The sequence below is a fragment of the Schistocerca serialis genome, chromosome 2 (genome assembly GCF_023864345.2).
Source record: "Schistocerca serialis cubense isolate TAMUIC-IGC-003099 chromosome 2, iqSchSeri2.2, whole genome shotgun sequence".
NCBI lineage: Eukaryota > Metazoa > Arthropoda > Insecta > Orthoptera > Acrididae > Schistocerca > Schistocerca serialis.
The window spans coordinates 141,792,097-141,936,275 of record NC_064639.1 but is presented as its reverse complement, the minus strand read 5'-3'; the positions used below and the strand labels follow the sequence as shown (position 1 = coordinate 141,936,275).

The window sequence follows — 144,179 nt, the reverse complement described above, 5'->3', positions numbered from 1 at the left end:
CACTTTTAAAACACCGGAAATAACAGGTCAGTGACGTAAAATTAACTTTATTTTCGTACGTTAGAGGAATACAACCGACGTAATTATATTTCATTAAACCACAGTTTACGTATTACTAATTTGCACTAGAGTTTTGTTTATATGCACCGTTCTATTGCAATCTGCTGTGCGTTTCTAGAAATTTGCGCCAAAATATTATCAAAAGATGTTATTTGCCGTACATTAGAAACTAAACTCGTCTAAAAATCGATGTTGCAATTTCCGCACCAGCTGAGCGTAACAGTTGAACAACCAGAACACTTCCACAGACTGAAAAGCATTCCTTTGTGTCAAGGATACTGATAATATATCTCGGAGGTCAGCAAATAAATATTTGTAGGGTACGGATAGTTCTCTAAAATTTTATCAAGCAAGCACTTGACCAATATTCTGAGATGGAAACCTCAAGTGATTAGTATGCAGTGTGCTTTGTAGACTGCCTGTATTTTTTCACGGTCCTGTCTTTCCTTCTACTGAGCCAATGTGATCATCCTATTTCATATCCCTACAGTTGTCATACTCATGTAATTTTATAAGTTGACTGATTCTAAGTCTTAATAATTACTTCGTTTTTTTTCTATTTTTGAAGGGCATAATTTTAAATTTCTGTACATTTAAAGCAATTTGCAACCTCTGCACGATTTTGAAATCTTATCGAGATCTGACCGAATATTTCTGCAGCTTCTTTCAGATAGTACTTCATTATAGATAACTGTATAATCTGCGAAATATCAGAGGTTACTTTTAATATTTTCCGCCAGGGCATTAGTAAACAACAGGAACAGCAACGGTAGTAAAACTCCGCCCTGCACATACGTCTACGCCTGGCCATGAATCTCCAGCCAAAATAGCTCGTTGCTTCCTCCTTACAAAAAGAACGTTCAGTCCAGTCACAAATTCTGTAATCGTATTTTTGTTAGCAAATGTTAGTGTGTACGGAGTCAAATGTTTTTAAGAAGTCAAGAAATACTGTGTCCACCTAACTGCCTTGATCCATGGCGTTCAGGTTGTCGAGCGAAAGTAGCGCAAGTTGGGTTTCGCATGGTACATGTCTTCAGAATCCATGCTGGCTGACATGAAGGTGTCATTCTGTTCGAGATACCTCATTACGTTTAGGCTCAGACTACGTTCTAACGTTCTACAAAAGATGGATGACAGGATAACAGGCTGATCATTTTTGGATCACTTCTGTTCGCCTTCTTGTACACAGGTGTGACCGGCGCTTTTTTGGAATCAGTGAGCACAATTTCTTGTTGAAGGGTTGTACCACGTATTATAATTAAAATGGGAGCTACTGCAGCTGTGGTTCAGTTGAAGAAGAATTGACATCTCTAAAAAGGGCAGACACAAAAGTTGGAAAGAAAAACATAGGTGCAAGGAAGGTAATTACAAGGAATAAATACTTCAGTTGATCGACGAAAGAAGGAAGTATGAAAATGATCAGAGAAATTCAGATATACAGAAACACAAGTCACTTAGGAATGAAATAAATAGAAAGTGCAGGGAAGCTAAGTCGAAGTGGCTGCGTGAAAAATGCGAATAAATCTGAGAGGAAATGATTGTCGGAAGGACTTACTCAGCATAGAGAAAAGACAAAACAGCGTTCGTTGAAATTAAAAGCAAAAGCGGTAAAATTAAGAGTGCAGTGTAGAGAGCAGATGGATGAAAGAGTACCTTAAAGGCCTCTCTATGAGGGGGAGGACTTGTCTATTGACGTGATGAAAGAAGAACAGGAAGAGATATGAGATTCAGTCTTACAATCACCATTTAAAAAGCTTTGGGAGACTTAAAGAACACATAAGGCAGAGGGAATACATAACAACATCCCGTCAGAATCTCCAAAATCGTCGGCGGAATTGGCGACACAACAATTATTCAAGTGTCTAGAATGTATCGGACTGACGTTATAGCACCAGAATTTCGGAAAAAACATCATTTATACAATTCCGAAGATATTATGAGCCGACAGGTGCGAGGATTTTTGTACAATCATCTTAAAGGCTCATGCTTGCACGTTGCTGATAAGAATAATATACAGAAGAACGGAAGAAGCGGAGGATCTATTATGTTAACTGAATTCTCCGTCCGTTCTTGGTAGAACAATATTATAATAAATGAAAAGCACCAGTTCGCCTTTGTTCTACAATATTACTTTTATTGTGTTAATCGGTTTACGGCTTGCAAGGCCATCTTCAGACATTTTCTGAGTATTGTCACCACAGAAGTTACAATGTTTGGAAACAACATTGGATGAGAAGTTACACATCTATCAAGCAGAAACCTACAGTAAGTAACATCTCTGACAGTGTGGTGGTAATGCAATGAAAAAGTAAAACATTGAACAGTAAATAAATAAAAACTGAATAGACAGGAAAAAACTTTAACACAAAATAGGAACAGCATGCTTACATAACCGTTTCTATTAATAAACAAAAATAATAAAATAAAATAAAATTAGTACTCGACAAGATATAAAACATGGAGAGGGATACACAAATCAATTAAAAGAAGAAACAATGATCAATGTAACTACAGTATATATAACGAACTTAAGCAGTATCAATAAGATAAACAGAAATGAATAAATGCAGGAAAATGGAGGAATGTGAGGGAACATAAAGTGAATGCAATCTTGTGTGGTGGTACTACATTTTAAAAGGTAAAAAGGCTGAACAATACACAAATACAAAAGGAGCAAACAGGAAAAACATTAACATTATACTCAAAACTGTGACTACGTAGCAGTTTGCATTAAATAAACGAACCAAGTAAAATAACAAAAATATTCGATGAGCCAACTACAAGAGATATTAATTAAGTAATACAAGTACCAGTTAAAGGAAAGCCTTAACAATTGAAACTATAGTCCACATGGAATACATAGACAACTTCAATAAAATAAAAGAACTTAATGAAGACCGAAAAATGGGAATATGTAGGAACAGACAGTGTGGGAAGTAATGAAAAACAGAGATGATTGTATGAAGTTTAGGAGAGGGTGAAGTGTTGAGCTGTGTCTTGTCATTTAGGACTAGATCTGAAATGTGAGCTAGATGTTTGTTAATTTCCAGGGCTTCCAGCAGGTTGCGTTTACGGCCTTTGTTTGGCAAGTGAAGACTATGGGACACTGGTTGGTAGTTGTGACCATCTCTCAGTACATACTCAGCAAATGCGGAGTCAGAATTCTGCAACCTCCAGCTGCGTTCAGGTTCAGTCAGCCTAATTGTTAGCAAATACCACAAAACTGTCAAAGATGTTACTTACTGTATGTTTCTGCTTCAATCTAGACATGTAACTTCTCTTCCAATGTTGTTTACAAACATTGTAACTTCTTTGGTGACAATACTCAGTATTTGTCTGAAGACGGCCTTGTAAGCCGTAAACCGGTTAACAAAATAAGAGTAATACTGTAGAACAAAAGAAAACTAGTGCTTTTCATTTATTGAGGATCTATTAGATAAAGTTTGGCTTTAGGAAAGACACCAGAGATGTAGTTCTCACCTTGCGATTGAAAACAGAAACGAGACTGAATAAAAATCAAGACGCATTCACATGATTTCTCGACCTGGAAAAAACATTCGACAGTCAACAGTGTAAAAGAGTGGAAGAGTTTGAGAAAAATGTGGGTAAAATATAAGGAAAGACTGGTAATATACATACTGTATAAGAACCAAAAGGAAACTACAAGACTGGAAGACCAAGAACGCAGTGCTCGGATTAACAAACGTGTAAGACAGGGATGTAGTCTTCCGACCTTACTGTTCAGTTATACATCGCAGAGGCAATGACGAAAAGAAAAGAAAGATTCAAGAGTGAGACTAAATTTCCAGATGAAAGGATGTCAGTGAGACAATATTGTTATCCTCAGTGAAAATGGAGAAGAATTACATGATCCGCTGAGTAGAATGACCAGTCTAAGTAGTACAGAATACATCCACATTCTGTACACGTTAGACTCTTCATTCTAATCAGAGAAAACTGAAGAAAGACGAAAGTAATGAGATGTAGCAGAAATGAGGACAGCGAGAAACTTAACATCAGGATAGGCGACTGCGAAATAGAGGAAATTAAGGAATTCTGCTACATAGGACGCAAAGTAACACATGGTAGAAGGACCAATGAGGACATAAAAAGCAGAATACCGCTAGCAAAAAGGATATTCCTGGCCAAGTGGAGCCTACTAATATCAAACATAGGTCTCAATTTGAGGAAGTCACTTCTAAGAATACACGTTTGGAACACAGTATGGTAGTGAGGAATGGGATATGGGAAAACCGGAAGAGAAGCGAATAGAAGCATTGGAGATGAGATGCTACAGAGGAATGCTGAAAATCAGGTGGACTGATAAGGTAAGGAATGCGTAGGTTTTCCGCACAATCGGCGAAGAAAGCAATACATGGAAAACACTGACAAGAAGAAGAAAGTGGATGGTAGGACATCTTTAAGACAGTAGGGAATAACTTCCATGGTACAACAGGGAACTACAGAGGGTAACAACTGTAGAGGAAGGCAGAGATTGGGACACATCCAGCAAATAACCGAGGACTGGTTTGACAGTTCTACTCTGAGATGAAAAGGTTGGCACAGGAGAGAAATTCGTGGCGGGCCTCATCAAACCAGTCACAAGACTGATGACAAAAATAAAAGGAAGGAAATTTTTGGATGTGAGGTCCGCCAGTATACAAAACACCGTTTTTTCTCAGTGGTGCCGAAACCTGTATCAGTGATGATGGCACAGCGGTGCCGAAAATTGTTTGGATACTGAGAAAAAACTGCTTTTGGATAACTGGCGGATCTCACATCCAACAATTTTAGCTGCAAACACGGCCAACACAAGGAGCTGAAAATCAAAATGATGGAAAGGAAGGAAGTCTGTATAGAATCTGTCGGGGGCTCATCGGGTTTGAAGCTCTGCTTAATTTTAGTAATTTAATTATTTTCACCGTCACTGACTCTTGGGCACCTAAATAAATTTATCGAATAGAAGGTAAGGTTCTAAATTGACACTTCTCTGTACCACCGGCATTGTGAGTTTGAAAACGGGTCCAGCATCCTGAACTAATTTTAATAGAATGCATAAAAACTTTTTACGTCCCTAACGACTGACAATTACCCACTTACTATTGAGGTAAACTGCTTTGTACCTAAACGGCGAACATATTTCAGTAACATAAGCAAAGTTCATTTCTTTATATTATTGTCATGAATATGTGATTCTTCGCGCTTTCCCAGCGGATATGTTGTAAATGGTCTTCATGGGTTTGCCACCGGATCACGTTGTGCAAATTCCACAATATTTCCTCGGAGCAACTGTCCGACGTCTTCAGGTGGTTCAACCTTGCTGGTCCTAGGTACCTAGCCACCAGCAAGGTTGAACCAGCTGAAGATGAAACTTCCTGGCAGATTAAAACTCTGTGTCGGTCCGAGACTCGAACTCGGGGCTTTTGCCTAGGCAAAGGTCCCGAGTTCGAGTCTCGGTCCGACACAGAGTTTTAATCTGCCAGGGTGTTTCATATCAGTGCACACTCCGCTGCAGAGTGAAAACCTCATTCTGGACCTACCTGAAGATGTTGCTCCGAGAAAATATTGTGAAACTTGCATAACGTGATGCGGCGGAAAACCCGTGAAGACTATTTACAGCATGCATATGAATGCCACATTTTTACTCAGAGATCTTAAAATTATATAAAGTGATTAAATCCGGGGTATCCAACGAGATATAAAATATAACTAGAAAACATTCACAAGAAATTTGTTCATATTCGAATAATCTTAGGTTCATACTGAAAACTAAACAAGTGAACTTTAAAAAACTCAGAATGATTGAGAAAATCATATTGAATATCAATAAAAATAATCAAGAACAAATTTTACATTAACATGTGTAGAAGTGGATGAATAGAGTATGGAATAAACTTTAAAAACTCTTATTCAACACTTATGACGCTTTGTTCCACATACAGAACTTCAAAGCTGATGTTGTGAATTGATTTATCGCTTTGCTTTCATGGTTTGTATTTTTTAACTTAGACTGGCATACCATTAATAAAATTGAACCTAATGTCTTTTGTAAGCCATGTTTTATGGATTGATTAGGTTAGGTGTAAGACAGGACCAGTGTACGACTAGTTGCATATGGGGAAATCGCTCAAAACCATCCTCAAATTGGTCAGTCACCGTCTGTCCGGTTCAGCACAGTATTGAGCAAGTATGCCATCTGATATGCAGAATTCGTAGCTCTGTGACTGCACGTTACCCTTTGTTCCACGCCACAGAGCAGAGGAAATCCCAATTATTGGGTGAAAATCTTCTCGGTCTTGAAATTTCAAACTATTTTTTCTTTTCTACTAGCAGATAAGTTGGTATTTTCTGCTTTCTACTAACATATCTAACTACATGCAGTAGGTATAGATGTAAACACCAGTAGTATAACGTGGCCGTGTTCTATGGAATCCACTACAACAGATCTGTCCTGTGAAGGCGAAGTTAGGATCACCAAGCAAATACGATCTTCAGTGTAGTCAGACAGAACAGTGAATCACTGTTATGACTGCTGTGCAGCAAAGGGAGGGGAAAGGGGTGTCGTCGTGGGAACTGTGTAGGGATGACGGACAGATATACTGCAGGTATCCGCGCGCTCTTATTTTAGTAAGGTCTGTTTCTGCACTCTGATAAGGGCTGTGCGAAAAAGTGACAGAGAAAGACTGAGTACACGATAACAGCACGGTTCTGTCAAGATTCTCACCCATCTTGACTGCAGAACAGCATCGAAACCGCTGCCGCACCAACGAATCTGAGCCGTGTGTCGGCTCTCAACATATATCGCGCTGTTAAGATTATTCTAAGTCCTTCAATTCAATCGTTAATCGATTCTTTAATATTTATAGTTATGCTGCGTACCATTCTGTTGAGATTCCCCTCTGGCGGCGTGTCTGGTCTTATCGATCTCGGGTCGTTGCTTCCTGTTAGCCTTGTGTAAGGGAATAAGGTCTTTGGGGGGATGGCCGGTTAGTTGCCTAGCGGTGAGGAGTCGGTCGGTCAGTTTTTAAAATCGGGAATTAGAGAATGTCGTACGATGAGGCCGCGGCGTGGCGCAGCGGTGGAGAGTTGGCTGTTGTTCCGAGAAGCCGCGTGGTCTATCCTGGCGGTGCGAGACGTGTGGGACGAGTTGACGGCAAAAGGCTGTAAGCTATTGCTGTGAACACTCGGGGGCCACGGCTCTGGTTCCGAGTCACTACTTGGTGGGAGCGGCAACGGACGTCTTTAAATTGTCCGCCTGGAGGTGGGAATGATGGAGTAGTAACTCGCCTAACCTGAGGAGTGGTATTTCGCCGCCGTGGGTGCGGAGAAGACGAGGGCTCCGGTGACAGAGCGCGTGGCTGTGTGACTGTGCCCAGTTGGGTACGCTGGTGACGTGGACACGGTCGGGTGTGAGAAACTTTTGTATCGGAGTTCACCTGCTCTTTCTCTGATAAACTGCAAATTAAGTTGGTTAAAGGTTTAGATGTTAATTGAAGAGTTTTGGTTTGTGCAACCAGCGTCTTTTCTGCCTTGTGGCCTCCTGCGTTCGGGTTTCCTGTCCCTGTCGCGGTGTAATTATAGACAGTGATCTTTTGACTTCTTATTAATACTGCCTGGGAGGAAGTGTATTTTTTGGGCAGGGATTGTGGTTCCTGATTTGATTCCTCCTCCTCCCCTGGCCTCGCTTGAGTTCTATGTGATTGCTGAATGTTAGGCGTTGTGGGTCCTTTAGTCCGCTTGTAGCCTGAGCATCCTTCGGGAGACAATTGTGGCCGCTCTTACACTCGGTCGGTTAATTAGCTCTATCCCAGGACATTTTGGTGGCAGGACATGGTATGAAAGTTGTTGGTTATTGTAAAATGTTAAATGGTTGTATTTTACTCTGATTGTTTTTGGCCACTGTTCAAAAGGGTTAAGTTTGCCTTTCATTGTTTTTTTTTTTTTTAAATTACGTGACTTTAAAATTGTTAGTTATTGTAAAAGGTGAATGACTGTGTCTTTACTTTGATTGTTTTAATCTACTTGGCATCATTTGAAAATGCTAGTTCTGCCTCCCTGTTAGCGAGCCCTTGTAATTTAATATCTTGTTGTGCGAAAATTTAAAGAACGTGGCTCTCTACATATTCGGTAGCTAAATTGTATGCAAATTGTTGTTTTTTTTTCATTACTTGGAAAGTTTTAAGTAAAATGGCATGGCCGTTAACTGTAAAGTAAATTGTTTTGAAAAGGCACTCATGCCTGCTAGTTTTTTTGGATCTGTTCCTGGTCAAGTGCTAAAGAAATGACTTTTAATGGTTGAAGTAATCAATAAAGAAATTGTAAATTGCAGCTCGTCAGTAACCAACTAGTTTTGGTCCCGTTTCGCAATTGGGGGTTTTCCTTGATTAATCGTAACACCCGTCTCAGAATCACCAGACTATAAAAAAAAACCGAAGGTATGTAGGATGATTCCGTGATGGTATTACGAACTGTCGGGGATGACGGAGAAGGGTAAATGCACTCATTTGAGATCAGGGACCTTGGTCTGGAAACGACCGAGTCGTAAGCCATAAGCGAAAATCGTACTGATGCCCCTGACAGTGGAATAGATGTACCGGGACTATTGTTGCTAACTTGTAAGACTGTAGAATAGCCAATTTTCAGACATGGCAGTATGGACCAAAGAAAGAGAAGAAGTCTGGTAAACATAGGCTCTAAAATGCATACCTTAACAACTATGGGCACTTGTTCAGTAGAAGATGTGTGTTTCACAGTATCGAAGACGGATAAGTGCCCATAGCTCTTAAGGTATGCATTGAAACGCGTACGTTTCATAGGCAGCGATGGCGAGCCACAGAATCTCTGACCAGAGAGCATGTAGTTCAGTTGCGAGTTAGCAATGGGAGAGTTCAGTTCAGTTGCGGGTTAGCAGTTGTGTGTAAGCAGTCGGCGGGCGTCGACATGGCACTCTGGTCAAGATTCAGGACGAGGTATATTATTTTTAAATAAGGTAATGAAGCAGCATTGCGCTCAGCTAATTATGTAAATTAACTGTAACTAATTTGTCCAAGAATCGCCCCAATAATAATTTTGTTTTCAAAGCAATTTTTTAACAAAGAATCCTTTAATGAAAGAAATATTTCCCTTGCTATTCCTTAAAGAAAAGTTTCCCTTAAATTCAAAATTTTTGCAATGAATTTCCTCCAAGCTATGGCGAAAAATAAGAGCAGATGCAGTTTTACTAAGGTAAGAATTACAGTTTAATTAGTGAACAGGGCCTAAGATCGACATTTCAGTCTATTTGTGTTTTCATTGTCACAGAGATTTTATTATCACTGAATTGACTTTCACGTTTTTGTGGGCAGCTTATACCTGGGTCAGATTGCTAATTTTCATTTAATTGTCATTGTCAATAAATTTAATTGTGGGGAGGTTACACTTGGCTCCATTTCTATTAGATATTGTCTTTAAAATTCTCTGGGGAGGTTACACTTGGCGACATCCAGTCCAGGATCGTATTTCTTTGAGAATCTTTTGAAAAACAGTCATATCTGCTCTTATTTGCTTAAATATAATTAGCATTTGGCGCAACGCTTTTACTAATTTTATGACTTTCTTTCCTCAGATCATCGGCAATTCGTTGCTCTGTTGTATTTGTGTGTTGCTTTTGCATTGTGCTTATTTGTTTTGTGAATAATTTTAACTATTGTAAGAATGCCGCGAAAGACTGTGAATAGTGTATCGCGAGGTATTATGAACGAAATTACCGATTTAAACAACGTGACCAATAGTAATTGTGACGCGCAATGTAATGATGACAATCCTGCGTTCACTGACAATCAGTGCGTTCCAACGACTCATGATGATTTTTGTCTTAATGATGTACAAACGAACTCGGTTATGTCGTCTGTTGATTTGACGACAATCGATGACGCGGGACGCTCTATTGTAATGAGCGCCGCCCAGCTTAACACACCCGGTTTGGAAAATTCAAGTGACGAACAGACAAATTTGTCTAATGAAGATGAACAGGATACACAAAATGGGACGGATTTATTTAATTCCGAAATAGTGTCTGACAGTGTACATCCGAGTGATAAACCTTTTTGTAAATTACAGAATGACCAAATGGTCACACAAAATGAGACAATTCCAGATCCAGCATTAATTAGCACAGAGAATAGAAATGCTAATTTTGTATCGGATCCAATTATGGCATTTCTGCTACAAAATTTCAAACAACTTAGCGAACAGAACGAACAGTTAAATAAAAAATTAGACAATAATTCCAGGCAGTTTAATGAAAACTTAGACAATAATAACGAAAAACAAGACAAGCTAAATGAAAAATTAGACAACAATTCTAGACAGCTTAGTGAACAGATCAAACAGCTTAATGAAGAACATGACAGCCTTAATGAAAAATTAGACAACAATTCTAGACAGCTTAGCGAGCAGATTACAGCCGTTGCCGCGCAATGTCATGATACTAAGGAACAGTTACGCGAGGAAATAGAGGCTTGTTCAAGAAAAAGTAGGGAAGAAATTAAGTCTGTTGCTCAGGAATTAAGGGAATTGCAAACAGCTGCAACAGAAACACTCAGAGACGAAATTAGCGGAGTCGCTAAACAATGCTATGAAAAAGCTACACAATTACGCGACGAGTTTAAAGCAATGACAGCAGAACTTTCGAGCACAATGGATGAAAAGATTGACGCGAAATTCGAACAACAGAACTCTCAAATTAACGAACGTCTTAGTGTTCACATACAAAACAGTGATACGCGTTTCCGTAAATTTATTCAGGATCAAAATAAAGTAAAACGTCAGGTAATGGAAACAATCACTACACAGAGACAGGAAGACAAACGTAAAATGTTTGCGAAGGCAAAAACATATGTAGACAACAATATTGCTACAGTATCGGTCAAAATTAATACCATCGAACAGTTGAACACTGAATTACGTGATGAGATTTCTGACCTTAAATCGAAAACAGACACATACATAACAGATTTTCAAACAGTGACCGACAGACTCGAACAATTAGAACTAACACAGGATTCCGATGTCGTCAAAGCTGACGTTAAAAAACTGAACGAAACTACACGTAAGTCGCAAAAACAGATTAATGCGTCTGATTCTAAATCCGATGATCAGGTTAAAATACTGACTGAAAAATGTGATGAATTGGCCAGTCGTATTGACGTTATTGAAAGTAATAATGACAACAAATCAGACGATACTTCACCGGTTTCATTTAATCAAACACCTGAATTTCAAAATCTCCAGCAGACAATTAATGAGATCGATTCGTCTAATTGCGTAGAAAATTGTCAAGTTTACAGCAAGAAGTAACAGAGATGAAAAATATTTCAGTTAATAACACATCACAGCAGACGCCACCTTCCGAACATTTGTCAGACTCACGCAGCGCATATAATATGGGTAATCTTCAGAGAGTACGGGACTTAGATTCAGAACAGACACAAACAAATAGATTCTCTTACAATACAGAACCTGTTCCGTCATATAGAGACGATAATTTTGATTACAAACATTTTCTGTCAGTGAGAAAGTTTAAAGTGTTTAAAAATGACAGAACACAGATTCACCCACTGGATTGGATACAACAATTTAGCTTTGCTTTTCCACCGACTTGGCCCGTAACACATAAACTTGAATTTATTTGCAGTTTTTTGGAAGGCGAACCGGCAACTCGTAATGACCGATCGCGAGACAATGTTACTCCGTAGAAGAATTCCAGAATGCTTTTCTGTCAGCGTGTTGGTCGAAGACGACACAGCGCGGAATAAAAGATCAGTTAATTAGTTTACCAAATTATGAGAACTCAAATTTTCCCAGTGTTACGCAATTTTTTGAGCACATGGTGCAACAAAACCAGTATTTAAGTGAACCCTATAGTGAATCTGCACTCATTCAATTATGTATCTCTAAATTACCACGATCATTAAGAGTGTCACTTTTAACAGGTCAGCAAAAAGAAAATATTTCGGCATTCAGGGATCTACTGCAGCTTTTAGAAGTGCAGCAATCAGATTATTCTTTCGTAAACAAAAATTTTTCATATAACAACCAAGGCCAACAGACGTACAGCAATTATGATCAGACACGTAATTTTAATAGGAAAGGTAACAGACGCTTTGGGAATGACAACCACCAAAACTTTAATAACAGACAAAATTCTAATTATCAGTATCGTCAAAATTTTGAGCAACAGGAATCACATTTTGGTAACAATAGACGTTTTCCACCACAACAGCATGAAAGTCAGCCCGTTGGAATACATAACCAACAATGTAATGCACAAGGTCAACCTAACTTTAATGTTTCGCCGCGTGCACGTATAGTCCCAGATCCAACAAATAGTAACGCACGGCAGCAAAGGAACAACTACGTACAGAAAACGCAGTATTTCAATTCCTATCGGAATGCACCGTATAGGAATGCCTATCACGACAGACGTAAAAATGATGAGCACAATTATCAGCGTACATATAATAACGGTCGATCTTACCAACAGCAAAATCATCCGCAAGAACATATTCTCATGAATTAACCCGACAGTAGGTATCATCCAGAGCGTAACACGTCTGGAAGAAGTAATAGAACTGTTCAAATAGTAGAAATGCCACAGCATCCTCCTGATAACAATAACACGTCAGATAGAATCTGACTAGATACTGTACAGGTCGCATCTTCCAGTAACACGAGCACTACTTTAGACACGCAGAATGTTGTTCACGAAAATGTAATTACTTTTGACGACATCAGAGACACTCTTTTGCAGGAAAGACCAGTTATTCAGAAAACTATTTCACATCCTGTGATCGAAATTAAAATTGGTTCATCGAAATTTTCTGCAGTAATCGATTCCGGATCACCTATGTCAGTTATAAATGAAGAAACTTTTAACGAATGTAACAAAGAGAATACCTATCCTACATTACCATTAGGCAAAACGAAAGTAAAAGGAGCAGTATCGAGTAAAGGAGTAGACGTTAAATTACAGACACATTTATCATTTTGTATTGCAGGTCATACTTTTCACTCTAATTTTTGGATTGTTCCTTTATTGACAACAGACGTTATCCTAGGTACGAATTTTCTGGTACAACATGACGCAGTTGTCGATTTTCAGAATTCCTATTTAATGTTGAAAGATGAAAATATACAATTTGCTATAGAATTTCAGCACTCACTATCTGCGGAAGAACAAACAATTAATCGCACAGAGGTAATTTCCGTATCACGTAACATAGACTGTAATTCCGCATTGTTCACAGACACGTACGTACATAACTATAATACTCCAGACGAAGCCGACTACGACGTAATGCAGATGATTTCCGATAAAGTTAAACAAAGCAGTGCAAATACAAACGATGAACGAACGCAATTACACAAAATTCTTTTACAGCAAGCTCCAGTTTTCAACAATACTCCTGGTACTATGTCCGGATTTATGTATGAATTTCAAGTGAAACAGCACGACACATTTAAAGCTAAGCATTATCCTATTCCGTATACTCACTTCGCCTTGTACTTGATTCACGTCACATTAATGACATTATTATTAATGAAACCGATCGACCACAGACACTTGAAGAACTTCTACAAAAATTTCATGGTACTGCTATTTATTCTACACTAGATTTGAAATCGGGATTTTGGCAAATTCAGCATTTCTCTGTTTTGGCGACTGTTATCAATTTTGTAAATTACCGTTCGGATTAACTATTTCTTCTGCAGTTTTTATTCGCGGTTTGAACACAATACTTCCGACAGAACTTAAGGACAGAATTACGACGTACGTAGATGACATTCTTATCGCAGAAGCTAACTGGTCTGAACACAATCTGATTCTAGAACAACTGTTGCAAACTTTTCATGCACAAGGACTCACAGTTAATCTCAGTAAATCGCATTTTGGCAAAACTTCTATAAAATTTCTTGGACACGTAATTTCAGCAGAAGGCATTGCGCCTGATCCGGAAAAACTTCAAGCTCTACGTGACATTACTGTTCCTACGACGAAGAAACAACTACGCAGTTTTTTGGGCTTAATTAACTTTTTTCGCAAATTTATTCATCACTCTGCTTTAGACACACCTAGATTATGCCAATTAACAGGTAAAAACACTATTTGGTCATGGGATAAGCAAGCACATTCTGAATTTGTGAACCTGAAACATGCTTTGTTGAATGCTCCACTTTTATCGCACCCAGATCTTACCAGAAATTTTTCCATTGCCACCGACAGTTCCAACACCGCATTAGGCGTACACATTTTTCAGGAAATTGAAGACGACGGCTTAACAGTAATTAAAAACATCGCATTTGCAAGTCGCATTCTGTCGCCTGCTGAACAAAATTACTCCGTTACAGAATTGGAAACATGTGTTGTATGGGCTTTTACGAGATTTCGGCACTTTCTTTATGGCAGACATACCACCGTTTACACAGATCACATATCGATACAATTTTTACTTTCGGCTAAATTTACTCATGACAGATTAAGTAGATGGAAACTTCATTTACAGGAATTTAATTTTACGATTGTTCACATCCCCGGCACACAAAATGTTATAGCAGACGCACTATCGCGTTCTCTCAGCAACAATCAGCAAGACGTAGCAACCAACTTCTGCAAAGCAAATTTCAGTGTCATGTACATTCAGCAAGTTGCATTTGAAAATTTTATTTCATCGTCATTACAGGACATAGCAAAAGAGCAAAGTAAAGACAATGTGTGGAAAGAAATTAAACACCTTTGGCAAGATAAGAATAATGTTACGATTAGGAACCACTACACTGTACGCAATGACATTCTGTTTCGCCGCTCTCATCCAGACAGCAACAATTGGTTATTATGCATTCCTGAAGAACTGGTTAACAAATTAATATGGTATACTCATTTAAGTTACGCACATTACGGAGCCAGAAAATGTTTTCTTATACTGAGACAGAACTGTTATTTTACCAACATGGAAAAACGTATACGACGAGTTTTAGCGTCATGTAAAATTTGCCAGAAAGCTAAGTCAGACACCACTTCACATATTCCTCCATTACATCCAATTGTACCTGTTAAATTAAGACACATGGCCGCAGTAGACATTTTTGGTCCGATTCCGAGAACTAATAGAGGTTTTAGCGACATCTTTGTCGCTGTTGAGCTCACTTCAAAATTTGTTACTTTCACTCCGTTACGCAAAGCTACTGCTAAAACTGTTTCGAAAGCATTTGTAAAACATTTTCTATTTCATGTAGGGCATGTGATGAGAGTAATTTCCGATAATGGATCACAATTTCGATCTGCTATATGGACACGCATGTTACGAGCTAGAAACATTTCTCCAATCTATATATCCAGGTACCATGCTTCTTCGAACCCCTGTGAACGATTAATGAAAGAAATTGGTAAACTGTGCAGAATATACTGCCACAAAAGACATATTGATTGGGACACACACATATTCTCATTCCAAGATGTAATTAATTCCATTCCAAATGAATCCACTATGCTATCTCCGTCTGTTATACTGAAAAACGTTGAACCACCAAACAAAATTAAAGAATTAGTAAACTTCCCTACCTGTCGTCGACTAAGACAGCACGAAATAATTGACATTGCGCTGAACAACATCAAACGTGCCGCAGAGCGCCGGAGAAGACAACAAAAACAGGTTTGTACACGCCGAAACTTTCACATTGGACAGAAGATATTAGTACGAACACACTATTTATCCAGGAAATTAAAAGGTAAGTACAGTAAATTTGAACTTCTATACGCAGGTCCATATCGGATTCGCAGTATTCCTCACCCCAATGTAGTACACGTCGAAACTCTGAGAACCAGAAAATCGTAAGGAAACCACCATTTATCCAACATAAAACCGTTTATTGAGTGAACATACTTTACGATTTACCACGCTGTAATGTTATTTACTAATGTTTATGATCATTTCTGCAGTTATATTCACATGACTAATTATTGATGACTAATGTATTTTTTCTTGGCAAGTGCCCGGTAAGATAAGGTTAGCAGGTCGCTCTTCTTGTCGTTACACATCAGACCGTGCATATTTTCCAGATGAACTTACGCATTTTATGAATAATTATGCAATTCTATGTAGTGACGTATTAATTTTATCAAATTCTCTCTCCATTAAAGTCTTTGATTCTCGTCTCAATTAACTACACTACATACAAGCTGAACACAACCAACGTCACATTTTGTCTCTTTTATGTACGATTGTTTTCATGTTTTGTTTATATGCACTGTGAAATAGTTAAGGTATAACACACCAGTTGATTTTGACATTTTTGCCCTATGATATCTCAACATCGTGACTGTTTTACATTTTTTTTTTTTTTGCTGCTGCATTGTGATATTCTCTGTACATTTTTGCCTTTGAACACTGTCTATGCTTTTGACATATTACGTTTTCTGTCATGATATGCTGTATGCTTAATTGTGTCACCATTAACCAGTCATTATTTAGTGGGTATATGATTTAAATGCAAGGCATTAATCTTTGTTCATCAATTTCAGAAAGAAATGATACGTAAAGGAAATAAATTAAACAGAAATGGGAATTTCACATACGGAATGAACGAAAGAAGATGCAAAAAACCTTGTGAGGAAGAGTAAATGGATCAGAATTAACAAGCGTTAACAAGAATATACTATGCACATCGTAGAATAGCAGTCTTAACTAATTTTTTTCTTTCAGAATACAAGGTGATTGATGCAGGCTGTCAGACAGAACGACACATCTTAGTTTTAAGTGATGAAATATGCTAGAGATAAGGAATAGTTGTGTAATGAATATGAAGTGATTTTTTTGCAGATGATAATGAATACTAATGAAGAGTAATGATGAAGAATATGCTACTATGAATGATGAAGTTTTTCTTTACAGGTGATGATAATAATGAAGTTATGATAATATGGATAATGAAGTTTTTTCTTTACAAATGAGGATGATGTTGAAGTTTATGTATTTATGCTATGTAGTTATTTAAGTATTTGTTGCAGTTTGTTTTGACAGTATGTTTTATATCGTATGGTATGATGACTGAAGGTTTTGGAAAGTACAGCTATGGAACACATTTTTATACACATTTCACTACCTGTTAATTCGAAGTTCACTACTTTTCAGCATAGTCTGCGTTTCTTCTTTCAGCTCAATAATCCATTTTGTATTTTTTTTTCCAGGAGATGCTTTTCATGATACTTACTAAACTTGTTACTTATTATACCTGTTCTAGTACTTGCATTTTTATTTTTTACCCATTTGTGTCTATAATTTATAAATGTGATCACATATACTGCCTTGTTACATAGCCTTGCTACAGCTGACTCATGACGAATGACGTTACCTATCCTCATTTGCAGCAATAGGTCAATAGCAAATATTGTTATGCCTCAGCAATTAATTATTGATCCCAATGCAATGCATTGCTAGCACAAAAACAAAAACAAAATATATTACCAGGCCCAAATAATGTTACTAGTTTAAGAGAATTCTGAATAATACTGATCAGCTCTGAATAGTATGTCACTTCAGTAATGACTTTTTAATGATAAAAAAATATATATAAAATAATGCTTTGTAACTGGTAAATAACTGCCACTGTTTATTGTAATGAGACTACTTATAATACTCATGATTATTAATGCTATGACTGCAATTAATTGATTTTTAATCATGACTTCTTAATGGTGTGTATCACCAGTTTCAAATAATGCTACTCATTTAAGAGAGTTCTGAATAATACTGAATGATGAACAATGTTTTATACTATTCAATACTTGCTGGCCACTGAGTGCCAATAATTAATGTAACTAAATGAAATATGACTAATTATGTTATTAATTATACCATTAATTAGCTCCTGTTTTCAATTATGACTTTTCATGTTTAGGTAACTGGCCACTGAGTGCCAATAATTAATGTAACTAAATGAATTATGACTAATTATGTTATTAATTATGCCATTAATTAGCTCCTGTTTTCAAGTATGACTTTTCATGTTTAGGTAACTGGCCACTGAGTGCCAATAATTAATATAACTAAATGAATTATGACTTTTCATGTTTTGTTAACTGGCCACTGAGTGCCAATAATTAATGTAACTAAATCAATTATGTTATTAATTATGCCATTAATTAGCTCCTGTTTTCAATGATGACTTTTCATGTTCTATAACTGGCCACTCAGTGCCAATAATTAATGTCACTAAATGAATTATGTTATTAATTATGCCATTAATTAGCTCTTGTTTTCAGTGATGACCTTTCATGTTTTTGTAACTGGCCAATGAGTGCCAATAATTTGTATAACTCAATGTATTATGTTAATGCTAGGCCAATAATTGACTCTTTTTTTTCAATGAAGACTTCTGATGAACATTATTCTGTCATACTAAATATGCTTTGTAACTGGCCAAGGACTGCCACTGTTTATTGTAATACGATTACCCATGATGCCAATAATTTAATTTTATGAACATTATTCTGTAATATTACATAAGTGGTACAGAAATGTTCAATAACTGGGCTATGAATGCCGCAAACTACTAATGTAATTGCTAATCAAGACTAGTCTGTGACTTAATGTCCTTCACCTTCTGACCTAACTACCTGGAATTACTGTAATATCCATTTGTCTTGTCCATCCTCATGATCATGGAGCACTATATTTGGTTTTGCACTAATTCTACGTTGGTGTGCCTTGTAAGAGCGTGGTGTTGACACGACATGCTGTCCACCACCGTGAGCGATGAAGACGTTATTATGGTCCCACTGTTTGGTGTACCTGATATACTGCCAAAATGATAACATGGAAGATTACTACGACATTTCAGTGTCTTGGCTACGCTGATAAATACTAATGGAAAAAGAACTTCAAATTGTGTCACTTGGTGTTGTACTTCTGTGGAAAGATGTGGACTTTCAGAGCAGCTATGTGCAATCCAAAGTGCTACAACCATGATGCAATCCTTCCCTTTCCTATCCTGATTCTTGTCACATAGTGAAAATCATTTTTTGCTAACATCATTTATGTTCATGGCCTATACATTTTTTTTGATTTGCTGAACTCCAATGCAAGTACACTTATGTCACTTGTCGACATGATTTTTTGCCATTATGTTTATTTGTTGTGAAAATGCTAAAGACATTTTTCGATTTGTTCTGAAGTACAGTATATGTGCACTCTTGTCTTTTATATTGTATATACATTTTTCTGATTTGCTGATACGCTCTGTACTCATTGTATACATTTTTGTCATTGTCTAATGTTTTGTGCATGTGCATGTGCATGTGCACCACATTTAATTCATGTACTATATCTGTATATATGCTGTAACTGTAAAGTTAATTAGTTAAAAAAAAATTTCTTGCGATGGCAAGTCCAAATGACTCACCATCGCTGCCAAATTTTTGCCCCCCCAGTGGAGGGTTATGAAACGCGTACGTTTCATAGGCAGCGATGGCGAGCCACAGAATCTCTGACCAGAGAGCATGTAGTTCAGTTGCGAGTTAGCAATGGGAGAGTTCAGTTCAGTTGCGGGTTAGCAGTTGTGTGTGAGCAGTCGGCGGGCGTCGACATGGCACTCTGGTCAAGATTCAGGACGAGGTGTATTATTTTTAAATAAGGTAATGAAGCAGCATTGCGCTCAGCTAATTATGTAAATTAACTGTAACTAATTTGTCCAAGAATCGCCCCAATAATAATTTTGTTTTCAAAGCAATTTTTTAACAAAGAATCCTTTAATGAAAGAAATATTTCCCTTGCTATTCCTTAAAGAAAAGTTTCCCTTAAATTCAAAATTTTTGCAATGAATTTCCTCCAAGCTATGGCGAAAAATAAGAGCAGATGCAGTTTTACTAAGGTAAGAATTACAGTTTAATTAGTGAACAGGGCCTAAGATCGACATTTCGGTCTATTTGTGTTTTCATTGTCACAGAGATTTTATTATCACTGAATTGACTTTCACATTTTTGTGGGCAGCTTATACCTGGGTCAGATTGCTAATTTTCATTTAATTGTCATTGTCAATAAATTTAATTGTGGGGAGGTTACACTTGGCTCCATTTCTATTAGATATTGTCTTTAAAATTCTCTGGGGAGGTTACAGCATGTTAGAGCTCATGTTTACCAGACATTTTTCCCTTGCTCTGGTCCATACTGCCACGTCTGTAAGTTGCCTACCCTACAGTCTTACAATTTAGCAACAACAGTACCGGTACACGTATTCCACTGTCAGGGGGTATCAGTACGATTTTCACATATAACTTTCGACTTAGTCTGTTACCTCAAATTGATACATTTAGCCTTGTCCGTCATACATGAAAATTTGTAAGATGACACAGAATCACCCCGTATAGTGAGTGCTTAAGTAACAATATTTACCGACGCGCTCAGAATTATTTAACCTGCAGTTTACTAGATTCGTAAACAATCATTGCTAGCAGTTGGTGAGAAATCTACTGTCAACAAAAAGCGTGTACCTCCAGATTTTAGGATGGGGCAAGTACCTCACTTACCAGTCCTACCCTATCGCAGTCTCCTTGCGAACGCCAGTGCACTGACTCTATCACTCATCTTTGCAACTACTACGAGAATTAAACTTGGATGGCTTAAAACGGAGTTGAACACAACAAGCGGACCCCGTATTAATGCGGTACTCAAGATAGGAGGGAAGACGCTCACCTGTTCCCAGAGTCCGTACGGTAGCGGTGGGGGTGGCAGCCCCGCGACCCTCCTGGTTGAACGCCTGCAGGTACAGCTGGTACCTGGTGCCACACTGCAGCTCCCCCAGGGTCCAGTTCCTGTCCTCTGCCGGCAGTCTCACCTGCTCCCACTCTCCAAACTCCTTCTTGTAGAACAGGTAATGTCCTGTGTGCAGAATGAAGACATAACAGTGTTTAAAATTACTGCCCACCGAAGATCAGTCGACAAAGTTGTTTTATTGTCCATGACAGACCCCTGTGACAACATAATTGACTGTTCAATTTATGGATGTCCACCTTATTGGATAGACGAGGGACTTCAGTTGATGATATATATAAGAAAAGTACAACCGTAGCTGTATCTTGAGAACGTCTTTATTTTATCACACTTCTAGTGTCGGCGCCACATTACCGCCATCCTCTTCCCCGCGGTATTCCTGCCTGTCGTAAGAGGCGACTAAAAGGAGTCTCCAAAGTTTCGGCCTTTATGTGTTCCTCTCCTCTCGGGTTTGACCTCTACCTTCTCTAAATTTCTGTTGATAGTGCGTGCCATTTGGGAAAGGACGCCTTAGATGGTGTTTTTTGTTTGTCCATCATGCACCAAGATCTTGCATGCTACTTATTGTCTTGTGGTGGGCTTTGCACCCAACGTCTTCTGGGTTGCCTACTCCTCGTCTCCTGCGCTGCACCATCCTTCGCGCCCACGACAATTCTGGACCATTTCTACACCCGAAAACCAGCGCAATAGCCAGTCCGTCGTGGTGGAGTTGTCATGCACCCTCTTGTTGGTAGCCCCCTGACAACACAGGGTTTACCATTGCGACGTGAAACCTTACGTCCCTCCTCCTATGCGGTGCTTCAAGTGCTGGAGGTTTGGCCACATGTCATCTCGCTGTAACTCAAGCGCCACCTGCAGGGACTGCAGTCGTCCTCTGCACTCGGGTGCTCCGTGTGTGCCTCCTCCCACTTGTGTCAACTGTGGGAAGCGCCACTGCCCCTGCTCGCCTGAGTGCCCTGTTCTCCGTAAGGAGCGGCGAATAATGGAAATCAAAACCCTGGACAGGCTCACCTATCAAGAGGCAAAGAGGAAATATTAGCGCCTTCATCCTGTTTCAATGACTGCATCCTATGCTGTGACAGCGATTTCTTTGCCCCCGTTAGCGACGGCTGTCCCTGCCCTCAGGGCCTCTTTGACTCTTCCACCGTGTCCTTGATGGGGGACATCGCTTCTTCTGGTGCTCGCAAGATATCTCCCTTGGGAGACCAACCCCCCAAATTGACGGGGCCATCGGACCCCGCCACCCCACTGGAGGTACGCCAGCCTCCTCTGGCTTCTCTCGCGTGGAATGGGTCCCTTGGAAGTCTACCTTCCAGGGAATCCTCCAGTGCGACAGCTGACATCTGTCAGTGGCTCAAGGAGCCACGAGCAGCAGATCGAAGCTTCCTGGCAGATTAAAACTGTGTGCCCGACCGCGACTCGAACTCGGGACCTTTGCCTTTCGCGGGCAAGTGCTCTACCATCTGAGCTACCGAAGCACGACTCACGCCCGGTACTCACAGCTTTACTTCTGCCAGTACCTCGTCTCCTACCTTCCAAACTTTACAGAAGCTCTCATTCTGGAAACATCCCCCAGGCTGTGGCTAAGCCATGTCTCCGCAATATCCTTTCTTTCAGGAGTGCTAGTTCTGCAAGGCTCGCAGGAGAGCTTCTGTAAAGTTTGGAAGGTAGGAGACGAGGTACTGGCAGAAGTAAAGCTGTGAGTACCGGGCGTGAGTCGTACTTCGGTAGCTCAGATGGCAGAGCACTTGCCCGCGAAAGGCAAAGGTCCCGAGTTCGAGTCGCGGTCGGGCACACAGTTTTAATCTGCCAGGAAGTTTCATATCAGCGCACACTCCGCTGCAGAGTGAAAATCTCATTCAGCAGATCGAAGAGTTTCCCGCTCTTCGTCTGCCCCTGATCCTCCTTCTGAGACTCCCTCCCAGGTTGCTTCTAAGGAGCAGCGGGTGAAGGGGCAGACAAAGAAGAAGAAGGAGAAGAAGAAGGAAACGCTGGGTAGGAAGGAAGGGGTTCAGGTTGACTCTGTGCCACCTGTTACTACCAGCTCTGCATATGAGGACGATTTGCAGATTTTGGTGTCTCCTGATGACCTCGCTCTCGTCTCTACCTCAGACGCAATGGTTCTCGATTCTGGCTCTCCTTTGGTGGCGGTATATAACCCACTAGTGTAATCTGCCTCTTCAGTCCTTTCACGCCTTTTTAGTCCGCGGACAATGGCTTCCTCCAGTGGAATTGCGGCGGTTTTTTCCACCACCTTGCTGAGCTCCGACAACTTATCATCCTTCACCGTATTTTCTGCATTGCTCTCCAGGGAACTTGGTTTCTGGCGATGCGAATCCCCGCCCTCCGTGGCTGTTGGTGTTATTATACGAATCAGGCAGCTTATGCGAGGATATCTGGTGTAGTCTGCGTCTATGTCCCTAACTCTCTTCACAGCGAGTGTGTACCTCTTCAAACACCTTTATAGGCTGTCGCTGTTAGGGTGTGGATGCCTCAGGCTGTTACTGTCTGCAGTGTCTATCTTCCACCGGATGGTGATGTCCCACAGTATGTTTTGGCTGCGCTGATGGCCCAATTGCCGCCTCGCTTTCTGATACTGTGTGTGGGACTCATTCACCTCCATTGACACTATTCAGCGTCTTTCTCATGACACTATTGATGTGGTGGTTCACACGATAACCACCAGCATCGTTTATGCAGCAGAATCTGAAAATCCCTGTTCTTCTGGGTCTCCTCAGCTGAGGACTGTTCCTTGGTGGTCACTGGAAATCGCTCAGGCGATTCGAAATCGTAGACGGGCCCTCCAACGTCATAAGTGGCACCCATCACTGGAACACCTCCTTACTTTTAAGCGGCTCTGTGCCTGAGCCCGATGCCTTATTTGCCAACAGAAGCGAGAGTGCTGTGAATGGTGTATCTCCACCATTGGCATCCATATCTGTCCATCGTAGGTTTGGGTCAAGATTAGGCGATTCTATGGATATCATACCTCTGTCAGTGTACCTGAGCTTTCCTTGAATGGAGCCGTCTGTACTGAATCAGACACGATTGCAGAACTCTTAGCGGGGCATTATGTTCAGAGTTCTGCTTCTACGAATTACCCACTGCCCTTCCACTCCCTGAAGGAGTGGTTGGAGCAGCAGAGCCTTTCATTCCATATGTGCCACCCAGAATCGTACAATGCTCCATTCAGTGAGTGGGAATTCCAAAGTGCATTCGCCACTTTCCCTGATACAGCTGCAAGGCCAAATCACATCCACTACCAGATGCACAAACACCTATCAGTGGACTGCCAGTGATGCCTCCTAGACCTTTTCAACCATATCCGTCTCAGTAGTGGAAAGCATTATCATACCAGTGCTGAAGCCTGGCAAGAACCCACTGGAGGTGGACAGCTACCGCCCCATTAGACTCACCAACATTCTCTGCAAGTTGCTCGAACATATTGTGAGCTGGAGGTTGAGTTGGCTACTTGAGTCTCGGGGCCTTCTGGCTCTGTCTCAGGGATGATTTCATAAGGGCTGCTCTGCCACCAATAATCTTGTCTGCCTGGAGTCTGCCATTTGTACAGCATTTGCCCACTGTCAGCATCTGGTTGCCATCTTTTTTGACGTGCGGGAGGCATACAATACCACATGGCGACATCACATCCTCACCACGCTTCAAGGGTTGGGTCTTCGGGGCGTGCTCCCGATTTTTATTCAAAATTTTCTGTTGCCTCGTTCCTTCTGTGTGCAAGTTGGTTCCCCCCTTAGCTCCTCCCGAGTCCAGCAGAATGAGGTCCTGCATTGTGGTTGCTGAACAGCAGCTACAGGGCACTATCGGCAGGGTGCAGTCTTGGGCCGTCATGCACGGTTCTCGGCCGCCAAGACCTGCGTGATGCATTTCTGCCGGCATCGCGCTGTTCATCCTGAGCCAAGGCTTTATCTTGACGGCGAACCTTTTGCCGTGGTGGAGACGCATTGGTTTTTGGGCTTGCTTTTTGATGCCTGGTTTACTTGTCTCCCTCATATTCGGCAGCGTAAACAAACGTGCTGGCGCCATTTTAACACTCTTCGTTGCTGCATCACACCAGCTGGGATGCCGATTGGTCTACCTTTCTACGACTGTATCAGGCGTTGATTCAGTCTCATCTCGATTGTGGAAGCCTGGCTTACGGTTCAGCATCGCCTTCCGCATTGCGGTTGCTCAACTCCATACTTCACTGCGGGATCCGACTCACAGCTAGAGCTTTCTGCACAAGTCCTGTAAACAGCATACTTGTGGAGGTTCCATTGCGGATCCGGCGCCAACGACTACTGACCGCTTATGCTGCAAATGTTTGTAGTTTGCACGAGAGTCCCAATAACCGTCTCCTGCTCCGCAATTCGGTCGTCCATCCTCCCAAATGGCGGCCCCAGTCAGGGTGTACGATCGCGGTTCGCGTCATGGCTCTTCTCTCTGGGCTTGAGTTTTTCCCTCTCTCACCTCTTTTCTGAGCCTATTGACTTATACGCCCATGCCTTCGGCTGGATTTGGCACAGGGCCTGAAGGACTCAGTCAGTCCCTCCTGAGGCCCTCCGCCGCCACTTTCTTTCTATTCTTGCTACGTGGTCTATACCGACGGTTCGATGGTTGATGGTCTAGTTGGTTTTGCTATTTTTCTTGGGCATCATTCTGAACAATGCTCATTGCCAGCTGGCTGCAGTGTTTTCACTGTAGAGCTGTAACCATCTTTCGTAACCTAGAGTATCTCTGCTCCTGCTCAGGTGAGTCCTTTGTTATATGCAGTGACTCCCTGAGCGGTTTTCGAGCTAACGACCAGTGTTTTCCTCTTTCTCGTCTGGTGATGCCTATCCAGGAGTCCCTCCATACTCTTGCCCATTGCAGCCACTCCAAGGTCTTCGTGTGGACCCCAGGTCATGTCGGCATCATGTGTAATGAATGGGTTGACGGGCTGGCCAAACAGGCTGTCGATGCACCGGCCCTGGAGATTGGCCTTTTGGAGTGTGATCTCCAGTCAGTTCTGTGGCAGAATGTCCTTGGTACCTGGAGTGATGAATGGCGCACCCTGCCTTCACCCAACAAACTTCGGGTTGTAAAGGAGAGTACCAGTGCGTAGCGCTCCTTCTTGCAGACATCTCACAAGGACTCCTTTGCACTCTCCTGGCTACGCATTGGCCACACCTAGCTGACGCAGTTATCTATTGCGCCACCTCTCTTGTCACTGTGGTTTCGCGTTGACAGTGGTCCACATTTTGTTGGACTGTCCGCTTTTAACTGCGCTCAGGCAGACTTTTGCGCTGCCTGATACGCGCCATGTACTTTTAACAGATGACGCTGCAACGGCAGGCTTAGTTTTGAGTTTTATTCACGCAGGGGGCTTTTATCGCTCGATTTGAGGGTCTGTGTCTGTTTTTGTATTGAGTCTGGCCTTTGGCCTACGGTTTTAGATGACGGTTTTTAGTGTATCTCTTGGTGGTTGACTTTTCCTTTTTTTTTCTTTAGTATGGTCGGCCAACCACTGTAACACTCTGTTTTTTTTTTATTCCTCTTTTCTGGTCTTTGTCTGCGTCTTTCTTGTTCTGTGTCGTACCTTGTTACCTCCGTTGCTTATTTTTATTCCTTGTGGGTTTCCATGATCATGGAAAAAAGGACCGATGGCCTTTGTAGACTGGCACCTTCAACCCCCACAAACCAACCAACTGCCATCCTCCGTCATTAAAGACAATACAGTTTCGTGTATAGACTCCTGATGAAAGCTACCCCACATGTGCTGGTAACTACGGTAACACAGTAAATGCGCCATGGAAATCAAATACTCTTTTGGCATGGTGAGGTCTGAGGATGGCAGTAATGTGCCGCCGAAACTAGTCGTGCGAAGGAATGAAGACGTTCTCAAGATACAGCTATGGTGGTACTTTTTCTAATATAATTGTCTGTCTTTATTACTATCAATTTTTTTTATTTTTTTAAAATTATAGATCTTTACGCGCTTCTGATACCACTATCATCAGATATCAGAACAAATGTAGAAATTATATTTCTACAAGTATTACAATAATACATTTATATAATAAAACGAAATTGAACCACCTTTTAGAATCTCAGTCCTGTTATGCAGTTTAGTGCTGTTTAGTGACGCAGTCTACGTTAAGTAGGAATATGAGGTCGGTAGGTCTCGTTAAAATTCAAATCGTTGTCACAAAAATAGTATATAATAACAATAAGACGTACAGTTCTGACACTAGAAACAGTTTAACGTATGGCTTAAAATTATACAAGGCAGATCATAAAGTAATGTTTCCTCTAATGTTGGAGTACTGGCTATTCTTCGTGTTTTACTGTTCCTGTTAATACTTACATATCGATAAAACGAATATCGCGCTAGACTGACTTGAAATCCCTCTATCTAATAGGTACGTAAATTTCCTGCCAAAAATCATATTCTTTGCAAGGGAAAACAAACTGTCGCTTTCCGTTGACAGCGGGGGTCGCACGAAACATCTGATCAGAAGTACTTGTTTCGGTCGACTCGATCTATACATTGCAGAAAAAAAATCGTAACTATTTGCTGAAAGACTAGAGAAAATTCGCCTGACGAGTCTCAGGGGGGACACTCTGTAGATGTAGTCATTTAATACTCGGCGGAAAGTATTTTGGTGATTCGTTGCCATTATTTCTAGAACTTTTAAGTATTCAGTGTTCGCGTAAAAAATATTAGGGCTTCATAGGACGCTCATGTCCACCAGGTTGGTTTATTTCTCCTTCTTTTTGCTTTACGTTTCTTATCAGATAAAAAATGCTATATTCACAATATTATTACACCACCAGGTGGAAATATCGAATAATTTCCGGGTCAAGACAGCCTGTATAGGTGTGAAGTACCCATTATACAGAAACGGCGTGTTTAAAGCTTTACTGGTGAAAAATAGGTGATTGAAAACTCTTTGGTGACCTCAGAACCCTTGCGATGACCGCAGAATCCTTGCTCTTTGTTTACTACGTTAGTCAGAAATATATTCACGCCTCAGACCGGATGTGAGTACCTGATAATGATATTCAAAAATGCTTCAGGGTTCCCTGAGATCATGACATTAAGAACATAAGGTAAAAATTTCGACTATTTTCCATGAATGCAAATTATAGATGTGGCCATCCCCACAATGATGCTTTGGATACCCAAGGATCACGGTTTTTTGGGGTTTTCTCAGGAACCACCTATGAAGAAATGGTGCTTTTGCAAGTCACTTCAAGTCCACCCTGTACCACGCTTAATGCAAAAGGACCAACCAATTTGCTCAATTTGTCTGTGTTAGGGGAAGTGTGTAATGTTTAAATTTTAATCGTGCAGAGTAGGACAGCTAAAGTGAACCTGTTCTTGTGATAGGTACACAAATGGTCAATAGGCCAAAGGGTTATCCGAAACACTTGACTCCGTACCTCTGTGATCAATAGAACCCGAGATATGACCCCCTGAAAAATGGCATTTTTGCGCGTGGCTTCTTGGAACACATTGGTACCGGCACTGTCGTGCGCGGGCAGATAATGCCTACTTTTATTCGAAATCGCTCCAGTTCTCTAATATAGTACACGGTTTTCATTTCTTAGTCTTTAGCTTAGTAAGTTTCAAAATGCGCTGATGGAAATTAAAAGTGTTACATCGTGAACGCCATGAATGCACGCTACTTATACTGCAGTATTTACTTAGCAGTAGGATATGTCGATTAAAATTTTCTCCAAAGCTGTAGACTCGCTCAGAATAACATGCCACAGGCGCAGAGGCGCGTTCTCCTGTTGAGCGCTGGGCGAGTCCATCCTTTTACTCCGGAATAGCGACTGTTTGGGTTGACCGTCAGCCGCCGACCTGCACGCTTAGAGAGTTACTAAAATACACAGCACCACAGCCTAGTGACCCATAGGTGCAGAGAGAGTTCTTCATTTTCAGGAACGTGTGATTATACGCAATGCTGTGGCATTTCTGCTGAAAGAGGCAAATGAGCATGAAGAAATCTCGTTAAAAATATACTTGAGAGGGTTGCAGAAACTGCCTCTAGCAGCTCATGAAATTCCCTCACTTCCTCTAACAGAAAAAAGGACCTTAGTCTCTACTACATCACTCGAGGACTTGAATCCCAACCCTCTATAGTTTAAAAATTGTTGAGGCTTTTGTATCCACTTTTTGACGTGCTGCTCATTGCTTCCACCTAGGGATCTTCGGCTGACGTTTGTTTGGCGGTTTTCCTGATATTTTTCCGATATCGGTGATGGCGTTATCAAAGGTTCATCCTCCACTGTGTATCGCCACAAGTAGTGCAGTAGTGGAGGATGAAACTTTGACAATTCCAGCCATTCGTGCTGATGACTCTTCAGGAAAATCGTTAAACAAACGTCGGCGAAGATCCCGGGACAGAAGCTAACAGGAAATGCGCCACCCTATAGTCTCCTCCATCGTTTAGAGCAGTGGATCTGCTCCCGTGTGCCGGCCAGTGTGGCCACGCGGTTAAAGGCGCTTCAGTCTGGAACCGCGCGACCGCTACGGTCGCAGGTTCGAATCCTGCCTCGGGCATGGATGTGTGTGATGTCCTTACGTTAGTTAGGTTTAAGTAGTTCTAAGTTCTAGGGGACTGATGACCTCAGATGTTAAGTCCCATAGTGCTCAGAACCATTTGAACCATTTTTTTTTTTTTTTTGCTCCCGCGTCTCTATGAACACATTCCATTTTCCCTTCACCTCAAAACTCTCTATGTCCTTCCCCAAAATAGTTTCAACCGCCTCCCCCTATTAGATCATGATATCATCACCGATATCTTTCTTTCCTTCCGAACAAAACCTAACTTATTGATTCCACCATATCTGAATGAAAGATCCAGATCTTTTACATCGCCAGCAGGCATCTCACACATCTTCTAACACCCACATCCCGCCTTTCAGTTCCTTCTCAATTAAACGTCTTACATCCTTTCCCAAATAATATCCTTCCCATTAATTCCCACATCCCAGTCCCTAAGAACAGTTACCATGAGCCTGTATAAAAATATCATGTTCATAATAAAGAGAATGTACCTCATATAAATATCTTCTTATGAATATCTTCATCTATTTTATCATATGGATTTTTTAATTTAAAATTGAAATACAAAGCATGTTTATATTGTAATGATTGAAGAGCGAAAGTTTCAACACTGTCACTCCCCTCCCTCCCTTTCCAGTAGGGTGAATGGAAGTGATAGATAAATATTAAGATAAAAACAGCAGTGTCAATCGAATGAAACAGTAAGTTTACTGTAACGAGTCACTGTTTACTTATTTCCAAAACACTTGTCGCATCTCCATCATCAGTTGTGTTTATGTGCATTAATGTGGCACGTGTGTCTTGTGTTAGGACTTTGGAGTAACCTGTGGCTCTGTCTAGTAGAGAAAAAAACAAAACACTACTCCAGTAGATCGCGCGAAGTTTTATGAAGTTTAATTGAAAAGGTGAACGAAAATATAATTGTGTTAACTGAACCCGTTCCGAGAGATGAGCAGTGATGTGATTCTTATGCAGTAGAAGTTCAACAGAACGTTGTGCCAATCTGACTTTACTGTGATGCTTAGAAAATGAAACATTATGACCTTCGTATAACATTACTGTTTGTATAGTCTATGACTTCGTTTCACCCTGAATTTTCAACCCAGTCCAGAGCATGTATTTATTTCCGCCACTGCTTGTTCACTACTGTTCACAGGGTCACAGGGTGATCAGTAGTGAAGAAAGGCTGCGCATCCTTGCCTTAGATTTTAATCGATCTGGGTGTACCATTTTTATATGCACCTCTTAGTTCCTGTACATACGGTATGTTACTCATCTTTCCCAAAATCTTACACATATTTTCCTTCATGTTGCAAACATCTCGCACTGTTTTACTCTTGTACACAAGGTATATTACTCTTCCAGAATGAGATCTCATTCTGGAAACATCCCCCAGGCTGTGGCTAAGCCATGTCTCCGCTATATCCTTTCTTTCAGGAGTGCTAGTTCTGCAAGGTTCGCAGGAGAGCTTCTGCAAAGTTTGGAAGGTAGGAGACGAGATACTGGCAGAAGTAAAGCTGTGAGTACCGGGCGTGAGTCGTGCTTCGGTAGCTCAGATGGTAGAGCACTTGCCTGCGAAAGGCAAAGGTCCCGAGTTCGAGTCTCGGTCGGGCACGCAGTTTTAATCTGCCAGGAAGTTTTATATTACTCTTCTTTCCCTAAAGTTTACACCTATTTTTCCAAGGGCTGCAAATACTTGCACTGTTTTACGCTACCAAATGGTTTTTATGGGTCATTAAATTTTGTGACTTGTCTGAAGTCTTAGTCCATATCAAGCATATCCTAAGGACTGCCCCTCTGGTGGCTTCACCTCTCCTAAAGCCAAACTGATCGTCATCTAAAAGACCCCAATTTTCTTTGCCGTTCGTTTGTTGTACTATTGTTGTCAGCAAACTTGCTTGCATACCATTTAAGCAGATTGTCCCAAAGTTGTCGCCCTTAATGTCTTCGAGCTTGTGTGAATGATATTCTCCCGAAACTCAAACGATATGTCTCTAGTATTACAGATTATTACATACCAGTGTGAATAATCGTTTGTGTATCTCTTCACTCCAGTGACTTCATAAATTTTGAGCGAATGTTCTCTCTTGTTAATTCTCAAGTCATCCAAAGCCACATCAAACGCTGACTCTAATACTAGATTCCGGATGTCTTCTAAAGTGACAGCAATTTTATCACTAGACTGCACTCTGTCCAGTTTTAAATAGTAATTACAGTAATTGAAGTGGGATGTGTTACAGCATGCAAACCTGTCAAACATTGTGGAGCTGTGCATTAGAAGTGGGTATTAAGTGACTGAACTTCAGTCAATTAGGAACTGGTGTACATCGCAGTCAGTAATAGGTGTGGCTCTAACTCTCTAGTTTTCGTCGTGACATGGAAAGCAAATTGGTCTCCGGTTGACTCGTTGCTCTGACGAAGTCCTTACCTTGTACAGTACGGCGGGCCTCCTCAGGGAGTCGCCACTGCAGCAGAATGCTGTCGTAGCCGGCTGGGGTGGCCCGCAGGTCCAGTGGAGCCGCCGGCACTGAAACACGCAAACACCATCTGAGCGCACGTCTAGAACCTTCGCGTCACACAGTCATGAAAAAAGGCTTTGGTTCCAATTAAACGGTCTCAAATCTTCGGGAAATTCAGTCCATTATCACCATAAATCATGTGGCCAGCTACAAATGCTAACTACACTGTACGGTGCCATAATATTAGTCCGCCTTTCTGTCCAAAGCCATGGAAGATATCCAAGGTACTGCTGCTCCTTAACTTGAACAAATGCCCCAGCGGTACTTCATCCTGCCGATTCATTAGCCTTACTTCCCTCTGCAAGATACTTCAATCCATTCTGACCCATTGTATCCACAGACACTCAGAAATACACCTATCCCTGCATAACTTCTCTGGAAAGTGCGTAACACGAGATCAACACCTTATCATCCTTTCCCTGCAACTGATCCAACGCTGTTCGCCATCTCTGTATGCGTCGACGCTGAAAAAGCCTTCGACCGAGTATCAGTTTCAAACTACAAACATACGGAGGTCTGTCTTTAGTTTCTTTTCCGCTGTCACACCGCCTTTCTTTTATCACTGCCAGCCCTACCCAAACCCGTATTTCCCGTGTCCTACTGACCAGTCCTATTCCCTCTCCTCTATCTCCTCTACAAAGCCGATACATCCCACCCATCAGCCTCAATCTATGCACTCACATTGCCATCCTTGCCCTCCGTCCAGCCCTACAGATCCACTACAGTTTCACATTCATGTGTAACGAATGAAATGACAACTAAATCAAAACCCTAAGCTGCCGACAGGCGTTGATATGCATCAACAGGGACAGTTCAAAATGTGTGCCCCGACCGGTACTCGAACCCGGGATCTCTTGCTTACATGGCAGATTTAATTATCATTTCATTCTAGAGAGCTGCAGGTTATGTTAGTCAAGAAATATTCTGTTGCATAATTATTTTATGGCTCAAGAAAAGTGTAAGGTTCAATGCCTTCCTCTAATTTTCACGACCATGAGTTTTCTCTTCTTGCTGAAAATTTGATGTTTGCTTTCTTCGCCAACATTTCACCTTCTTACTTAAATCTACAATCACAAAATCAACAGCCTAGGACGGAAGTAATCTTACATTGTCCAGAAGTCCTTGAAGCAGCGACTGCAAATGTCTACTTCAGTAGACGGTGGACATTTCGAAGACTTAATGACAAACAGAATTTCGAGAAAGTTTTTTTGTCCATATACTTTTGTGTTTTCATTTTCCTTCCGACTACTTACACAATTTTGGAATGTAAGCGTGTATCTCGACGTTAAACTTATGACACGAAAAAATTATTTAACAGTCCTTTTACCTTAATTTTCCGTTTTACAAATTCATTCGCTTTTTGACGTTCACCTTTCTTTCAAGACTGGTAGAAACACGAACAGTACTGTTACCGTAGTCAGCTCGCGAATCATCCTTAAATACCACGTCCTTTACCTTCAAGTTCGTGTGTCGGTCCAGCTACAAGTAGCCAAGTGCATGTAATATGAGTTTAATTTAAAACTTTTCTCCAATATTCTGCTTTTGTAAGCTGAGTATCTCAACTACGTCAAGCTGGAGCGCCCCCTCAGCTTCATGCGACAGTTCCGCGTAACAACACCAAATTTCAAGTAAGACAGCAACCGGTTTCATGTTCGACGTAGATGAACCCTAATTTATAAATATCTTAATTTCTCCGAAAGTGCGAATAGGATTCTGAAGAGTGAAACCCTGTTGAATTCGTCTCTTCTAGATCTAAAGACTCTAAAAGCCGAAATTACCACAGTTCTATGCGAAAAAGCGAAATTGGTACCTATATCTCCATAATTCATATAGCTATAATTAATATGGCTATAAAAAGAGACTATACATCGTTTAGCCTGAACTTTATCCCAATTTGTCTGGGCTAAAACAGAATTACGATGCTTTGGGCGGCTTAGGAAAGATGTGACGTGCTTAGCTGAATCACCTACGATTTTATGTACAGTGGATATGAGGTCGTGGTCGTCAAAATCAGAGTTAAAATGTCGGCTCAGTCAGCTGTTTACTGTGTAGAAAACTCTAGAATTAACACGTTTTGAAGATCAAGTCTTCACCATCAGAATAACCACACAAGAATCTCTAAAGGTGACCAATACAAACATAAACAAGAACAATAAAAATAGTAAAATAACGTGGCTACTTCCCTTGCAGCCGCGTCCTCTTATCTAGTACATCCACATCACCACCAACTAAACGTAAATGTCAGTGTGACTAGGGCCTCCCGGCCGGCAGGGGTGGCCGAGCGGTTCTAGGCGCTACAGTCTGGAACCGCGCGACCACTACGGTCTCAGGTTCGAATCCTGTCTCGGGCATTGGTGTGTGTGATGTCCTTAGATTAGTTAGGTTTAAGTAGTTCTAAGTTCTAGAGGGCTGATGACCTCAGAAGTTAAGTCCCATAGTGCTCAGAGCCATTTGAACCATTTTTTAGGGCCTCCCGTCGGGAAGACCGTTCGCCGGGTGCTAGTCTTTCGATTTGACGCCACTTCGGCGTCGATAGGGATGAAATGATGATGATTAGGACAACACAACACCCTGTCCCTGAGCGGAGAAAATCTCCGACCCAGCCGGGAATCGAACCCGGGCCCTTAGGATTGATATTCTGTCTCGCTGACCATTCAGCTACCGGGGGTGAACCCCCTCAACTGATAAACTAGAATTCCCTATGTTGTCTTGGATACTAGCAGCGTCACAGTGACGGCTATATGCGTGCACGGCATCTTCTTGAAAGCAACATCCCAGAAGTAGCGCGAATGAGCTCTTCGTGAATGGAAGTATCAAACCCGAAGAGAATACTGAACGGAAAAAAAAACTGTGCCGTGTGGAGCCCGGAAGTTCAAATTTCGTCTTGAACAGAAAGATGTAGAGACAATAAATAATTAACAGATATTAAATAAGATCTTAAAAGTTTCTGAGGAAGTTATTTGAGTTCTGCATTTGTTCCAGTACATTCAGTTTTTCGTACTTATCTTGTATAGGCCTATGTAAAACTGCGAGATACTCATCAGTTTCCAGGATGGGGCTACTACTTTCATGAATGTTCTAGGCTACGGCTGACTTCTCGAAACTGCTAAGCCGAAAAGCGTCCCTGTGTTCTTTGTAGCTTCTGATAAAGGACATACCAGTTTGGCATACGTAGCTCGCATTACAGATGTTACATTGTATTTCTTAGACACTATTCCTCTTGTATTTGTAGACTTCTTGTTGTGAATTGTTTGTTAGGTTAAATCGCAGCGTATTGTTGGCCTTAAATACAGCGTCGACTTTAAAAGATTTGAAAATGTTTTTCAGAATGATTACCAAAATGTGGGCTTGTGCGTCTCTTAGTATTCCACGCGGCATTCTCCTTCATATTCGTGCAACGTTTCTTGCGTATGAATTTATTCAGTGTTTTTGTGGTAACCGTTAGGTCTGACTAGCTGTTTTATGATATTTAGCTGAGTCATTGCTCACTCATTGGGACTTCCAGTGCTGCAGCTTGTTAGTCTTCTGCACTGATCACTTTTAGATATACTTGTACAATTATTCCGATGATAAAGGCTTGACCTCTGAAACGTGTAAATTCTGGTGTTTTTACTCTGTAAACCGGTGACTGAGCCCACATTTTAACACTGAATTACCTATGATCGCTAAACCCACAATATTTCCAGTCGTACTCAGAAAAATTAAGTATGACACACAGTCATGTCTAGAAATGTGTGAGAACTCTGTAATGAGTAAAACGTCTGTAAGCCAAATTCCAGGACGAGCAAAAGACTGCAATTGCGGTCGCTTGTGAGTGACAATAAGAAGAATATGAGATGGCTAGTCAGATCAAGGACGCGGGACACCCCACGGAAATCTTAGCGGAACGCCAGAAGAGAGAGAGCCATAGCGTGGCACTTGGCTGCTAGTCCAGACAAAGGGGCTTGGTGAGAGACAGTTGTTAGCGCCTCCGTCACTCCAGCGCGGATGCAGGCTCAGATAATCCATATTTAATCAAATGGTTCAAATGGCTCTGAGCACTATGGGACTTAACTTCTGAAGTCATCAGTCCCCTAGAACTTAGAACTACTAAAACCTAACTAGCCGAAGGACATCACACACATCCATGCCCGAGGCAGGATTCGAACCTGCGACCGTAGCGGTCGCGCGGTCCAGACTGTAGCGCCTACAACCGCTCGGCCACTCCGGCCGGCCATATTTAATCACCTGATAACGATATGCCCTTAAGCACTTCCGTCAAACTTTACAGAAGCTCTCCTGCAACCTTGCAGAACTAGCACTCCTGAAAGAAAGGATATTGCAGAGACATGTCTTAGCCACAGCCTGGGGCAAAGGTCTCGAGTTCGAGTCTCGGTCGGGCACACAGTTTTAATCTGCCAGGAAGTTTCATATCAGCGCACACTCCGCTGCAGAGTGAAAATCTCATTCTGGAAATTTATGAGGGATGTTCGATAAGTAACACAATACCTTTCGCTCGCCTATTTCGGTTTAAAAAATGCAGGATTTGTAGTGGGACATCACAGAATATTCCCACTTTAGCCCCTATAGTTTCATGAAGTTGAGGCGCAATACGTAGTCTTCAAAATGACGTCTGTAACGGAGGTGCGTTCCATGCAGAGAGCTGTAATTGAGTCTCTATTTGCCGGCAAACCAGAGTATCGCAGACATTCATAGGTGCTCACAGAATATCTAAGGAGACATGACCGTGAACAGAAGCACGGTGAGTTGTTGGGCGCGGCGTCTGTCATCATCGCAAGAAGGTCGCTCAAATCTGTCCCATCTCCCGCGCGCCGGCTAGCTGCACATACGAGGGGTGTTTGAAACGTCCGTGCAAAGTACGAGAGATGGCATCACAGGCGCGTATCGAGGTCATGTTTAGTTAGTAGCATCTTTGGAAAGAACACAAATCAAGTTTCAGCCATATTGGTCTGTTTCTTTGTGTTTGGCATTCGTGTGAATCAAGGAAGTCGATTGATTGTCAAAAAATGGACGAAAAAGAATTTCGTGTGGTGATTAAACATTGCTTTATGAAAGGCAAATTGCCTCAGGAGACTAAAGAGAAGCTCGATAAACATTACGGTGACTCTGCACTTTCGACTGGGACAGCTTATAAATGGTTTCAAAATTTTCGGAGTGGCCATAAGGGCACAAGTGATGCTGAACGTTCTGGACACCCTGTGGAGGTTACGACTCCAGAAATCATTGTAAAAGTCCATGATATGGAGATGGATGACAGAAGAGTTAAGGTGCGTGAGATTGCTAGTGCTGTGGGCATATCGTATGAACGGGTGCATAATATTTTGCATAAAAATTTGGACATCAGAAAGCTATCCGCGAGATGGGTTCCGCGATTGCTCACGCTTGACCAAAAACGGAATAGCGTGAAGTGTTGCAAGGATGGTTTGCAGCTGTTAAGGAAGAATCCGCAGGACTTCAAGCGTAGTTTCGTCACTGTGGATGAAACATGGATACATTCATATACTTCTGAGACCAAACAACAATCTAAACAATAGGTTACCAAAGGGAGAATCTGCACCAAAAAAAGGCGAGGACCATTCCTTCAGCCGGAAAAGTTATGGCGACTGTCTTTTGGGATTCGCAAGGTTCAAATGGCTCTGAGCACTATGGGACTTAAACATCTGAGGTCATCAGTCCCCTAGAACTTAGAACTACTTAAACCTAACTATCCTAAGGACATCACACACATCCATGCCCGAGGCAGAATTCGAACCTGCGACCGTAGCAGCCGCGCGGTTCCGGACTGAAGCGCCTAGAACCGCTCGGCCACCGCGGCCGGCACTTGCATGTCGATGGGGATGAAATGATGATGATAAGGACAACACAACACGCAGTCCCTGAGCGGAGAAAATCTCCGACCCAGCCGGGAATCGAACCCGGGCCGATAGGTATGACATTCCGTCGCGCTGACCACTCAGCTACCAGGGGCAGACTGTAGCCAGAATGGGGAATAACGCGATGCACTGGAATCCTGAATAAAACCAATCTACTACAGGAAAAAATGTGTTGAATTACTTATTGAACGCCTCTTGCATGTTATAGAACCAGTATCTAAGACTTCATAAGAGTGTGTAATACCCCGCATAGCTTCTGCATAGAGGGACAATATGTCGCAGAAACGACGTGGAAGTTACGGTGTGGCACCTTGCTGGCGTGGCCAGGCGGTACGGCGTCACCCACGTCAGAAGCTTTCTATTGCCTGAGCAAAGCTCCAGTATTTATACTGAAACAAAATTTAAAATCTCCATGGACGAGATTGGGTGAAACGAGCTATGCGGAAGCTCTTATTTCGGCAGGCACGAACGTAGAGAAGGTAGCGGAGAGTCTAGTAGTGGTGGGCCACGGCGGAGGGACGTATAAGCGGTGGCTCTTGTCAGTTGTTGATAATTGGCAAGCAAAATATTTTTTTTAACTGCATTATCATGAGCCAGTTTACAATGAGATCGCATGTGCATGCTGGAAGTAATTGAAGTGTAATATGCCCACAACTGAATAGCTGTATGGACAACAAGTATCTTGCATAACGCATTTGGTGTAAGTGAGGTGTGATGTGAATCAAACCACAGGAATCATAAAATCGTATCCTTTGAAAAAGTTAAACTCTGGCTCCTTACAGCAAACCAATCTTTTAAGGACTGAAGACGCAAGGTTCGTTCCCTTCAGATAAATCGCGAGATGTGACGGTTTTGCGCATTTCCAATGATAAATTCAGATGCACGGTTGCTCTGTTAAAATTAGAGCCGGCCACGATGGTCTCGCGGTTAAGGCGCTCAGTCCGGAACCGCGTGACTGCTACGGTCGCAGGTTCGAATCCTGCCTCGGGCATGGATGTGTGTGATGTCCTTAGGTTAGTTAGGTTTAAGTAGTTCTAAGTTCTAGGGGACTGATGACCACAGATGTTAAGTCCCATAGTGCTCAGAGCCATTTGAACCATTTTTTTTTTTTTTAAATTAGATGCTGAGGCACGTGTTGTCAGGGCAAAGAGACAGTTGTAGATTTGTGGTAAGGTCTTATGGAACCAAACTGGTGAGGTCATCGGTCGGTCTTATGGAACCAAACTGCTGAGGTCATCGGTCCCTAAGCTTACGCACTACTTAATCTAACTTCAACTTACGCTAAGGACAACACACACACCCATGCCCGAGGAGGGACTCGAACCTCCGACGGGGGGAACCGCGCGGGCCGTGACAAGGCGCCCGAGACCGAGCGGCTACCCCGCGCGGCAGTTGTAGATTGTCATCAATATAACGGTAATGCCATTTTACTCGAAGGGGTAGTTATTTCTTAATCGTTCTGTAATAGTGATTTGTAAAAGGCAACTGGAGTTAATACACGTGTTCCAAACACTTATTTTAAGATTTGATTGTAACGTAGTTTGTTTACACCCTTGCACCCGATCCATTTATTTATTATTAGTTTGCAAATACCGTCCTTAAGTGCACTTCTTTTATCATTAATACGAGATGGTACGCAAAAGATGTTCATTGAAATACCACTGAGTCTCTCCCCATACACCCTTTTTGAACGGGCAAGTGGCTGCGAGTTTGGCTATTTAGTTAGTTGTCAGCGAGCATATTTTCACTGTCGTGTTTCCATGAGTTTGCGACCTTTATATCATTGGCCTGAAAGAGCTGCGTGCCTGTGTAAGGTTTTGTTTTAAACTTTGAGAGTATGCTGCAAAAATGCACCAAATGTTAAAGCAAGCTTTAGGAAGGCAATAGTTTAGGTCAGGCACAGATTTACGACCGATGCAAGTGTATCAAAAACCGGCGAACATCGACTGATGATAAAGATCTTTCCAGTCGCCGGTCAACTAGCATCGCAACAGGAAGTGTGAAGTGAGTGAGAGAAATGATTCTGCAAAATCGTAGAGAGAGACCGTCTAGTACTTCTGCATCACCTTTGGAATAAGATAAATTAACGTGTACATATTACGTCAGAGCAGTTGAACATTTGGGGACTGTGGCGAGGCAACTCGTCGTTGAATGCCGCAGGGAAGTAACACAGGTGCTTCAAGACGAACTGCTTCCAAAGATTGTCACTGGTGGCGGATATCGGGATTGTAGCTATGACCCTGAAACAGAGCACCAATCGTCCCAGTAGAACAGCCCCTCGTCTCCCCAATCAAAAATCAAGCATCGTTAAGTCATATATACCGGGTGGTTATAATTGAAGTGCAGATCCTTACAGACGTCCACTGAAGTCTGTAATTAAGGTATGAGAGCGAAACTGTGTCATTGTGGGACTGATTAACGCCGGAAAGAAATTGGTTCCAATTTTGGCCACCAGAGGCAAATCTGGCGCTGTGAAAGCAAAAAAGATATATAGAAATCTTCCCATGTGTAATAGAATAGGAATGGGATTTGGTCAGAGTAGGTGAGACAAGTGAGAAAGGCATAATTTGATTTTATTATTAATTGCCGTTTAAACTGTAGACATTGAAGATATGTTGTAGAGCGCCAGGTTAGAACCTGGTAGCCAAAAGTTGGAACTAATTTTTTCCAGCGTTAATTGGTTCCACATTAACCCATTAGCTATCAAGTCTCACTGCTGTACGATAATTACAGCCCACATTGGACCTCTGTGGGTAGCTGCACTTTAATTATAATCACACAATACATTGACAGTATTATCCATAAATTGTTCGTCTGACAGTTAACGGAGAGTTCTGACGCGATGTTCTAAGACGTTTGAGCAAGAAAATGATGAGAAAATGTCACGCGGCATCGGAACGACTGGGTATTCCAGTATGACACTGCACGACTGCAAGCGGCCTACATTATTCAGCTGCTTTGGACTAGAAGCAAGATGGCAGTTGTTACCCATCAGGTGTGGTCACCAGGCTTGGCACAATGTGGCTCCTTCCTCAAGACGAGAATCAAGTTGCAGGGTGAAGATTGATAGAGTGCAGAAGATGCAAGCGAAATCGCAATGGGTACTAAACACAGTAACAAAGACAGGACCTCCAGGATGCATTCACGTATTTGCTTGCATGGGGACTAATACTATGTTTTATTTATTGATTTATTTAACTGGCAAGATTAGAGGGCCCTGTCTTACACGTAACCAGGCATTCTATAAATTATATGTTGCACACGTTCCCAATTTACATTCGTTCGTGAAAAGTACAACAATAAATACAAATTACGGGAAGGTAGATTTAAACAGGTATAGACAGCTATAGACTGTGCTAAGACGGAAGGATCTGCTTTACTGCAGGGGTGCCCAAGTATTCGGCTGATGAGCCTCGCACTTGCACGAGTGCCATAGTGCAAAGCCTGGCAGGTACATTCCCCGCTGCCCCCCCCCCCCCCTGCCCTGCCAGGCTGTGCTGTCTGACCGCGAGGTGGGAAGAGGGGAAACAACGAGCTCGGCGCGTTTGAATGGCGGTGCAGTCGCACTGCATGCGAGTTGGTTTTATATTTCACATTTCTCGGTAACACACATCAAAAACAAAACAAATTTTCATTATTATTTAATTATTTTTGGCGCGCTGAAGAGATAATATAATTTTTTTGGTGATTCAAACGGTCGGCATACGGACAGAGGCAGACCGTTTCACAGATTTTCATACTCAGTTTGGCACGTAATCGTAACTTCTTTAGTTTCATAATCGAAAAAACGTCTTTCGCACACATGTGTTGATGAAAATACTGTAGCACTTTTGCAACCTCATTATGGAGACGTGGATATTCTACCTGACGCCCTGGACACTACCTTGCAAATCAAACCTTTATATGTGCAAATCGCAGGGCCGCTTTTCAACTGAAACGGCAAACGGTCGCGAAAACAGCTTGCAAACAGATGTAAGATTGGCAGTGTCCTCAAAACGTTCACAGAACTGTCATTGTAATTCTTTCAAGATCAATATGAATGCTTCAAGCGTTTTCCTTAAAGTAAGTGAGCTTAGAAAACTGCACTTTGTTGGAATTTGTCTCTTCTACAATGCGATTTTCATTTTAAATGCATACCCATTAAATCGGAAAGAAGGTACCTTGCAATGACTTGGTGTGAGTAGTGGGATGTTCTAATGTTTTCATAAATTCAACAATAGCGAGTTTTAAATCGCATGTCTGTTGTGGTATTGGTAAAACATTTTCTTAAGATCCATAACAACTTGGTGCAGGTTTCTGTGACCTGCGTAACTGCCAACTGCCAACTGCCACAGAAATTCTCATGAACTGAATACGTTCACTATATAGGCTGCCTCTTATAGCACCGCTTCTTAAAAAAAGGAATATAAAATATAATAATCGATATTAAACGAAAATGAAAGCGATACATGCGCTCTGAGAATTATATTAAGCATGATCTTTGTTCTCTCTGCTGTTCTTTCGTCGTCTTGGTCCTGACATCCTAGCTGAAGGTCGCACATAGATCACGGTCTGTAATTAATTAATTTACTCAGATGTTGTGTAACTATAATTTCTGCTAAATATATATGTCAGCATCTAATGCAGTATGTGTTTTTGTTTGTGACAAGAAAGTACTTTCCCTGCCCCCTTTATTTAATTAAATACGTAACAATTAAATGTTGCCCTGGTCATTTGTAATTGAATTGTTGAAGCGACGCCATTGCTGTTAAAATTGACAAAAACTTCTAAATAGTCTTTTAATTCTGAAAGTATTGAAAGGGTTTAACCTTAATAAATCTAAAACGGCGTCTCATAATAATTGCCATTTCATTTTTGGCCAAAGGTAGAGTTTTACTGAAAAGAATTATTTTAATTGTGTACGCTGCCCTTGCACGTAGGCAGCTATACTGGAGCACAAGCCTCACAGAGAGAAATAATTATTTGAGTATTATACTTAATTGGCTTATCGCATAACACTAAACAAAGATTTTTTTGTTATCCATCGTTAGTAAGAGGGATGACTTCACGTTGGAATACGTATGATGTTTCTGGCGATAGCGCCCGGAGAAATAATATTTAGCCGTGGCTTTTATTGAACGTAAAAGAGATTTTCTTTAACAAAACATTTTCATTCCAAACTAACGGAACATTTTTCTCTTTTCAAAAAGTTACACGATAACTGGAGCCCAACGTGGGGCTCGATGTTCCAGAAATTTATGCATATGTAAAGAATATATTTTCCAGATAATAAAATTAATGCTCGTATATGTAACCTGTTTCATGTTTACGAGGATTATTAATTTTCAAGTAAAGAGAAAACTGAAGTCCTGGAACCTACCACACGAATAAAAAAGAATAAAGTCGACAATAAGAACGAAGGTAAGGGCTTCTAAAAATATCTCTTGCTTTTGTGTGTCGTGTTGTGTGCCAGTGTTCATGGTTCGTACCCAGTAGTAGTGTTTGGCAAACAGTGATTACAATAGGCAAGGAAATTTATACTTGTTGTAGATTTAGTGTAGGATTTGAAATTGTAAATTGTATTATTATGATGTGGTGATTACAGTGTGACGATAGTTGTTCTAAAATAATGCGCACTGGAGAGCCGATAAGTGGACCAAGGTGTATGGTACTACATATTGTCTGGCCGCAACCTAACTGGTATTATGAAGCGTTGATGGATGTTGCAGATGTAACGCACACGAGCATTCTTGCTTCGTTCTGATCGACTAGTGTTTCCATTTCTTGTGCCGAACTGCATTACATCGCAATCGTGGAGAATCGGTTGGACGATTTATTGCACAGCTTCACGTTTCACACTCTGTGGAAACAGTTTCTGAAGCTTTTTGAGGGCATAGAAGCAATAAAGCGTCCCCCTGCATTTGGCGACAGTGTTTTCTGCCCAGTTGTGATAATCCTCCAGCGAAGTAGCCCATGGTTTTGTGATATGTTATTGGAATACCGTTGAGAACAAAAGGACGCAATTTTTAATGGAATTCTGAAATTATTAATCTGTGATGATATACTAAGATTATATCGGGCTTTCTTGCACTTATTTTAATTCCCAGGTTTTGTGCTCGCGCCTCACTACGGAAGACAGATCATTATTCGCCTGGATGATCGCAGAGTTGAAAATGTTCAGGTATCGTGCTCAGGTAAAGCTGAAAGTCATCAGCTTAGAAATGATATTTATAGGGGAACAGAGCAGACGAGATATCACTGACAAATAAGGAAAGCGGTAATGGCCCCAGGACTGACCCTTGTGGCACTCCTCAGAGGACTGCTTAGAGTTAGGTGGAGCGTAACAATTTTCGAGAACTTTTAAATACCACCTCATAAATGTAGCCGGAACTAGGAAAATTACCACCACTACAGAAGTACCGACACTTACCTCCACTGTTCCACGCTTCTGTGACAGCATGAAAATGTTGGTAGAGTCAGACATTAGTAATCGTGGGGCAGAAATAGAGACAGAGAAGTAGGAAGTTTTAATTTATTTTAGTTGTGCAATTAGCCTAGAGATATTTACAAAGCTTCGTATCTACCCTAGCAGCTCACCTCGTACGGTTACCGAGTACACGACGCGGTCACTCCCAAAGACGTTCTCGGCCTCACACGAGTACTCGCCGCTGTCGGAGCTTCGTGTGGGGCTGATGCTCAGCTGCCACTCCTCGTTGATCCGCACCCGGCTGCTGGTCTCCACAGCACTTCCGCTGCGGGGCAGTTTGTACGCTAAGACATCTGGTACATTAACAAACATACGATTATGTTTGACGAAAAGGAAGTATTATGCCGTGCATTTATCTACTGGGACCCTGTCATCAAAGAAGCCGCTGAAATCAGAATATGTAACAACAACTTTAACGGAGGCAGTGGCTGCTGCTGCCTTAGAGGTTCATGGAATGGGGCACTTGATGCTGAAAGGCGACAGAGAAATCTAACGAAATGAGTATCGCTAACAATGTTCTTCAGTCACAGACATTAGACATAATCTCTGGTAAAGTATGGAAGTTCCATGAGATGCTAGAGAAAGATGTCGAAAATTGGGTACAATGATTAAAGATGAGGAGGTTCTCCGCAGAACCGCAAGGAAACGGAGCTATAGAAATCACAGACAAGAAAAAAGCAAACGATAATAAGACTTATGTTTCGAAATCAAGGATAGCTTCCATAGTACTAGATGTAGCCGTAGACGTAAAGATTGTAGGAGAAGACAAGAGATTGGAGTGCACCCAGCAAATAATTAGGACGTAGAGTGCAAGTGCTGCTCTCAGACGTAGAGCTTACAGTGATATCTTTTTACGTAGCAGTTGTACTAATCTAATTTTGAATACTAAGTTTTATTGTAACGGATTTTAAAGAATTGACCACAATGGTTTTTTTCTCTTCCACAAGTGGCGCACGAAAAACCGGCCCCGAGTACTACACTGCTCATTGTCGCTTGCCAGTTGTCATCTATTGTTCCGGAGCTGTTACGACTGCGTTTTGTATGTCAGTACGAAAGCCGTTGCGACTTGGTTAAGGGGCTCCGGAAAGGCTCAAAATCATGAAAAGTTCAATTTTTACTTTTTTGCGTTTTCTGAATCTGCAGACTATTACCTTTTAATAGATATATAATTTATTCAATTCCGAAGACTATTTTTAAAATTTTTTTGAAATGTGTTCTACATGGGCGTGACCCACTGTGGCGCTGTTAAACTGCTGTCAAATGGTGTTATTATTAACGTCCGTGTTTATCAGGTACATTTTAGTGATGTGAGATAAAGTATGTGTTGTGGCTAACCTGTGATGGTTCAATATATATCGCTGGTGTGATTGTCGATTGTTTCATGTTTATTTACTCTGTCGTTATCTCGAAAATATTCGTAATTAATTCTGTTTCTTGAGTCTCTGTTTTGTTGAAGTATAATAATGAGTAAAAGTAAAGTTATTAGAAATCCTCTGAAGGCTTTTAAGAAAAGGAGAAATGTTGGAAAGCCAAAGGTATGTGTTACTACTGTAAACAATAAAGAAGATAACCAAGTGAGTGAACCTAACCTCTCAAGTACACCTGCCCATAGCAGTCAAAGTGGGAAAGAAAATACTTCACAGAAGAAGCTTGGTTCAATGAGTGAAAACTATGAATGTTTTATAGGCGAATCGGATGTGAATGAAATATTTGATATGTCGGTTCTCAAAGGAATTTTTTCAAACTGTGTAAGATGTATTCATTATAGTGAAGTTGGTCTGGAACTCTCCATAATAAAGCACATAGGACTTGCTAGTGAAATACAACTGAAATGTGATAAGTGTTCATACATGACCACCTTTTGGAACAGTGTTGCAGTAACTGCAACTGAAGAAAATGGTAGCAAAATCTACGAACACAACAACGAGCGATGCTTGCTTTAGACAAGGAACGCCTTCGGGCTGCAGACAGGGCTGTAAAGAGTCTAGAAATACAAGCAAGAGTAAACAGGAGGAGGAACAAGAGGAAGCTGGAGGAGGAGTTTGCAGAGGATGAAGATAATCCATCCTATGGACCTGGAATGCACTAAAAAGTTAATCCAATCTTTGTCGCTCGATTCCCAAAACTTTTATTTTCTCATACTAATTACATGTTTTCTAAGGATCTTCCAAACATATTTGTTTCAAACTTTCAGTAAATGTTACACAGTACCTTCTGCATAATTTAACACAGCCTTTTTCCAAAAAACTGTATATTTTTGAATATATAAATAAAAAATTGCAAAAAAATGTTGTGAATTTTCATTACAATTGAAAAAAAAAATCATCTTTAATAACTGAACTAAAATTTTGTAAAATCCCTGTGTTAAGTTGTAGCCCATATTCCAATAAATAATCTGTAAAAAGTTCAACTTCCTACCTCAAATACTTTGTGAGGAAAGATGTAATTTATAAGCGTTATTTTAATATTGCAAGTATAGGGCGTTCCGGAGCCCCTTAAGACGTGTGAAGTAAATATCCCATCGAGATGTCCGCCTTCGGTAGCTGAGTGGTCAGCGCGACAGACTGTCGTTCCTAAGGGCCCGGGTTCGATTCCCGGCTGGGTCGGAGATTTTCTCCACTCGGGGACTGGGTGTTGTGTTGTCGTAATCATCATTTCATCATCATCGACGCGCAAGTCGCTGAAGTGGCGTCAAATTGAAAGACCTGCACCAGGCGAACGGTCTACCAGACGGGGGGCCCTAGTCACTCGACATCATCATCCCATCGAGATGCAACCTCTTCAATGAAGAACTGCAACAGTGGAGGCGTACATCTATACGGGTTCATTTAAGAAAACGTGGGACATTTTTGCATAGAAGTTTCCTGGAGTTTCCATATCAGCAAAGAGAAGTACACAGGATTTGGTACAAAGAGGCATGAAAAAAATTGCCGCATCCGTTCGCACATCTACTGCAATCGCGGATATTTAAACACGAATGATCCCGAGTCCAAAGAAGTCCACACGTACTTCGCCGCCACAACAAGTGGACGTTCTGTGTAGGTCTTGTCAACGTATTTTACACCACAGAGGAATGAAGCCCTACAGAACGATATGTGTCCAAGAACTGAAGGAGGAATATAAGGCGCTACGTGTGAATTACTGTGCGTAGCTATCTCAGTGTTGGATCCGCTGCTGTATTTCATGAGTGATGAGGCCTGATTCCATCTTACAGGACATGTAAACTCCCAGAACAGTCAAGTCGGAGTGTGGGTCCCATAGTTTTTGAAACAACAGTAAACACTAGTGTGTATATATTTTTGAGGAATATCACTTACAGTTGCCCCCCTCCCTGCCCCCTCGAACGTACCTATGTTGTCTTCCAACAGGGTGGGGCGACCTGACAAACTTCGCACGTCTCAGTCTCACGAATTAATAAAATATTCAAAAAAGAAAGGACTCTCAGCAAAGGACTGTGGTCGCCGCATTCGCTGTTACTTTTACCTGTGGAGCAACCTAAAGGGAAAAGTGTACACAAATAAGTCGGTAACATTAGAACTTAGAAGGAATATATTCGTAACGAAATTTCGGGAAGTGATGCGGTAGAGTTGCGCAAGTGCATGTTAACAAGTTGGAGAGCGAGCAAAAGTGCACTGAAGCACAAGGAGGTCTGTTTCAGCACCTAACGCAATGTAATGTAGAAGACAAGACCTAGACAGTAAACATAGATTTCTGCATAACCTTGTCTTTCATTTCTTTATTATCTAATTATCACGTGTCTATTTATCTGTTGTTGTATCTGGCGGGCGGCAGTTCGTGCGTAATTGGCGAGCATTCTGACTCAGGGCCGGATTTTCGCCCGTCACCCTGTATCTTCTGTTAGTGCTACGAGAAAACAGATTAATTCTTACTTTATTATTTTATTTTTTATGGAGTTTGAATAAGGGGAGTTGTAATGATCAAGGATCCTATGATGTAGACAACTGATTTACAACGTTAGTGAATTTCTACCAAAAATTTTGATTCGTATGCAACAATATCATGGAGTGAGCACTAACAAATAAATATTTAAATTGCACCCCCTAATCTAAGAACGTTATAATTTTTGGATCTGTTCAGCCTGAATACACTGACACTTATTTTGATTCTGTTTTTGTGGCCCTTAGAATTCTGATGAACTTTAATTGACAAAATTAAAATAAAACGTCGTCTTTACAGTTACTCTTCAGAATTCAAATACTACATTTAATTGTATTACTCTTCCCAAGGCTTTCTCTAATGTTAATCGTACAAATGATTCAGATATTGCCTAACCCAAGCGGCTCACTTCAACATAAGGGCCATATCACCAACAACCAGGTGGGGAACACCATATCAACGAACCCAACTGTTGTAGAGACCCGAAAATTATTTTATGTATATACTTTTTTAAATCTCTGGTTAATGTAAAAGAAAGTGTAATGTTCATCAAACTCTGTTACCCTTTAGACTATGTGACCTTAACAGGATACCTTCTCGTACGCACCCCATAGACCTTTGCGAAAGGGGGGCGGAGGGATTGCACAACCACAGCTGTCAGTCGCAACATGCACCATTGCAAATTAATACATTTTGTTATTTTTTTGTTTCAACTTACGATCTTACCTCTTGTATCTACATGTGCGCTGAATTTATGGACGAAAGTCTAAGGGCAGTGCAGAACCGGTTCTAACATGCGCCCTTACTTAGCATTCTTCGAATAATCGATCAGGAGATGTGTGAGAGAGGCTATGTGAGTGCCTCTCCCCCCCCCTCCCCCCTCTCCATGACAGGTGGCTCAGGCCATCTCTACTGCTGACTTGTAACAAGGGTCTGCCCAATCTCCATCATTTCGCACTCGCCTTCCTTTTCGAAAATCTTTCAACTTTTGGCTACCATCCCGGTCACACTTAGGACTGGGATGTGAAATGGGTGCATCCATCCTGGAGGCTTGCAATGTAAACTATTAAGTGAAGAAGCGCAAACATTGTCTTTTCATTGAATTTATGAGTTTAAATCGCCGCTGGCAACCACATCTTACACTCCGCCCACAACGCCGTCCTGCACATGGCTCACGGTTCCGAAAATTATGAACTTATTCGTTCCATGACCATTTGTCTCTGGCTCACGTGATCCCACAGAAACCGATATAGAAATAAAAAGAAATTAAATTAATACACATGCAAATGTATGGTAAAACAACACTAGTCGTTCCTAGTCTTCAGTAAAAGTAGAAAATGACGTTAAGCTGATGGAGGCCAGCGAGGATTTTTCGACTCTGAAAGAAAGAAGGGAGATACTGGAGAACTGGCAGAAATTAACAGCCTACATATCAAATATACACCTAGTGGTCTTGACAGAACGAAGCGACTGAATCGCTTCTGAAGTGTTGAACTTTGTTAGAGATATCTAGACAGGTAAGGAAGTAGAAGTTCTAGAGCAGTGCATAATAGAGATGACAGCTGCGCTTCGCAGGTTTAAAGTGAAGTCACTCAACCAAAACACGTACGTATTAGAAAACTAAGGAAACTGTTGTGATCGAAGAGAGAACCACTCAGTCCGTTCCGACAACAAGAATTTACCAACAAAGGGCCAGAATGTGGTAGCGGTATTGTTGCAAGACTGAGATAAAGGAATTGAAATTACGTCAGATCACAACATCAAAAATCAGACTTCCGTTTCCGAGAAAATGGGCATTGAACAAAATAATGTTAGAATGTTTTCTGTTTTCTGACACATTCACAATGATCTGTTCAGAGCACCGCTTTCTATCTTGTTAACTGACTATCCTCAGATCTAAAAATAAAAATTTTAACCTATATATATTGGTGCCATCAATTAGCAATACACGGCACAGTTGAATTCTGTCGCTCCCTCCTAGCAGGAGGCGTAAGCCCGGCTCTTTTGTGTTCACGCCGCTGCTGGGGACTAAGATATTGGTCAGTTTTGCGGACGCAACGCCAAAGTTTGGTGAAGTGTGGGCGGACTGTAGTGGCATCAATTTATTGATTCGAGCAGCTGGCAACCATGGACATTGACAGACAAGCCGTCAGTGCAGCGGCGGGCCGTTAATGCCAAACCTGCCCATCTTGTGCGTGTAGTTGCCGATGTCAGCACGGCTCTGGACGTGACGAAGGATGGTAGAGCCACTGTCGCCACTGGATGGACAGCAGCCTCGGTAGGGCGAACAGAGTTCGGACGGCCACTGGAGGAGGACACAACCAGCAAACTTGGAGTACGGAACGGACAGACGAAATAGGAAGCGTGTGGCAGAGCAGCGAGGCTGCCTGATGAATGGATGACCGAGGCTGTTGATGAGATGGTGTCAACACGGGGCATCATTCTGGCTGGAGCTGCGGACGCTGCATCGCCTCGCAAGGGATACAGTGCAGCCAGGAGTGAAGAGTTAGTTGCTGCGGTTAGTTTTTGGATATAACAGCTGGAGTGTGTGATTGGTAAGACCAGTGCTAATCAGTACTGCATACGTATGAATCTGGGCTGTCCTAATTAAGTTTCCTAATAATTTCGGCAGTGAAACACTTAGCTGCTGTTGGGCCTACTGTATTAAGTTGAAAAAGTTCTATTTGTTCGAAGCGTGCCTAGTGATATTATATTCGCCATTGCTATTGGATTTCATTATTTTACTGTTCTTAACTTCTGGGTGCAGCAGATTGTACATGCACTTGGCTTTAATGTGAATTTTGTCTCTCTGTGTTGCCTTGAGTTGTGCTCTGCGAAAACTACGAGTCGGTAATTTTGGTGCATTACACAAATGGCGTAGAACATGATAAGCTTACCGTTGGTAAGGAAAGAAACATAAATGAATGTTTGAGAGAGGAATTGCGAGCCCACGAGTTTTCTTAGTTTTTTTTTGTTTCTTGTTGTTTGTTGCGCACATAATTAGAACTGCACATAATTCAGTGTTAGTCCATTGTCTATTTTACATCCTTACAGAAAAATAAAAATTAGTTACTCGCGTAACTTCCGCGATTCTATGTAAGCAAAGCAATTACTTTCGATGCAAGTACAGTCTACATGCACAAACGTAAAATATGTATTTATAGTTATTGTTCTTATTTTGTATGCAATAGAACTTTTTTCGTCAAGATCTATGGGAAGAATTTCCTGTTATTATTGATATTATTTGAGAAAATTGCTTTTTCTAGTGCTGTGTGATAGATCTGTATTGCTTTCTTTATTTTTACCGCAATATCCCTCTGTTTCGATTTACAAAACAAGAATTTTCGAATAAAATCTGAATTATATATTGAAAATTTCACTTTTGCTGTAAATACTGTTTAATTTTAAGGGGGGTAATTATGTAGAACAAAAATGTTCCATAGGTTTAGGCCCTTTGTATATCCTCTCTCAGCGTCTGGACGATTCGCCGCTTCCGATTTTCGGAAAATCTTGTAAGACACTGATTGCATACGTAAAGACAAGAATCATTATGAGGTACCGCCCGATAGGTATGCAGCACACAGTACAAGTAACAGTTACTGAAAAAACCAATTAGGAAAACTGCTGTAGTCCGCGCTTACTTATGAATAGTCTATGTTAGTAAATGACAATTTTATAACTCTAGTATTGCCTGTCGAGTATTAAGTAAGGTTTTGGTAATGGTTGGGTGCATTTTAGGATTTTTTTCTGATGTAAGATTTTTATTAGATATTCTCTTCTCCATTTGCTGTGCGTTGTTACTTTTGTACATTAATTGACGCCTCTGTTTTTGAAAGGTTGAATGAATTAACAGGGGCTGACTCATTGATACTCTCTTCGATCGTATTAGGAATCATTGTGTTGCAATTTTGGTGTGTTATTCTGTGGTCCCTTATTTGCAGTCAGCTGATTTCAGGATGGGTAGTTATTTAACGGCGTATTATCTTGTGTTAGATCTTAACTGATATTTTGTTAATCGAAGCGCTTTCTCTGGTTGTTTCTTCATCTGTATGTGCTCTTGATTGTTCATACTTATCAAAATTCAGTTAAGTTTGGTTAAGAGTTAACGCCCAGACAATCCCCAACCACTTTTCACCCCCATCGTTTCCTACGCCACATCTTCTGACAATTGCAGTCGTATCCAGACGATATCTGAAAATAACGTTATAATTAGCAAAACAATTATATGAGAAACCAGCCGAACACAAGAGTGCTGGTAACATTATTACCAAACTGGTAATCAAATGTTTTACTACTTTGTTTGAATATAGTGTGAAAATTCATGACAACTTGTTTCCATCTGAATTTCCTACGCTTTGCTCATCTCACTGGACTCTACGGAGCTCGTAAGTCTTCAGGTGTCTCCTTTGTAGTTCGGGGACTGAGGCCACACGATAGCGTCTGCCGTAAAGAGACACTGCACCAGGAGCCGACCCAGCAGTGCCTCGTATCGCAAACAAGTTGCGCATGCGTGGCCAAGGGCCGCGCCTTGGGAAATGTATCTTAATTGATAAACAGCTCCCAAGGTGACCCAGAGACCGCAGAAGTTGGCATCGTGCTGGACAACAGTATTAGCAACTTGAAAGGGACGGACCGCCAGCTCCGAGCAAAAGACCACTGCCAGAGGAAGCCTGTGTGTGTGTGTGTGTGTGTGTGTGTGTGTGTGTGTGTGTGTGTGTGTGTGTGTGTGTACCCCAAACAGAAGCAACACGCTACCTCAATGGCTGACTACCAAGCAGTAGTCTCAGATACGACACTGTGGATGCTTGTACGAAGCAGAACGTTTCAGAGACGCCGCGGAAACTCCCTGAATGAAGAGTGTTGTGACTGACAATTCGCAATTTTTCACAAACACAACTTTTATTGGTGTAAGTTCACAAGGTTGATGGCAGAACAACAAACGAAAGGTAACTCCTAATTGAGACAAACCAAAGTTCACTTTTAATTTTCCACAAAGGTTTGTGGTAACACACAATAACACACTGGTAACAGTCCAGTTCAGAGCAGCACACGAGGTCGGCATCTGAATTGAAATTCGGGGCTGGTTCTAGCCCGTAAATAGCTGTCTGCAGCCAATCAGGTTTTGGCGTAGTGATACTTCCTACAGGCCGTGGCTCGAGCTCCCCCTGCAGGAAGTAGTGCTCGAAATGTCTGTTTCCATTATCTTGTATGTAAATAGCCGGTGTTTACCCTGGTGCCTTTGGTACGCCTTGGGCATAGACAACCTCGTCCTCTGTAGTGTAATATGGGTTGCCGGCCCTCAGGGGCTACCTTGGCTCCCGTATAACAAAAAGGATTCGCCAAACAGAATAGAGAGGAAGGAAAAACATCAACTATTTCAGTACGACATGAAAGACTGGCGGAGAAACCTAACATCCCGTCCAGTCGGAAGAAGAAAGCCAGTCGCATCTCTGGAAATTGGAAGCACCTAGCTACCAAGCTTAAGCTTTTAAACAAAGTGTAGGAATACACTCGGCTACATTTCGTTTAACATTTTGTTACCTGCGACAGTCTGGAACGTCCTGCCTCGGATACTGATGGTGGCAACTGACGTCATCTGACAACACTAGAGACGAGTGGGCCGTGTGAATATGACGGCTCGGAGGCCAGAAGGTCGCCCTTTCAAATCACCAGTCTTCTGCTGGTTTCATGTAGCGCGCCGTCCACCCATGGTAGCTGAGTGGCCAGCGCGACGGTATGTCATGCCTAACGGCCCGGGTTCGTTTTCCGGCTGGGTCGGAGATTTTCTCCGCTCAGGGACTGGGTGCTGTGTTATCCTTATCATCAATTCATCCCCATCGACACGCAAGTCGCCGCAGTGGCGTCAACTCGAAAGACTTGCATCAGGCGAACGGTCTACCAGACTGGAGGCCCTAGCCAGACGGCATTTACATTTCCATGTAGCACGCCAAGGATTCCTGTTGTGTGCAAACCTCTACATCTCAGAGTAGGCACATCCAACACCCTCACTCATTTGTCGGATATAGCCGGCCTGAGTAGCCGTGCGGTTCTGGGCGCTACAGTCTGGAACCGCGTGACCGCTACGGTCGCAGGTTCACATCCTGCCTCGGGCATGGATGTGTGTGATGTCCTTAGGTTAGTTAGGTTTAAGTAGTTCTAAGTTCTAGGGGACTGATGACCACAGCAGTTAAGTCCCATAGTGCTCAGAGCCATTTGAACCATTTTGAACCATTTGTCGGATACATTATAGTCTCTGTCTTCCCCTACAGTTTCTGTCCTCTACAGTTTCTTCTAGTACCGTGGAAGTTATGCCATGATGTCTTAAGCGTTGTATGAGAAATCGGTCCACCTAATTTTCAACATCTTTCTATAGTACTACATGTCAGACTCTTCGATTCTCTTCTGTTCCGGTATTTCCTGTTGTGTCTAGGCAAGACAGCCTAGACACAATGAGAGGAAGCCGAAAGGCACGCGCTTAAACTCACGCAGGCTGGCGTGAGGTCTGAAACAGGATACGTAATGAATGCTATAAAGAAAAGTACGTAGCTTCTGGAATACTTAACCTTAATCCATAATTGTAGAACATGCTCTTGATGATACATGCTTCATAATATTAATTAGCAATTGAATACGGCTCCTTGCTAGGTAGTAGCAAATGTAGCTGAAGGCTAGGCTAACTATCGTCTCAGCAATTGAGAGCGTATTTGTCAGTGATCCCCTTCTGGCAAAGTCGGCTGTACAACTGGGGCGAGTGCTAGGGAGTCTCTCTAGACCCGCCGCGTGGCGGCGCTCGGTCTGCAATCACTGACAGTGGCGACACGCGGGTCCGACGTATACTAACGGACCGCGGCCGATTTAAAGGCTACCACCTAGCAAGTGTGGTGTCTGGCGGTGACACCACATTTCCATAGTCCATGATTTATTTCCGTGCAATGCTGCACTCCAAATACGCATTCTCAGAAATTTCTTTCGCAATGAAAAGTTGATGTTTAATATAGTATACGTCTTTGCCTGTGCTAGCCTGTTTTCTATGTTACGTCGTTTGTCATCTCTTTTATGGTTTTACATGGCGTTTGATGCACTTCACATGGTGATTTTCAAATTTTCCACGATGCTTGAAACGTTTAACATGATGACTGGAGTGTGTTATGCCAAGACTAGCACCATAAAATTTAAAAAGTTAGAAGAGTATCAATTACAGTCAGCTGTATGGATGAAACATTGTGCTCAGACATGCAGCATTCCTTTTACTTCAATTTTTAAAAAAAATCTACATAGTATGTGTAAAGTTTAGGTTTTCTTATTTTTCAGCACTTTTTAATTTTTCCCTTCTGATTTTCTGGTTACATGACACTGAAAATTATACAAAATACACCTAGGAGCATACTTTACACTGTATCGTGAGTTCAAGATTGCCTGTATGATGTTTTAAAATTATAATTAACGAAATGTTAAAAATGAAGAAAATGGATTTCCAACCAGGCCTGGGGTAAACTTCCTACTGTTATGGGGCAAAATTCCACACAAAAGAGCTGGCCGTGGTGGCCGAGTGGTTCTAGGCGCTACAGTCTGGAATCGCGCGACCGCTACCGTCGCAGATTCGAATTCTGCCTCGGGCATGGATGTTTGTGATGTCCTTAGGTTAGTTAGGTTTAATTAGTTCTAAGTTCTAGGGGACTGATGATCTTAGAAGTTAAGTCCCATAGTGCTCAGAGCCATTTGAACCATTTTTTTCCACACAAAAGAAATTATTATAACAGACTAAAGCAGAACTACAGTATTTGACAGATACTGCAATTATTAACTTGTTTAGTGTTTAGTATATCAAAATCATCACCATCATCACAAAGATAATCATCATTGTTTCTGTCATCGTGATCGTATCAACCCATAACTGCCAAATGATTTTACTTTGACCTACGTTTATTTTTAGGTAGCTTTATTGACGTTCTGGGAAAAGAATTGTAAAATAAAAAAATGAAATAACCTCGAAATAAATTCTGTATTTTAGCCAAGCGCCAAATGGGGACCGTGACACATGCCACACGTTTTCCATTTTCATTTACTTTTTGTGCCAGATAACGTCGCATTCGATATAGAGTCGCACACTGCACATATCGCACTGCTTCTTTGAATTTCTCTTGCAAATATGACATTATCTCTTTTTTCCAATGTCGCGCTTTCGGTTACATGCCCTGTTTGAGAAATCCTGATCTCAACTGTAACACTTGCAGTGGATGCCTTCGGATATGATGGACGTTCTACCCTTTTTGGATCAGAAGCAGCAGTTGATTGAGCACTATATGCCCTTGCCATCAGCCTACTAAACTGGAGCAGTGGAATATTTTCATTTGTGAGGCAGCAGACGACAGAAACAGTACATGGCCTCTGTTTGAAAGTGGATCACACTAGTTTCCTGCGAATAAATTGTTTTAGGTAATGATGCCAGTAATACCGAATCATCAGCTCATCATTGCTCAGGCTATCAGAAAAAAAACTTGAAATTTCATGAAATAATTATTCAGCGAATCCATCATGCGACAAATCTTGAACAGTTCATACCTTTCGTCAGCTTGGATGCTGTTCGGATGTGATTCATCATTGAAGTGAAGGTGATACTTAATTTGCAGGTATCAGCTGCGGCCCTTACACTGTCACACACACCTTACGAGCATATCGAAATTTACGCGTTCGATGGATCAAAGTTGTGATTATTGGTCTGTGTAGCATATTGGGCACTTTCACTGGCAGTCAAATTCAGTACTTGTTCATCAAAACATTCTTCAGTGCAATCGAGTACAGACTTTCCTTTCAGTACCCCTACCAAATGGCATTAGCGTTCTTCAGTTTCCGATATACTGCTGTAGGTCTTACTGTAGGTAGCGTGTTCTGTTGCTCAGTTAGAAGCGATATTAGCTTTCGATTTCTTCTTGCGATGGCCTGCATTTTCCTCATCCTCCCTTTCTTCAGTAGTACAAGTGGGACAAATGAAAGTGGCCCAGATTGGATATCTCTTGCGGCGGTATTAACGGAGGAGGAAAAGACCTACAGTTACTTCCCATAAGATGGAGCAACTGCCCACACAGCCGACCGAACCTTGGAGCACATTTATACGATCTTCAAGCCTGACAGAACTGTTAGCAGAGGTCAGTCTGGTCGCGGCACTACCTGGCCACCCATGTTAGCTGATCTGTAAGTGTGCCATTACTCTGTGTGGGGAGCCCTCAGGTCTAAGGTGTATCGCAACAACACTTGTAGTCTTCAAGAACTGCAGCAGAAAATTTCGGATGAGACTGCAGCAGTTCCAACAGTCCACCTTAGATCCATCTTAAGCAGCTTGCTGGCCAGGGCCCAAAAGTGCCAGGAGATGAATAGTGGCCACTTTCACCATCTGCTATAGTGAGGTTACTACTGTATTTCCTTCTCTCTGCTGTGTTTCTTTATACCCTGGAACTCAGTTCTGGACCATTTTTCTTTGCACCCCCCGCCATCCTCCTCGTATGAGCTTCCAATGTACCTGGTGTTATACTGGAGCCAAGGTAGCCCCTGAGGGTCGGCAACACATATTACACCACAGAGGACAAGGTTGTCCATGTCCAAGGCGTACCAAAGCACCATGGTAAACCAGCTCCGAAATTCAGTTCATGCCAGATGCGAACCTCGCGTACTGCGACCGTGAAGATTACGTCTTCGTCTCTGAATTGGACTGTTACAAGTGTGTGTGTGTGTGTGTGTGTGTGTGTGTGTGTGTGTGTGTGTGTGTTACCACGAACTTTTGTGGAAAATTAGAAGTGAACTTTTGTTTTTCTAAATTAGGAGACTTTTACTGGCATCGTTGTTGTTACTTTTCGTTTGTTGTTCAGTCATCAACCTTGTGAACTTACATTAAAAAATTTGTGTTTGTGAAAAATTGCGAATTGTCAGTCACAACACCTGTCCATTAGCTGGGAGAGTATCTTCCAATATATTTTAATCAGTCAGACCTCACATCTACACGATCTAGAGGGAGCTCGATAATGTCAGTGATCACTTCATATTCATGATCAGAAGAAGAAATAAAATTGCGATTATTTACAATATATTCACTTTTCTTTATAGAAAGTGCTTTATACTGAGTCGTTGTGCCTGGGGATTAAAGAAAAACGAAATGTAGTTTTAGGTAGAGCCTGCCATGAGCCCCAAATGGGGATCGACGTTCAGAGAGCCCAAACGGGAAAATAAAATAAGCCCTGGAAATAAACAATCTATGGACATAACCTAAAACCATTACAGAACATGTCGCTACACAGGCGCTGACAGTTATTTACATAATAACATAACTTACACTGTTTCGAATATGTTCAACGCTGGAAACGCTGAAAAAGTTTACTTCTTCACACAAATAATCCTCTACAGTTCACTCCTTTAACAACATCTGACAGTCAATCAATGCACAAGCTTGAAGAGGTCTAGACAAAAATACAAAATAGTAATAATTGCTGCCAACGTAATTAGAAATAAAAAATGTCCGCTACTAAGACAAATCCCCACATCAGGAACGTGGCCGTTAATGGGTTAAACATCAAAATATGACATTATCGTATCACTAATTTCAATACAAAACATTTTAACACAAGGAAACACAATGTATGTTCGTTATTTGGCCTTTTCTATGTCGACTTTTCTGCAGTTTTTGTATGTCCATCTTTTTGAATTGAGGTCTTAAGGACCAAGGCCGTTTATTACTGTAAGAAAATGAAACGCCACAGCCGTCCTTATCATCTTATTTACTGTCTAACTACCAGTTTCGGCGCTTCAATGCGGAATCTTCAGGCAGTAGTTGATGCTGAAGGGGTTATCATGATCCATACACACACTGCTTCAGTGGCCAACATAACTTGTTTCTGCACTTTTCCGGTAAAGTCTGTATTCCTGCTTTATCTTCATTATAGACTCTATGGGGGGAAAGTTATGTTTATGCGTGTGAAATCTTATGGGACTTTACTGCTAAGGTGATCAGTCCCTGAGCTTACATACTACATAACCTAAATTATCCTAAGGACAAACACACGCACACCCATGCCCGATGGAGGACTCCAACCTCCGCCGGGATTAGCCGCACAGTCCATGACTGCAGCGCCCCAGACCGCTCGGCTAATCCCGCGTGGCAAAGTTATGTTCAGACTGCAATGTATCCAAGTTGCTGGAAAAAAATCCATTTGTGCTTTATTTAACCCAATTATTCTTCCGGCGTGAGCCAACCTAGTCTTCCCCTGCCACTTGGGTTCCTTTATTAAACGGGTTATTTATGCCGTTATTTTCGGCAAACTGATACGCTAAACGTTGGAAGTGTTTAAACCTAAGGCCATAGAACATGGGATCCAGACAGACAAAGTGCACCGCCAATTCAGTTTCCTCTGTCTCAGAAATTACTCTCTTGAAACACCTCAATGATGTTACCTCTTAGCCTGCTGTAAGTCTTTTACGCAATGTGGATTCATTACACTCAAGCCTTTTAGCTGCATTTATAGTGGAAGATAAATTTTCTATCAGCTCTTAGCCTTCTATAATGTTTTAGAAGTCAGCGGCGTGGAGGATTCTTTTCTCTTGTAGTTTCTGTAACATCTAGTAGAACTAGTCTGATTAATACTCAATCAGTCTAAGCGAAATAGTGAACTTTAAACTGAGGTCCATTAAATATATTAAACAGACCTTGCATTCAATATAAAAATCGAAAAAAGAAACGAGAAACGTCTTGGATCAAAGGTACGCATACGGACATTTGCCCCAGCTAGTTCGTAGGGTCGTGACGCTGATTCCTGAACTTCTGGTTTCAGTTGCATTATAAGGCAACTTGTTAGATATATATCTACATACGAGGTATTGGTAATTCTTTGGGATTTTGTTATAGCAGGCAGATAGCCATCACTTAAACTGTAAATACTTAGATCGAAAGCTCCAAAAAGTAACTCACCTCTTATCTCAAAAGCTTCAAAGTGTAAACCACTACCTCAACACACCTGACTCTTCCACCATAAAAGCTGCCAACTTAAGATACAGGGCCGCCACACTACACTTAAAAGTAGGAAAAACACTGGGTTCGGATCTTTGTCCCATGCACACCTTTGGTCCCGCTACCCTAACCATTTTACACGGAAACATCGTGACGTGAAAGACAAGAAAAGCACCAGGGAAGGCGTCTGATGTCCAAGGAGAGATCCGACGGGAAGAAACGTGCGTGACCTGGCGAACTGAAGACCACACCAGCAAAGCTTTCGTCTGCGCCACTTCTGTGCAGAGTGTAATTATCTCATATTCTGTTCAACATAATCAGGTAAAATTCAACGTGAGCAGTTGATAGAACAATTCGACGTAGACCGATTCATTTTCACTGTAGAAAGCGAATGTAAAGTGTAGGGAGTCTCCGCTCTACGGCCATAGAATGCTTACATCACTCTTTCGTTCCTTAGAGTATCTACAATGTTGCCTTATCGCATAGTTGAGATTGGGCCATGACTGAAATGACAACAGCATGGTTGCCACTGTCGTAGCCACACACATCAACTTCAATGAGAATGATGTCGGTACTTGCATATCCCTTCACCCCTTTCTCAAATTAACAAACAAAAATGTTGTAACAGATAATATTCACATGCATTCACTCTATGAAACTGCAAAGTGCTGAAGTTGTCACTTATTTCTGTTATTCCATTCGCCGTACGGACTGTACAGTAGGGGCGAGAAACTACATAGCTGTATGATACCGACAGGCTTTTGTAAGAGGGGAGAGAGGGTGGGGACTGGCTGTGGTGATGGTTGTGGTGGTGGTGGTGGTGGTGGTGGGGAGGCAAGGGATCACTCCCCCCCCCTGTAGTTACAGGATTTTCATACACTTCAATGCTAGGAGCTAGGAGATGTAATTATCTTTCTGCAGGAAAGCAATGTGTCTACCCAGTAGACACAAAAACTGAATAAAACCGGTTTAATGCAATTTATCTGCTAACTAGTATAACTAGAGTTCTTCATGTAGGTATACTTGCCTATTATATATACAGGGTGGTCCATCTGAAGTTTCGGATGAGATTATCTCGAAAACAATACATCGGGTAAAAATAGTGGGTAAGACAAGCTCGTAAGCTCAAAGGGGGACATCAAATGATACTCTACGTGACCCCCAGCCCCCACCCCATTGGGTGGGGCGGGGCCAAATTTTAAATCTTAAATCTAAACCCCCATTTTTTATTGCAGATTCCGATTCTCCATAAAAAAAGCAATCAAATTTTGTTTCAAACTTTTTTTAAACCATTGAAAAATGGCGCTGAAATCGAGAAAAATTAAAATTGGGGAAGAACTCCGATTTATTTAGAATGATCCAAGAAGGACGCATCAAATCGATACAAAATATGCACCAGTTCTTTCATTACGCCAAATTAAGCTATTTTTTTACACAATGTATCCTACCCGTCACAGTTTTTGATGGAGGGAGGTGGAATGGTATTAAAATCTCGCTAGGGAACTCTTCACACTTGCATTACTCACCCGACTGTGGCCAAACTGCGAACTATGGCTCAGTATAAAGGTCAGAGCAATGCGACCAGACGTCACTTCACTTTCAGATTGTGAGCCGTAAAAATCAACTGGCGAAAGTAAATTATTCTTTAGCGAAACATGGCACACTATCCTCCTACAGAGATTGTTGATATGATGTTAATTTTATGTGAATGCCATAACAATTACGCTGCAGCTGCACAATTGAATGCGGATCGTTTCCCAAACAGACGACATCCAAGCGAAAACATTATTCGGAATTGCACTCAACGAGCTCGAAATAGATACATGCACCGTCCACCTCGTCATCGCGAATACAATGAAAACGACGCTCTTGCCCTTACAGTTCTCGCCTGTGTTCAACTGGATCCCGAAATTAGTGGTCGTGCGATTCAGAGACAAACTGGAATACCGAACTCAACTGTTCTGTGGATTTTGAAGGCACATAAATATCATACGTATCATATCACATTGACACAGGCATTAACGCCGAAAGATACGCAGATACGCGTGCATTTCTGCCAGTGGGCCTTGGAAATGATAAGTGACAATGATTTTTTTTAGATTCATCATGTTCACTGATGAAGCCACATTGAAAAACAATGGCGAATTAAGTCGTCATGCTTGTCATTATTGGTCCCCTGTCAATCCACACTGGCACAGACCCGTTGACACTCAACACAAATGGTCGTTAATGGCCTGGTGTGGAATTTTAGACGGTTACTTGATAGGACCGTATTTTTTTGACCGAAATGTTAATGGTGAATCTTATTCACAACTTCTCCGCGATGATTTGTTGGAGCTAATGGAAGATGTTGACTTAGAAACTAGGCAACGAATGTGGTTCCAACAGGACGAAGCAGCTCCCCATTATGCTAAAAACGTGCGGAACGTTTTGAATTTAGGGTACCCTGGTCGGTGGATAGGACGCGATGGACCAATGCAGTGGCCTCCACGTTCACGAGACCTAACATCTCCTGATTTATTCTTGTCAGGTTATTTAAAAAATATTGTTTATGAAAGACAGCCCAAAGTCAGAAACTATATGGAGCAACGCATTCGAAGAGGGTGTGCAGCCCTACCACGAGATGTGCTGCTCAAAACTGTGGACAACTTTCGCAGACGATTGATTTTATGCATTGAAGCGAAAGGGAGAAAATTTTGAACAATTTATTCGTGGCTAATTCAATTAATTAAGCACCCCAAATTGTGAGAGGCAAGGGGACTCACACTAATGAAGCACCCCCAACATGTGAGAGGCTAGGGGACTGACACTAATGAAGCACCCAATGGGAACATCATTTTACTACGTCCATGTCCTCCTAATGAAGCACCCAATGGGAACATCATTTTACTACGTCCATGTCCCCCTAATGAAGCACCCAATGGGAACATCATTTTACTACGTCCATGTCGTTGTTCCTGGGTAACGCTAATAGCAGGATACAGTACATTTTGTACAAAAATAGCTTAATTTGGCGAAACGAAGAAATTGTTTCACATTTTTTAGGATTTGATACGTCCTTCTCGGATCACTCTAAATAAATCGGAGTTCCTCCCAATTTTAATTTTTTCGATTTCCGCGCAATCTGTCAATGGTTTAAAAATGTTTCAGGCAAAATTTGATTACTTTTTTTTATGGAGAATCCGAATCTGCAATAAAAACGGGTGTTTCCATCTAAGATTTAAAAGTTACCCCCCCCCCCCCCCGCCCCACCCAAGGGGGCGGGGGCTGGGTGTCACGTGTAGTATCGTTTGATGTCCTCCTTTGAGCTTACGAACTTGTCTTACACACTATTTTTACCCGATGTATAGTTTTCGAGACAATCTCATCCGAAACTTCAGATGGACCACCCTGTATATGTAAAAGTCAAATATGACATAAGGGTAAAGAGGGGGACAATTTTCTTGGTGTTGGATATGTTTCCTGCATGCAGTACACTGGGTTTTTATATTAGTTTCACGATTAAGTTAATTGATCTAAAATAGAACTGTACATATAAACGTCTTTTATTGTAATAAAATTGGGCTGTTTTATATTACTGTATAACATTTGACGTTTTCATGGTTGTCTGTCTAGGAGCAATTTTACCATACGAATCGTCCCTCAGGCAGAATCATTTACAGAAAAGTTTAGTTCTTATGGCATCAGACGTCTCGAAAGAAATAAACGCATTTATATAAAAAACCGGACGAGTAAGAGTGGGCACCGCGCACTGAGGGTTCCATACGAACTTAATTACGTGTATAGGTAGCTCATCTGTAGGTTTTGATGAAAGAGTTTGCGAGTATCAAAATATGAGACATAAATGGCCGTATGTTTTGATTGCATTGACTTAGAAACTTAAATTGTTTTTAAGTTGTAAAGAGGCCGTAGACCTTAGTATGTCACATAAATTTAAAATTGACACCTCTCGCCGTTCCTCAGGTCATAAAAGAAGATAGCCAGAGGGATAAAAAAACGATGCTGTAAAGCACGGAACCGTACAAATGGCAACTTGCCCCTTCCTCGAAAATTTTCTGCTTACGGCTATGCTTACACCCATTTTATCGGAGCACTTCGTCCGGGGTCTTCGATTTTTAGTTTCAGATGTGGTTCATGTACATACCAATGTTGCCCCTCTTTTCCTAGAACTTGGACCTATTTTCCTGAGAATTTTGAGCCTATCACTCTATCTTATATCGTCGAAGATGTTTTATAGATGAGGGCTCTTCCAGAAAATACAGACATTCTTGTATGTAGGGCAATAGTGCTGAAGTCTGGGTGGCTTTTATGTCGGAATACAAACTCCTAGTGGCAATTTTTACATTACAATGAATAGCTGACGGTTCGGTGGCATGACGTCTCGGAAAACTTGAAAGCTGTGGCAAGGTTTTCTTTTGAGAAGCTTTCAAAATCGTTTGATTTTTTTCAACATAACACTGGAAAACAGTGGCAAAACAGTGAAATATGACAAAAATGGTGAACATGCTTGGAAAATAGCCGACAGAACATAACATGGAAATTGGCAAGAAATAATATCGAATTGAGAAAAAAAAAAGAAATTCGCCGCAAAATAAAAACAATTTGTCTTTTTGCTACCTATAGTTTACACCTAATGCCCCAAAAGTTTTCAACATCTTGCAGCATCTTACTCTGCCGAATGTCGACAAATCGTATGGCGGGATAAACACTTGGAAAGAGATGTTCAGGCTGGTCTATTTATCTTCACCATCCCAAATAACATTTTGTCCAAAAGCAAAATACAAAATGTACGAAGTAAAAGTCGTTCAGCTACCCAGGGAAATATTAACCAGCATGACAGCTTTCATTGTAACTTTATTCGTTACGTATACAGGGTGATCCATTGATCGTGACCGGGCCAAATATCTCACGAAATAAGCGTCAAACAAAAAAGCTAGAAAGAACGAAACTTGTCTAGCTTGAAGGGGAAAACCAGATGGTTCTATGGTTGTCCCACTATATGGCGCTGCCATAGGTCTAACGGATGTCAACAGTTTTTTTTAATAGGGACCCCCATTTTTTATTACATATTCGTGTAGTACGTAAAGAAATATGAATGTTTTAGCTGGACCAGTTTTATCGCTTTGTGATGGATAGCGCTGTAATAGTCACAAACGTGTAAGTACGTGGTATCACGTAACACACCGCCGGTGCGGACGGTATTTGCTTCGTGATACATTACCCTTGTTAAAATGGACCGTTTGCCAATTGCGGAAAAGGTCGATATCGTGTTGATGTATGGCTATAGTGATTAAAATCCCCAACAGGCGTGTGCTATGTATGCTGCTCGGTATCCTGGACGACATGATCCAAGTGTCCCGACCGTTTTCCGGATAGTTACGTCATTTAAGGAAACAGGAAGTGTTCAGCCACATGTGAAACGTCAACCACGACCTGCAACAAATTATGATGCCCAAGTAGATGTTTTAGCTGCTGTCGCGGATAATCCGCACATAAGTAGCAGACAAATTGCGCGAGAATCGGGAATCTCAAAAACGTCGGTGTTGAGAACGCTACATCAACATCGATTGCAACCGTACCATATTTCTGTGCACCAGGAATTGCATGGCGACGACTTTGAACGTCATGTACAGTTGTGCCGCTGGGCACAAGAGAAATTACGGGACGATGACAGATTTTTATGAACGCGTTATATTGAGCGACGAAGCGTCATTCACCAAGAGTGGAAACGTAAACCGGCATAATACGCACTATTGGGCAAAGGAAAATCCACGATGGCTGCGACAAGTGGAGCATCGGAGACCTTGGCGGGTTAATATATGGTAATTGGCCCCCATTTTATCGATGGCAATCTAAATGGTGCAATGTATGCTGATTTCCTACGTAATGTTCTACCGATGTTACTACAAGATGTTTCACTACATGACAGAATGGCAATGTACTTCCAACATGATGGATGTCCGGCACATAGCTCGCGTGCGTTTGAAGCGGTTCTGAATAGCGAATTTCATGACAGGTGGATTGGTCGTCGAAGCACCATACCATGGCTCGCACGTTCACCAGATATAACGTCCCCGGCTTTCTTTCTGTGGGGAAAGTTGAACGATATTTGCTATCGTGATCCACCGACAACGCCTGACAACATGCGTCAGCACATTGTCAATGCATGTGCGAACTTTATGGAAGGCGAACTACTCGCTGTTGAGAGCAATGTCGTTACACGTATTGCCAAATGCATTGAGGTTGACGGACATCATTTTGAGCATTTATTGCATTAATGTGGTATTCACAGGTAATCACGCTGTAACAGCATGCGTTCTCAGAAATGATAAGTTCACAAAGGTACGTGTATTACATTGGAACAACCGAAATAAAATGTGCAAACGTACCTACGTTCTGTATTTTAATTGGAAAAAACCTACCTGTTACCTGTTACCAACTGTTCGTCTAAAATTGTGAGCCAGATGTCTGTGACTATTACAGCGCCATCTATCACAATGCGAAAAAAGTGGTCCAACTAAAACATTCATATTTCTTTACGTACTGCACGAATATGTAATAAAAATGGCGGTTCCTATAAAAAAAAACGCAGTTGATATCCGTTTGACCTATGGTAGCGCCATTTAGCGGGCCAACCATAGCGCCATCTGGTTTCCCCCTTCAAGCTAGACAAGTTTCGTTCTTGGTGGTTTTTTCGTTTGGCGCTTATTTCGTTAGATATTTGGCCCAGTCACGATCAATGGACCTCCCTGTATATGAACAGCAGTAAGTTTTTTTTTAATAGTACCCTGTCTTTATTTCTTGTCAAGAGCTGTTCGAGAACGTGTCACAGTGTACTATTAACGATTTCGAACAACTCTTGAGGGGAGGAAGTGGTTTACCGTACAAAAAAGGTAAGGTACCATTTAAAAAAAGACGTACTGCTGTTAGGATCTTCGTAATGAACAACGTTACAAGAAAATCTATCAAGCTGGTTAATGTTCCGCTGGCAGCTACACAACATTCACTTGACACATTTTATGCTTTTCGAAGGACATCATTTTCGACCTTGACTGTATGTTTGTTAGAAATTATTATTTAAATTTTGCTCCTGGACACCCAGAAGAACATGGAGAGCTGAGACAGTGTGGTTATGCGAGACGTACTCCTTGGTCCAGCGCCGCACGGGCGGCGGCTGCCCCACGGCGAGGCAGGGCAGCGAGAGCTGGGCGCGCGGCGGTGCTGCCATCTGTCGGCTGAAGGAGGCGATCCTGGCGGGCGCGCGGCCAGACGGCGCCTGCTGCACGCGGCGCGAGGGGGCGCCCTCGCCGGCCGCCGTGGCCGCCGACACCCACAGCTCGTAGCGGCGTTGCTCCGCCAGGTGCGACACGCGGTACCACGTCTGGCCCGCCGGGATGTCGAACCGGTCCCGCGTCTGCAACACGCACCCCTCCCTCACTCTCGCGCAGGAGCGAGCAGTGGTTTCCGAGCTGGGGAAGGCGGCGACATTTATCGATCGGTAATATTGTACCAGGGCTGTCAAAAGCGTTTAAAATCTGTACCTCTTTTCAGTTTCACAGGCAGATACTAAAGGTGAATCAAAGACGTGACCTATAGGTAGCATGTTGAACCACCGACCTCAGACCTCCCGACTCTTTGGATACTTCCGTAATACTTGGGAGCGCGAGTCGCAACGCCTGCAATGTAGACTTCCCTCGAAGATTAGTGCCTGCACAGGACAGCCTAATCCCCAGGCGGAGCGATACCTGCATATTCTAGTGCCCTATTACAGACGTTAGAGCTCCAGTTCACCTCATAATGGGACTGCACCTACTTTTCATCACAGATTCAATCCACATTTATGGTATATGCAGGAATTCGTCTCACAAGGGGACCGTCCATAATGTAAATCACGGAATTCGATGCGCTTCAAATGTGTTGTAGAGGCACTTACCCTGAGTACGTGGCTATCCAGTTTTTTTAGCGATGGGTTTTTGAGAATATCGATTTTGAAGTTCATTGCGCACTTTGTATATCGGTAACATTACATACCGGGTGATCAAAAACTCAGTATAAATTTGAAAACTGAATAAATCACGGAATAATGAAGATAGAGAGGTTCAAATTGACACACATGCTTGGAATGACATGGGGTTTCATTAGAACAAAAAAAAAGTAATACAAAAGTTCAAAAAATGTCAGATAGATGGCGCTTCATCTGATCAGAATAGCAATAATTAGCATAACAAAGTAAGGAAATGCTCAATAAGTCCACCATCATTCCTCAACAATAGCTATAGTCGAGGAATAATGTTGTGAACAGCACTGTAAAGCTTGTCCGGAGTTATGGTGAGGCATTGGCGTCGGATGTTGTCTTTTAGCATCTCTAGAGATGTCGGTCGATCACGATACACTTGCGACTTCAGGTAACCGCAAAGCCAATAATCGCCCGGACTGAGGTCTGGGAACCTGGGAGGCCAAGCATGACGAAAGTGGCGGCTGAGCACACGATCATCACCAAACGATGCGCGCAAGAAATATTTCACGTGTCTAGCAATATAGGGTGGAGCGCCATCCTGCATAAAGATCGTACGTTCCAGCAGGTGTTTATCAGCCAGGCTGCACATAATGCGATTCTGTAACATATCGGCGTACCTCTCACCCGTCACGGTAGCTGTCCAGCGCCATCTGTCGGACATTCTGTGAACGTGGTTTGTTTTGGTTCTAATAAAACACCATGTCATTCCAAGCATGTGTGTCAATTTTTACCTCTCTATCCACGTTATTCCGTGGTTTATTAAGTTTTCTAATTTATCCTGACTTTTTGATCACACGGTGTATTCCGAGCATGTCAGCGTAGCGCAGCGGTAAACGTTCAAGGCTACCGTGCTGGAAGTACCGTGCTCGAATCCAGCTTGCGGAGTAAATTTTCGGCGTATTTAATGGCACTTGTGATTTCACCTTTTGATTCTTCGTTCAACTCCTCTACATGTGGATCTTCTTCTGCCTGCACTACTGCAGAAACACTTGGTTCTTCCATTTCACAGAATTTTTCTAGCACACGGCACTAGAGACGCTTTGCGAGCAACTGACGCCATAATTAGATGCGAAATTAAAGGAATGCAACTCACATCCTCATTGGCCGCAACTAGGAGCTGGGGTTCCCGTTACGGCTAACGGTATTTACGGGAGAGGGGACGATAATGGGCGGAGATCGATTTCAGGTAACATAAGAAGCGGCTGTTGTACGAACATTTGGAACTCCAACTGCGAACAATAAACGAAATGAATGTCTGAAAACATTAATAACTGGAAATATCTTTATAATTTGGCACACCTTGTTGATATTCTTTGAAATAAAACTGAAAAATTCGGTCGATTTTGAAAAGAAAAAAAAAAAAACTACACGAGCAGGATTCGAAGATTGTACCTCCAGTGCGGTAGACGTGAACCTATATCGCTGCGCTACGCTGACTTATTCGGAATACACGTAATGTTACAGGTGTACAAAGAAAGCAATGAACTTCAAAATAGATTTTCTCAAAAACCAAGGCCCGTCGTTAAAAAAACGGATATCCTGGTACTCAGGGTGAGTGCCTCTACATCATATTTGAAGCGCATCAAAATCCGTGATTTACCGTATGGATGGCCCCCTTGTCAGAAGTGGGAACTCCAGAAGGCTTAGCGTTTAGGAAAAAAAAAGAAAAAAGAAAATGCATCTTTGGCGTGGGTCGGTGAACCATGAGCTATGTATATTAGCGTAGTTTCCAGGCAGTGAATGGCGCAGTGAAACGAGTACAAAACTGTAATCAGAAGGTCATGAGGTCGAGTCCCTTAGCGGTAACATTTCTCTCATTTTCAATTTTTACTATACTTATACTGCAAATTAACCGAACTAATGCTCTCTGTATTTATGAATATCTTCGCAAAAGAAGCGATCACGAGGACTACGCAAGTAATGGTCCAAGAAGGGATCGTTATTGAAACATACGGGAATTCGTTAGTTTCATTTTGACGTTCGATCACCGTTAAGTGCGGTCGGTTGCCACACTGTGTGGCGAGAATCTTTTATGAATGTAATCAAAGATTGTGTCTCTACAGAAACGTTAAAACAAGAATGTAAGTATAAAAATTCGCCAACGGGCTTGCCATAGTGGTAACTGCGGTTACAATCAGAAGACCAAAATTACGCGCTGTCGGGCTGGGCTAGCACTTGGATGGGTGACCGTCAGGTCTTCCGAGCGCTGTTGACAAGCGGGGTGCACTCAGTCCGTGTGAGACTAATTGAGGAGCTACTTGATGGGGAAGTAGCGGCTCCGGTCAAGAAAACTGACAACGGCCGCGAGAGCGGTGTGCTGACCACATGCGCTTCCATATCCGCATGAAATGACGCTTTTGGGCCGAGGATGATATGGCGGTCGGTAGGTAGTGCTGGGCCTTCAACTCCTGTTTGAACGGAAAAGAGTGAAAAATTAAAACGTATGCAAGATGCTGAGAGAATTACTGCTTCCCTTACTTTTAAGATGAGTGTAACCCCAGGAAGTGTAAATCATCAAATATAATAAAACGATTTAATTTTGCATACGAAATTTTCGTGTATGCCTTACAATCCCTTTCTGGGAATTTTTTTACTGTGTCCTCGTGGATTCTGTAAGTACAACAATTTCTTGAAAATTTATTTGCTGTGCGACATTTCGTTTGCCTTTCCTTGCACTCCTTACACGCACAGGTTCCGCCGTGCCAACCGCTTACTAAAACCTACGCTAGTATAAATGGCTCAAGGTACTCTTCTCGGGTATGCAGCCGGCCATTGTGGCCGAGCGGTTGTAGGAGCTTCAGTCTGGAACCGCGCAACCGCTACGGTCGCAGGTTCGAGTCCTGCCTTGGGCATGGGCGTGTGTGATGTCCTTAGGTTAGTTAGGTTTAAGTAGCTCTAAGTTCTAGGGGACTGACGAACTCAGATGTTAAGTCCCACAGCGCTCAGAGCCATTTGATCGGGTATGCAGCTGGGTAATGTAGTCATCTTGACTATAGTGTAAGTAGGCTGCACAAGGGAACCTGCTAATAATGCACTTTATTTCGCAAACCTCATCAGTTAGCAAGAATATTCTCAGCAACGGAAGGTCGCGGCCCATGTTCTGTACCCGAGAAGACTATCATCAGTCATTACGGCGACGAAGTCTACATAAGCACATAAATGGCTCATGCTTTGCCCTACCAGCGCCAAAGAGGCTACTTTTCTAAACGATTGACCATCTGGAGCTCCGACTTCTGTCACTTTCATTTCTGGCCAAGCCCTGCGTATACCATAAATTTGGACGAAATCGTCGATGACGAATAGGTGCGGCCGCTTGTCAGTTCGCCTGTCCGAAGAAGGATCTGTCGCTCTTCGACAACGCACGACACGCCCATGGCAGCATCTACGGCGGTAAGAAGACAGTACTGTCTTTACTGATTGGATTTAGTCTCAGAGAAGCACTGCTACAGGCTGTTGTAGAGCTATTACCTGAAGCTCATGTATTGCTGAACAAATGTTTTTTGAATGATATTTGTAGTTATTTCAGTAGTGCGATTTGTATGCATGTGTATCTGATATTGTTGGTTGGGAGTAGCACCACTGTTCGCAATGATTTATCAACGGCACCTCGTAGTATGTCGCAACTTACAAGTGAGCTGCGTCGGGTAGCCGTGTGGTCTGTGGCGCCTTGCCACGGTTCGTGCGGCTGCCCCTGTTGGAGGTTCGAGTCCTCCCTCGGGCTTGGGTGTGTGTGTGTGTGTTGTCCTTCGTGTAAGTTAGTTTGAGTTAGATTAAGTAGTGTGTAAGCCTAGGGACCGATTATATCAGCAATTTGGTCCCATAGGAACATACCAAAAATTTTTCCTTACAAGTGAAGTTACAACAACAGGGTGGAGCAGAGGAAACGCATGTTTTTCACTATTTAATGACTCGGACACGGTTTGATAAAAATAATAAAAACAAGCCTTAAGTGATAGATTTTTTAATCCACTTTAGAAATACACGTACTTTAATTAGGTTCCAAAAATAATGCTTTGGAGGTGACACCCTTCTTGCTGGATACAAATTTGGATCCTCTCCCAAAAATTATGCATGGCTCTCTCCAACATTTCATTCGGCACGGCTTCAATTTTCAGACGAACGGAATTCTTCGGGTCATCGATTGTGCGAGGCTTGTTCATCTACATCTACTTTTATACTCCGCAAGCCACCCAACCGTGTGTGGCGGAGGGCACTTTATGTGCCACGGCATTACCTCCCTTTCCTGTTCCAGTCGCGTATGGTTCGCGGGAAGAACGACTGCCGGAAAGCCTCCGTGCGCGCTCGAATCTCTCTAGTTTTACATTCGTGATCTCCGCTAGAGGTATAAGTAGGGGGAAGCAATATATTCGATACCTCATCCAGAAACGCACCCTCTCGAAACCTGGACAACAAGCTACACCGCGATGCAGAGCGTCCCTCTTCCAGAGTCTGCCACTTCAGTTTGCTTAACATCTCCGTAACGCTATCACGCTTACCAGATAAATCTACGACGAAACGCACCGCTCTTCCTTGGATCTTGCAGACTTCTGGTTTTAAATATCCCCACAAAACGAAATCGCATATCGACAAATCGGGTGAGTGAGGAGGCCAGTAAACATCATCATATCTCGAAATAACGTGACCTGGGATCATTTGTCGAACCACTTCCATGGATACTCTCGCTGTGTGAGCTATAGCACCGTCCTGCTGAAACCATATTTTTCTCATGTTTACTTGACGTCTTTCAAGTTCTGGACGAAGAAAGTTGTTTAACATTTTAACGTAGCGCGCCGGTGTCACAGTAACTACAGTTCCTTCCTCTTCAAAAAAATAGGGTCCAACAATCGCCATCTTTGAAATGCAGCACCACACTGTTACTTTTAAACTGTGGAGAGGTAATTCATGTGGATTCTCCAGCGCCCAGTACCGGCAATTTTGAACAATGACGTAACCGTCTACATGAAAATGTGCTTCATCACTCATGAAGACTGTAGCATTTGCATCTTCTGTAAAAATTTCGTCAATTGCGCGACAAAACTCTCTGCGCTGCACAAAATCCCCTTCACTAAGCTGCTTGACGATCATCATCTTGTGCGGGTGAAACTTCAGATCACCATGTAAGAAGCGGTGAAGCGAATGACGTGAGATACCTAGCGCTACAGCCTGTCGTCCAGCCGATCGTTTCGGACTAGCAACAACTGCCGTTCTCACTCGGTCTACGTTTTCTGGAGTACGAACTGAACGGGGATGACCAGATGGTTTCTATTTCATCACAGATCCAGTACTTCTAAACGCTGAAAACCATCGAAGTCAGTATTTCGATCAGGCACTGCACCTCGACCCCAACTCAAATATTTTGACAGAAAAGACGTTGCACTGTGACTACGGAATCATTGTTTCTAAAGTACTGCACGATAACGAACACACGATACTCTACGCTCCAACGCTCCGTAGCGACTGAAACTGCATTGTATGGGCAGTCTGCCAACATTTATTTATTTATTTATCGTATCCAAGACATCACCATTTTACAAAAAAAAATTATATTACAATGCAAGAGAAGCAGTTATAATACAATAATACATGGTTATAAGGTAAATTAACTACAATAATATAGAAAAGTATGTAACATATAATGATAAGCGCTAAGGATGCGAAACAGAGCGATTTTCATATCCCACGTGAAGCCCAATACACTGCAGCTTGAATAGCCTTGTCATTTGCTTCAAAAAGGTCTTGAGTCGAACACGGGTTGTTTAGTTTCCTGCAGACCAGTAGGTGTTGTGGGTCTTGCTGTTCTCCACACTCGCAGGGCTCGTCTGCACTGATGTAGCCCCATTTTTCCAAGTTTGCTCTGCATCTTGATACGCCTGTTCGTAGTCTATTCAGGGCTTTCCAGGTCGTATATGGGAGTTCAGAGGCAGCTGTGGGTTCTTCCCTGGGGCTATTCCCTGGTCTTCCTGGGTCCACATTGTACCACAGCTCTTCTCGTCGTGCTCTAGGCGATAAAAGAGTTGCTTCAGTTGTTCGTAGGAAACTCTTCCTTGATTTAAGTCGGCGAGGTTGAAGATTGTATCCGAACATGTCTGGGATCTGTCTCCTGTTTATGTTTCTCGATTTCTGCGGCAGTCCTTCTTCTGATGTCTGGCGGGGCTATGCCCATGAGGTGGTACAGCTGCTTTGTGGGAGTTGGGCGGAGGCATCCTGTCACGATGCGCCCAGTCTCATTCAATGCTATATTTACTTGTTCAGCGTGGGTGGAATTTTTCCAAACGGGTGCCGAGTGCGGAGAACTGTAGGTTGCGCTCCCCATCTGCGATTTGCTAGCTTGCGGATGATGTTGTTCCTGGCACTCACTTTCATCTTTGTGGCCAAACAGTGTTCCTTGTAGGGGAGAGCACGGTCAAGTTTAATCCCAAGATATTTTGGTGTGTCGCAGTCAGATAGATGTTGTCTCTTCCAGCTTATGTTGAGTTTCCTCCTTGCTTCCTTATTACGTAGGTGAAAAGCACAGACCTGGGTTTTTGCTGGGTTTGGCTTGAGGTGGTTATTATCATAATAGTCACCCAGCTTTTCAATCGCTAAAGTTAATTTACTTTCTACCTCTTCAAAGGTTTTTCCCTGGGTGGCAACGACTGTATCGTCTGCATAGATGAAGGAGCGAGCGTCCATGCTGATCGGTTGGTCATTGGTATAAATATTATACAGCAATGGGGCGAGGACGCTACCTTGAGGTAGGCCGTTTTTATGGGTCCGCCATAGGCTCTTCTTCGACTGCAGCGTGACAAAATACCGTCTATTCTGCAGCAGGCACTGGATGAATTGCGCCAGTCGGTAGTCTTTTGTAGTGTTATATATTTTTGATATTAACTTACTGTGGTTTATGGTGTCGTAAGCTGCTGTAAGGTCGATAAAGGCTGCACCTGTAATTTGTTTCCGCTCGTATCCATTTTCTATGTACTGTGTAAGGTTGAGGATTTGTCCGCAGCATGACCTTCCTGGGCGGAATCCTGCTTGCTCTTTAATTATATTCTTGTCTACATGTTCTGAGATGCGGTTAAGGATCATTCTTTCTAAGACTTTATAGAGCTGACAAAGCAGGGAGATAGGCCGAAAATTTTTAGGGTCTGTGGTTTTTTTTCCAGGTTTTGGTATAGCTACTATATTTGCCTTCGGCCAAGTCTTGGGGATTTTCATTTCAAGAACAAACACGAAAGGAGCCTCCCCGAAGATCATGACAACGATCGGTCGTACCCTGGGCAACGTTAGGCCTGTGCCTAACGGCCAATCCTTTCAACACCAAGACACCACAAAAAGTCTGCCAACATTCATTCAAGGCCAATACCCTCTCTCGTCCCCGCGTACTAGCGATTTAAAAAACATGCGTTTCCTCTGCTCCACCCTGTATATTTCTACATAGTCACCATCACGTTCTATAGCCTTACGCCAGCGTTGTGTACGAGTGTGTCTTCCCCGTTGGTAAAAGCTGTTGTCCTATACTCTTAGCCAGATCTTCACTATTTGAATGGCGGTTTCACATCAAAGTTGCCCGTACAGACGAAAGCCCAAGGGCGCCAGTTCTGTGCTATAGGGTGGATGAGGCAACAATGTCCAACCCAGTTTAGCGAAGCGTTTATAGGTGGACGTGTATTGGCGTGCATTGTCATGTTGGAGGAATATTTATTTTGAATTCTTGTCATACCGAAGAAGTCGGTAATCGTTCCTGCGTTTGCTCAGAGTCTTCAGGTAAGAGTGCGCCACTGAATTAACATCAACACATCCGTGAGAATGGCACCATGATTATCCCAAATGACTCTAATCATGACCGTCAGCAGAGGAAGCTACCTTCAATTTCTTGCTTTTATTTTTTTCGTGGTTATAGATGGCGCCACTCAAGTGACTGCCTTTTGGTTCCTGGCTCAACGTGCCGCACCCAATTGTGATGTGTAGCTCTGCGTGACAGAAAATCTTCTCCACTGGCCTAAAACAGCCCCAACAGTTAAGACGGAATGGCTTTTCTTTGAATCTTATGGCATATTGTGAGCAGCCATAGAACCCACATGGATCACACCTTTGAATATCCAAGAGTCTGTCATAGCACACATAGTTCCGACGCTCACCAATAGCAGCAGAGCCAACCATCGAGTTGTGATGCGCCGGTCTGCACGAAGGACGGCGTCCGCGCGTTTCATAATGTCGGCAGCTGTGATTGTGACAGGACATCCTGGATGTGACCGATTATGGAGCTTAGTTTCTGCACTTCCTGAACCCTTAATTCTCTTTGCTCATCGCAAAACAGTAGTCCTATCAACTGAATTATTACCATACACTCCACGCAAACGTTTATGGATATTAACAGAGCGTCTTTTTCCGCAGCCGTGAATTCAATTACAGCACACTGCTTTTAACGACTGTCTTGTGAACTCTCCAATTTGATTGTTCACAACGGCTCTACCATCTGATGAAACTGTTCGAAACATCGTACACGTGCAGAAGGAACATAAAATCTGAAGCACCTACTGTATCAGTAATAATAATAATAATAATAATAATAAAAAGCTCGTGGTTCTAATTTACTAAACAACCAATATAATTACGAAAATGATCAAATACGGCACATCAGCTTCGCTGCATGCTTAATGTTTCTTGTGTTTGCCAGTCTGAACTTGACACGTTTAACGTTTTCGTCTGTGTCCAGTCTGTGGCGTTTATGAGCTCGCGCTGAAGAAACAGTGATGTTCCCACGACCTCACAGGTCCTATCCTACGACTGCCTGACAGAAGCAAACCGAGCGGCTGCCATGTTGCTTTAAGTGTTTAGAAGGAAAGATGCCGTATTTGGTGGTTTTCGTATTTATACCTGGGTATTACCCAAAGATACTGTTTGAATGATACACCACATTATAGATGTCTCCAAAATGAGCATTTTAATAGGCTTTGTTGCGCTAAAGTGTCAGGAAATGACATGGCTAGACATATTACCAGTTCAAATTGTGCTGTTTCAGAAATAACACAGAAGCAATACTCTCCACAATGGAACCTGCTATAATGCACTTTATTCTGCGAACCTCATCAGTTAGCAAGAATGTCCTTAGCAACTGAAGGTCGCGGTCCATGTTCTGTACCGTCATTTTCGTATAAACATTCGTGAAACTCTTGCCAGGTGGGGACACTTACATTTTAAATTTATCTCACATGAAGTTCAGAACTCAAATATCAGTTCGCCAAGGCAGTTCAATGCAATTATTATCAAAAATTCTCGAGAAAATCTACTTTGAAGTTATCCGAGAGTCTTTAGTATACGAAAATAAGGTCGTTCTTTGATAGTCACCGTGGTTCTCCTGTAGCCTGCTCGCTTGCTAACCTGGGGGCGTCGGTTCCATTCCCACTGGATCCAAATTTTTAAACATAGGTGCATCTTCTACGAGAATACCAGTGAAGCGTTAGATACATTAAGATTGAAAAAATCGATAGCGTTCGAGACTGGTAATCGCTGAATCGCTGGTCTTCGTGTTTTTAATTACATATCACACAAAAAAATCCAGTTTTGAATGCAAATAATAATTCTTAATTACTCATCTTTTATAAAAGGTAGTTAATAAAGATTGCTTAATTATAAAGAAAGATTACAAATTAATTTCCTTTTCATCTTTACGTATTTTACGCTTCACAGAAATCCTTCTAAAACATGCGCTTTTGTTTAAAATTTCGCCAGAGCCGGCAGCTGAAACCTGGCCCTGCACAATACGTGAAAGCATTCTGCCACATCGCCGCGCAGACTGTTTAGAAAAACTACTTTGCTTTAGGGGATTAAAGATGCTAGGAAAACTTCAAAGTCGATTTTCTCGAGGATTTTTGGTTCAAATGGCTCTGAGCACTATGGGACTTAACATCTGAGGTCATCAGTCCCCTAGAACTTAGAACTACTTAAACCTAACTAACATAAGGACATCACACACATCCATGCCCGAGGCAGGATTCGAACCAGCGACCGTAGCAGACGCGCGGTTCCGGACTGAGCGCCTAGAACCGCTAGACCACCGCGGCTGGCGAGGATTTTTGAGACTTGCAAAAAAATACGATTGCCCTCTGGGCAACCATCCGTTCAAGCAGTTTGCAAAGCACGTTGGTGGGGTCAAGCAGTCGGTAACTGTCGACACACGTTGGGTTCTTACCTGACTTAAGGATTGTGAAGGGAATACTATCTCGCCATCTTCGAACCAAATATGATTGAAGGCCATGAGTAGATGTAGTCACTGAGTAACATTCAGGTGCTGGATCATCTGATTGTGAATTTCATCACGGCCTGGAGACCAATCGTGAGATGAGGCAATAACCTGAAGCAATTCCCAGTCAGTGAAAGATTCATTATATGATATGGCTTGGCGTAGGGTAAAACATAGGGTGACACCTCCAGCGTGTCTTTTCTGTAATAGAACAGTAGCTGGATAAGAAGAGGACGCTGATGCAGTCGTAAAATGCATCACTAGGTGTCCAACATGTTGATGACGGAATATTTCCTTACATCTAATATGGTATCAGAAAATTACATCCATCGTTTTTAGCTACAGGTATGTCTCCCTCTTGCCTGCCTCCAACGCCCCACCCCCACGCTCCACCGCGCCTCCCTCCCAACTCTCTCTCTCTCTCTCTCTCTCTCTCTCTCTCCCTCCCTCCCTCTCTCTCTCTCCCCCCTCCCCCCCCCCCTCTCTCTGTGTGTGTGTGTGTGTGTGTGTGTGTGTGTGTGTGTGTGTGAGCGAGAGAGAGAGAGAGAGGGAAAGAGAAAGAGAGAGAGAGAGAGAGAGAGAGAGAGAGAGAGAGAGAGAGAGAGAGTTCACGTAATTACTATTACTTATATAATTACTATAGCCAAGAACAAATATTTTTAACATGACATACCAAACCAAATCCATCGAGCGATCTAATGTAGACTTTGTACTTTGTCAGTCTTCCATTGGGATATTTTGGTGGCCTCCATGAAATCAGGATCGTTTGTGAATCCATAACAAGCGCTTTGATGTCAGCTGGTTCTCCTGGAACTGCAAAAAAGGATTTTGAGTCAGGTTTTATCATGAAGCTGAACGTGAAGACAAGACGAAAATTTATGTGTACCTTGGTACACAAAATAATTGAAAAAAGTATTACAAATTTTTCAATGTACGTTTTTCCGAAGAGTAAAAAATAAACATTGGTAACGAATGGAATGTTATCACAAATATCTGTCAGTGCAATATACAGGGTGGTTATTATTAAAGTGTAGGTGCTCAGAGAGGTCCAGTGTGGGCTTTAATTATCATATGTCAGCGAAAATTGTTAGACATGCTAATGCGTTAGTGTGGAACCGATTCACGCTGGGGAAAAAGGCTCCAATTTTGAACACCAGACTTGAGACTGGCGCTGTGAATGTATTAAAGACGTATAGAGACGTTTCCATATGTAATGAATTAGGACCGGAAAGGTCAAACACAAGAGAAAGGCATAATGTAGCTTTTATTATTAATCGACGCTTACACAATTTGTCAGTATGTCGACGAGCTGCTGCATCTGTAAAACGACAAACTCAGCAGCTGCTTGCAGAAACTCTGATGGAATCTCAGCAACGTATTCCTGTATATTGGTCTTCAGTTTAGGCGGGAACCGAACGTTTCCCTGGTGAACGCGTTCAATTAGATATCCCCAGAGGCAAAAGTCAGATGGTTACACATCAGGAGATCATGTAGGATATGCACCTACACTACCTCTGGAGATAACACGTTCGTGTAACATTACAGTAAGCAGATCTTTCACTGGGCGAGTGACCCCATCTTGCATGCAAAAAGTGGTTATCACACACTGCGCTCTTCCAAAGCAGGAGTCACATGCTGTACAAAGAAGTCTCGATAGTGTACAGACGTCACGGTACACGTGACAGGCCGTCCGTATGTATTCTCTTCAAAGAAGAACAGATCGAGAATAAAATTGCTGATGAATTCACACCACATAGTGACATACTGCGAGTACAACAGTACTTCGTGCACAACACGCGGCTTAACAGTACCCATACGTGCCAGTTCTGTGTGTTCACTGCACCCTGTAGTATGAAACGTGCCTCGTCACTCCGTAGAATATAGCCTGGCCACTTCGCGCCTTGCCAGAAACCGAATAGCAGTCCGCCTCCTTAGCTGAGTGCGTCTGACTGCCATGCAGCAGGCCCGGGTTCGATTCCCAGCTGGGTCGGACAGTTTCTTCACTAGGGAACTGGGTACTGTGTTGTTATCATCATTTCATCATTATCGGCCGGCCGGAGTGGTCGAGCGGTTCTAGTTGCTTCAGTCTGGAACCGCGCGACCGCTAAGGTCGCAGGTTCGAATCCTGGCTCGGGCATGGATGTGTGTGATGCCCTTACATTAGTTAGGTTTAAGTAGTTCTAAGTTCTAGGGGACTGATGACCTCAGATGTTAAGTCCCATAGTGCTCAGAGCCATTTGAACCATTTTGAACCTTCATTATCGACATGCAAGTCACCCAACGTGTTGTCAACTGATAAAACTTGCAACTCTACGGTCGATCATCTGTAAGTGGGAACCCCAAGCCATCAGAGGCATACAATCATTTCATTTCGCCGAATAGAAAATTCAGAACGTTGCTGCGGATCGTGTGGTATCAGTTGCTGCACCGTCTGGTTCTTGTGCGGGTAGGAGTGTAAACTTGACCGCAAAACTTTCCGTACTGTCGACCACTGGATGGACAATTCTCATGACACTTCACGAGCATTTGCGCTACCCAGGGCGCAGCATGGCTTCTTCTAGGATAGGACGCCATCCCCTTCCGGATGCCACACCAAGATCGTCCGAGTTTTCTAATCTCTTTGTCGTCTTATTTAAATCATTTAATGAGATCTGGCCTCTCCCAAGACCTTTAAGTCAGCGGTACTCTCTCAATGCAACACTGCAATTCCTGCCGTTCACATAAAACAGTTTCAAGATAGCCACACCGTTCAGTCATGTTATGGCTTGTCAGAATGACAGTGTAGATGTCATACAATGACAGAAACAGTGTACAGCGCCAGATTTGCGCCTCGTTGCAAAAACTGGAAGTAAACCTTTTCCAGCGTAAATCGGTTCTGCATTAGCGAATTAGCTTATCTACCAAGTTTCACTGTCATACAATAATTATTGCCCACGCTTGATCTCCGTGAGTAGTTGCATTTTATTTATAACCATTCAATAATTGTTTCGCTCTGTTTAGGAGATTTCACATACGTGTGTCGCTCTATCAATTGAACTCAATTTTTCGATAAAACAGATGTTGAACCAATGGTTACTTTTCCATATTTCTATTCAAATAGTTTTTAACTAAATGAACTACATTATTTTGAAATCTTAAGTTTTTAATTAGAGCATTTGGAATTACTGCACAAAACTTCGGAATGGCTATCTGACCAAAAAGTGAAGCACCCAAAGGAATTGGTCGTATGCCAAGGTGACTCTGTAGACGTGCACACCATCGGCGGTTATGTAAGTGATTAGAGTTAGTAATTCCCTATGACAGGTAGAGCAGATGCTAGAGTGCATTAGTGTCGTGCCTATATAGTCCTGCTAGGGTATATAAGGGGCATGAACTCCATCAGCTGTTGAGTGATTACTGTGAAGGTAACAGAGAAGCCGTATACTAGTATGAGAAAGCGTTATCAGCAACAGGCAGAGTTTGAATGAGACCTGTTTGTGTGTCTCCATTTCGCTGGAAGGCTGAACCTTGCAACATCCAGATTTGTGGGACATTCAGATGTGGCAGTGGTCTGGTGTAGTCTGCATCGTATCTTGAGGGTAGACATACTTGTCGTCAAGGTTCCGGTTGACCACAGCTGACCACCACAACGGAGGATCGCCGTATTCTCTCCCAAGCACCTTGATATCTCTGTCTGCCATCAGAGAACAAGTAATTGAGCCCCTGCAAAATTTTGCGTCATCCCACACCATAGCTGGGTGACTAACAGCAACCCGACTATTCAGTTACCGTCCCATGAATAGACTGCTGTTAACACCACAGCACAAGTGGTTTCGTATTGTGGTGCCGTAATCGGAAAGCATGGACTATGATTCATGGCGTCGCATTGTGTTCAGCGCTACATCGCTGTTCTGCACTACACTGGAAGGCTGGATGACGTGAGGAGAAAAACCGTTCTTCCTATGTTTTGGAGAGGCACCACGGCTTTACTCCTGTTTTGTTTTGTTTTAGGGCGCAAAAACAATTAGGGGCTTTACTCCTGACGTTACGGTGTGGAAGCCATCGGGCATGACATCGGTTAATTGATGGTGGTGATTGAGGGACGACGCAGCGATACGTCACCGATGTCCTGCGTCCTTACGTGTCAACTCTGAAGCGAAAGTATCGTGGTGACATTTTTCAACAGGACAATGCTTGTCCACACACGATGCGTCTCACTAGGAACTGTGTGCATGATGCTGAGGTACTCCCGTGACAAGTGAAATCACCACATCTGTCCCAGACAGAACATTCGTGGGATCTGATAGGACGTCAACTCCACCCTAGTGACAGTATGATGGGTATCAAGGGCTAAGGATTGGGGTCATCTTGCCTTAGGAGAAGATACGACAGCTTTGTGACATCCTTCCCAACCGAATCAGAGCATGCTTCCAGGCCACAGGGGGTGCAACATACTGATAAGCTGAGTCATACAGCCAAGTTCTTTGTAAATTTAACTCGATTTTGTAATCAATAAAATAGCATCAAGTGGCTTCTCAACCCCTAAAGTTTCCTTTAGTTTCTTCCTGCCATTATGGGTGCTTCTTGGTTTTTTCATACAGAAAAACTACAAACATACCTTTTAGAGAGAAGCAATAAATATTGAAAATTACTTTAATAATTCAATCAATGTATTTTGTAAATCAGTTTTTCTCTTAAATATTCATTTACATTTATTATCTTTATCGTATTGACAAATTAGACAGATATGCTTTATAGAACAGTTTTGCCTGAGAGCCCATGGCGCGAAGGAGTTGCATGTGAGAGCTCATGGGAAGCATATATTAGGTAGGTGTATAAGTTCGTAGCGTCTTTCCAGAAGTTTCATCAACACAACAGATAACGTAACAGAGACTTTAATAATCAGTAATATATTTTCCTACACTATTTACTAGTCTTCCAACGCTGGGGTAACTTTTCGATCCCGCAACTGCAGAAATCACGTGGTTTTCAGGCGAAGAACTCGTCGATCCTTGGTCGGAATCCATATTCAGCCGGAAAGGAAGTTCTTAAAGGTCGTTTGACGGAGAGGGAGAAAGGTGGAAATCTGAGGGCGCAAGATCAAGTGAATGAGGTGGGTGCATAATTTCCCAATGCAGACAGTGTTTTTTATCTGTCTAGCAGAATGCAGGAGAGCGTTATTGCGGAGTAGCATCACTTCACGCAACCTTTCTAGTCGTTGTTCTCGGGTTGCATCTGCAAGACGTCTCTGTTGTTGTCAGTTAATGTCAGCAGTGATGGATTCACCTCGGGGAATCAATTCACAGCACACCACACCGCCACTGTTCCACCAGATACGTGACATTATCTTTTGTGGATGCGCAAAGGTCTTTGTGCGGGGAGTTTCTGCTTTGTTTGGATTCGAACATTCCCTCCTTTTGATTTTCATTGTGTTAGCATAAACACATTATTTATCATCACCAGTAACGACACAGGATAGAAATGGTCGGTGCTGTTCAGGAACCAACTGATAATGAGCAAGCAGAGATGAATAAATGGCCACCCACTGATTTCTGTGATTTTGCCTTAGCGCATTCAGTACCCATACACCAATTTTTTGAACCTTTGCCATTGCATGCGAATGTCGCACGATGGTGTAACAGCCACAGTTCATCACATTTAACAGTTCTCGAGTAAATCGTCGTGGAGCATTGTGGATTAATTCGTTTGAACGATCTTCATCAAACCTTGAAGGTCTTCACCAATGTGGACTCCGTGTGCATACCGGGGGAGTCATTCCAGATGTGGAAAGGGTCCTTCCGGATGCCATGAAGCGTACAGGGTGCACCCATCTGCAGGTGGTCGCTCATGTCGGCACCAATGATGTGTGTCGCTATGGATCGGAGGAAATCCTCTCTGGCTTCCGGCGGCTATCTGATTTGGTGAAGACTGCCAGTCTCGCTAGCGGGATGAAAGCAGAGCTCACCATCCGCAGCATCGTCAACAGGACTGACTGCGGACCTTTGGTACAGAGCCGAGTGGAGGGTCTGAATCAGAGGCTGAGACGGTTCTGCGACCGTGTGGGCTGCAGATTCCTCGACTTGCGCCATAGGGTGGTGGGATTTCGGGTTCCGCTGGATAGGTCAGGAGTCCACTACACGCAACAAGCGGCTACACGGGTAGCAGGGGTTGTGTGGCGTGGACTGGGCGGTTTTTTAGGTTAGATGGCCTCGGGCAAGTACAGAAAGGGCAACAGCCTCAAAGGGTGCGGGGCAAAGTCAGGACATGCGGGGGCCAAGCAGCAATCGGTATTGTAATTGTAAACTGTCGAAGCTGCATTGGTAAAGTACCGGAACTTCAAGCGCTGATAGAAAGCACCGAAGCTGAAATCGTTATAGGTACAGAAAGCTGGTTGAAGCCAGGGATAAATTCTGCCGAAATTTTTACAAAGGCACAGACGGTGTTTAGAAAGGATAGATTGCATGCAACCGGTGGTGGCGTGTTTGTCGCTGTTAGTAGTAGTTTATCCTGTGGTGAAGTAGAAGTGGGTAGTTCCTGTGAATTATTATGGGTGGAGGTTACACTCAACACCCGAGCTGGGTTAATAGTTGGCTCCTTTTACCGACCTCCCGACTCAGCAGCATCAGTGGCAGAACAACTGAGAGCAAATTTGGAATACATTTCACATAAATTTTCTCAGCATGTTATAGTCTTAGGTGGAGATTTCAATTTACCAGATATAGACTGGGACACTCGGATGTTTAGGACGGGTGGTAGGGACAGAGCATCAAGTGACATTATACTGAGTGCACTATCCGAAAATTACCTCGAGCAATTAAACAGAGAACCGACGCGTGGAGATAACATCTTGGACGTACTGATAACAAACAGACCCGAACTTTTCGACTCTGTAAGTGCAGAACAGGGAATCAGTGATCATAAAGCCGTTGCAGCATCCCTGAATATGGAAGTTAATAGGAATATAAAAAAAAGGGAGGAAGGTTTATCTGTTTTGCAAGAGTAATAGAAGGCAGATATCAGACTACCTAACAGATCAAAACGAAAATTTCTGTTCCAACACTGACAATGTTGAGTGTTTATGGAAAAAGTTCAAGGCAATCGTAAAATGCGTTTTAGACAGGTACGTGCCGAGTAAAACTGTGAGGGACGGGAAAAACCCACCGTGGTTCAACAACAAAGTTAGGAAACTACTGCGAAAGCAAAGAGAGCTTCACTCCAAGTGTAAACGCAGCCAAAACCTCTCAGACAAACAGAAGCTAATTGATGTCAAAGTTGGCGTAAGGAGGGCTATGCGTGAAGCGTTCAGTGAATTCGAAAGTAAAATTCTATGTACCGACTTGACAGAAAATCCTAGGAGGTTCTGGTCTTACGTTAAATCAGTAAGTGGCTCGAAACAGCATATCCAGACACTCCGGGATGATGATGGCATTGAAACAGAGGATGACACGCGTAAAGCTGAAATACTAAACACCTTTTTCCAAAGCTGTTTCACAGAGGAAGACCGTACTGCAGTTCCTTCTCTAAATCCTCACACAAACGAAAAAATGGCTGACATCGAAATAAGTGTCCAAGGAATAGAAAAGCAACTGGAATCACTCAACAGAGGAAAGTCCACTGGACCTGACGGGATACCAATTCGATTCTACACAAAGTACGCGAAAGAACTTGCCCCCCTTCTAACAGCCGTGTACCGCAAGTCTCTAGAGGAGCGGAAGGTTCCAAATGATTGGAAATGAGCACAGGTAGTCCCACTCTTCAAGAAGGGTCGTCGAGCAGATGCGCAAAACTATAGACCTATATCTCTGACTTCGATCTGTTGTAGAATTTTAGAACATGTTTTTTGCTCGCGTATCATGTCGTTTTTGGAAACCCAGAATCTACTCTGTAGGAATCACCATGGATTCCGGAAACAGCGATCGTGTGAGACCCAACTCGCTTTATTTGTTCATGAGACCCAGAAAACATTAGATACAGGCTCCCAGGTAGATGCTATTTTCCTTGACTTCCGGAAGGCGTTCCATACAGTTCCGCACTGTCGCCTGATAAACAAAGTAAGAGCCTACGGAATATCAGACAAGCTGTGTGACTGGATTGAAGAGTTTTTAGCAGACAGAACACAGCATGTTGTTATCAATGGAGAGACGTCTACAGACGTTAAAGTAACCTCTGGCATGCCACAAGGGAGTGTTATGGGACCATTGCTTTTCACAATATATATAAATGACCTAGTAGATAGTGTCGGAAGTTCCATGCAGCTTTTCGCGGATGATGCTGTGGTATACAGAGAAGTTGCACCATTAGAAAATTGTAGCGAAATGCAGGAAGATCTGCAGCGGATGGGCACTTGGTGCAGGGAGTGGCAACTGACCCTTAACATAGACAAATGTAATGTATTGCGAATACATAGAAAGAAGGATCCTTTATTGTATGATTATGTGATAGCGGAACAAACACTGGTAGCAGTTACTTCTGTAAAATATCTGGGAGTATGCGTGCGGAAAGATTTGAAGTGGAATGATCATATAAAATTAATTGTTGGTAAGGCGGGTACGAGGTTGAGATTCATTGGTAGAGTCCTTAGAAAATGTAGTCCATCAACAAAGGAGGTGGCTTACAAAACATTCGTTCGACCTATACTTGAGTATTGCTCATCAGTGTGGGATCCGTACCAGATCGGGTTGACGGAGGAGATAGAGCAGATCCAAAAAAGAGCGGCGCGTTTCGTCACAGGGTTATTTGTTAACCGTGATAGCGTTACAGAGATGTTTAGCAAACTCAAGTGGCAGACTCTGCAAGAGAGGCGCTCTGCATCGCGGTGTAGCTTGCTGTCCGGGTTTCGAGAGGGTGCGTTTCTGGATGAGGTATCGAATATATTGCTTCCCCCTACTTATACCTTCCGAGGAGATCACGAATGTAAAATTAGAGAGGTTCGAGTGCACACGGAGGCATTCAGACAGTCGTTCTTCCCGCGAACCATACGCGACTGTAACAGAAAAGGGAGGTAATGACAGTAGCACGTAAAGTGCCCTCTGCCACGCACCGTTGGGTGGCTTGTGGAGTATAAATTTAGACGTAGATGTAGAACGTGAAGGGTCACTAGTGTCAAAATGACCCTCCTTAAAACGAGCAAATCATTTTATTGCCTTGCTCTATCCAATGACATTATTCCTATTAGCGGCGCACATGTCTCTGGCTGCCTGCGCTGCTGTTGACCCTCCGTTGAACTCAAACAGAAGAATATGTCGGAAATGTTCAGATTTCTCCACTTGGCACTCCATTTTCTAGCGTGTACAAAAAAAAAAAAAAAATGGTTCAAATGGCTCTGAGCACTATGGGACTTAACTGCTGTAGTCATCAGTCCCCTAGAACTTAGAACTACTTAAACCTAACCTAACCTAACCTAAGGACATCACACACATCCATGCCCGGGGCAAGATTCGAACCTGCGACCGCAGCGGTCGCGCGGTTCCAGACTGTAGCGCCACGTCGGCCGGCTCTAGCGTGTACAGCACCACTCACAATCACCAAATGACAGTATGACAACATTCAACTCAAGTAGCAACAGTGAACTACAAATAAAAAATGACAATCGATAAATAAACCCGTAGCAACTGGACATTTTAAACAAAAACGCTACGAACTTATGCACCAACCTAACATAATGTCGAGAATGGTGCATATGATGTTTAACTTTGATATACAGATAGAAGTTTGCAGTGATCAGTTTCAAAATACGACCAGTGAATTATATAGAATATTTACTGACATGACTCCGGAAAAGGCATTAAATAAGGAATGTAGTTCTGGATGACAACAAAAGATAAGAAGTTACACTATCAATCGGTCATTCATGTACTGTCCTTATCGTCAGTTTATTTCTTTTACATACCGGTTACAGTTTTCGGTGAGAGAAAGGAAGGAAGACTATTTAACTTCTCGTCGACGATGAGGTCATTAGAGACAGAGCAGTAGCTCGGATTGTCGAAGGATGCGGAAGAAAGATCGCAATGGCCTTTCGAAGGAAGCAGCCCTTTATTAGCCTTAAGAGATTTAGCCACGCCACGATAAACGTAAATCTGGCTGATCAGACGGGGATTTGGACCGCTGACATCCCGAGTAAGAAGGCTACTGCGCCACCTCGTCCGTTTTCAACAAAGCGTTAATTTCGTCTATTGATCTGTTAGTTTCAAAATTGGAACGGTACTCGGATATACAAAAGAGCTTCGGTGCGCATATAAAATTACGTTCTGCTCTGTTTTTCCTTCATAGCAGGGGTGTCCATCCCGCGGCTAGCGGGCCGCATGCAGTTCAAAGCAAGAATCAAAGGCGCGCGAGAAGTGGCCTCTATCACAAATCGATAAAAAAGAAAAATAATAATACAATAATAATAAATTTACATAAAATTCCGAATGTTGAAGATTTTCAGTTTTAAACTCGCCCGTGCTATGCTTGAAGCACCGGAGGCTCTCTCGTATAACAGGCCAATCCGCGATAATTTGTTACCTCACGGCTGCTTCAGCTGCAACTGCGAAACTAGAGACAGAGACGTATAAAGAAATTCGTTTTTACTACATGGGAATTCCGTGTCATTTCTGTTCATATGTGATAAAGAACCTTTTTTCGCGGTAGTTCTTATCACTACAAATTGGTAGAAGTTAGAGATCCGGCTATGCCTCGGCTCTGGTACCTATGACAGAACGGCTTATAGGAATAATAGAATTTGGAAACTCTCATTTGATGCAACACCATTCTATAATACACTAAGAAAATTAGTGCGGAAAAGCTTTAAAATGGGTAACGTTGTGGAAATCGTTGTGAAGACTGTTGATTTTGTAGGAACCAGGGGACTGAATCATCGCAGCAGAAGTCTGAATATTGTGTATGGCGACATCGTACAGATTACAGAAGTAAGGTGGCACTGTCGAGGCCAGATATTAAATAGATTTTATTGCATAATTAATGCAATCAAATCGTTCATGATATCAAAAGCAAAAACTGTGCTGGAAGTTGACGATACCAATAGGATGGCACACTTAGCATTTGTGGTAGATTTGACTGGTTAGATGACAAACAGGCTTTGGGGGGGAGGGGGGGGGGGGAATTTTCAGCCATATGAGAGTAAAAATTTTAAAACATATTACAAAATTGGACACGGCGGTTGGTAAAATCAATGTTTACATTAGAAAAAGACATTTATTCAGTTGAATAATTTAAAATATAGAAGGTGATTTAGATGATTAATTGAACGAGTGACACAGATGGAGTGGTAAGTAAATGTTTCACAAAAGTTAAAAGACAGAGGGACAGCTGCAAAAGTTAAAAAAGTAACAAGCTTGTGTTTTGACTGATTAAGATAGAGACATAGATGAATGAAGTGAGGAAAGGGCCTGGACTGCCAGAAGAGGGAGTATCCGGGAACATAACAGTTGGGGTAGTGCGTAAAAGGGAGTTTGTGTTGGCGGATGTTGGGAGGAGGAATTCGGGAGAGGGAAAGGGCTGCTGTTCCGGACCAGTCCTTAGGATGTGGGTGTAGAGGAGTGAAGAGGAAGGGAGCCCTGATTGAGAGGAGGTGGGGAGGATTCTTTTGGATCTGGTATACATTTCATGGTCGGGTAAGGGAAAGCGATTAGAGTTTCGTTGGAAGAGGATGTGGAGAGTGTGGAGCTGTTGTGTTGGAGGAATGTGGTGGTAGAGTATCGGCAGGTTACCAGGAGCAGCGAGAAAACTAGGGGGTGGGTAGTGTCGAGTTTACGGGTAACGTAGGATAGTCGGAGGTGTTCAGGATAGAATAGGAAGAGGGGGGGGGGATTTTATAAGTTAGTGGAGGTTGCGGGTGGGGGACGGTAAGAGGATTCGAAAAGCTAGGCAGAGTGCATGGTGTTCAAGGATCTGTAGGGTGAGATAAAAAGAGGGAAGAGAGAAGTCCATGCAACATTTGCAGAACAGTTCAGTTCCCATGTTCGGTCGGTTAGTAGTTTCAATAACTAGTCTATCATGGGTTTTCTGTTCAATGGTTAGTGGACGTGGCTTCCATGTTAATCGGCGATAAAGTGTCATAGGTATTTTAATGTGTTGGTTAACCGGATAGGACGATCGAAAAAGGTAATTTAAAAGTTGTAGGGATTGGTTTTAGTGCGATAATTTACAATTATATGCTATTTAGAGAGTATTTCTTCATGAAGACATTTCAGCTTACGTCATTTCGTCCAGAAGTTTTGGCTCTGTTTACATTTATTTTACGATTATTCAGATCTCTTGATTTTTACTAATGCTTACGATTCAAAAACAGAATAATTATTTCGTAAATTAAGTAGAAAAGAAATTTTAAAAAACAATAACCTTATGGCACACAGAAGACGAATGGCTTTTTCGACGTTGGGAGCGCTAGCGTCGCTACAAATGTCAAGACGATGACAACTTTCACAGCAACGAGTGTCGTGACAGCACATGTAGACTTTGCTAGCACTGACACCGAAAGATTGTTATTATTGTTTAATTACGACAGCTCTTAAATGTATCAGTTACCAGTTTTTGGCAGTTAGTTAACCGTTGTTCATTTTTAAGGGCGTGTAAAGCACGCGATAAGTCCCACCTCTTGCTTTAATTCTTGTAGCCCAGATGAGTTTCATGACTATTTTATAAAAATAGTGGAAAACACAGTAGATGAAATTCCTAACTTTGGAATAGATCCTGCAGCTGTTGTGAAATTTGAGAATAAATGCAGCATGGTAATGTGGAAAAGAGTGTATCAAAAAGAAATAATAAAAATTGTAAGAAGCTACATATCTACAGGGAGGCCTGATGTTTATGGCATGTCCTGCACTATGTTAAAAACTATAATCAGTGAAATTGCACAGCCATTAACAGTAGTAATAAATAAAAGCCTCCATGCAGGGGAATTTCCAGACTTCCTGAAAGTAGCACGCACAGTGCCTGTTCACAAAAAAGGCAGTCCACATGAAGTCTCAAGCTACAGGCCCATATCTATAATACCAGGACTAGCGAAGGTGATGGAGTCGATAATGGAAGAACAACTATTAAGTTACTTTTATGATGCGCCACATGGCTTTCGGAAGGGCAGGTCAACAACAAGAGCTGTACTTAGTTACAAACATAAGTCAGGGTTTTGAAGACAAAGAGTCTATAGCACTAGTACTCTGTGACCTTAGTAAGGCATTTGACTGCATCCCACATAAGGCCCTGCTCAGAAAGCTAAAAACATATGGTATAGGGGGATCTGTCCTGCAAACTCTTGAATCCTACCTGAGAAACAGACGACCGATTGTCTCCGTGCAAGGAGCTGAATCAGATGAGAAGAAGCTACAGCATGGTGTGCCACAGGGATCGGTAATAGGGCCCCTCCTGTTCCTTATCTTCGTAAACGTCATAGGCTCCAATGGGCACATCTTGCAGTTTGTGGATGATACAGCCTTGTTCTCATAAGGAGAGAATGTTGTACAGGCAGTCCAACAAGCAGAAGTCTTGTTCAATGAGGCTAAGGCCTGGTTTATCACGAACGAAATGAAAATTAATGAAGATAAAAGTCAGAGGATGATACGCAGCCTCAGAAATACTGGAGCACTGGGTAACGCAGCAGATGTTAAACTTCTGGGCTTCCTCATTGATAACAGATTAACCTGGCAACAGCGCACCAAACATGTATGTCCCAGACTTTCACGGGTCCTGTACCTCTTGAGGAAACTGAAAAGTATAGTACCAGAACAGTACCTGCTAACTGTGCACTTTGCAATGTTCCACAGCCACATTAGTTATGGGCTGTTGCTTTGGGGCCATTCTGCAGGCTGCAAGAATGTGCTTTTACTGCAAAAGAAAGCAATGAGGATCATTACTTCAGGCAAAAAAACACACCACTGTAAACCAATTTTCACCAGGTTAGGAGTTCTGACTGTTTGCAGCCAGTATATATCGAACTGCCTCTTCCACATAAAGAGAAACTATGATATTTACAGAGAGAGAAATGAAGTTCACAAATACAGCACTCGCAACAAAGACAGTATCGAAATGCCAAGGTGTCGATTAGCTAAGACACAAAACCGCTTCCCAATGGTGGCCCTAAAGCTGTTTAATGCTCTACCTGATGACGTTCAGACTTGACCATGGGAGCAGTTTAAAAGTAATATTTTGTGTAAGCTAAAAGAGCAACCCTTCTACAATATTGAAGAATTCTTCTCCAGTAATAGCATAGTGTTTACTTGAGCTGCAGCTCAGTTCCATGACTCCAACAGCAACCGTTACATTTAATTTCATTATATACTTGTATCTATTTATTGTTGTGATATTATTGTAATCTAATATATAACTTAAATACGTGTTGCGGTATTAAATTACTATCACAGTAGAGTTGTATTCATGTACCGGGTGATCAAAAAGTCAGTACAAATTTGAAAACTGAATAAATCACGGAAAAATTGACACACATGCTTGGAATGACATGGGGTTTTATTAGAACAAAAAAAAAACAAAGTTCACAAAATGTCGGACAGATGGCGCTGGACAGCAAAACGTCAGTGACTCCGTATGACAATCGTGTATAAAAGGAGCTGTAATGAGAGAGAGAATCAGATGCGCCAGCAGTCGTAGCATGTTGACGTTACCTGAAAAGGCGATTTTAGTGAAGCTGTATTATCAAAATGGGGAATGTGCTAGTTCAGCGTTACGATCCTATCGCCATAGGAAGGGGATTCGAACGAGTAAAGGTCCGTTGACAAATGCAGCTGTGGCGAGAATGATTTCGAAGTTCGAAGCCACGGGTTGTTTAGACGATAGACCCCGTAGTGGCCGACCGAGTACAAGGCGTAATGCTGCTGAGACAATCGGCATTCCATACACTACTGTTTGGTTGGCACTGAGGCGTACCCTCTGATGCTATACGTACAAAATCCATTGGTATCATGAACTGTTACCTGGCGATTTAGTGAAGCGGAGGGAATTTGCGGTGTGGGCATTTCAAAAGATGGCGGAAGATGACGATTGGTTGAGTAACGTGTTGTGGACCGACGATGCTCATTTTACGCTCCGAGGGTCTGTCAACGCCCACAACTGCAGAATTTGGGCTACCAAAATCCTAGAACTGTCGTGGAAACTCCACTGCACGACTAGAAATTCACGGTATGGGTTGGATTTACCATATGTATCATTATCGAGCCTTTTTTTCTTCGAGAAAATGCGTGATTCTGGTTTTGTAACCGCTACCGTGACGGGTGAGAGGTATGCCGATATGTTACAGAATCGCACCATCCCCAGCCTGGCTGTAAACACCTGCTGGAACGTACGATGTTTATGCAGGATGGCGCTGCACCCCATATTGCTAGACGCGTGAAAGATCTCTTGCGGGCGTCGTTTGGTGATGATCGTGTGCTCAGCCGCCACTTTCGTCATGCTTGGCCTCCCAGGTCCCCAGAGCTCAGCCCGTACGATTATTGGCTTTGGGGTTACCTGAAGTCGCAAGTGTATCGTGATTGACCGACATCTCTAGGGACGCTGAAAGACAACATCCGACGCCAATGCCTCACCATAACTCCTGACATGCTTTACAGTGCTATTCACAACATAATTTCTCGATTACAGCTATTGTTGAGGAATGATGGTGGGCGTATTGTGCATTTCCTGTAAAGAACATCATCTTTGCTTTGTCTTACTTTGTTATGCTAATTATTGCTATTCTGATCAGATGAAGCGCCATCTGTCGGACATTTTTTGAACTTTTGTATTTTTTTTGGGTCTAATAAAATCCCATGTTATTCCAAGCATATGTGTCAATTTTTACCTCTCTATCTATATTATTCCGTGATTTATTCAGTTTTCAAATTTATACTGACTTTTTGATCACCTGGTATTTTGATAACGTTGTATCTTGACGCTGTCTGTCCAGCTGTGGCTGGTGAATGACACAGAATTGGTAATAAAGGTAATGATAACGAAGGTACTAAGCAGTCTGATCCTCAGGGAAAGCGGAGGCTCTGCTTTATTGTAAGGAAGACTTATTTTATTGGGTTATTGTGGGGAACACAACGATTGCATCTGCGGAATGTAGGGCTAGAGACGCCTACCGTCCTCCAGAGTGGTGCAGAAGACGGGCTGGCTGGGGACGCCGTCGCCCTTCCTGGTGAAGGCCCGCACCTCCAGGCTGTAGTTGCGGAAGCTCTGCAGCTCGCTCAGCTCCAGCCGCTCCTCTTGCGTCACGCGCTCTGCGGGGGCCGAAGGCTCTGGAACGACTGCCACCGTCCACCAGTTACATCAACTGTGAGGACGCTGCCATCCTCCACATACAGACTTTATGAGTATACGGTAAAGGCACCAACAATTGGTGGAAGGCGCAGGAGAAGACTTGTAATATACACACTTCAACAAACGTTTGGTATATCACAGAATTTAATTCAATGAATTCTTACAGTACACCCACTGAAGTTTGTACAATACTTTATTAACAAAATAATCATAATTTCGTCTGAGAATAAGATCAATTTTGGTTACTTACAAAAAAGCATTACAAAACAAAGCAGTCTCTTTTGTAAGTGTACATCCCGAAAACTAAAACAGTGACAATCTCTATCTCATGATGATGATTATCAGTCTTTAGCAGTGACTACGTCCTCTCTGCAGTCGCATGAGTTCTTCCACTCTGCGAGGATGAAACCAACAAGTTTATCTTGGGATATGATGTCCCACTCTTCAGTGGCAGCTTCATGGAGGTCCTGAAAATTGTCAGGTGGATTTGGACGCTGTACAATGGCCATCTTTAATAGGTTCCATGCTTGCTCAATTGCATTCATGTCTAGGGACTGTGCTGGCCAATGCATTCGGTTGATGTTGCATCTATGGGGAGAGTATGGTGAGGTCTTGCATTGTCATCGATTAGCATGAATTTCTCATCGACTTCACGTCTCTAGGGGCATGCAATAGTTTGTAGGACCTCTTGGAAGTATTGGGGACCAGTCACATTGCTGCAGATGGGAATTAGAGGGGTCCGACATCATATCATTATTGCCGACCAGAACAGAACACTTCCACCTGCAAATGGATGAACTTCCTGAAAGTATCGACGTTCCTGGTGTCGTCTAGCTTTTCTTCAAATCCAAAATCGTCTAGTGGCCAGTCGCAAACCAACCCTGGTTTCGTCAGCAAACATGATATTACTCCATACTGCAACGGTCCAATGTCGATGTGCTAGAGCCCAGGTCCTTCGATTGCATCGGCTCCTTTGGTTCAGTTCAAAACTTCTCATTGGTCTTCTGGAATGAAGACCACACTGATGCACTCTTCTACGCACTTTTTGGTCTGAGATACGAATCCCTTTTTCCTAGGAGAAGTCGTTTCCAATATTTGTGGCTGTTGTTGTTGGACGCCTGCGAGCCGACAGTTGATGGGAAGGATGCTTCATTGGTGTTGTCATACGAAGACGACCACAGCGAGGTCTATCGTTCACATTTCCCATCTCTCTGTACTTTCTCCACGTCTTAGACATACCACTTTGAGTGACATGTAACCAATTGTCAACATCCTGCTGTGTATGATCTGCTGAAAGCAAAATCACTATCCTCGTCTGTCAAAGTGTCGTATGCCTCTATATGGCCTGTTATTGCGGCGCTTAGCACTAACTGAATGAAGCTGTTTTTGATACTGACCTGCTGGCAGTGTATCTATGTGTGTGTGTGTGTGCGCGCGCGCGCGCGCGCGCGTGTGTGTGTGTGTGTGTGTGTGTGTGTGTGTGTGTGTGTGTGTGTGTGTGTTTGTTTTGTTGGATCTTATAGGCGCGCAGTGGCGATGTCATCAGCGTCCTTACATTCATTAAAACAAGCTAATGTGGAGATAAACTCTAAATCTGTTGCCCACTCATGCACTCGAAATGACCACACACTCACTCTATCTCACAGGCCATAAAACAACTTAGAAAGAGGGGAAGTAGCTACAAATGAAATTAAAACACAGAGAAAACACAACACAGGAGAGCTAAAAGAAAAGCACAGGGAAATGTGACTGGCTGACCACTTACAAAAAACTTGGGTCAGCCAGTCACCCTGTTTACTCGTTAAACCATCTCCTTAAAATCTTTGGAGGAATGTTGGACATTTCACATAACTTGCTTAAAACAGGGGGCAGATCTGTCGGCAAATTCACCGCGGTCCGCTGGTCGGAAAATAAAACATAGTCCAACAAAATGTGGTGCACAGTGATCTGCACGATACAGGCACCACACATTGGAGGACCCTCTAGACAGAGTAAGAAGCCATGTGTCATAGGGCTGTGGCCTATGCGAAGACGAGTAAGAAGGACCTCTCGTCCCGTCGACGTGGCTGGAAGGAGGTGCGCAACAGTCGAATTGTTGATTTACTGCAGAGAGCTTAATGTCTACCTCTTCTAGTCACTCGTCTTCCTTTTAGCACATGGCTTTGTACCTTAACAGGGAGGTGGTAGCATGCAGGGGGACGTCACACTGAAGTAACTGAAGATCACGTCACGCCTCCTTGGCTACTAGATCCACCCTCTCCTTTCCCGCAATGCCATGTGCCCTGGTACCCAGCAGAAAGACGCCTCCTTCCCCAGTCGTTGTAATTGGAGGAGGGCATCCTGGATATTACGGACTGCTTTATCCGCTGGGTACAAACGTTTCTGAGAGTGAAGGGCACTCAGCGAATCGGAACAGACGAGAAACTTAGCACTGGAAGAACGTCTCATCTCCTCCAGTGCCTTCAAGATCGCATATAATTCTGCGTCGAAGAAAATAAATTCTGGAGGCAGTCAGGTCTTGAGGACACGATCTGGGAGAACGACAGAGCAACCAACAGAGTCCCCATGCTTGGACCCATCCGTAAAGAAGGCTACATAGTTGTGGCGTTCATATAAAATGTCAGAAAATATCGCACTGAAGACAGAAGCAGGAGTGCAATCTCTCTTGCACTGTCCTAAATCTAAAATGACGCTGAGCGTTTGCAGTAACCAGGGCAGCAGACGGTTAAAATCCTGGATTTGGGGTTGTACCTGCTCCACACCAAGTGACTCCAGCACACAGTGCAAGTGAATCCCAGATGGCATTATCGCTAGTGGACAGTTGGTTAAAAGGCGTTCCAGAGGCGGAAGAGCAACGTTATGGCATACAGGTGAAGTTGGAGCTATGAGGAACTTAGCATGCCTGCTGCACCATGACGAGCTGTTGCCGGATGGTGAATGGCTGTTTCTTGGCCTCAGCTGAGAGACTGGGTTTGGGACTGGTCCTATAAGCACCCACGGCCAGAAAAATCCTCTCATGTTGGACAACATCAATGATCATCAAAAAGGAAGGCCTCGCTAATCTATATGCCATGCACCCGTAGTTCAGCCGCGAACGCATGAAAGTCTGACAAAACTGGAGGAGACGAGCCCTGTCCGCTCCCAAAGACCCCTAGCTATCATGTCTCTCAGGTGTGACAATCACAACAACTTGGAGTCAACTCTCTGAGTCTCCAAAATGTAATACGGTGTCCCTCATATGCAAGTCAAGTAAATTAAAAATATGACGAGGACGATTAAAATGAACACACACACTTATCTAGAGGAAACTGAAACCCTGTCTTTGCATCACACTTCTCTAACCTATGGACAGGGAGATACGAGAAGAGTTCACTTAGACTACATTATATTATAGGTGGAAAGAGTACATTGTACGTCTCTATGAGGGGAAGACTTACCTGTTGACGTGACATAAGACTAAACAAGAGTCCATAAGGAGGAGACGGGGGATCCAGTATTAGAATCAGAATTGGAATCATCTTTGAATGACTTAAAATCACATAAGGGGAGGTGGCAACAAAACGTCCATTCATGTTGGTTTGTACAAGGGTTGAGACCGGCGATATATTATCAGTCTCTCGGAAAAGCATCATCCACACAATTTCGAAGACTGCAAGAGCTGGGAAGTGGGAGCATTATCGCACAATCAGCTTAACAGATCATGCATCTAAGTTATTGACTAGAATAATATACAGAAGAATGGAAAAGAAAATTGAGGATCTGTTAGATGACGATCAGTTTGGCTTTAAAAAAGGTTGAGGCGTGAGAGAGGTAATTCTGACGTCGCTGTTGATAACGGAAGCAAGAGTGAAGAAAATGGAGGCATGTTCATAGCATTTGTCGACATGGGAATAGCGTTCGACATTGTGAAATGGTGCAAGATTTTCGAAGTCCTGATAAAAATCGGGGCTAGCTGTAACAAATGACGGGTGATAAATGATGATCAGCCAGAGTCTTAAGGCCACCGATCTACTAACGACATGAATCCGTCCAGGCGATAGCAGCTTCATCTTGCGAGGAATGACAGGTAGTCAGACACACGCAAGGTCCATGTAGTACCTGTAAGCGTACTGTTCGTTGACCGAGGACGGATTGTGATGGCCCAGAGGCTCGGCACTAGCATTTCGGAAACCTCACGACTTGTCGAGTGATCGAGGAATGCTGTGCCGAAACGAATGTGAAATCACGTCCAGTGGTCGCGGGGTTGGGCGACCTCCCCACATTAGAGCTTTCGTACGTCGTAGGCTGGGCAGACTGCTAAAACAGGATGGGCGGCGATCTGTGGCGGAACAGACATTACACTTTAATGCTGGGCAGTGTACAGACCACTCGTAAGGATAGGCTTCCGCAGCTGATGACCCATGAATGTGCCAATGTTAACACCACGACATCGGCAACTACGACGGAATTGGGCACGTGACCATAGGCACTAGACGTTGGCTCAGTGAGCTCTGTATGGTCTGATGAATCCCAATACCTTCCTCAAGATGCAGGTGGGAGGACGCGAATAAGTCGTCTTCCAGGGGAACAGCTCTCTGACATCTGTACTGCAGGACACAGACAAGTCGATGGTGGCTCCATTATGGGAGACATTCATGTGGGCATCCACGAATCCAATGGAGCTCGTGCAAGGCACCCTGCTGGCCAAGAAGCGCCTAAACCTGCTTTCTGACCACGTACACCCTCTTGTTGGCGATCATGTTTGCCGGCAACAGTGGCACTTTTCAGCAACATAATGTGCCGTGACACAAGGCAGGTGGAGTGGTTCGAGAAACAAAGTGGCGAGTTCCAGTTGGTGTGCTGGCCCCCCCCCCCCCACCCAACTCCCCAGATTTGAACCCGATCTAACAAAAAAATGGTTCAAATGGCTCTGAGCACTATGGGACTCAAGTGCTGAGGTCATCAGTCCCCTAGAACTTAGAACTAGTTAAACCTAACTAACCGAAGGACATCACAAACATCCATGCCCGAGGCGGGATTCGAACCTGCGACCGTAGTGGTCTCGCGGTCCCAGACTGCAGCGCCTTTAACCGCACGGCCACTTCGGCCGGCCCGATCTAACACATCTGGGATGTAACTAAACGTGGCACGAGAGCTCATCGCCCCCTCCACCTCCCAGGAATTTACGCGTGGGAATAAGAAGACCTGTGTGTTTGCAGATGTCGTGCCAATACCCTCCAGCGATCTTCCAAGGCCTTATCGCGTCCATTCCAAAGGTGGATGTACCGGTTATCTATTCGGTAGGTCGTCGTAATGTTCTGGCTGATCAGTACACAGTACGTACAAAAACCAAGAGTGAACAATAAGTGTGGAAGACCAAAAACCAAGTGCTGGTGTGAAAAAGGGTGTAAGATAAAGGTGCAGTCTCTCGCCACTACTGTTGAATCTATACGTCGAAAAAGCAATGACGAAAATAAAAGAAAGGCTCAAGTGTGGGATTAAAATTCAAGGTGAAAGAATGTCAGGGTTAACATTCACTTATGACATTGCTGTACTCAGTGAAAATGAAGATGAATTACAGCAACTGTTGAATGGAATGAACTCTCTAATGAGTATAGAGAATGGATTGAGTCCGCAGCTCGTGGTCGTGCGGTAGCGTTCTCGCTTCCCGCGCCCGGGTTCCCGGATTCGATTCCCGGCGGGGTCAGGGATTTTCTCTGCCGCGTGATGACTGGGTGTTGTGTGATGTCCTTAGGTTAGTTAGGTTTAAGTAGTTCTACGTTCTAGGGGACTGATGACCATAGATGTTAAGTCCCATAGTGCTCAGAGCCATTTGAACCATTTTTGAATGGATTGACAGTAAATCGAAGAAAGTCGAAAGTAACGAGCAGTAGCAGAAATGAGAACAGAGAGAACCTTAACATCAGAACTGGTGACCAAAAAGTAGATGAAGTTCCTCTGCTACGTAGGCAGCAAGTAACCATGATGGCTGGAGCAAGGAAGACATAAAAAGCAGACTGTCAGTGGCAAAAGGGCATTTCTGCACAAGAGAAGTCTACTAGTATCAAACATAAGTCTTAATTTGAGGAAGTAATACCCGAGAATGTACGTTTTTAGCACTGTACTGTAGGGCAGTAAGACATGTCCTGTGGGAAAACTGGAGTAGATGAAAACAGATTGAGATGTGGTGGTACAGAAGAATGTTGAAAATTAGGTGGAACGATAAGGTAAGGATTGAGGAGATTCTCTGCAGAATCGGCAAGGAAAGGAATTTGTGGGAAACAATGGTAAGAAGAAGGGACGGATCATAGTGCATCTGTTAAGACATCACGGAATAACTTCCATGGAAATAGAGGACGCTGCAGAGGGTAAAAACTGTAGAGGAAGACAGAGATTGGGATACATCCAGCAAATAATTGAGGGTGTAGGTTTCACATTTCGTACTTTCAGAGGAATAATTTGGCACAGGAGAGGAATTCGTGGTGCGCCACATCAAACTAATCAGAAAACTGATCACTAAAAAACAATGGCGCAATTTTACGACTTGGTCAAAGGAGCAGGAATCCCATGACCACATAACTAAATTTCGCTAAGCTCTCCTCGGCTATTGTGGACTCCAGTACCAGTTTACTGTGTCTACCGGAGAGGAGAAGCAGGAGGTTGGCTTCTTCCAGCTTGAAGATAATGGGTCAGGCGTTTTCCGTAATCCTAAATGAATTGTCGTCGGAGCCTACTTAGCCGGCTTAAGGACTAGCCAGTTGCGATATAACACTCTGCAGGGGTCGCATACAATCATCGCCACATCCGAATTAGCGTTTAAAAGGTCTTTGAAGCTAACAATGATATTAAATATGGGTATGTTGAATAGAGGTGCTTTGGCTGGTCTTAATTGCAACTGATTCAGAGACTGACAGTTTTTTCCAACGAGACGTATTTAGCTGTAACGGAGTTCTTTGTGTCAGGTCAAAACAGTCCTTCGCGCATGAACACACCAGAGAGATAGAGATATTCGAGAGTGAGGTTCTGTAAAGAACTACATATGAGGCACCATACACAACTGAGCAACCTGACCAATACTGTAAACTGTACACACACACACACACACACACACACACACACACACACACACACACACACATATATATATATATATATATATATATATATATATATATGCCATGTCTTCGCAATAGTCATGGACATATTAGGAACAGGAGGGGATAGGACAGCTTTACTTACATACTTACATAAGGGGCAGCTACAGACCTAGTCAAATACACACACTCACACACACACACACACACACACACACACACACACACACACATATATATATATATATATATATATATATATATATATATATATATATATATTGTTGTTGTTGCTGTCTTCAGTCCTGAGACTGGTTTGATGCAGCTCTCCATGCTACTCTATCCTGTGCAAGCTTCTTCATCTCCCAGTACCAACTGCAACCTACATCCTTCTGAATCTGCTTAGTGTATTCATCTCTTGGTCTCCCCCTACGATTTTTACCCTCCACGCTGCCCTTCAATACTAAATTGGTGATCCCTTGATGCCTCAGAACACGTCCTACCAACCGATCTCTTCTTCTGGTCAAGTTGTGCCACAAACTTCTTTTCTCCCCAATCCTATTCAATACTTCCTCATTAGTTATGTGATCTACCCATCTAATCTTCAGCATTCTTCTGTAGCACCACATTTCGAAAGCTTCTATTCTCTTCTTGTCCAAACTATTTACCGTCCATGTTTCACTTCCATACATGGCTACGCTCCATACAAATACTTTCAGAAATGACTTCCTGACACTTAAATCTATACTCGATGCTAACAAATTTCTCTTCTCCAGAAACGCTTTCCTTGCCATTGCCAGTCTACATTTTATATCCTCTCTACTTCGACCATCATCAGTTATTTTGCTCCCCAAAGAGCAAAACTCCTTTACTACTTTAAGTGTCTCATTTCCTAATCTAATACCCTCAACATCACCCGACTTAATTCGACTACATTCCATTATCCTCGTTTTGCTTTTGTTGATGTTCATCTTATATCCTCCCTTCAAGACACCATCCATTCCGTTCAACTGCTCTTCCAAGTCCTTTGCTGTCTCTGACAGAATTACAATGTCTTCGGCGAACCTCAAAGTTTTTATTTCTTCTCCATGGATTTTAATACCTACTCCGAATTTTTCTTTTGTTTCCTTTACTGCTTGCTCAATATACAGATTGAATAACATCGGGGAGAGGCTACAACCCTGTCTTACTCCCTTCCCAACCACTGCTTCCCTTTCATGTCCCTCGACTCTTATAACTGCCATCTGGTTTCTGTACAAATTGTAAATAGCCTTTCGCTACCTGTATTTTACCCCTGCCACCTTTAGAATTTCAAAGAGAGTATTCCAGTCAACATTGTCAAAAGCTTTCTCTAAGTCTACAAACGCTAGAAACGTAGGTTTGCCTTTCCTTAATCTTTCTTCTAAGATAAGTCGTAAGGTCAGTATTGTCTCACGTGTTCCAGTATTTCTGCGGAATCCAAACTGATATTCCCCGAGGTCGGCTTCTACTAATTTTTCCATTCGTCTGTAAGGAATTCGTGTTAGTATTTTGCAGCTGTGGCTTATTAAACATTGTTCGGTAATTTTCACATCTGTCAACACCTGCTTTCTTTGGGATTGGAATTATTATATTCTTCTTGAAGTCTGACAGTATTTCGCCTGTTTCATACATCATGCGAAAAACCTGTACAACAGTGTGGTTTAGGATATATTTCCATTAAGTATTCTCTCATCAGGTAAAGAAAAACACCTGTTCTTATCAGCTTATTATGTCTTATGTCCTGCATCACAGGACGAGCATATTCATTTTTGCCTCATGATCCGAGCATGCTCCACGTATGTCACAGGATGCCTTCTCACTTTCGAACCCTCTTTAAGTAGCCAGATGCCTCGTCAACTACGGCTTTTCTTAAGGTAGCAGCACGGAGGAGATTTAAATGTCAGGTTTACACTATGTATCACTTTATAAATTCGGTAATATAGCTCGTTTTATTACGATGAACATCTCACTGTGTGTATGTGGGAGATTTAAATTTCGTGAAAAGATTTCGCCGCAACGAGAAAAACGCCCGATTACCACTACAACTCGCGTATCATATCCGTCGTACTCTGGCTTTCGCATCCACCTGCCCGGCGGCTTCTCGTTGATTTCGTATGAAGAGTCCCATTGCATGATGAGTAATTTCTTTCCTCCAGCCGGATTACACTCGCCAGGTGGTGTTCAAACAGGAATCTCTGTAAGGACGGCGATGCTCTTTTCGAGGAACGCCATCGGGAAAATTTGGAGAACCAACATTTTAAGCAGATTGTAGAAGGTTTATACTGCCGCCTACACACATTTCGGTTAAGGACCACGAAAATAAGACTCGAGAAATTACCGCTCAGAGAGTCTTATTCCCTCGTTCTATTTGCGAGTGGAGTAGAAAAGTAAATGGCTTGTAACGGTACAGGATACCCTCCGCTGCACGCCGCGTTCATCGAGAAAACAAAAGACGAAACTTTTGCTGCTGACTATCTCACGTTTTGTTGACATGAGAAGTCGTCGACAGCAGTGTTTTGAACTCATATAATTTTGTGAAATGCGTTGAAATTCTGGAAAAATTTGGTAATATTCTGAAATTTATGGAAAATACGTAAAATTGAGGAAAAATACGACAGAAACGATAAAAATGATTTTATAGAGCTCAAAATGTTTCAAATGGCTCTTAGCCCTTCGGGACTTAACATCTGAGGTCATCAGTTCCCTAGACTGAGAACTATTTAAACCTAACTAACCAAGGACGTCACACAAATCCATACCCGAGGTATGATTCGAACCTGCGACCATAGCAGCAGCGCGGTTCCGGACTGAAGCCCCTAGAACCACTCGGTCACAGCGGCCGGCTATAGAGCTCCGACCTTGACAGTTTGCTCATTCGTTATCGATAACAGTAACGTAGACTAGTTCATAGTTTTACTCAGTTGTATGTTGCGAAATAACATAGAGGGGTAGATGTGAATTGTAGTTTGCTGTTGGTGGTTTTTTCACCACATGTGAGTAGATAGCGTGAAACCCGCTGTTCGGTATTGATATTTATGCACCTGAAACGTACCTAATACCCATGCGCATTGCAGTTTATTTGCATGACCTCCACAGACGCTAATTTTGTATGCTCGGGCTACGGAAGGCTAGTGCTTGAAGCAGAGGGATAGTCGGTGCCCCAGCGTATTGAACACCGACCGCCCCGTCACATCGCCCACTCCTCCGGCTGCTGCTGCCTTTTCCTACTATGAGGTGTAGCCAAGGGCCATAGCATGGTGTTGAACGTTCCGTGACGAGGACTCAAGTATTTCGCTATTGTTCCAGTGGTCGGTATTTCCTAGAAATACTGCTGATTTCTGCAGAACTGAAACGGCATATCATTTTCTGCCCAACAAAGCCCAAAACGGAGCATCTACAGTGGATGGATGTTTTTTTGTGTACCTCAGTGACAATATAGAACAGGTCTGGAGAACCAGTGTCCTTACCCACAGGTGGGTAAGGAAGGAGGAGCGGAGGTGGGAGGGGAGGTAAGACCGGCTTTGAGCTGCATTCATGGGGTAACAAAGTTGTTGCTATTGTGATTTTTTTTAGTTGCTTGTTTATTTGAGGATTTTGTCTTTCTTCTCCTAAGACGCTATGGTACTATTCGTAAGAAAAACAGCCTCTCCAACGCCGAATATTTGCTCAAAATTGATTGTAGTGTTGTTGTTTGGTTCTAATAGCATTACGTTATTGGTCAAGTCTTCTACTCACCATAGTGTGTGGAACTTGCTAGCCAATGTATGTTTAAGGACTGTTGGATACTGTTACGTGCTTATTGTGTATCATATTCAAGGCAAGATACAAAGTTCTCGGTTCAGTAACCATTCTAAAAAAAAAGCACTCCGTCTTCAGACGAAGAGTGGCCTACCGGGACCATCCGACCGCCGTGTCATCCTCGGTGGAGGATGCGGGTAGGAGGGGCGTGGGGTCAGCACACCGCTCTCCCGGTCGTTATGATGGTTTTCTTGACCGAAGCCGCTACTATTCGGTCGAATAGCTCCTCAATTGGGATCACGAGGCTGAGAGCACCCCGAAAAATGGCAACAGCGCATGGTGGCCTGGATGGTCACCCATCCAACAATAATCATTGTAGGAAGCATAAGTTCATACCACGATCGTCAGATTACACTTACTTAGCTGCAGATTTAAATAATTTTAGTACTACATCCGCTATTCGGACTGCCGTAGTATTCATTTTAAAAGCGTATGGCCACACCATTTACACGGTGTGAGGTCAGGTCCGTCGGTACGATATTTTGCTGTAGCAAGCACAAGAATCACACTATTTGCAGCGTCACAGTACTCGTTTCAAAAGTGTATGACTACACCCTTTACACTATATGAGAAGAAGTCTGTCGTTACAATACAAGAATCATAATCACACCAAGAAAATACATGATGGTAACACTTCTTACAGCAAATAGGCGTTCGTGTTTATTCAGCTATTTCTTTAAAATAAATGCGCTGACATTACAGCAGTTGAGCTGCTAAGAACGACAACATTTTACGCAGACTGAAATAATTAGGGGCTCATACGAAGATTTTTAATGAGAGACAGTCAGCAGCAGAAGTTCCATCTTTTGTTTTCTACATAAATAAAATAAATATTCTTCCGTGAGTTTCTCGTGCCTACAAATGGATGCAAATACATCGTAAGAGTAGACTAAATTTACATTTACTTCTATTTGCTTACTTTGCAAGCCATCGTTTGGTGTGTGGCGGAGGGTGTGTCCTGTATCATTAGTAGTTTACCAGGACAGTAGAAACATTTAACTATCAGCTTCAAATGTCGATTCTCTAAATTTCCTCAACAGTGTTATTTGAAAAGAACATCATCTTCGCTCCAGGGATTCGTGTTGGAGCTATCTGGTGGATATAATCCGATTACGGAAAAAATTATTCATCATGCAAACGGACACCCACGATCAGTTTTTACATGCCGCCAGCCGGGTGTGGAGGCGAGGGCGAGACTACATCAGATATGATTCGCGAGTTGGAGCGATAATCAGGCGTTTTTTCGTTGCGGCGAAATTTTTTTCACGAAATTCAAATCTCCCCCTACACACAGCTTGATAATCATTGCAATAAAGTCAGCTTTATTACCGAATTTATGAAGTGATGCCAAGTATGAAACTGAAATATAAGTCTCCTCTGTGCTGCTAGCAAGAGAGACTTGGTAGGTTGACGAGGCATCTGGCTAGTTGAAGAGGGTTCGAAAATGAGGAGGCAACATGTGACATACATGGAGCATGGTCATTTCATGAGGCAAAAATGAGATAAATATTCTTGATCTATGATGCAGGACGTAAGACATAATAGAACAAATCTTTTTTTGTACCTGTTGAGAGAATATTTCGAGGAAATATAGTCTATACCACACTATTGTACAGGATTTTCGCAACAAGTAACGATTATTTAGCAATGTGAAAACATGTGTGGGCCCCAGTTTGTTCTGTTTTCAAAAATAGCTCGTATAAAAGGAAGGAATCTACATTTCATGTGAGAGGGTTGGGTTGATTTGGGGGAAGAGACCAAACTGCGAGGTCATCGGTCTTGTCGGTTTAGGGAAGGATGGGGAAGGAAGTCGGCAATGCCCTTTCGTAGGAACCATCCCGATATTTGCCTGAAGCGATTTAGGGAAATCACGGAAAACCTAAGTCAGCATGGTCGGACGCGGGATTGAACTGTCGTCCTCCCTAATGCGAGTCCAGTGTGCTAACCACTGCGCCACCTCGCTCGGTTATGCGGGAAATTGATGTGTATGGACAGTCTCATTGCCGTTTCTGATTGGATAAAGTGGATTTTTTAAACTGGGAAGTCTACATCAGGCTGGAACTGCAGTTAGAACTATACGTCCAACCTACACTTGCTTGACTTCCAGTGTCCACGGCCAACGGCTGAATAGCAAAGTAATCAGTATGCTGGTTGAGTGGCGACAGGAGCGGATGTGCGTGTTCCGTGAGAAGATCTAATATGGCGACTCTCTGCACTGGACGATTACCTCCTCTGAGTATTCTGATCGGTTGACTGTTTGGCAATCACATTGACAGTCTCTCTGGCCTCTGGCCAGAGACGAGCTCGCAATTGCTGGTGTGGCCAGAGCGGGTGTGGGTCTCTAGATCTCCCCCAATCGGCGTCAGGGTGGCTCTCCAGGAGCTGGCGGATGGTGCAAGGTTCACGATGGTGAGTGTGTGTGATTGGGAGATATTTTTCGTCAGTATGTTTAGTGCAGGTGGTTTAGGAAGGTGTTTGTGTGTTCTCAAATTTCGGTGCATGCAAGATCTCGGATGTACGCTGATCAACCATAATATAAATTTGTGCAGGTGATAGTGTCATCTGTCGAGGAATGACGGATAGTCGGACACAGGCAAAGTGCATGTAGTATCTGGGAGCACGCTTTCCACGAGTAGTATAGGGAGGGTGCATGATTTGTCTGACTTTGACTGAATGCGGATTGTGATGGCCTAGGGGCCTGGCATGAGCATTTTGGAAACTGCATTACTTGTCGGGTGTTTAAGGGGTGCTGTGATAAGCATCTTCAACACTTCTAAAAACCAAGGTGAAACCACACCCAGACGATAGCGATTGTGCAGCCACCCCTCATTACAGATGTCGGACATGTAGGTTGGGCCGACTGATAAAACAGGACAGGCAGCGAAATGTGGTGGAAATACCGTCAGTCTTTCACGCTGGGCAGAGTGCAAGTACATCTGAACTCTCAGAGCACGAAAGATTCCTAACGATGGGCTCTGCAGCCAATGAGTCGCGAAAGTCCCAGTGTTAACATGACAGCATCAGCAACTTTGACTGGAATGTGTACATGACCATCAGCACTGGGAGTTGGCACAGTGGTAGGCCATTGCATGGTCTGATGAATCATGATACTTTGTTCATTATGCAGATGGGAGGGTAGAATCTGTCAACTTCCAGCTCAAACATTCACACATGCCTCCATGGGTCCATTGGCGCTCGTGTAAAGCACCGTGATGGCCAAGGAGTATCATACAGTAATTTCAGACCACGTTCACCCCTTCATGACCATGTTTCCCAATGGCAGTAGCATTTTTCAACAAGATAATGCGCCAAGTCAGAAGACCAGGACTGTGAAGGAGTGGTTCGAGAAAAACAGTGACTTGGCACAGATTGACTCTTTTTCCCGCCAGTTTTCAGATGGGAAATGGAGAGGGGTCGTGCAGGAAGGGAGGGGGAAGCGGGGGAGGTGAGGGGGGACTAGGGGATTATCCAGAAAGGGGTAAAGTAGGACTGAACTGAATTGGGGAGGGATGACAGAAAAATCTGTCCCTCTTTCCAGAGGGTTAGGAAGGAAGAGGAGAGGGAAGGGGAGAGATGGTGGGTTTCTGAGAAGGAGGGATTATCCCCAGCAGGTCATATATCAACACTTTTCTTAAATAAATTAGCATAACAATAGGTTAAGGTCATAAAGCAATCAGCTGTCACAATTTAATTTATTAGTATATAAATTGGATATTAAAAGAGGTTCATTCTCTTTTTGCTCCATTACTCACCCATCGAAAACCAACTTCCAATACGTCCTATCATTAAGTACGACTTATCTGCTTAATAACATGAGAGTGACTGATTTAAAACAACCATGAAAATGAACTGTTGTGATTTGTATGCATAGCGTGGTAGAAAACTGTTTATACAGGATGGTGGGGTATGGACACAGAGATTCTGATAGTTGCTACCTCAATATGTACACTTCAATGTGTCAATTGTTTTTCTCTGCATCTGTCTTCCTGCAAACGCATCACATAATTTACCACCCGATGTTTTCTGCACTACGAAGTGGAAGACACCTGTCAATATAGACTATCTGTGTTGCAACCACTTGTCGACTCTTCAGTACCTGGCCTGCCAGCCAAGAGAAAATAAACATTAGTTACTTGGTTGTGTCACGCACACTAATCAACTTATACACATACTACTCATCATAGCAATAATTATTAGACAGCGAATGAAGTAAATAATAATGTAATGTCGTTAGGCACGCTGTCCTTGGTCTCAACAGAAATATCTGCACTTATATCCCTAACAACCTGCATAATTCTGTATGTTACATTTTTGGTACTTTTCTACTTTGAACATTGCAAATTTTTTGACAATTGTCAAATAATCTCAAAGCCAGTCGCCACTCAGATTTAAACGTGACTAAGAGAGAAAACTAAAGTAATAATAACTAAAGTGATTTAAGAAAAAAGAAAAAAATTATATATCTTTCACACAACTTGATTAAACGTAAAAAAAATACCGTTCCAGTTAGTTGGCAGGGTCATGGACCATTAATAAGAATTAATAAATGAGACAAAAATGTGGGCAATATTTGCTACAGACCATTTAGGTACTGGCACCGTTTGCCCTGGTTGAGGTTATATGTCAAGCAGCTACACTAGTTCATATAATTATCGGAAATACACCTCCTGGTACTTGCTTGTGCCATGCAGCATGAGAATCATATATCCGTAAGGTGTGTATCCAGCTCCTGCTACTGACGCATATTTCTTAATTTTATCTATCGAAAGACAACTAACTGCACTATATTTGGGTAAGGTCGAATTGTCTTTTCGAACATAATTGTTTCCACCGTCTTAGATTTCCCTCTGCCCGTTTTTGTCAGCTGCGTTATCAATGCAGACTACCAGTGCCTTTTTTACTGGCATACTGGGATACATTTCCCTTTTCTGTCGAGCACAACGTTGTCTTTGTTGCAGTATGTTACGAAAAAAAAAAGCATTTCGTAACGATGCAGTCACGCTAAATGTAAGATATAGTATAGCTATGACCATAAATTTAATACTAATTCTCTGATCGCCTCGTTTTACACTCGGCAAAGCCTAACGTCATTCACTCAGATGGAACTGAGCCTCCAGCATCAACTTCATGCCACCGCATAGGCTGTTTGCAAGTACAGATTATTGCTGCTCTAAGTGGGTAACATCCAGAACGATGCATCTCCTAAGAAGTACGAAAAGTGACGCTGATTATGTCAGACCTGATAGGTCTCGTCATATAACCATCATCACTCATCCTAGGAATACGTGAACTTTCTGTTATACAGTATGCTGCGTACCCTTCTTTTTTATATAAAAAAAGGAAAATACTGACTCTCAAAGCTTGTCCTTGTCCACGAAATGTTTGAAGATAATCCATAAGGGCTGTAGTTACGAAAATTTATTGTAAGGATGAGTGTAAGATATAAGCTTTGTCTAACTATAACGAATGAATAATCGATTGTTCTAGTAAGCAAGAGAACATTCTTTAATTAATGAGAAATGCTGATCTGAACCAGTTTTGGTAGTACAAATATTTGAAAGACTACCAGCAACATCTTTGTTAGCTTGCGGTACTGGTGCTGGAAGGTGCAAAACACAAATGTAATTTACCTGAAACACAAATGTAATTTACCTGAAAATTGCAGCAAGGAACATTCTGAACCATGGCTTGCTAAACGGATGGTTGGGAAATAAGAAGATGATTGTAGTTGAATACTGATGTGTTCTATTTTATTTTTATTGTTAGAGATTCGAACGTTAAACAAAATGCTGTGTTTTGTCATATTGATGAGCTTGCATATGCGTTCATGTTAGTGACGATTATACATTAATGGTTGAGAAATTTGTCAGAGAAGTAGATTTTTGCGTAGCTACATAAGCTACCTACAGCATACAAAAGAAGAATTTTACCTTCCCAGTCGGACAGAGCTCGGTACGAGACCCTGTAACCCTGCAGCACTCCATTGATCTCAGCAGTGGGAGAGGACCACTGAACAAACAGGGCGCGAGAAGACAAAGGCTTACACTTAACGTCTTCTGGAGGCGCTCCAGGAACTGAAACAGGCAGACAAAAAGAAAGAGCAATAAAAAATCACTTTTAGTGTTAAATGAGACGCGAAAAACCACTGTCCTTTTTAGCAAGGGATTATTAACGTTTTGAACTGTACATAAACGTTGTTTTCGTTAGTCTTTAGATTAAAAGTGAAATGTAAACAAGAGAAAACACAGAATGCTCTCCGTTGCGTCGTTTCAAAGCAGTGAGATGGCTGGTTTGAAACAAAATCTTTCTTTAGTAGATGAATTTATCTTCGTTCTGCAACAGTTATTTGTACAATTTTGTAGAATTGTTAATAGCTACATATTCTCGAGCATGTAGCCACAATCTGCAAGATATTGTTAAGTGAGCCTGATGTAGCTTCAAAGAGACCACCGTTTTTATTAATTTATTTATACATCCTGGCCAGGATAGGGAAATCAGACCCTCTCTTACATCTAACAAGGCAGTCTCCATGTTTTGCAGGGTGTTCTAAAAGTAGGCGCAACCTTATGACATAACATTTTTTTAAACTTTTTGTTTGACGTAGTTATGCTCCTCGTTTAATTTATGAAACAGAGACTACATGTCGTCGTCCAGTTTGGGCTCTGTGTTCTTAGTACCCTTACAGCAGGAACGGTCAAGAATTCAGCACATGAGAAGTGCTCTTGCTCGTATGCCATACCTCCCTCAGCTGGCTGCGTACTTCCCCCACCACCACACCATTGTGTCAGAGTGTGAGAAGGGTGAAGCAGTGGAAACTGGGAAAACGCTGCATTCAAATGGCAGTGCAGTTGCATTGCTTATGTCTTGATTTCATATTTCTCAACAACATAGACCACAAACAAAACAAATTTTCAGTATTATTTAATTATTTTTGTCACACTAAAGACATAATTTTACCTGATACAAACTGTTAGATGTAGACAATATCACACATGTTTCACACCCAGGTTGTCACGTAATCGTGACTTATTTAGTTTCAAAATCGGAAAAAGCGTTTCGCATACATACGTTGATCGAAACGTTTTATCACGTTTGCTACCTCTTTATGGAGACGTGGAAACTCTTCCCAACGGAAGCAATGTAGACGTCCTACACAGTTCTAACTTAAAAGAATTTGTCTTTTAAACGGAAATCGCACTGCAGATCGATGAGTTCCATCTGTGTATGCAGAATGGCATTTTCAACTCAAACAAAGACATCTCGAAAACAGATATAAGACTGGCAGTCTCCTCAGAAGTTCTGAAAACTATCCTTGTATTCTTTCAATGTCACAGTGAATTACGAAATCTCGTTTTTTCCATAACGTCAATGAGCTTAGGGAAATGGCCTGCATTTTTATCAGAATTTGTCCCTTCCACAACGCGATTTTCCGTTTAAATCCATCCCTATCAAATAGGAAATAAGTTGTTTCTTGCAGTGTCTTACTGTGGGAATTGTGCTGTGAACTCCGCTTAAAATGCGAAGTATGCAATTCATTCCAGATGTTCTAGTTTTCGTTACTGCTCGCCTTTTCTCTTCATACGTTGATAATTCGCCGATTTCAAATAGAAACATTTTTCCAGTCATGCCCCTTGACTTAGCCAACGTGCATTTCGTAATACGTATAGTCTTCATGCTCTTCGTTCAGTTCCATCGAAAAATGATGCAACAAACCGTGGAGTAATTCATGCGACTTTAGAAAATTTAAAATCATACCACCGGTTTCATCGCGTGCTATACGCATGCAAATTTTAGCACTAAGTGCTTCTTGATGTACAAAACGGTGAGTTATAATATTTTGCTCCTTCAACGTCGACTGAATTTTTAAATTCTTTCTTTGCAGCGTCGTTCCATAGCACACTTGCGGTACTTGTTGTTTGTGGGGCTGTGTACCGCGAACAGAGATTGAGAATTCTTATACTTCTCCTCTGTCATTCGCATTCATTTTTGTGACGGTAGACCTCTGCAATTGGTGTTGTATGGAGATACGCACTGGACCTATAAACGTCCTTCATACCACGAACGAATAGCGAAGGGTAAACCGCCCTGACACTACGCTTCTGACAGAAGACTTGCCGACCGCAATGCTAAATGGAACGACGTGCTGTACCGAGTACTTACGAGAGAACTATCGAACAAAGCCAAGACAGGCCGAGTCCCAGCTCGCACGCGGTTCACACATCGTGCTCGCGTGTGGTTTCGCACTCCTTGGCCGACCCTACTTTACAGCAATGCACGTGTTTTTAATGACGCATGTGAGTAGAAGTCGAGTTGTGCTTCAGCAGTTACCAGAAAACGTGTAACTGTTTATCAGCGGTTAATGTCATCTGGAACGCCAGACAGCGGACACTCGATAGTTGGTTTCCGTCTGACTGGTCGTATTGTTTACACCTTCACGGATGTGCGAGCGAACAGAATTGACGCATTTGGGATACGGGAAATCCACTCAAAAAAGAGGATAGCGAAGAAGGGTAAACCTCGCTGACTCTACGCTCCTGCCGAACAGGAGAAAGCCATGCCGACCGAAAAATGCCTCGCCGCAGTGTTTAATGCAATGTCGTGCTGTACCGGCTACTTCCGAGAAGTACACGTCGAGACTTATCGACAGTGTTAGTGTAGGGACAGGGATTAGATATCAATGTCAACATAACGACGATGGTTACTAAAGTCACACATTTTCATCACAGTTTGTAAACACTGTACCTGAAGAACAGCTACAGTATGGAGGTTTGAGCAGGACATTGCTATGGGTCATACAGACAACACCGCCATGGTTTTTTGGGATATTGTTTTCATGGACAAGTGATTTCAAATGTGTTGTTTCCCCTTCCGTCTCCTGAATCATCCCCACCTGACATTTTCTTGTGGGTGTAGCTTAAGGACGCTGCTTACATATTTCGCCTTGACACTATTCTCGAACTGCAGGAAAAGTTTAATGACGTGTTACTGCGCAATTCATATTCAGTCACGTGAATTCGAATAATGGAGGCAGCTTTCTACAACTTTTTGGAACTGTGTCATTTTTCTAACATGGTTCTGCTATCTTTCGAATATCATCTACAGCACATTCAACATGACACACATATGGTAGCTTTTACAATACAGACTGCAATCCTCCGAAATTTGTCTCTACTGAGGTCGAATTTGTGTGTTACAGTGAAGTCGTCTGGGCACTTATAATACGCGTAGGTGAAATAATGTTAGTTACTGGATGTTTTTATTGGCCACCCGATTCCGCTGGGACAGTTTTATAACCATTCAAGGAAAGTGTACGCTAAGTAGCGCAGAAATATCCAGATCACGCAATGATAGTCGGAGGCGACTTTAAGCTTCCGAGTATAGACTGGGACGACTTGGCTTCCCTGTAGGTCGTACGGACAGACAGTCTTGTGTAGTACTTCTGACCAGGATTTCCGAGAACTACCCTGAAGAACTAGTTAGACAATTCACACGCAATGAAGGTATTATAAACCTTATAGCTATAGATCGAATCTTATCCACAGTGTCAGTATAGAGACATGAACTAGTGATCAGTGTCATCATAGCGACGATGGTTACTAAAGTTAATAAATCCGTCAAGAAGGCGAAGAGAGTGTGAGCCTCGATGCGCCTTTTCTGGCATACCAGCTCCTTGGCGCGACACTATCGATTACCCGGCTGTACTAAGGTCTTTGACCCTGTTGTGATCTCGTGTGGTTTTGGTATTCGAGGCAGTTGGCGGTGGACTCGCTACGAGGCGCAAGTACGTGCAGCGGCGAGACAGGGCTACGTCGTAAGGCTGTCGCGAGTTTGTGGTGGACCTGCCTGATGACAACTCCGGACGCTGTTTCTCGCTTTGCTTTGGTTCCCCCTTTTCTCGGAGAGATCCATCCCGGGAGACCATCTCGAACAACGCTCTCCATCGAAGGTGTAAGTGATTTCGGTGCCTTCGTTTCGTTGAGCGATTTGCGTTGCAGCCAGTGTACTTGTTGCTAGGTTGCCCTGATATGCGTGTTGTTGAAGTAAGTGCAGCCGGAAGAGTGTGTAACTACAGGGAGACCAGCAGTTAATATTTCTTTTTAAAAATCCGCTGGTCGGATTAATATTAGGAAGCTGATTAGCTTGTAGGTGTGTGTGTGTGTTATATTTCGTTTTCTTTGGGACAGTATCCAGAAGTTTATATATTGTGTGTATGAGATTTTCATTGTATTTTGACTGCCATCAAATCGACGTCCCTTGTATATTGCTGTAAAATTTGGGCCACTCTTATTGAAAGCACCTACTCAGTTAATTAGTAAAGACTCGTATTCTGTGAGGCTAGTCATTTGTACGTAGTTCCTTTATATAAGTGCAATTATTTGAAAGCACTCACTAGTTATTAGTAAAGCCTCGTATTCTGTAAAAAGCAATCATTTGTACGTAGAATTTTATATGCGTGCACTTATTTGAATGCACTCAGTCAGTATTAGTACTGTTTATTAGTATTTAGTTCTTGTTTATTGATCTCTTAACTTATATTAATTGATGTTTGGTTGGTGTTTGCCGTGTCTTCTGCAACCTGTTTGTATTCCAGTTTTCTGCGAGATGGGTTGTGTGGGAGCGGCGCCACGTTTCGCTTCGGTGCACAGACGCTGTGACGTGACGTCTAATGGGAAGTGACTCCCGGTTGGTCCCCGGGGTTTAGATGTTGTTTTGGATGCCTGGTCTGCTGCTTCCGGCATTTTAAGTTAAGTCAGCTTTTGCCCAGGGCAGTCTGGCGTCACTGCCCGTTTGGTAAATATTTAACGTGTTTTATGTATATTTTTTTAAAAAAATATTGGCTTTTTATTTGCTTGGGAATAAATTGCATTAAATTGTAATTTCTTGTACTGCTTGTGTTATTTGGGTTCTTAACCAACTGGTGTGCATTTCATAAATCACTTTCATATTGCCAATTATTGCTCCTTTAAATAAATTATCTGTGACACATTGCTTTAAAACGCTTTTGGATATTAATTTATTGTTCCTCAAAGTATTGAAATCTCTGTTGCTCATCTCTTTAAGTGAGAGTTCTTAACTGTAATTTGCTCCCTTGCTTTAGGAGCAGGCTATCTGTGATATTTTGGTATTGTCTTAAGATGGCCAGGTGTTGATTGTCTCTTAGCTGTTTTATAAATATTGCCTTTGAATAAATTGTTAATTTATTGATTTGCTAGTTGTAGCCGGCCGGTGTGGCCGAGAGGTTCTAGGTGCTTCAGTCTGGAACCGCGCGACCGCTACGGTCGCAGGTTCGAATTCTGCCTCGGGCATGGATATGAGTGATGTCCTTAGGTTAGTTAGGTTTAAGTAGTTATAAGTTCTAGGGGTCTGATGGCCTCAGATGTTAAGTCCCATAGTGCTCAGAGCCATTTGAACCATTTTTTTGATAGTTGTGATTAAGGAGTGACATTATAGGGGCCTTGACCTTTCATGCTAAGTATACCTCCTCATTCCGACTTCCTCAGTCACAGAGTGTTTACGCTAGAAAAAGTAGGCAAGTAATTATTAGCGTCCCACATAGATAATGCATGGACACCATTCAGCTCCAGTATGTAGGAGGATTATGGGCGAAGTTTAAACTGTTATTTAATCGCCCTCTGGACAATAATTTGCCAAGTAAGTGTATTAAGAATTGAAACGATCATTTGTGGTTCAGTAATTAAATTCGAAAAATGATGGAGAAACATTGTTGGACTCTCATTTAAAAAAACAAGCAAAAGTTAGTAGAAATTCGTGCGTTCGAAGAAGATCAATGCTTGAAGCATACAACATCCACTGTCATACCTTAGCGAAAGATCGTGACGAGAACCCAACAAAATTCTGGTCACACGTGAAATAACTAAGTGGTTGGAGGGCTTCTATTCAGTCACTCGTCTACCGGTCTGGGCATGGCAGTAGTAGACAGAAAAACAAAAGCTGAAGTCTTAAATTTCACGTTTAAGAAATCATTCACGCAGGAGAATCGTACAAACATGTCGTTGTCTGACTGTCGTACAGATTCCCGCATGGAGCACATAGAAATTGGCGTCCTTGGAGTAGAGAAGCAACTAAAAGAGTTGAAAACGAGTAAGTCGCCAGGTCCAGATGGAACCCTATTTCGGTTTTATGAAGAGTACTCTGCGCCATTGGCCCCTTATTTACTGCATTTATCACGAATCTTTCGCCCAGCAAAAAGTCCCAGGCTACTGGACAAAAGCGCAGGTGGATCCTGTGTATAATTAAAGACCAATATCCCTAACATCGGTCTGCTGCAGAATTCTGGGTTCAGATGCGAAAAATTTCCTTCTGTCCACAAATCAGCTCAGATTTACAAAGAAACTTTCGTACGAAATTCAGTTTCTGCTCTTCTCACATGATATCCTACGAACCATGGGTGAAAGGCAACAGGAAGATTCCATATTCCCAGATTTCCGGTAAGTCTCTGACACGATGCATCACTGCAGACTCCTGATGAAGGTCCGAGGGTACGAAATATGTTCCCAAATATGTGTATGGCCCATCACATTTTAAATAACATATACCGGTACATTATACACGATGGCGACCGATCATCAGAGGCAAGGGTATCGTCAGGAGTGCCCCAGGGAACTGTGATATGACCCCGTTTATTCTCTGTACGAGGTGTGGCAATAAAGAAACCGGACTGGTTGTTGTGGGAATTTCCGGCTTCGTCGATCACAGGTAGAAGATTGGGGGAATAAACTTGGGGCTCTCCTTGACGCGAGTACAGAATTTTATGCCGCTGTGGTTAGTCTGTCTGTGAGCCGTCTTAGGAACGGGTCGTGCGTCTGAGCTCCGTTGCAATTATTCTAAGCTATAAAGTGGAACAACGTGTTATCAAATTCCTCAAAAAACATGGAAAATCCACAACAGAACCTTACGATTTGGTGAAACAAGTTTATAGTGATCAGTGTCTATCTAGTACGCAAGATTTCGAGATGGTTAAGACGTCCAAGAACGGTAGGGAAGACGCTGAAGACGATCAGAAATCAGGCCGTCCTTCCACTCCAAAAACTGAAGAGAATGTGGAGAATGGCAGTAGAATCATTCGAGAAGACCGGCGCCCAAGCATTTGAGCAATTTCAGAACTTGTTCCACCAATAAGGAAACCGTTAGGCAGATTTTGCGCGATGACCTTGGCATGAAAAAGATCTGTACTAAAGTAATATCAAGAAACATCACAAACGCGCAAAAGCAACATCGGGTGGAATGCTGCGCTGATTCTTTTGAAAACGTTGAAAATGACCCTGTTTGCTTCAGCGAAGTAATAACGTGTGATGAAATACGAATATTCCAATACGGTCCAGAGACTAGCGGACAATCCATGCATTGGAAGAGCCCTCAACCCCCTAGGACGAGAAAGCGCGCTTGAGCAAATCAAAATTCGAAGCAATGATGACTGTTTTTTCGATAACCGAGGGGTTATCTACGTTGATTGGGTGCCTGAAATTAAGAATGGCAATAAAAATTACTGTTGTTGTCGTTGTGGTCTTCAGTCCAGAAACAAGTTTGATGCAGCTCTCCATGCCACTCTATCCTGTACAAGCCTCTTCATCTCCCACTACCTACTGCAACCTGCATCCTTCTTAATCTGTTTAGTATATTCATCTCTTGGTCTCCCTCTACGATTTGCACTCTCCACGCTGCCCTCCAGCACTAAATTGGTGATCCTTTGATGCCTCAGAATATGTCCTACCACGCGATCCCATCTTCTAGTCAAGTTGTGTCACAAATTTCTCTTCTCCCCAATTCTATTCAATACCTCCTCATTTGTTATGTGATCTACCCATCTAATCTTCAGCTTTCTTCTATAGCACCACATTTCGAAAGCTTCTATTCTCTTCTCGTCTAAACTGTTTATCGTCCACGTTGCACTTCCATACATGGCTACACTCCATCCAAATACTTTTAGAAACGACTTCCTGACACTTAAATCTATACTCGATGTAAACAAATTTCTCTTCTTCAGAAACACTTTCCTTGACATTGCCAATCTACATTATATATCCTCTCTACTTCGACCATCATCAGTCATTTTGCTCCCCAAATAGCAAACCCCGTTTACGACTTTAAGTGTCTCATATCCTAATCTAATTACCTCAGCATCACCCGATTTAATTCGACTACATTCCATTATCCTCGTTTTGCTTTTGTTGATGTTCATCTTATATCCTTCTTTCAAGACAGTGTCCATTCTGTTCAGCTGCTCTTCCAGGTCCTTTGCTGTCTCTGACAGAATTACAATGTCATCGGCGAACCTCAAAGTTTTTATTTCTTCTCCATGGATTTGAATTCCTACTCCAAATTTTTCTTTTGTTTCCTTTACTGCCTCAATATACAGATTGAATAACATTGGGGATAGGCTACAACCCTGTCTCACTCCCTTCCGAACCACTGCTTCCCTTTCATGTCCCTCAACTGCCATCTGGCTTCTGTAAAAATTGCAAATAGCCTTTCGCTCCCTGTATTTTACCCCTGCCACCTTCAGAAATTGATAGAGAGTATTCCAGTCAACATTGTCAAAAGCTTTCTCTAAGTCTACAAATGATAGAAAAGTAGGTTTGCCTTTCCTTAATCTATTTTCTAAGATGTAGGTTCAGTATTGCCTCACATGTTCCAGCATTTCTACGGAATCTTCCTCGAAGTCGGCTTCTACTAGTTTTTCCATTCGTCTGTAAAGAATTCGTGTTAGTATTTTGCAGCCATGGCTTATTAAACTGATAGTTCGGTAATTTTCACATCTGTCAACACCTGCTTTCTTTGGATTGGAATTATTATATTCTTCTTGAAGTCTGAGGGTATTTTGCCTGTCTCATACATCTTGCTCACCAGATGGTAGAGTTTTGTGAAGGCTGGCTCTCCCAAGGCTATCAGTAGTTCTAATGGAATGTTGTCTACTCCCGGGGCCTTGTTTCGACTTAGGTCTTCCAGAGCTCTGTCAAACTCTTCACGCAGTATCATATCTCCCATTACATCTTCTTCTACCTCCTCTTCAATTTCCATAATATTGTCCTCAAGAACATCTCCCCTGTATAGAACCTATTCATACTCCTTCCACTTGACTGCTTTCCCTTTTTTGCTTAGAATTGGGTTTCTTTCTGATCTCTTGATATTCATGCAAGTGGTTCTCTTTTCTCCAAAGGTCTGTTTAATTTTCCTGTAGGGAGTATATATCTTACCCATAGTGGTTCAAATGGTTCAAATGGCTCTGAGCACTATGGCAGTTAACATGTATGGTCATCAGTCCCCTAGAACTTAGAACTACTTAAACCTAACTAACCTAAGGACATCACACAACACCCAGTCATCACCCCTAGTGATATACGCCTCTACATCCTTACATTTGACCTCTAGCCATTCCTGTTTAGCCATTTTGCACTTCCTGTCGATCTCATTTTTGAGACGTTTGTATTCCTTTTGCCCGCTTCATTCATTGCATTTTTGTATTTTCTCCTTTCATCAATTAAATTCAATATCTCTTCTGTTAACCAAGGATTTCTATTAGCCCTCGTCTTTTTACCTACTTGATCCTCTGTTGCCTTCACCATTTCATCTCTCAAAGATACCCATTCTTCTTCTAGTGTATTCCCCCAGTCTTGTCAATCGTTCCCTAATGCTCTTCCTGAAACTCTCTACAACCCCTGGTTCTGTCAGTTTACCCAGGTCCCATCTCCTTAATTTCCCACATTTTTGCAATTTCGTCAGTTTTAATCTACAGTTCATAACCAATAGATTGTGGTCAGAGTCCACATCTGCCCCTGGAAATGCCTTAAAATTCAAAACTTGGTTCCTAAATCTCTGTCTTATCATTATACGCTCCTGGAAATGGAAAAAAGAACACATTGACACCGGTGTGTCAGACCCACCATACTTGCTCCAGACACTGCGAGAGGGCTGTACAAGCAATGATCACATGCACGGCACAACGGACACACCAGGAACCGCGGTGTTGGCCGTCGAATGGCGCTAGTTGCGCAGCATTTGTGCGCCACCGCCGTCAGTGTCAGCCAGTTTGCCGTGGCATACGGAGCTCCATCGCAGTCTTTAACACTGGTAGCATGCCGCGACAGCGTGGACGTGAACCGTATGTGCAGTTGACGGACTTTGAGCGAGGGCATATAGTGGGCATGCGGGAGGCCGGGCGGACGTACCGCCGAATTGCTCAACACGTGGGGCGTGAGGTCTCCACAGTACATCGATGTTGTCGCCAGTGGTCGGCGGAAGGTGCACGTGCCCGTCGACCTGGGACCGGACCGCAGCGACGCATGGATGCACGCCAAGACCGTAGGGTCCTACGCAGTGCCGTAGGGGACCGCACCGCCACTTCCCAGCAAATTAGGGACACTGTTGCTCCTGGGGTATCGGCGAGGACCATTCGCAACCGTCTCCATGAAGCTGGGCTACGGTCCCGCACACCGTTAGGCCGTCTTCCGCTCACGCACCAACATCGTGCAGCCCGCCTACAGTGGTGTCGCGACAGACGTGAATGGAGGGACGAATGGAGACGTGTCGTCTTCAGCGATGAGAGTCGCTTCTGCCTTGGTGCCAATGATGGTCGTATGCGTGTTTGGCGCCGTGCAGGTGAGCGCCACAATCAGGACTGCATACGACCGAGGCACACAGGGCCAACACCCGGCATCATGGTGTGGGGAGCGAACTCCTACACTGGCCGTACACCACTGGTGATCGTCGAGGGGACACTGAATAGTGCACGGTACATCCAAACCGTCATCGAACCCATCGTTCTACCATTCCTAGACCGGCAAGGGAACTTGCTGTTCCAACAGGGCAATGCACGTCCGCATGTATCCCGTGCCACCCAACGTGCTCTAGAAGGTGTAAGTCAACTACCCTGGCCAGCAAGATCTCCGGATCTGTCCCCCATTGAGCATGTTTGGGACTGGATGAAGCGTCGTCTCACGCGGTCTGCACGTCCAGCACGAACGCTGGTCCAACTGAGGCGCCAGGTGGAAACGGCATGGCAAGCCGTTCCACAGGGCTACATCCAGCATCTCTACGATCGTCTCCATGGGAGAATAGCAGCCTGCATTGCTGCGAAAGGTGGATATACACTGTACTAGTGCCGACATTGTGCATGCTCTGTTGCCTGTGTCTATGTGCCTGTGGTTCTGTCAGTGTGATCATGTGATGTATCTGACCCCAGGAATGTGTCAATAAAGTTTCCCCTTCCTGGGACAATGAATTCACGGTGTTCTTATTTCAATTTCCAGGAGTGTATAATCTATCTGAAACCTTCCAGTATCTCCAGGCTTCTTCCATGTATACAACGTTCTTTCATGATTCTTGAACCAAGTGTTAGCTGTGATTAACATATTCTCTGTGCAAAATGCTACCAGGCTGCTTCCTCTTTCATTCCTTACCAGCATTCCATATTCAGCTACTACGTTTCCGTCTCTTCCTTTTCCTACTACCGAATTCAAGTCATCCATGACTGTTAAATTTTCGTCTCCCTTCACTGTTGAATAATTTCTTTTATCTCATCATACATTTCATCAATCTTTTCGTCATCTGCGGACTAGTTGGCATGTAAAGTTTACTACTGTGGTAGGCGTGGGATTAGTATCTATCTTGGCCACAATAATGCCTTCACTATGCCGTTTGTAGTAGCTTACCCGCATTCCTATTTTTTTATTCATTATTAAACCTTCTCCTGCATTACCCCTATTTGATTTTGTATTTATAACCCTGTATTCACCTAACGAAAAGTCTTGTTCCTCCTGCCACCGAACTTCACTGATTTCCACTATATCTAACTTTAACCTATCCACTTTTCTTTTTAAATTTTCTAACCTATCTGCCCGGTTAAGGGATCTGACATTCCACACTCCGACCCGTAGAACGCCAGTTTTCTTTCTCCTGATAACAGCTTCCTCCTGAGTAGTCCCCGCCCGGAGATCCGAATGGGGGACTATTTTACCTCCGGAATATTTTACCCAAGAGGACGCCATCATCATTTAACTATACAGTAAAGCTGCAAGCCCTCGGGAAAAATTACGGCTGTAGCTTCCCCTTGCTTTCAGCCGTTCGCGGTACTAGCACAGCAAGGCAGTTTTGGTTAGTGTTACAAGGCCAGATCAGTCAGTCATCCAGACTGTTGCCTCTGCAGCTACTGAAAAGGCTGCTGCCCCTCTTCAGGAACCACACGTTTTTCTGGCCTCTCAACAGATACCCTTCTGTTGTGATTGCACCTAGGTACGGTTATCTGTATCGCTGAGGCACGCAAGCCTCCCCACCAACGGCGAGGTCCATGGTTCAAGGGGGGGGGGGGGGAGGAGGGGATAAAACTTATTATGAAACCGTTCTGAAGACCTCGTAAACATGTGCGACGGAGACCAGAACTGTGGAAGAATCGCTCATTACGCGATGTCTGTGAAGAGATTTTTGGCGCAAAACATTCCATTGATGGAACATCCACCGCATTCTCCTGACATAGCACCATTCGACTTCTTTCTCTTCCCAAAACTGAAGTCTGGGCTCAAAGAAACCAGGTACGTGAATGCAGTGAAGGAAAAAGCAACGAGTCTCCTCAACAGCATAACAGAAAAAGACTTACAGCACTGTTTCCAAGAGTGGAAAAGTAGCATGGAGCGGTGCATGGTTCGGGGAGGCATGGATCGAGGAGTGCACTACACTAAAGCGGACAACATTTCAATTGTGTAAGGTTTTTCAATTAAGAATTAGACCACGAGTCCTGTTTCTTTATTGCCGTAGCTCATATACATAAATGACCCGACGGACAGGTGAGCAGCAGTTTATGGCTGTTTGCTGTTGACTCCGTGGTGTCGTCATTGAGTGACTGTAGGAGTATGCGAGATGAGTTAGACAAAATTTCTAGTTTGTTTTAACAGATGACCTATCATCCTATCCCTTCTCCTTGGCAGTGTTTTCCACATATTCCTTTGCACTCCAATTATGCGCAGAACCTCCTCATTCCTTACCTTATCAGTCCACCTAATTTTCTATTTCTGTAGCACCACATCTCAAATGCTTTCATTTTCCTCTGTTCCGGTTTCCCTACAGTCCACGTTCCAATACCATATAATGTGCTCCAAACGTACATTCTCAGAAATTTCATCCTCAAATTAAGGCCTATGTTCGATACTAGTAGACTTCTTTTGAATACCCAGAAATACCCATTTTACCAGTACTAGTCTGCTTCTCCTTCCGTCGTGAGTTACTTTACTGCCTAGGTAGTAGAATTCCTTAACTTCCTCCACCTTGTGAACATCCACCCTGATAAGTTTCTCGCTGTTCTCATTTCTGCTTCTTCTCATTACTTTCGTCTTTCTTCGATTTACTCTCAGTCCGTTTTGTGTACTCATTAGGCTTTTCATTCAATTCAGCAGATTAATTCTTCTCCACTTTCACTCAGGATAGCAATTTCATAAGCGAATCTTATCGTTGATATCCTTTCACATTGAATTTTAGTTCCACTCCTGAACCTTTCTTTTATTTCCATTATTGCTTCTTCGATGTGCAGATTTAATGGTAGACGCGAAATACGACATCCCTGTCTTAAACCATTTTTGATCAAAATGGTTTAAATGGCTCTAAGCACTATGGGATTATCTGAGTCATCAGTCCCCTAGAGTTAGAACTACTTAAACCTTACTAACCTAAGGACATCACACACATCCATGTCCGAGGCAGCATTCAAAACTACGACCGTAGCAGCAGCGCGGTTCCGGACTGAAGCACCTAGAACCGCTCGGTCACAGCAGCTAGCCATTTTGATCCGAGCACTTCTTTGTGGTCGTACTCTTGTTTTACTTCTTTGCTCTTGTACATATATTGCTTATTACCCGTCTATCTCTAACATCTTGCACCATTTTTCATTGTCGAACGCTTTTTGGAAGTCGACAAATCCTATGAACGTGTCTTGACTTTTCTTTAGCCTTGCATACATTATCAACCGCAACGTCAGAATTGCCTCTCTGGTGAATTGATCCTCACCCAATGCGTCCTCAATTTTCTTTCCCAGAGTATACCTGCAGAAATTCTTCATACCCCTTGGGATGTGACTCAAACGGATACAGACCTTGTAGTGGTTGCTGTGGGAGTACCTGATAATTCTTCTCATTCTTTAGTTACGTTCCAGGTGAAATCTCCTGATGTTTGTTGTTAGTCAGGATTTTCTCACATATCACGAACACAAAACCAGAATAGTCTCTGCAGGATCATACGACTTCCTGGCGCTCCAGTTACCAAGTTAGTAGGAGCTACGACGCAGTCTAATTGTATCTCAAGAACTGTCAACGTGGTTTAAACAATAAATCAGAGTGCAAGGCTCAATGGTTCCACTTACTTGCTACAGTGGTTTGTGGCTTTAGTTAATTTTTTCTTGTTCCCTCGCCCCAAATATTCTATTACTGCCTTATTCCGCTTCATTATATGGCCCACGAATTGTTTCTTACCCGACCGTAAGCGAAATTAAAAAAAAAAGAATCGTTGTCTTCTTAGAAGCTGATTGGCGTGATGCATGAAACGGTCCTGTATTGTGTTACGTACATACACGAACACTTCAGGCATCGTAGTAATTATGAAATCATGCCAACAACATTTCAACGCGTTCTCCCTTAACTAATTCACTTTATCAGACAATTTGGGACTACAAATGGTCACTACTCTGGCTGTTTCGAAGGGAGTAGCACTTATTAGATGGGTCGATTCTCCAGACAATTCTGAATTAAAACGACATGTGGTTATTTCTCATATTTTAAGTAACAACCATATTATCTACATCTAAATCTACATTTATACTCCGCAAGCCACCCATCGGTGAGTGGCGGAGGGCACTTTACGTGCCACTGTCAGCTCCCTTTTCTGTTCCAGTCGCGTATGGTTCGCGGGAAGAACAACTGCCGGAAAGCCTCCGTGCGCGCTCGAATCTCTCTAATATTGCATTTGTGATTTCCTCGGGAGGTATAAGTAGGGGGAAGCAATATATTCGCTACCTCATCCAGAAACGCACCCTCTCGAAACCTGGACAGCAAGCTACACCGCGATGCAGAGCGTCTATCTTGCAGAGTCTGCGAAACATCTCCGTAACGCTATGACGCTTACCAAATAACCCTGTGACGAAACGCGCCGCTTTTCTTTGGATCTTCTCTATCTCCTCCGTCAACCCGATCTGGTACGGATCCCACACTGATGAGCAATACTCAAGTATAGGTCGAATGAGTGTTTTGTAAGCCACCTCCTTTGTTGATGGACTACATTTTCTAAGGACTATCCCAATGAATCTCAACCTGGTACCCGCCTTACCAACAATTAATTTTATATGATCATTCTACTTCAATCGTTCCGTACGCATACTCGCTGATATTTTACTGAAGTAACTGCTACCAGTGTTTGTTCCGCTATCATATAATCATACAATAAAGGATCCTTCTTTCTATGTATTCGCAATACATTACATTTGTCTATGTTAAGGGTCAGTTGCCACTCCCTGCACCAAGTGTCTATCCGCTGCAGATATTCCAGCATTTCGCTGCAATTTTCTAATGTTGCAACTTCTCTGTATACTACAGCATCATCCGCGAAAAGCCGCATGGAACTTCCGACACTATCTACTAGGTCATTTATATATATTGTGAAAAGCAATAGTCCCATAACATTCCCCTGTGGCACGCCAGAGGTTACTTTAACGTCTGTAGAAGTCTCTCCATTGAGAACAACCTGCTGTGTTCTGTTTGCTAAAAACTCTTCAATCGAGCCACACAGCTGGTCTGATATTCCGTAGGCTCTTACTTTGTTTATCAGGCGACAGTGCGGAACTGTATCGAACGCCTTCCGGAATTCAAGGAAAATAGCATCTACCTGGGAGCCTGTATCTAATATTTTCTGGGTCTCAAGAACAAATAAAGCGAGTTGCGTCTCACATGATCGCTGTTTCCGGAATCGATGTTGATTCCTACAGAGTAGATTCTGGGTTTCCAGAAACGACATGATACGCGAGCAAAAAACATGTTCTAAAATTCTACAACAGATCGACGTCAGAGATATAGATATATAGTTTTGCGCATCTGCTGGACGACCCTTCTTGAAGACTTGGACTACCTGTGATCTTTTCCAGTCATTTGGAACCTTCCGTTCCTCTAGAGACTTGTGGTACACGGCTGTTAGAAGGGTGGCAAGTTCTTTCGCGTATGTCACGTAATCTATCTATCTGCTGTGACCTTCCTTGTGCTCAGTGTGCCAGATAAGGATAAGCTTCCACAACACGCATGCCAAGATAGCATACTGACTATTTACACGCACAACGCACGTGGTGTTCCTCTCTAGTGTAAACTAACTTTTCTGGGCAACACACAAAACACACAACGTTTCGGAAGGAACTAAGCCTCAAAGGCACAGGCAGGAACGTTCTTCGCACTACACAAGTCTCTCTTTTCCTTTCTTTTTTTTTTTTTAAAAAAAAAAACAAAAAAAAACTTTAATAGTGTATGTAGTTAAGAACGTATGTTGATAAGAATAATAATGGTTCAATGGCCTGGTGCAAGTATTTCTATTGGACACCACTTCGGCGACTTGTGTGTTTGTAACCTCCACAGTAATCCAACCGTGGACGGGGAACTACAATTTAAAGTGGATTTCTCATGTCGTTGAGAGATGAAAGCTACGGCAGGAGAAAAACATGGTCAGTTCGAAGTTCGATCCCGCGACTTCTTGGTTTTCAGGAACGCCATTTACCGATGGATCATCAGCCCCAAAACGTATATAAATAATTGAACTGTAGTTTCTGGTCAATGAGTTTGTGAGTACACAAAATATGTCACGTACATGGCCGTATTATTTGACAGGATTGACGTAGAACCTTAAATTATTTACACAGCCAAGAGACTGCAGATCTTAGTATTTGGCATAATTTTCATCTTGATACGTCTACCCGCTTCTGAGAAGAGGGAGTATTTATAGTTGGACAGACAGACAGGCAGACAGATACACAGACGGCCACAGAAAAGGTTTTACACCGAAGCGCCAAAGAAACTGGTATAAACATGCGTATTCAAATACAGAGATATGTAAACAGGCAGAATACGGCGCTGCGGTCGGCAACGCCTATATAAGACAACAAGCGGCTGGCGCAGTTGTTAGATCGGTTATTGCTGCTACAATGGCGGTTATCGAGATTTAAGTGAGTTTGAACGTGGTGTTATAGTCGACGCGAGAGCATCTCTGAGGTAGCGATGAAGTGGGGATATTCCCGTACGCCCATTTTACGAGTGTACCGCGAGTATCAGGAATCCGTTAAAACATCAAATCTCCGACATCGCTCTGGCCGGAAAAAGATCCTGCAAGAAGGGGACCAACGACTATCGAATAGAATCGTTCAGTGTTGCAGAAGTGCAACACTTTCGCAGATTGCTACAGATTTGAATGCTGGACCATCAGAAAGCGCCAGCGTGCGATCCATTCAACGAATCATCATCGATATGGGCTTTCGGAGCCGGAAGCCCACTCGTGTAACCTTGTTGACAGAACGACACAAAGCTTTACGCCTCGCCTGGGCCCGTCAACAGCGACATTCGACTTGAGCCGTGGAAAAATTGCTGTTTTGAACAGTGCACCGCAGCGCGTTGTGTGAAGCAGTCGCCCTTTGTTTCTGGCGGTGGCGCCGCTGTGGCAGTCGCAACTTTGGTGTCTCCCTCTGGTGGAAAAGGGGAAAGGTTGCCTGTTCACGTGCATTTTAGGGGCGCCATGAGCTCGGCAGGGGGATTGGTCACCACCGCCAGATCCCCGTTCGACTCCAACCTCTCCTTCCCGACCCCACCGAACACCTGATCCTTAGTCTCTTCTTCCCCGGCCTTGCCGTTACCTGCGCCACCATCTATGTCCGCCCTAACGCCCCTATTCCCTTCGACTTCCTCTCCCACATCGACCGTACCTTCTCCTCCCACGTGATCGCCGCCGACCTCAACATCCATAGTCGTTCCGCCGCCCAGTTACAGCGGTGGCATCGGTTCCTCTCCTCCCTTCAAGGCGACCTCATCCCCATTCCCCAGCACACCCGTCCCGAATCCGATTCCACTCCTGATGTTATCCTCTCCTCCCCCAACCTCCTTGGCCGCATAACGGTGGATGTCCTGGAGCCTATTGGTAGCGACCATCTCCCTGTCCTCCTCACCATTTCAGACGGTCGTCGCCCCCGCCCCGACCCTCGTAATGACCCTCCCCCTAAGTACGTCCATGACTATTCCCGTGCCGACTGGAATGCCTACCGGGATACCCTTTCCACCCAGGTCGATAGCCACCCATTCACCTACCACCACCCTGACGATGTCACCCATGCCGCCTCCTTTCTCCAGCACACCTTGTCTGAGGCCGTGGAGGCCCACGTCCCTACTGTCGCCATCCACCGCCACCGTCCTACCTTACCCCCACAGGCCGTCCTCCTCCTCCGTGAATCCCGTCGTCTCTACCGTGCCTTCCTCCGCACGCGTGACCCGGACACACTACGACGTCACCAGCAACTCCAGCGACACGTTCGTAATTTGCTCGCGGCTAAGAAACGCCGGGACTGGCGACAGACATGCACCCGTTTAAATGCTACCCTACCAATCAACTCGTCCAAGTTCTGGTCGGCCTTCCGTCGCCTTACCGGAACTAAACCCTCCCCCTATTATCCTCTTCTCCATGATGATCACCCTTTCCCTGACACCCTTAGTAAGGCAAATCACTTTGGCTCCTACCTCTCCGATGTATTTTCCATCCCCGATGATCCCCAGTTCGATTACTCCCTCTTCCCGGATATCCGCGATCGAACTGACACCTCTGTCCCTCCCCTCGCTCCTGGTTTCCAGTACTTGAACAACATTGCACACACGGAACTCAATGCCCCAATCACCACACAGGATCTCATTGATACACTCCGCACAAAACGCAACACCGCTCCTGGTCACGATCGTGTCACCTACTGTCACCTTCGTGAAGCTCCTGTCTCTTTCCTCTCCACCCTGGCCAGGCTCTACAATGTAGTCCTGTCCACCGATTACTACCCCGACCTGTGGAAAACCTCCCGTATCCTCATGTTCCTTAAACCTGGCAAACCGCCGTCCGCCGTCTCCTCCTACCGTCCCATTAGCCTTACCTCGGTCTTCAGCAAGGTCCTGGAATCTATCCTCACCCGACGCATCCACCGGCATCTCCGCCAGCACAGCCTCCTTCCCGTAACCCAGTGTGGCTTTCGTCTGTCCTTCTCTTCCGACGACCTTCTCCTTCACCTCACTCATCTCCTTTCCGAACAGCTTATTTCCCGTCGCTCCGCAATCTTCCTCTCCCTGGACCTCGAACGTGCTTATGACCGTGTATGGCATTCCGGTCTCCTCTTCAAGCTCCAAACCTTCGCCCTTCCCATTAACTACGTCCGTCTGATCGGCTCCTTTCTCTCCCGCCGTCCTTCCTATGTCACCATCCATAACACAGATTCCTACACCTTTTTCCCCTCTGCCGGTGTGCCCCAAGGCTCCGTCCTCTCCCCCCTTCTGTACCTTTTGTACACGGCGTACATGCCGCCGCCGTCACCCCCCGTCCACCTTCTCCAGTTTGCCGATGACACCGCCTTCCTTGCCTTTGCCCCCATCCTGCAGCGCTCCCATCTTGACCGGTTCACCGCTTGGTGCAACCAGTGGTTGCTCGTCAATCCCTCCAAAACCCAGGCGATCATTGCAGGCAAAACCACCCCTTCCTTCCGCCTCCTTGATTTCTATCTCACCATCTATAGCCGTCCTATCGCCCTCACTCCCACCCTTAAGTACCTTGGCGTCACCCTCGACCGTTGCCTCTCCTGGACTCCCCACCTCCAGACAATCCAAGCCAAGGCACGCTCCCGACTTAGCCTCCTTAAGCTCCTCTCCGGCCGTACGTGGGGTGTGGACCCCTCCACCATCCTCCACACCTATAAATCCCTCATCCGCCCTATCCTTTGTTATGCCCATCTGGCTTGGATCTCTGCCCCCCCTACCTTTTATAAATCCCTCCAAATCCTTGAACGTCATGCTCTCCGCCTCGCCTATCGCATCTGTCTCCCCTCCCCCACGCGGATCCTGTACGCTCTCATCCCCTTCCCCCACCTCCTCCTTTTCCTTGAAAGGATATGGATCCTGTACACCTCCCGTAAACTCGATCCTCCTCACCCACTCGTCTCCCCAATTCTCTCCCACCCCCGCCCGCTGCCGCACCTGTATTCTCACGTCCCACCCGGTCTCCATCTCTCAACCCTCCTCACCCTCTCCCAAGGTGGCTTCCACCAGCTCCCCCTCCCTGATGATGTCCTCCTCCACTCCATCTACCCCTCCTATCAACTTTGACCCTGCCCCCCCACTTCCGGTGTCCTTTCCTTTAGGCACCCTCCCTCCCTTCTCTTCCCTTCCCTTCTCTTTCCTTTTCCCCCGTCCCGTCCCTCCACCCCTCTTCCCCCGGGCTTCCTCCCCCCCCTTCCTCCCTCCCCCTATCTCCCCTGCCTGTGGCATCTCTGCTCCCCCCTCTTTCTCTCCCACTCCCCTTCCTCCTCCTCCTCTCTTGGCAGGTCCCCGGACTCGCACACGCCCAGTGAACATTCGCGCGCCGTAGGTCATCGCCATTAGTGTCTCGTGTGTGTGCCTTCGTTTGTGTTTAGTGTTTGTTCGCCGGAACGCCGCCACTGTTCACGTGTACCATCGCCATCATCCCTGTTTTGTGCGCCGTGTCAACTAGTGTCAGTGATGTTTTCTCGTCAGGCGTGAACGGTTTTTTGTTTTTTGGTGTCTACATTGTTTTGCCCACCATTTTTTGATTGTATTCTCTGTGTCCCCTCTATTTATTCCTTATGGTAAAACTCAAGGCTGAAGAGCGGCGTACTCAGCTGCTGTCAGCCTGCCTTGTGTAAGGTGATAAAAATTACAATAAAGAGAAAAAAAAAAAAACTCGGCAGGGGGGCAGTCTGTCAGTCTCGGTGAGGCTGGTCAGTTGGTCAGCCGCGTCAGTGTGGGGCAGTCAGTGTCTGTCTGTCGTCCGGAGTGCTAGTACGCGTTAGGCTGCCAGTCTGCTCGAGTTTGCTCAGGCTATGGGCATTGGCGGTTGGATTGATCGGTTGGTCGGTCGCGCACTGGGACACAAGATGACTTGTCCGTCTTGAGCGTTGGTGCATGTGAAGTCGCCACGTCAGTCCAGTGGCCCGCGCCGTATAGCGAGGGGTAGTGGCTTCGTGGCCGACACGAGAGCAACGGGAGTCAACCCACGACATCGGTCTGGCCGGCGCGAGCTGCGACGCCGTGAGACGGGAGTTCGGCTACGCCAGGTCTTCGCCAGACATCGCAGTTTATGAAAAGTTAAGTGATTCGTGATATGTGTTTCATTTACTTGTTAAATTCTATTTGTGTTCTTGGTCAGTCTCTCGTCCCCAATTTACTCGTCTGTCTCTCGTCCGCATTTGTTGGGCAGTTAGTGTCTGTCTGTCGGTCTGCCCTACGTTAATAGCTGCCTCTGTCATGTTTGTCGGATTAGGTGTTAACGAATTTATTGCTTAAGGTGTAAAGGCCAGAGTGGCCGAGCGGTTCTAGGCGCTACAGTCTGGAACCGCAAGTCCGCTACGGTCGCAGGTTCAAACCCTGCCTCGGGCATGGATGTGTGTGTTGTCCTTAGGTTAGTTAGATTTAAGTAGTTCTAAGTTCTAGGGGACTGCTGACCTCTAGCCGGCCGAAGTGGCCGTGCGGTTAAAGGCGCTGCAGTCTGGAACCGCAAGTCCGCTACGGTCGCAGGTTCGAATCCTGCCTCGGGCATGGATGTTTGTGATGCCCTTAGGTTAGTTAGGTTTAACTAGTTCTAAGTTCTAGGGGACTAATGACCTCAGCAGTTGAGTCCCATAGTGCTCAGAGCCATTTGAACCATTTTTTGCTGACCTCAGAAGTTAGGTCCCATAGTGCTCAGAGCCATTTTTTGAAATATGTTTTTATCTTGCCTATCATCTTGCGAGGTGGTATATGTGTAATGTAGAGCATGTTGGTACATTTTATGTGAAACTGCATTTCACCGATTTTATTTAAATGGTATTTTCGGTATATAAAGTTGCCACCCTTCCACCGTAAGAGTCTTTTAAAAACAAGTTCCACTTTCGGTGGCAAATATTTTTGATGTGAATGTTTGGTACCATTTACATCCCGCTTACGGGTTGCATAGTTTATGTGTTTGTGTGAATTGTTAAAATTTTTAGTTTAAAGTAATCTGGTGTGGTGTAGTCTTCCAGAGGTTGTAGTGAGCGGTCGTGACTACGGCCGTGTTAAAAATTTGTTGAAAAAATTTTTTTAAAAATTTGTTTCATCAGTTACCAATTGGCAACCACTTCGACGCTCACGTAATGTGATAAAATTTGTTAATGTTCTTGACGAATCGCTAATAAATAAAGTAAATTCTTAAGAAAAGGTTTTGAAAGTAAATTCACGGTTCAGGACTGCTGATGACTGGAAACATGCTGCCTGGTCGAACGAGTCACATTTCAAATTGTACCGAGTGGATGGACGTACACGGTTATGCAGACAACCTTACGAATCCATGGCGTCTGCATATTAGCAGGGGACTGTTCAAGCTGGTGGAGGATCTGTAATGATGTGGGGCGTGTGCAGTTACAGTGATATGGGAGCCCTGATACGTCTAGATACGACTCTGACAGGTGACACACACGTTAGCATCCTGTCTGATCACCTGCATTAATTCATGTCCGTTGTGCATTGCGACTGACTTGGGGAATTCCAGCAGGACAATAAGACGCTCTACACGCCCAGAATTGCTACAGAGTGCCTCCAGGAACACTCTTCTGAGTTTAAACATTTCCGATGGCAACCAGACTCCCAGACATGAACATTATTGACCATATCTGAGCTGCCTTGCAACGTGCTGTTCAGAAGAGATCTCCACCCCTTCGTACTCTTACAGATTTATGGACAGCCCTGCAGCATTCACAGTGTCAGTTCCTTCAGTCACTACTTCAGACATTAGTAGAGCCCATGCCACGCCGTGTTGCGGCACTTCTGCGTGCTCGCGGGGGCCCTACACGATATTAAGCAGGTGTATCAGTTTCTTTGCCTATTCAGTGCATAAGAGTGCCGTTGTTACCGACTAAGGTACAGAACCCTAAAAATTATTGTAAAAGGAGCAGTTAGCTACCTGATGATAGTATCATGTAGTCAAAGCGCGCCGGATCAACAGATATTGGAAAATAAACATGACCGAAACTGAGAAAGTCTTATAACTGTAGATACTATTCAAGTATTTCATTTTCTTATTGCAGGTGAAGGAGAACAGAAATGGTGAGATCAGCCCTAAATGCAGTCTCTATGGTCTTAGCTACAAACAATTTTTTTCGCAAACGATTTTAATATTTTGATCATTAGAAAGCATTTTAGACGAATAACTAACGTAAAATGTAAAGTAATTGATAACAACGACATAGCAGAAATGCAAAGTAACACCACGCTTTACGATCCTCAGAGCTCACCAGAGCAGACTCACCGTCTTCATCTGTCATGGCGGTAACTTCTGGGCTCTTGGGACCTGCTCCAGCCTTATTGTACGCCTGTATCAGAACCGTGTACTCTGTGAACTTCTGCAGGTTGGTGAGGAGGCCTTGCAGCGGCATTCCTGGAATTACTTCGAACGTCTTGTAATGGAATGCATCAGAAGAGTTTGTTTTTCTGTAGCCAATGTAGTATCCCAGAATTTCTCCATTTTGAAATTTCTCTTCTGGTGGCTGTAAAGTTGAAAAAAAGAACTTAGTTATATCATTGATGAGTAAGCTTGTGTAATCAGTGTATGCCACATTCGAAAACTCACTATTTATACAGTTGTTAAGGGCACTTATGCGAAAAGTGAATGCAGGTGTGCTAGAGAAATCGCAATGCAAACAGGTTATTGCACTAAGTCTAACGCTAGTGTATTTTTATAAAAGTAGGTACAAATAGTTACCTAAGAAATGCAAAATTAACATTAATCAATGTGGCAGGCAAACTCCGCTTAGGGCTGAAAAGTAACGGTGGGACCGTGGAAACGCTAAGAAATGGCATGCCGCCATTTTCTCTCTTTCTTGAGAGGGTACCTGTCACCGTACATACCACGCTATCACCTTAGTTCACACGGCTAACAAAGAAAGTTGTTTTACCACTCTGGTAGGAATAAAACAACATTTTAAATTATATTGTACATATTGTATAAGGAACATCGGATTTGTTGGAAATTAAAATTCCACTCGACAGCAGTAGTGCCAGAAATATTTTTCACCCAGTATTTCTATGAATTCGAAGACTTTTCGCGAAATCGGATACGTTTTAATTGATTCCTGGTGAAACACTGTGTATCATATTAATTAAACGAAAATCGTTTTTGCCTTGTTTCACGAACTTTATTATTATTGTATGACCTAGGTTTCGGATTATAAGACCATTGTCTAGTACACAACTGACCCAAAAAATGGAAAACAAGCAAAAATAAACACGCCTAATTCTTAAAGTATCGATTCATGATAAACCATAAAAAGTTGTCTGTTGCCAAATTTAACACAGATACATTTACAGCCTACAGGTTTCATTGCGACATTATTTACAGTAACTATGAACAAATATATACTGCCTTGGTGCTCCGTGCACAGGAATGAGAATTTGTGTTATAATCTAATTATGGATGAAAGCACCAAGGTTGTTCTTCTATATAGAAGTCGTAAGGTGTCTAAAAGGGGCGAATAACTGAACTGAGTTTCCTCATTCAATAGTGAAGATGGGGATACACATCTGTTTTTTTCCTACTATCCTGATTGACTGAGCTTTGTACCGTTTCCCTCCGTATGTAAAACTTTTGCATCTCTTATTTATTTATGGTTTTGGTTTAAGCAATGTTCGGCGAAGGAAGAATCAGTCTTCTATAATTTGCAGCTTTACCGTACAATTAATTCACCATAGAAATTGAAAACATTTCCATCTGGAAACAGACTGACAGCGGCTATTTTATTTATCTTTGGAATTCGTACGATCGCCTGCCACTCAGACGAAGTGATACATCCTGATTAATGTCATAGTTTTTCATACTGTACGGATGCCAATGTTTCGAGAATTTAGCTCGAACTAGGCAAATTATAAGCCACCGTAGAATAATGGTTACTTTGAGTGACTTGTGTGCGTTTAACAAGGGGACCACACACCTCGTCATCACTGATGTTGTCCAAATGTATGGTAATATGCATGGCTTGACGAGAAATGAAGACGACAGAAGTGGAAGCTCTAGATGACAAAGAATTAAGAAAGAAATAGCATTTTTGGCGCGGGTCGGGTGATGTATGAGCCATTTGTGTTTTCGTAGCTTCCAGCTAGCGGGTGAAGCAGCGGAAATAGTGCAGAACAATAATCTGAAGGTCGTAGTTGAAGCTCCTTGCTGAAATTTATTTTTATCTTAAGTTTTTACGTTACTTACACTGCAAATAAATCTAAATAATGCTCAATATATCGTAGCTATTAAAATTTTCATAAAAGACATAAAAAAGACAAGGAAAATTTGGGATTGCAAATAAATGTACAGTAAGGGATTATATGGCGTATACAAGAACTTCGTACGTAAAATTACATAATTCTATTACTTTAAAGCTGATGATATTCGAGTGCTGAGGTAATATTCATCGGAAAAGCAAGGGAAGCAATAGTTTTTTCGGCGTCTTGCACCTGTTTCAAACTCTGCAGTTTTGCAGCTACGTGGTCGTTTTAAAATTAATACAGATAAATAAACTTGGTTTTACATTCATAAAAGATTCTCACTCAGCGCATAGTTTAGCAACAAATCACTCGTAATGCATTATTTCGCTAAATACTGGCGATGATAGCTACAGTTCTACAATGAAATATGTTTTAAGTCTTTTCGGTATGTGCTTCTGTTTATTTCTCGATGAAGTAAGAGCAGCTTTTTTCACAAATTCTTTACCTGACGAAAGAAATACGCACCGCAGAGATGCATTAGATGCCGAGGGCTGCTCGAAGACGAAAGTAAACTAACGGAATACCTTACGCTGTACGCTTTTATTACCATTCCTTCTTGGAATGTTACTTGCAGAGTCCACGAGTCCAGATTCCTCGTGGACGCTGTAAGTACAATCCTCTCTTGGAAATTCATTTACAATCTCAACTCTCCTCTGCCTTTCCTTTTCTTGCCTTTTATGGAAAAATTAAATGCAATATATTGAGCATTATTTCCGACTATTGGTAGTGTAATTATCGTAAAAATTGAAAATAAAAGAAAGTTTGAGCATAGGGGCTTGAAGCCACGACCCTCAGATTTCCGCAGCGCCGATCGGTGCCTGAATCCTACGTTAACATAAATGGCTCGTGGCACCCCCGACCAGCGCCAAAAAGACTATTCTTTTTTCTAAACCCTTGGCCATCAGGGTCTCCCACTTCCACCACTTTCATTTCTGGCCAAGTTCTGCATATACCATAAATTTTGAGGAAATCGGTGATGACGAGTAGACGCGGTCCCTTGTAAGTGTTTCTGTGTGCAAGAATGTAAATACGAAATTACTTTAATCATTAAGCTAATTCCATCATTCCTGCGGTTTTGGTACACAAAACTATCCATTCCTTTAAGAAGAGATTCATTCATTCTCTTGTATCCATGAATACATAATGTTAATATTTAGGCACCATAAGATTTTTACTTTGTAGCGTCATAAATTCTCTCTGAACAAAACATACAAAAAAACATAGCCAAGTATAATATTAAGTTATATGTCTTGTAAACAACAGCATAAATTTTATCAATTTAACTTACGAAAGTTCTTTAATAATGCCATTTAAATAGAACTTGGACTTATTTTCACGTTACTTTGACATTCTGACACTTTTAAGAAATAATTATTTAGACACATTGTTGTGAAAATTATATGTTTCAATATGTTGTCGGTTATCCATTCTTTTGCATCATTTCTTTAAAACGCTGCGGTGTACTGCTAATGATGTTTTTTAAATAGTCAGTACACAGACCGTGCCACTCTTCTTTCAATCGACGTTTCACAGTTTCTTTGGAAGGTAATGGTGTGTTTTAATACGTCCTCCCCCCACATTCTTAATACGTTGAGGTCAGATGATTGAGGTGGTGGTTGTGAGACTTTCGGGAAATTGTACATCAAATATCTCTGCACAATTCGAGCCTTAGGTTTCTGGTCATTTTCCTAGTAAAATTTGAACGTATTTGATATTCCCATTTTTTTCAGCATATTTGCGTAAAATGTAGTTTAATGTGTTCAGATATATTTTTCCGTAACATTGACGATGAACACTAATTCACGTGGTCCAAATGTAGATATATTGCCCCAGAGAAGAACAGTGCCACCTCCACGCTTTACGGTCGAGTTAACAATTGTGACTTTAAATACTTCATTCTCCTTCCGGCGCCACCACCCTTCGTCCATCTGACGCAAAAATTGTCGGTGAAAATGACATTTCTCCACCATGTTTCTTCCTTCGTAATAAGCTCTTTAGCGAAGTCCCATCTCTTCCTTCGATTTTGTTGATTCACGTACGGATCTTCCTAGCCACTCTTCCATTGCAGCGACTCCCCTCAATGCTCTGCGAATCGTCTGAGGATGTACAATGCCTTCTTTCCAGTCTCGTTTAGAATCTCACTTGCTAATTTGGGCGCACTGAGTGCACTTTTCTTCTTTATTTTTCGCATTACGATGGTTGCACAGAAAGTAATGCACCGCATTTTTTTCTTCAACAATTTTTTATTGCCCATGAGAATTACACACACGAAAGAACGGTGTTTTATCTACATACCTTATGTTTCCACGTAATCTCTATCCCGTTCTATGGCCTTCCTCTAGCGCGGAACAAAGGCGTGTATGCCCTGTCGGTACCAATCGTTGTCCGAGTGGCGTAATTGCATCCACACTTCCTTTTCTGATTGACAGATGCAGCGCCAACGGCCGAGTCGTAATGCGTGTGTCCTGGCGAATGACAACATCAGCTCAGTGCAACATGTCAGGTGTGACAGCCTGGATGGTAGCTGTTGAAATACTTTTCGGGATGTGAGGTCGTGGTCCAAGAACTTTTCTGCTCCTTACGTTTCGTCCAGGCTGCGCTGGACTTCCTCAGAGTCGGCAAGACTCAGCGGAGCAGCGCCTCTGAGGAAGTCCAGCGCAGCCTGGACGAAACGTAAGGAGCAGAAAAGTTCTTGGACCACGACCTCACATCCCGAAAAGTACATCAACAGCTATGTCATCCGGTCGTGAAAGCCTTCATTCTACAGCCTGGATGGTCTCCTCGACCGCTGCAAATCGTGCAGCTCCGACGAACAGCCTATGTGATGACCTCATCCTCCGTGCCTAGCGACTAACTGTACTTCTGTCGACAGTAAATGCTCAACAGAATTTGCACTAGCGTTTGTGAATATTCCCCACAGGTTCTTTCTCTGCGGAGAGAAATTCAATGACACTGCAGCTACGCTATCTTTCAGAAGTGACGGAAACTAGGCGTGCTCACTTAGGAGACTTCAACTAATATATACGTAGCGTTTCGATGCGTAGCATTGTTTTCGGTTGAGAAAAAAATGCGGTGCATTACTTTCTGGTCAGCCCTCGTAGATTCCTCTTGTCACGAGCATCCAACTTAGTTGGTTGGTCCTTATAATGTTTAGAATCTATACGGTCCTCGTTTATGAACCTTATGATGATAGCTGGCACAGTACTGCTGCTCTTGTTGAGCATGGCAGAAGTTTGTTTATATGATTTCCCTTTGGCCTTTCGAAAAATTACTAGTTCTTGTATATCAAAAGTGGTATTACTTTTGCGTGACAATGTACCGTCTGGAAAGTCGAACGCGCTGTAGGTGAATACTGCGCTCTAACTCAGAGTATGTAACTTGGCGTGAACGATCAAACCAGGTGCTACACTGCCGGGTGTCCGAATATTATAGTAACTTGAAAATACGCTTATGCTCATAAATGAAGGGTAATGCAGAACGTGGTGCCACACAACGTGGCATTAGACAAAACTGGCGCTAATAACGTAGGCACATAGGGAACATACACGACACAGATCTGTAAGTCCAGGTATTGGTGCTAAGCTGAGAAAACCGTCCTGAAACACATGTGCTACAAAACGCCACTGTTTCCTGCCCATGTACCCCGACATCAATATGGGATATGTTCATGCGCATGTACACAGGCCGCACAACGTGTTGGCATACTCTGGATCAGGTGGTCGAGCAGCTGCTGGGGTACAGCCTCCCATTCTTGCACCAGTGCCTGTCGGAGCTCCTGAAGTGTCCTAGGGGTTTGAAGACGTGCAGCGATACGTCGACAGAGAGCATCCCAGACGTGCTCGATGGGGTTTAGGTCTGGAGAAAAGGCAGGCCACTCCATTCACCTGATATCTTCTGTTTCAAGGTACTCCTCCACGATGGCAGCTCGGTGGGGCCGAGCGTTATCATCCAGCAGGAGGAAGGTGGGGTGCACTGCACCTCTGAAAAGGCGGATATACTGGTGCAAAATGACATCCCGGTACACCTGACCTCTTCGTCCCTCTCTAAAGACATCCAGGGGTGTACGTGCACCAATCATAATCCCACCCCACACCATCGAACCACGACCTCCATACAGGTCCCTTTCAAGGACATTATGGGGTTGGTATCTGGTTCCTGGTTCACGGCAGATGAAAACACGGTGAGAATCACTGTTCAGACTATACCAGGATTCGTCCGTGAACATAAACTGAGACCACTGTTCCAATGACCATGTACTGTGTTCTTGACACCAGGCTTTACGGGCTCTCCTGTGACCAGGGGTCAGTGGAATACACCTTGCAGGTCTGTGGGCGAATAAACCACGTCTGTTCAGTCGTCTGTATTCTGTGTGTCTGGAGAAAACTGTTCCAGTGGCTGCGGTAAGGTCCCAAGTGATGCTACCTGCAGTACTCCGTGGCCGTCTGCGGGCACTGATGTTGAGATATGTCTTCTTGCGTTGTTGTACACTGTGGGCGTCCTGTACTGTAGTGCCTGGACACGTTTCATGTCTGCTGGAATCGTTGCCACAATCTTGAGATCACACTTTGTGGCACACGGAGGACCCGTGCTACGGCCTGCTGTGTTTGACCAGCCTCCAGTCGTCCTAGTATTCTAGCCCCCATAACGTCATCAATATGTGTTCTTTGAGCCATTTTCAATACACAATCACCATTAGCACGTTGCAAAACGTCTGCAAACTTACTCGCTGCACCATACTCTCACATGGAGCAACACACCTCTGCGTATGTGAACTGCTGCCAGCGGCACCGTGCGACGACCGCAGGTCAAATGCACCGCATGGTCATACCCCGAAGTGATTTATGTGGTGTCACCGCCAGACACCACACTTGCTAGGTGGTAGCCTTTTAAATCGGCCTCGGTCCGCTAGTATACGACGGACCCGCGTGTCGCCACTGTCAGTAATTGCAGACCGAGCGCCGCCACACGGCAGGTCTAGAGAGACGTACTGGCACTCGCCCCAGTTGTACAGCCGACGTTCATAGCTACAGTTCACTGACAACTACGCTCTCATTTGCCGAGACGATAGTTAGCATAGCCTTCAGCTACAATTGCTACGACCGAGGAAGGCGCCATAATCCTTTGCTATATATATTGTGGTTATAACATGTATCATCAAGAGCGATGTTCTACAAATGTGGATTAAAGTTAAGTATTCCAGAAGCTACGTACTTTTCTTTATAGCATTCATTACGTATCCTGTTTCAGACCTCACGCCAGCCTGCGTGAGTTTAAACGCGTGCCTTTCGGTTACCCGTCACTGTGGACTGGCTGTCTTGTCAGTCCACAACAATTTAAACCCGGAAACCGCCCAACAGAGCGTTGTTTCAGCATGTATCAGCATTATTGTTAATTTATGAGCATGAGTGTGGAATGGTGTTTTATTTAAATGGTATTATTCAACAAATGTTATTTGTTGTGTAAAAAATGCTATTACTTATTGAATACTATTACTTACTGGACATTTACCTCTAATATTTTTATCTAGTTAATAATGAAGTTATGATGCTTCAAAGCAAAAATCTGATAGTGTGCAAATATTAACGCTACTCACTGTATCTCTTTGCTTTCAGTACATTGCTCCCTAGGCGTTTTAAACTTGGAACGTACCTTCCATGTAACAAAAAGACTCTCTGAACTTTTCGTCCTAGCTTTCACATCCCTGGGTGGGGATTCAGGGGGCTCCTCCATTGTGGTGACCGAGAGCGCTCTGGTCGCATTGGACGTTCCCACGGAGTTGCTAGCGAGGGCCCTGAACTGGTAAACTCGGGCGGGCAGAAGGCCCGCCACGGTCACGTTTTGCTGGCCTGCTTGCACCAGCACCTGGGCAACATTCCAATGCCATGTAACTGCCAACAGACACACAAACTGGAAGAAATTACACAACAATGTCAGTCACGATGAGATTCCGCAAAAAATCTTCAAAAGCTAGAGCACGCTAACAGTTCGGCGACCACATACCTGAGGCGTTCTTGTACTGGACCACGTAGTGCGTTATGCGGCTGTTCCCGTCGTACGGCTGTTCCCAGCTCAGACTCACACTGCGGCTACTGTAGTTGGAAACGTGGAAGTTCAGCGGAGTGTCTGGCGGCTCTTGAACTACCAGCAGGATTTCTGATCTGTCTGTCCCGTACTTGTTCGACGCGACACAAACAAAATGTGTCGTATCCGTTCGCTCTACGCGTTTGAATTCCAGTTTGGATGTCATTCCATTACGTGTTGCTATCTCTTCTGCAGTAACTCTTTCGTGACGAGTAGCATCAAAAGGGTGGCCATTCTGAAACCAGTTTATGGTGACAGGTTTGTCCCCATCGGCGGTACAGTCAAGCGTTGCTGAACTTCCTTTGACCGCTGTGATATTTTGAAACGGTCTATGAAATCTTGCCGGCACTGAAAATAAAGTAAAATACCCAGTTACTTCAATGTATTTAGATCATTACGAAATGAATGTAATTGCTAGAGAATATATCTGAATATATCTGTTGCAGCAACTAATGTATGTAATGTGGTAGTTGCCAGAAAGGAGTTAATGTATTGTATGTTGTTCATAGCAGGTATGAAATATGGCTCGTTTAGACATTCAAGAACATACACTTATACACACACGGAACCACGTAAATATAAAATTTCATTGTTTTTAGAGCACATGTAATTTTCCTAAAGGCATGTAATTTGCTATCCAGTTTTAAGGTTCCTTGATATGAATTATGTAACATGTGCTACAGTTAAGCATTTATATATAGGGTGATCCAAAACGAAATAACATACTGTAATTGTTTATACAGACAAACTGTGAACGACAGAAACACATTGCGCATCTCACTTCAAGAGAAAGGATCAAAGCTTTATGTTCGCTCAGACACTCAACGTAAGCACGATGTCAATAGAACGAAACACCAATCCAAGTTGAAAAGATTTCATTTTTCATTCGATGTCTGGTTTCGGGCCGAAACTCATTTTAAAATCAAACTACAGGGCAGAAAACAAAATTTACACTCATGCGTAATACATTTATTACCAAATTCTTAAGCATATGCCAAAGATATAGAACGCCTCGTTTTAAACTTACA

The 144,179-nt window shown here is 43.0% G+C and overlaps 1 protein-coding gene across 1 annotated transcript; it reads right to left on the bottom strand.

The window, feature by feature from the left end:
* Positions 1 to 79,044: 79,044 nt before the first annotated feature.
* LOC126455790 (Down syndrome cell adhesion molecule-like protein 1 homolog) lies at positions 79,045 to 143,317 on the bottom strand. The gene is made up of 6 exons (XM_050091552.1): positions 143,071 to 143,317; positions 142,720 to 142,958; positions 135,068 to 135,305; positions 111,457 to 111,600; positions 94,457 to 94,621; positions 79,045 to 79,220 (listed from the first exon to the last, which is right to left on the bottom strand). Exons 1-6 carry the CDS (start codon positions 143,315 to 143,317, stop codon positions 79,045 to 79,047), a joined length of 1,209 nt encoding a protein of 402 aa, XP_049947509.1.
* Between the last annotated feature and the right edge of the window lie 862 nt (positions 143,318 to 144,179).

Bases quoted from the DNA above. Each gene is read 5' to 3' on its own strand.
- LOC126455790 (XM_050091552.1), bottom strand. From the start codon at position 143,317: ATGACATCCAAACTGGAATTCAAACGCGTAGAGCGAACGGATACGACA. The intron at 135,306-142,719 runs GTACGTTCCAAG...TCAACTTTACAG, and splicing joins GTCTTTTTGTTACATGGAAG to CCACCAGAAGAGAAATTTCA. The intron at 94,622-111,456 runs GTAAAATTCTTC...GGACGGTGGCAG, and splicing joins AGCTCTGTCCGACTGGGAAG to TCGTTCCAGAGCCTTCGGCC.